This window comes from Ptychodera flava, chromosome 4, assembly GCF_041260155.1.
Source record: "Ptychodera flava strain L36383 chromosome 4, AS_Pfla_20210202, whole genome shotgun sequence".
NCBI classification, from domain to species: Eukaryota; Metazoa; Hemichordata; class Enteropneusta; family Ptychoderidae; genus Ptychodera; species Ptychodera flava.
The window spans coordinates 25303138-25447316 of NC_091931.1; the positions used below are offsets into that span (position 1 = coordinate 25303138).

Below are 144179 nucleotides of genomic sequence, written 5' to 3' on the forward strand. Positions count from 1 at the left end.
GTTAACCGATCTCTTTTGTATTTTTCTTTCACAACAAATACACCTTTCAGCAAAACAATAACAATGCATCAGAGCATAAATATTACCCAAGAAACTTAAAAGAAACTTGCAAGAATTTGAGCACAAAAGACAGCCACTGTTTACCGTTATGTTATACCCGTTCCTCAAACTGCCAATGCAGCCGCGATTAAGGAATTTGATGAGGTCGTCTTCAGAGGTGCTGTGCAATGGTTTTGACATGTGGACACATTGAACGCACAAGAAAGAAATTTAAAACTTATAATAGACAATCAGACGTCGATGAATGACTGTTATTTTGATCCATTTGCCACGAAAATGCAAAAGCGATCATACAATGTGTCACACAATGACAGTCATGTTGGGGACATTGTCATATAAAGGCAAACTGATTTAGTGTCAGATTTTCTGTGTGTCTTTTGCCCGCGTACCTTTTAGGATTTTGAATGGACGCAAAACAAAGAATTTACTTACTTTGGACCTACTGTATGGTCCCTGTATATCAGAGGCCAGGTCGAGTGTACATCCGGCTGGCTGAAGAAACGCAGCTATCTGTGGCGCATGCGCATGGCGGGGTTGTCTGCGTCTATGCGCTTCATCAAAAGGTCAACCCCGCAGCGAGGTTGACCCTACTAATGACCCTTATAGAAGTAGTCTACCCCGACACAGATAGCTGCGATTCCACAACTAAGGGGTGGCCCATTTGATTTCGTTGGGGGGGGGGGCTGGAGGATTTTTGAAAAATATTGTTGCCGGCCAAATGCTAGGAAAAATTGTCTCTGCAGAAGGGAAGTAAAAATAATTGCTTCTAGGAAGGCTGCCAAAAAACGTTTGCTGTGATGCATCCTTGTATTGTAGACCAGCTGTGGTCTATCGAGCCGCCGTCTCGCCTACAGCGCCACTTTTGGACAAGAATCTTTGAAAACAGAATTATATTGTCTTTGAAGCTGCCGCCTTGGTTGGCATGTTAAATGGCTATCTATAGAAGTGGTGTCTAGGAATAAAATGTTGACTAAAATGATAAAAATGCCAAAAAATGTATGATACTGATATTTGTACTATAATGTTTAAATCTCATGACAAGAATACCCAATAAAACCAGATTTCAAAGAAAGCGCATGAGCAGATTTTGAGAAGATTTTTTATTTTAACCAAAATGACCAATTTTGCCATGATTTAAACAAACCTTAAAGAGGACATCTCTGTCCTCCTCTAAGCCAATTTTCAAAGCGACCAGACAAGCGGCTGTTCTTAAAGAAAACTAAAGAAAATGACAAATAAATAATGAAAAATAGACATTTCAAGGCATCAGATCAAAAGTAAGCAATACATAATATGCCATTCACATTGCTAAAAAATACAAGGCTTTAATTTGTCCTAGCTTGGTACGTGACCGACCTAAAATACAGGTGTGATAATTTATTTTTTTTTTTGGAAAAATATTGCCTTGACTTTACTGGTAAAAATTACTTTGAAGCAACCTCTCAGAAAAATGCTGCCAGGGTGGGTAAAAATTGTCGCCATACTCATTTTCTCCAGCCCCCCCCCCCGAAATCAAATGGGCCACCCCTAATATCCGGCATGAATAAGGTTCCGGACGGCATCGACCGACCGCGGTAAAGAACACATCGTCGATTGGCAGAGTCAAGCGAAGCCAGTACACGTGAAGGACGTCCAATGGCGATTTTGTCACTGGAGAATAATATCCTTACTGCTCTGTGGACACCATTGCGCTTGTGCTTGTCTCATTGACATGGAGAATAGCGACCTTGGTCAGAAAACGGCTATACTATGACAATTTGCTGCGATCATTTCCTCATGCGCCCCACAGACACTGGCTATATGGTCACCCAACAATGGTCAGTACGGTTTCATTTATTTGAAAGTTGTAAAAACGCTACAGCCACTGTCCGTATGCTTGAGACGTCATCACCCTAACCTCGTGTTATCCCGGATGGAAGAGTTCCATGTCCTCTCCGCTGATCCCATTACCCTTTCAACGAACAAATATGTGTAGCATGATGCAAAGGCGATGGTGCCAGATGGATTTGTTCGGCAACTGTTTTGAAAGTGTATTGATTAGGCACATTGCCACAATTATGGTCCGACACATGTTTGTTCACTATAGGTATACATACAGGTCATTTAATAATTTCAACAGCCCCGAAACGAATAACGCTAACACATCTCCAAGTATGTCAAATTGTCACGAATAATGTTTGATGTGCATTTCAAAGTGTTTCATGTGACCTTTATCACTCAAAACCGTTCATCTACATGTATATACGACATCATGGTTAAACTTTTTTAAATGTACACTCAATTGACCCTTTACCTTTTGTATGACAGATAACATGTTGACCTAAGTCGGTCACTTGATCCATTAAGGGGGTGGATTGTTTATGAGCTTTATCTGGAATCAAATTTTTCAAATCGTAAATAATGTCAACTGAAAACAAAGGACAATATATCAACTTGTACATACTCGCTATCAAGAACTTATGCGAGAACCGGGTGGAGGAGTGTAACCTTTAGGGCAAAGATCCTGCGGCCACGGAGCAAGTTGATATTGACTGTTTTCGTGATTTTAAGCCTTTAAGATATGATTAGGTAAGCACGAGCATGTGAACGACAAAACCGCGAGTCTCTGTAAAAAGGTGAAAGTCAGGTGGGAAGCGCATCACTCCAGAATACATAATTAAGAATCTTGGACAAGAATGACAACGCATGGAGAGAGGAAGGGTCATATTTCATTTTGCGTTACAAATGCGTTATCGTCAGTTCCTTTCATATGTATCTATTTTGTAGACATACTCTGGGCATTTTTTACAAAAAATGCCCGATAGGTGTTCCTATATGTAACGAAGAAAGATGGATAAAAGGGTGTGAAACGAAAAAAAAACAACCGCAGAAATGAGTAAAACATGTCGTTTTATCATGGTTTATAGTGGTGATTATTCAGATTGATTACAGAAAAAAGATGCTGCATCTGACTTTCATTTGAACGGGCAATTTTTTGACTTCTTGCATTTGACAAGACATGATACTAACTTACCAGTTTCCTTAGACGTTTCTGCACTTTCAAAGAAAATACGACGTCATTGTACTTATAGCCAGTCGGGTTTGCAACAACCCGTATCATGTTTTATGATGTAGATACATACATAAGCCTAGTTATCCCCATATTCCACATTGGTGGATGTGAGACTACTACTAGAATACTCTCAACGTAAACAAACAAAATCAGCTTTTTATAACTGATTTCCAAATTCCAGAGTGGCAAAAGTGGGAGGTAAATGAAGCAGGGTTTCTCTGGACTGCACGATTGCGCAAATTGCGCTTTCCGAGCCATCGTCTGCCCTGAAAAAGTTACCGACAGCGCGGAAATCGCGCATATAAAACTGTAAGCAAAGACGTCCACATTACTGATATATGAGGGTGACCCAAGCGAGTGTAGCGAAGTGTGTGTATCAATGATGGAATGCGGGAAAATTCCAGCTTTAGCATTGTGTAGGCACGCGTATCGTAATGCAACACAATCGTTTGATCGACGCACGGGGATCGATCGGTGCATATTTTTATTAGGTGCAGCAAACTGAGCAATTCATCCAAAACGCTATTCCAGGAGCAATTTTTGAGGGTAGGGAAAATTTTAATTTTGCTCGGGCAGGGGACGGGTGACAGGGGAGCAAATTTTAGTTTTTTTGTCGGGCAGGGCAGATATCGGTTGATTGTCCTGGGGACAGGGCTTGGCGAAAAACTTTTTGAGGGGATTTGTTTCCAGGGCAGGGGAAATTGGCAAGTTTTTTTCCACAACAGGGCAGGGGAGCTTCAAAAATTCCAGTGGGGAGGGGAAACAGGCAAAAATAAGTGGGGAGTGGGTAAAAATGAAGTTTGAGTGCGGGAGGGTAAGTCGAAAAATTTTCTGTGGGAGGGCAAATTATGAACAGCTAATTAATTACCCTCTTGACTTAAAATTAGTCAGTTCACATTACTTGTCATACACAAAATAATCTTATCACAGTAAGGACTTTTTTAAAAGTGCATTGTTCGTTGGCTGCAACTGCTTTATGGCCGGGGAAACTTGTGGGTGACAAATCGACAGAAGATATAGAGAGAAGCAGAGCACACACAAGTTGACAAACATTATGATGTCGAGTACGGGTGCTGTATGCGACATAGACGATGCAACTGAACTGGGTGAAGATCGTGATGATATCGGGGAAGCGCTTCCTGGGAGGGCAAAATCAACATCAAAAGTGAATATGTCAAAACTGCCCCTTACTTTTGATGAATGGGCATTGCCCCTTTCAATAAACATACAGAGAAAATACTGATGAAGGACAGGGAAATACGAGGTATTAGAATACATGAAAATAAAAGAACTTTTTTGTACTCGAATATTTTTTGAATTTGTGTTTTTTTCGGCGTTGATTTACGATGAATAGTTTAATGTCTTCGGCACTGACATTTTAATCCGTGCCGCTACTCCGTTGCCGACATTTTGTTTTCTACCTGAGAGTTAAAAGATCTTCTGCCGATACCCACCAACAACATGATAGGCGTAGACTATCACCCAAGACAGTGTACTGTAAACCCTGCAGCAGCCGGGTTGCAAGTTCAACAGGATCAACGCTGCCGCGGCAGTCAACGAGTAGAAGCGACGAGCGTTCGTCATTTCTGACATTAACGACGATACTTCCCGGATTTGAGACATATGAAAAGAAATGCCGTTTCATTCTCTTATAGCTAAGATAATTCACAATATTTTAAGTATATATTTAAACATACTGCATTGTGCATGCATATTTAGCATAGCATTTCCTGATTTGTACCTTGTTGTTGAACTTCCGTCGTCCGAGCTTCGACTTATCCCAGACACTTTTACCGATTTTTGATTTCGAGCAGAACACTTCATCATAATATTAAAACGAGCTCTTTCTTCGTAAAATATTAAGCATACAATTGATAACATATAGTTGATAAGTTGATAATTTGGAAATTTCGTGCAAAGTTTGTAAAACAGAGTTCTTTGAATGATATTCGAATATTGACAAAATAGCAACCCTTTCCTGTGGCCGCTAGACTTGCTTCAAGTCTATGGGCATACAAATACCAAAACAGATTATTGGAGGAATAAATTTCAGCACACTGCAGCGTTAGTGGTAGGCTGTTTCATAGACAGAGGGGTGAACGCATTGGCCAGAACAGTAAATGCTACCGAGAAAAGCCAAGCAACACGGTCCAGTATAGGTACTGTAGCTGTGGTTGAGTGTAATATGTCGCGACGTCCCGCGTCCAGACACGTCCAATCATCTCATGAATGAATTTCCACTCATATTTATGTAATATCACTTACAAAGTAACTACATGTACCTTGCTTAAAAATCTCAGTCTTCCGAATGTAAGTTTTATTCGTACAGAAAAACCAAATGAGAGATAGTATCATCCATAAGAGCAGCTTATGTGTGTGCCACAGCAACATTCGTTCGGAAGACGGAGTAATCATATATAATTATTTTATCTTACTCTATATAAGAATGTCGGTAACGAGGAGGGCATACAGTTACGACAAGGACTTACACACAAGCACAGTCACTACTACGTCCAGTGCTTCCCTGCGAGGTCAGCTCTTAACGTTGTCCACCCTGACACCATCAAGACAATCGCGTCAACTGCAGGTAAGTGTCGGCGATGAACATAAATCATTGCTTTTGCATATGAGTGCGGTTATTCGATCAAGTAACTTTGGTCACATTGAAACTTTGTGGGCTGCAAAATGTACGCAAAAACGTATGGACATACGACACTGTAGGTCATTAATGTAAACTTGCACCGACAGTAAAATCCCCCCAACCATGTACATGATTACATCTTCAAATGAGTTCAGTAATATTTGCATGGCATGCTCATCATGAATGAATGTGCTGCTTGGTTGACTTGCAGAGCCGAAAAATCCGTCTGCATTTGCTGTGATAAGAGAATGGATCGGCGACGGGCTTCTTGCATCGACGGGCGCGAAATGGAAGAGAAATCGGCGATTGCTCACTCCGGTATTTCATTTTGATATGCTGACGCCATATGTGAAAGTCTACAACCAATGTGTCCATATAATGTTGGTAAGAGCATTTTGCGTAACTACACCCATTGCCGTAACTGTCTAAAACATACACCTTTTTAAAGGTTTATTTGTACAAATAGAAATAAACCACCTGTGGCTTGTTCAATATGCCATGCAGAGATCGGTTACTGATACATGACCATATGGTAACATTGTGAATAATCCTACTTGGTTAAAACCTTATACACCGTTATAGCAGTACTTAATATCACCATTATATAATGATTAAGTAGAAATGGCGATATACATTTCATAGAAAGAACGAGACCTTAATTTTTTGTCTTGTTTCCAATCACGTCCTTATTCAGTTTTCGTTACGTTTACCTGCCATTTGTCAAATTTGGCAAAGTTATTAAAGAAGTGCCAAATTAATCACTTTTAGTCAGTTTCTCTCTCCGTCATTCGTCACATTGCCATCAACATATTCGGGAACTGCTTCGCGTTAACACATGGCAGCTGTCATATCTACGCTTTCCCTCCAAATAACTTATCACAGTTAAACAAATGGCGATGCTGTAAGTGGCATCCAAGAAATAGTTTGCAGCATGCCAGTCATGTATATGCAATATTATGGTGATATGTAGCTATATGACTTGTTTATTGATTGCAAAGGATTTCTGAATAAAAATAGAGTGATCGTTCTTCTTGTGCGTTCGTTGAATCTTCGCTAATACCACGGCCTCGAAGACGCAAAATTACCCAGTTCTTTGTGTTACACGATAACGGTTTACATGATTCTATATATACCATGTTTTCAAGGATATTTTTCCAAATAAAAATAATTACCCTTCAGGAGAACTGTTAAAATCTTATTTTATGTTCACTAGATATGTAATCACGTCGCTTATTCTCAACTTTTTTTATAGAACAAATGGAAAGATTGTAACGAGACTGAAGCTATTGAAGTGTTTGAAAACATCAGCCTCCTGACCCTGGATGTTATACTAAAGTGTTTATTCAGCATGGAAAGCAACTGCCAACTTCAAGGGTATTTGGTTCTTGTGTTCAATTCGCAACTGACAATGGAATAAGCCCCGTTACAGTTCCGAGCACCAGTGTTCTATACCCATGATGCCTTTCGAAACTAGCGGCTTCGAGGGTACCACTTTGCGCGTATCGCCTATTCTTTAACACAGGTCTGCTATAACAAGAATCATTTTTGCTTGTTATCCGACTTATTCTGTCGAAAAAAGTAAGCTAATTATTCATTTTGTATATGTCAATCTATCTGAAAGCTGTTGAATATAACAGTTCGCCAATTATTTACTGTTTTATGGAAATCTGGAGGAAATTTGTGTCGTTCTAATTTATTTACACATACGAATGTTGATCACAATAATCGGCTGTTGCTTTTGACAAGAGATTTCATGGAAAAGTATACAATTACTGCCGTCAAATTGAATGTAGAGACTGCACTGAACATGTAAAGATTACGTACAAAAAGTAATGGTGATTTTAATATCTGCAGACGAAATCTACTGAACAAAATTTTTAACTAGGAGACAAATGGGAACCCCCTCTCATGTAAACAAACAAGTAAAACTTGATACGGACACAGCGGCATCATTGGACCGGAGAATAGAACACCACCAGTCCGACGTTAGTTGAAGGAGACATGTCCTGAAGGTGTCTCCTGTAAGGTTTTCGTTGCAACCTCACAAATCTAACTTTGCAAAATCAGGAATGCTTGCTACATGCACACTGACTGAGGATGAAAACAAACGTGAATCCCACATTAACATTTTCGAGATTTCCCTAAAATTGATGCGCAATTGGCAAAGTGTTGCAACAGACAGCTATAAATACATCGACATAAAGAATATTACTGCATAGCTGAAGTTTTCTCACAGAATGAGTCTAAAAACACGCGAAAAATGAATCTGGATATAGAAAACCTGTGTTAAAAAATAGGCAATACGCGCAAAGTGGTACGCTAATTTCGCAAAGCATCATGGGTATAGAACGCTAGTCCGCGGAACTGTAAAGGGGCTTATTATTAGGCTACTGACGATTACTAGAATATCAATGGTTGAAATGCGTGTACCAACATAACTGTGAGAAAAAGAGAATCTCATAAGAAAAACCTTTCACAATACTTTATATAAGTTATGGTAATATCACTTAATGGAATCTTCATGCCAAATTTCAAACCAGCATTGGAAGTGGTTATTGTAAAGATATTTTTTTACCCAGAACAACAAAGAACAACAAAGAAATATACAAAAATATTTAAGTACAATTTTCATCTCATTTTGCTACCAAACAATTTCTAATCAATGCAGCGGAAAAAAACTTCACAAAAATACAACATTGAAGATATTTCTCTGAAAATAAACCAAACGACCTAGCAACTGATAGAGCTCCTTTATGTTATGTAGAGAATAACGTTTTGAGACATATGGGGGAAATCTTTGAAGACATTTGAGTGACACTTGGCCAGTATTACTGTCAATTCACTCCTGTACCCGCAAAAATTCATTTTGTTCATGTACGATTTGCATGAGTCATAACCTCACCATCATCCTTTTGGAACATCATTTACTCATAGATGTAATTACTGTCATAATCATTACAATATCAGAACTGTAAAATCAAACAAACCATAAAAATGATGAAAGAAAGCCTTCCCTTTCATTTTCTTTATTTTCAGAGAAGAGAATGATTACATTATCGGTGTTCGTCGAATAGCCTTGCAGATTCAAATAAGGTTGCGGGACATCTTTGAGTTTCTTTTTGGTAAAACTTACTTTCTCTACCTGTCATCGGATGGACGAAAATGGACGGAAACGTTGGATCTGTTGCATGGGTACTCCCGAGTCTTGATCAATCACAAAAAGAAAATGCGAACGACCAAGCAGATTCCAGGTCATGCAGAATACAGGGACTTCCTTGACACACTCTTGGATGCTAGGGTGGGTTATTAGATCATCTTAGATGTTGTTATTGCACTCCAAGAGATGCATGTCAACATTGAACCTTTGCTATTCAAAATGGTTAAGATTTGGCATTGTCCCTTTGTCCTTTAACGTTTTATTATTGCGCTATTGTTTAAGACAGACTTACATGTAATTGTGGAATTAAGAAAAAAGTATACATAAATGGAATTTTGATACATACTGTTATATTGTAACCTCTACACCCGACGTTATCGTAGGCAATTTTTCAATGATTGGTGTCTCGCTTTGTTGACCTTTCAAAAGTGACACATAATTGCTTAACAGGTACATGTAAGACTGTAGTTGACTTGTACTTGATGCTCGAATCTGTTTGTAGTATGTGTTACCTTAAGGTAGTATGCTCCTCGAAAGTGTAAGACTTAAACGTTTGTTCCAACTTTCCGAAATACAACTTTCAAAGTTTCTCTTTCAAAATCAAGAATAAAAATCGGGGTCACCATGCAAAGTTTGAAACTAGCGAAGCAAATTACCCGACGTTTTTCGATATTTGAAAATCAAAATGGCCGCAATCCTTGCGTTAACTCTATGCCATATGGAAAATAAAATTGTGATGTTCCAAAAACTAAGACGGTAAAAGTGTTTTATTTTTCTCAAAGAGCTTTAAAATGAGCCTCAACATTGGTAGATCTCTAAAGAGTTGTAGAAATTTGAGAGTCCGAATATCTGTACATTAACTAACAATATTCTGAAAGCTATTCAATTCGACTCTCTTAGCTTAAGGTGTGGTGGACATAAAAACTAGTTTATCTGGGGATATTAAGTGCAATGTTTGATCATTACGCTAGGATGAAGATGGTAAAGGTCTTACGGATCAGGAGATACAGGACGAAGTTGATACCTTTATGTTCGAAGGTCATGACACCACTGCCAGTGGAATTTCATGGTTCTTGTACAATCTTGCCAGACATCCAGAGTACCAGCAGAGATGTCGGGAAGAAATTGATGGAATACTGGATAAGAAAGGCAAAGATGAACTTGACTGGTAACTTGACTCTATTTATACTGCATGTTCAATGTAAGATAATGACTCTAGATGGACGACAGTTGTTCATTATTCTTATATCATATACATTTTTTGGGTTTTTTTTATGAAGACCATTTTCATCATCAAACCGGCAAGCAAGCTCGGCAACATTTTTTGTCGTATATGAGTCGAAAGTCCAATGTAATTCAAGATATTTACTTACTTTTTTATTACTTATTTTGAAAATCAACGCTTGACTGTATATTTGAAATAATACCCATTTCGTAGATTTCTGCAAATTTCACTTTAGCTTTACCATGAGCGTCTTTCAAGCAGCTAATTTATCTTTCGTATCTTTGCTATTTACTTCTAGGAACGACATGAACAAGATACCTTACTTAACTATGTGTTTGAAAGAGAGCCTGAGAATTCACTCACCTGTGCCTGTTACATCAAGAAGACTTCGCCATACATACCAATTCTCGGATGGAAAGATTGTACATCCTGGTATTTATTTTGTCTTTTAAATGTCTTGAGACAAACAATTTACGAAATATATGAATGATTAGTTAATATGCGTATGTTCATGATCAGTGACGTCACTCATTGCTTTCGATGTGACTTTCTTCAAAGCATCACCTATAATTGTTCAAAGTCAGTGAGCATTTAAGTATCAAAATATATGTTAAATAAAATGAAGGACTAACATCAGCAGACTCGTCGCGCTAAGGGTAGGCTGCTGAGTAGATCACGGGTGACCGCCTTCCTTGGCCAGCCAGTAACTCAGCTGCCGAGAAAAGCCAGGCGGCTGGAGGCCCGTCTGAGCATCACCCGACAAATCACAAGGGTAGTGTAACACAAACGGGCCCTAATAGTTTACGCACACGTATGCGTTATAGTAAGAGCCATCATGATTTCTAAAGGTGCATCCAGTTTTGGTGAATGTTCGTTTTGACGAGGTCCTTATTATTTTGATAGCATAATCTGTAATGCAATAAAAACTGAAGATTTATTTAAACATAATTTATATTGAAATATTGATGTGACACTGGACTTTTAGTGCACTGTTTATGCAAATATTTATATATTATATCGGTACGTGAAAGTACGGCAATCAGTCGTTCTGATTGAATGTTCATGGAGGCTGGGGTACAATAGTAATAGGCCAGTGCTTAGAAAGACTCGTGAAGATCATTTTTAATAGAAGGAAAACTCTTAATTAAAAGATCTGTGGAAATGGCTAGACAGAAGGGCATTCACCTTCTCCTTAGACATACCAATGCTGACACTTTTTGTGGTTGTGTGGCATGTGTCTATTCCGCTGTCATTGCTCTCTTCTCTCTCTCTCTCTCTCTCTCTCTCTCTCTCTCTCTCTCTCTCTCTCTCTCTCTCTCTCTCTCTCTCTCTCTCTCTCTCTCTCTCTCTCTCTCTCTCTCTCTCTCTCTCGCTCAAAGCTGGGTTCATGGTGCTTTAAGTTCTTTAATGAGAACAGCTAACTTTTAGACCGTTTCCTCTTCTTTGGGTGCTAAAACTATGCAACACAATTTAAAAGCCAGAAACGCAAAAGCTAAAATGGTATAATTTCCTAGCAACAACCTCTTCCGTCTCCTCCACATAGCTCCTTATGGTACTCGCGTATAGCTGCTAAAACTCCACGTCACGCGCACATTGTTTCCTAATATCGTGAATACCACCAACAGTGAGAATGATCGCTCAGTAATACAGCTTTTGGCAATGAATATACACCTGATGTTTTTTGAGGGCAAGCAAGTAACTATACACTCTTTCATGTTTTTTAATTGATTAGTACGTTATGTTATACTATTACAGGTACAATCGTCTTCTTTGCAATTGGCAGTCTTCATCGTAATCCACATGTATGGGAAAACCCGGATGTATACGATCCTATGAGATTTTCAACGGAGAACAGCAAAAACAGGCATTCATATGCATTTATGCCATTCTCTGCCGGTCCTCGGTACGTGTAGTCTATAAATATTTCGTATGAGCTGCCATTTTCATTTATCGTTATCAGTTTTGACATTTACAGGAGATAAAGTCATATGCAGCCTGACGGGTCGTTTAAGTAGTATGCAAACGAGGTATTTGAATTAGCCGACAGATCCTTCACATCGATGACTTAAGACCGCATTGCCTCATGAAAAGAGGCAAATCTTTTCATTTGGTGACCGACTTTTAATTTTGAAATTTTTAATAACCTAGATAATATATTTGTAAGATATTTTTAATCATTGAAAGGTAACTACTGAAAGATGCTCACACCATTAAACTTCCATGAAATAAACCATCACTGTTACTTTTTTCGGTCAGGAATTGTATTGGTCAGAGGTTTGCAATGGACGAGATGAAGGTCGTTGCAGGGATGATTCTCCGTTACTTTGAGTTGTCAGTTGAAGGGTGTACCACGCCAAGACGACAGTTAGGGATGGTTTTGAGAGCAGAAAATGGGATACACATCAAGTTTAAGCCACGGAAACGCGATACCATGCCAAAATCTGACCAGAATGATGCGGAAATGTCGTAAATAGCGGACTCTGTCACTTTGTATTATGCACGGATTCATACAAAGCAGAGAATAAAACGTGTCTGCAGTTTTGGATGTAAACAAATCTCCATTCAGTATACAGCAAGAGATCATATCTTTAAGGTAGTTAGAGCTTCGAAAGTTAAAGACTCTAACCGTTTGCTCAAATTTTCCTTAGCAAACTTTAACCTTTCTCTTTCAAAATCAATAGTAATCAAAGTGAAACTTAATTGCTCATGCGGCAATAGTTGAAAAATACAGTATTTAAGGACGACGTACTGGTTTGAATACTAAAATTTGTCACTATAAAAAGTCACCAAAAGAAAACGATTTGTGTGTTTATGATATAAAACCTAGAGGATGAAAAACAAGTTAAGCATGAGAGTGAAGTTACATGGTCTTGTTGAAAGACCAAAATATTACTCCTAACACTGATCACTGGACAAATGGAGTATAACTCACTTTCTTTTACAACGCTTACTGGGAAGCCTTGCCACTTCGATGCCTGGTATGCATGGTTTTTTTTACACACATACTAAACGTTTTCATATCATTAACAGCAAGGAACCTAATGACTGTCAATAGCCATCTAGTCGTAAAAACATTAATTTGCACCCCAGACTGGTGATGTGTCTCAAGGCTTACATGTCAGATATATTTCGGTGCCGGTTTTCTGTTGTTTATCCTGTCCAAACAATCCAGTCATTAGGTTCCTTTCTGTTAATGATATGAAAACGTTTAGTGTGTGTAAAAACACATGCATACCAGGCATCGAAGTGGCAAAGCTTGTCTGTAAGCGTTGTATTTGAGTATAGAATAAAACAAGTAATCAAAATCGTCAAACAATATACATTTCTCAAGAAATAAATATACAATGACATAGGAAGAACAATCTTGGAAATTTACATACAGTAAAAACTGCAATAGCAGTTGGAGAAATGTAAATTTGGGATGATTGGCAGCAAAGGTTTCTCATTCTATACTTGCATGTTCTCTATTTCAGTTGTTTTCTTTTAAGAGCATCTTTCATAGTCGTTTCTAGGTTTCTATGATCCCAAATGGAGATAAACGCCTCAAGCTATGATTGGTTATAAAGTGTGGTCGATTTCATGATTACTGTTACATCCTGGTTGAAGTATTAATACCAAACACTGTAATTGTTTGTCTTTTAGGTTCAGCCTGCGGAAATATTTTAATACAATAAAATGAATGTTTGCATTCGGTTCATCCTCCATATGATTATGCTTGTGTTCTTTATTGTATATTTACATTGAATTTCACTTAATAAGGTTTTCAATCGTCATGAACCAACCTTTCAGAAATCTGTGAAACGAACAAAGGGAAAATTATATTATCTTTGTTATTTTGATTTGCAGTTTGTATTGAGTCTAAACTTTAAAAAGAATTCACAAATGACACTCCTCATCAACACTAGTGAAGCCTACAGTCAAAAGCTGAGGAATTCATTTAGAATGATATGCTACATTTATAATGTTGCAGTAGACAATTGGGACAGGTTAAGTTGACATAAAATAGTCAAAATTAATAATAAATAATACAATAATTGAATTATTTTAAATGTGAAAAATGGCATAGAAGCAAATATTACTCAAAAAGTATTTATTAACACTTGTGTATGCTATACAGACTTGATGTATAGGATAAAGCCCGAGTACGAGGGCTCTTCTGGTATATAAAGTCCAACCCAACGATAAAATGTCGAGGCCGCAGGCCGAGACATTTTATAGTAGGGTTGGACTTTATATACCAGAAGAGCCCGAGTACGAGGGTTTTATCCGACTTAAAAACTATCGCCCCTATCTGATATATTTTCGTTTTCAATGTGTTTACGTCAACCGTCCCCTTTGTCAATGTAACATGTTTAGGATATGAATTAAAACTTTTATTTGTGAAATAGCCTTCCAATGTAATGGAACATCCTATAAATGCCCTAGGGCACATTATATAAATGCCCTAGGGCACAGCAGATTTTGTGTTGCAGCTGGTTTCCGCTGTGTTACCAAATTTGAATATTAAAATGTACCAGATGTCTACAGAATATGACATGTTCACTTTTGATTGGACAGTACTTTACTACGGCGCTGTCATTCGTTTCTGGAATATGGTGACCAAGGCTTTATGTATAGGATAATGCACGAGTGGAGTGCAATCGTTCAGATATTGAACGGCACGAGGGCCGTAGGCCCGAGTGCCGTTCAATATCTGAACGATTGCACGACACGAGTGTATTATCCGGCTTACAACACGTCAACAACACCTGGTGCAAATATTAACCAATCGGGAACTACGTAGCGCTTGTGAGTAAACTAATTAATGACTTTAACATGCACACATGTATTCGGCTATTTTTATTGGTTGAGAGTTGTCACGTGCTAGCCATGAAGAGACACCTTGGAGATTTCTATACGCCACGTCATTCACTTCACGGCCTTCGAGGTTTCAACATCATGTCAGATAGCGACGACGTCGAGTTATTTATAACGCAAAACACATTCAAAATAGAACCTGACAAGCGGGAAGATGCAAGCGAGGATGACTGGCTTTTCCAGGACTTCGATGAACTTCTTGACGGGAAGAGCTTGCAAGAGTCTGCATTGGCAGAAACTGCAATTCCACCACGTTTGCCAAAGTCCGCCCGCTCGCTTATACCGAGCCGACACTGTCTAATGTACCCAATAGTGTTTCTGATACCTGTCGTTTAAATATAAAAAGTGAAGCTGAAATACAAGCAATGGCACTCGAAAGAATTCCCAAAAATACCCTGTATAAAAACAAATGGGCTGTGAATACCTTCGATTTTGGCAAAGTGAAAGAAATAAGCTGGCACAGAACCAGTCTTTAAATATAAGTGTAATCCAACCACAGTTAGAAGAAATGACCAAAGATGAGCTAAATTACGCGTTGTCGCGTTTTGTTTGTGAAATGAGAAATAAGGATGGGAGTGATTATCCTGGCCAAATAATTTATGAATTAATAATGAGTCTGCAAAATCACTTATCTGTTGAAGGTAAATCCTACCGCTTTTTAAATGATTCGGCCTTTAAACAGCTCCAGGATAGTTTAGACTCTGTTATGAAAACTAGAAGTAGCATGGACATTGGTATACAAAAACGTCAAGCCGAAGTCTTGACACTGGCTGACGAGGAAAATCTCTGGGAACAGAAGTTGATCGGGGACAGTACACCCAAACTTTATTGGATGCCCAAGTAGTCTTCTTTGGCATACATTTTGCCTTGCGAGGGGGCAAGAACACAGAAATTTACGTCCCGGGCAAATAGTAAAAAAGTTTTGCAAATCTGTCGGAAAAAATTATCTTGAGTACACAGAGGACGTGTCGAAAACAAACAGTGGCGGCTTTGCATGTAGGAAAGTGCAGCGAAAGATTACCACGGCATTTGAAAATGCCGACAACAAATAAAGATGCATCGTCCGTTTATACGATTTGTACAACAAACTTTGGTAAGTTCTTGTCCAATGTCATTTATATTCTCAAGTTCCTTAATCAAAAAAGTTAAAATGTAAGAAATTGGCGATCTGTTATCAAACATTGTCGGATTTTCTTGAAATTTGGTAAACATAATGAATTTGTCGATACAAAAAAATCAGCTATTTTTTTCACATGACCAAAACCGGCATTTTCCCGCCAAATTGACATTTGAACATGAAATAAATATTCCAAACTCAAGCCATAATTTTGTCTTCATTTTTGTGATTATTTATAATGTACGGTTTTGGCGGGACAATGGAAATTGTAGATCACGTGACAATGCTATTTTCACAGGTACCATAAAAGATCATCATTATGAACCAAGATGTACACGGTGGCGAAATTTCAAGCCATTTTACACATAACTCATTGAAAATTACTGCAGTTATTGTGTTAATTCATTTTTAATATCGAACAGATCTGGACCAGTGTATTAACTTTAACATGCGCAACTATTGCTGTTTTCGCCATGTAGTAAATAACTGTTTTGTGTAGTCCTCCAGATCGTCCACAAGACGTATACTACTTGCAGCCAGCCAGGAAGATACAGACAAATTGTTGGTATTCCACTACGCCAATTGGAAAAAATACACTTGCAAAAACAGTGGGAGATTGTGCGAGAACGCTGGGCTATCAGGTTTTTACAGCAACCACAGTTTGAGGGCAGCTGCCGCCACACGTCTTTACAGCGATGGAATAGACGAGCAGCTTATTGCTGAAAAAACTGGTCACCGGAGCGCTGCCATCAGGTCCTATAAGGTAAGCTGGTAGCTAGACAAAATTGAATACGAAATGTCAAACCAACATGGAGTCGATAAGCCCGTAAGGCTGATACTGCGCAAGAACCAGTAACATACGACTGCAAAATTAGAGTACAAGACAACCTATAACTACTGCTAATTCAAATTGTATGCCAAACTATTATAATTTAATGTATTCAGTATCACTCAATACAATCGAAAGGCTAAGTATTGTAATATTAGTATATTCCATTAAATGTCTATATTCTTTATACCATTACAGCGTACCAGCATTGAGCAGCAGTTTGAAGTTAGCAAGGTGCTTCAAGGAAACTCGAAAATACCGAAGACCTGTGACTTCAAACACAACAAGCAAACTATGAAGAATGAAGCGTTGAAAGCGAGAGTGGAGAAAATGAAACCATCGACACGAAACACGAAAGTCTACAAAATTACGTACACGTGGAAGCTGTTATCCAGAAAATGGAAGCTTTTCTTTCAAAATGACTAAAAAATGATCGTGTTTAACAGATAAATTACATGTAATAAAGTCGCATGTCATGCACCTGTTACAAAATATTTGTTTACGCGTGCTTTTTAGTGTTTATACCCTGGTGCAGGGCAATATCTAGATAATGCCCCGTCAGGAGCATTATCTAGATATTGCCCTCCCGGGGATAAAATTTGCATAAAATGGATGCTATATTACACAGAATGCCCCTCTTGAACAAAGACAGTTGACGTGTGTAGTATTGTAAGAGTGAATAAAACACTCTGAATTGAGCACTCTGATTGGTCAATCAACAGTAGATAGTTTTTAAGGTGCTAATAAAGTCTGAGATTGACGCAGGTTATTCATCAGTATGATACTTGTTCAATTTAGCTTTGACATTCCAGACGGAAAATTTGTCTGTCCTGGTGTGTATGTCAACTTGTTTGTGTGAAAGATAAGTGACGAAAGCCGTAGAAATTTCACGGTTAGTCAACACACTCTTGTCTGACAGCACTTACATTAGCTTTCGCCTAAAATCAACTGAAAAATTGGAGCTGTGCAATTAGAAGTTATGATAGATACAAAACAGATTGTAGAAAGCAAAACAACAAGAGAGTGAGAAAATACAGGGGGTTAATGACTTTGAGCCATGTCGCTAAGAGTGAAATGTTATTAATTAAATTCTACAATTGGCGCCGCTTACGATATTATATCCGCATAATATGATCTGAAAAACGTAATATGTCACATTACGCAAGCCACGGAAAAAACATTTCCGCAAAGGTACAATAAGGACACGGTACGCGTGGCAAACAAAACATAACCAATTTATAGAGCAAACACACGCACCAACCACAGGGGACAGATGAAAGTCCCCTAGGGTGGGGAGAAGGTTTTTTGTGCAACGGTTTACCTTTTTTATTTTATTCATTTTGACTGTGATATTTCAAATAAAGAGTTCAACTCCACACCGTCTGACTGCTTTATATATAACCGACAAGTCCTTATCTCCTCTCCTACTTGTGTATACACCACTGTAATTGCTCCGAAAACATTGCCAACTTGCTAATCCGCTGTCCGTATCAGCGGATTAAGTAATTGAGTCAACACCACAGCCGTCCCACATGCATTAAAATGACTCTATGTTGACCTCCGTCGGTCACTTGATTCGTTAAAAGGGTGGGTTGTTCATCAGTTTTAACTGATAATTTATCGAATCGAAAGAATTGCCAATCGAAAGCAACGTTAACGGTCTAACACCGTCAAGAACTTGAGGGCCGGCCGCGGAGCAAGTTGATATAGACTGTTTATGTGATTTTAATAGTCCGTTGTCTTTTGAAAGTCGTGAGTATACAAATATCTAAACAGAGTAAATTGAAGAAAAATCTTCAGTAGACTGTCGCGTTAGTGGTTAGGCTGTTACGTAGATCGTGGGCGGAACACAAAGGTCAGGCAGGGGACTGCTGCGGTAACAGAGAAAATATTGTGCTCTTCTTGGTAGCCGCGGTTGGGTGTACTTTGTCGCAGCGTCGCGCTTACACGTCCAGTCATTCCTGACCTGAATTAATTTCCTCTCACATCGATGTTATATTGGTTACCAAAATATTCAATTACTTTGCTTTAAATATCGCTGATCTTACGTATTTCCGCTTGATTCGTAATGATGATGAAAACCCGAACGAGAGATAGTAGCCTTGAACCTGTGCCGCAGCCACACTAGTTCGGAATACTGGGACGGGGATAATACATAATTATTACCTCTAATTCTATATTAGGCTATCGGTACCGAGGAGGGCATACAGTTACTACAAGGACTTACACACAAGCACAGTCACTACTACGTCCAGTGCTTCCCTGTGATGTCAGTTCTCAACCTAGTTCATCCTGACACCATCAAGATGATCTCGTCAACTGCAGGTAGGCCTAAGTGTCGACTATTAACATTGGGATATGAATGTGGTTACTGGATCCAGTGACTCTGGATAGACTCTGTGAAACGTTGTGTGCTTGCAGATGTAAGCAAAAGACCAAACAAACGTATATGTTGAGCACATGAGGCATGAATTAAAACCTGAAATGACAGTGACATATCTCCCGCCCCTGTACTTAAAGCCCCTGTAGCTGTAACTCTTGAAATTTGTCAACCTGAAAAAGGCTTTCTATTTTCTCTGGTTTTCTTTAAATTCTACAGATTTAAAGGATATAGTCTTTTACCACTGAAAAATTGGACAAGTAAATTTAAATTTTAACCGTTATTTTGATTTCCCACCATTTTTAAAAATTGGTAATATTACAAAGAAAACATGGCATATGGTGTCCCAGTGGAAAACATTCAGCACTATGCATTATATTGGACTACTCTGTTGTTTCTGTAAAGATTCAAATGCATATATGCACTGCGTAAGTGTGTTTTTGCTTTATCTGCATGAGGGCGCCATTTTTTATTTGGGCAAACATTTATTATTTATCTTTCTCAAAATTGCACACGTAGTCCCAGTTGACAGTTTATTCTACCTGTATAAACACCCCTTAATGAGTTCATTCCCATGAACTTGTTATAGTTTAGAAGTAAAATCACAAAAAATAATGCTAAAAGATACAGCTATCGGGCCTGTAATTCTTTTTAACTGTTCAGTAATACCTAGATGGCAAGTTCATCATGGAAATTTTGATAATGCTGCCTGTTTGACTTGCAGAGCCGAAGAATCCGGCTTCATTTGCTGTGATAAGAGAATGGATCGGCGACGGGCTACTTGCATCGACGGGCGCGAAATGGAAGAGAAATCGGCGATTGCTCACTCCGGTATTTCATTTTGATATGCTGAAGCCATATGTGAAAATCTACAACGAATGTGTACAGCAAATGGCGGTAAGAAGATATTTCGTAATTTTGTGTGCAACATGATACGGAAAAGAAATTTTCATGTTATTATGCACTCATTGCCCTTACAGTTCAGAGCGTTTGTTTGTTTGTACTACACACAAAAAGAAGCTCGTCCAATATGCCATGCATGGATCGTTTTCTGACACATGGCCATTTTTGCCAATAATCCCTCTTGATTGATGCCTTTCAAACCGACATAGCAGAATTAAATATCTCGTGACCATGGAAAGATTCAGTAGAAATAGCGATATTTCATACGACGAACGAGAACTTCAGTTTTTTTGTCTTGTTTCCAAACATGTCCCTGTCAGTTTTCTTTACGTATGCATGCAATATCGAAAATTTTGCGAAGTTATTAAAGAAGTACCTAAATTAGTATTTTTTATTATTATTATACTTATTTATTTCAAGAGGGTAATCTGATTACAATAGATAAATATTGTAATTTACATCAGAGCCCTCGACAGTTATTCTCGGCGTTATATTCGTTACGTTACTTTCGCTGATCACTGCGTCTCACGTGACCAGACAAGCAGCACGTAGTATAAGACGCAGATACAGGCAAACCGCCATTTTGAAAAGTGCTAGTTTTTGGTCTCCCGGAAGTTGTTAATTCCGCATGTCCGCACATAGTGCGTCCGTTTATGTCGAGTGCTTTTTAGTCTAATCCGGTAGCTGCCTACATTTCAAAACTTTTCAGTACGGTTATTAAATCCTTGGTTAAATTCTAGCCACGTTCGCATAATGAAACTCTGATAATTTTAGCTTTACTTCTAAGTAAAATTGAGCAGCCAATGACAGAGCACCATGGTTCAACCAATCAGATTTCGTAATTCGATATATAGTGATTATAGAAATAACGGGCGACGCGCTTACTATTAACGTTTATTTGTGGGCAAGGGCGAGAGGAAAGCCAAAAATTAACGGGTGAGGCTTGCCGAGCCCGTTAATTTGGCTTTCCTCGAGCCCGCGCCCATAAATAAACGTTGATGGTCAGAGCGGAGTCTGTTATTTCCATTATATTATCAGCGAACCCAAGAAAACCGTCAAAATTTCCGAAAATTTCAGGAGCGAACGACAACTGGGCCCCAGAAACTGAGCAATTACCGACGCACTGTCACGCACGCTGTAAAAAAATTTCAAATCCAGAGATGTTTTCAGAAAAAAGTATCTCAACTTGACCTACAAGTGCTCCATTTTATTTTGTGATTGATTATGATTTACGTTTGAGCTGTAAAGTTACCATACTTTGACTTGTTAATTTTATTATTCACATTCATGGGCATGTAAACAAACCATTACTGTGTATTTGTGGTCAATCACGTGGTTCAGCTCGACCAATCAAAATGCGAAGGGCAGGGCATGGTAATATAATTCCCATTACCTGCCTCTTTGTGCTTGACACTGACGCGGGGACGAGCAAACATATTACCATATTCGTAAACTACGTTGTGTTATCACATGACAGCTGTAATATCAACGCCTTCAAAGCAAATGACCACGTAAAGGTAAATAAAGGCGATCCTCTAAGTGGCATTCAAGAAATAATTTACATGCCAGCTATTTTAATGTAGTATTATGGTGTTTTGTAGTTTTGTTTATGCATTGTCAAGGATTTTCTGAAGAAGTGGTACATCACGGTCCCTCCACAAAGGGAGGGACCTTGGGTACATACAGCTTGTGTTCTTTGTTTCTCGTTCGTTCGTTCGTTCGTTGAATCTTCGCTTCTTCGCTTGTGCCACAACTCGATGACGCAAAATTTCCCACTTCTTTGTAAGACACGATGACGGGTAATATGATTCTATAATCCATATATTTTATTTTAATGATATTTTTTCAAATAGAAATACTTTCCCCTACTTCATTAGAACTTATAGCATGTATCTTTCAATTTAATTTGATGAACACCACATACAAGTAATCATATCGCTGATTTCCAACTTTGTTTTTGTTCGTTGTTTGTTTGTTTGTTTGTTTTGTAGGAAAAATGGAAGCGTTGTAACGAGACTGAAGCCATTGAACTGTTTGAAAACATCAGCCTCCTGACCCTGGATATTATGCTAAAGTGTTTATTCAGCATGAAAAGCAACTGCCAACTTCAGGGGTAATTCTCATTGCTTGTGCTCAATCCCAATCGATAACTTTAAACCACTGACGATTACTCAGCGGGCGAAATGCGTGTACTAACAAAAAGTGTCACATATGACGGAATATTAAACAAAAGCTAAGATCTGTGTGATGAAAGGGCATGTGACTTAAGTATTGTTATTTGTGTAAAAGCAGCAGTATAGCGTTTCAACTGTTCCCTTTTTCCGTAATATATTTCAATGTTTCGTTCCCATATAATCACAGTCATCTGCGTCATCTCCATGATCATTATGGCCAACTCACCCGATTGTTATCACTATCATCAGCATTATTCCTTTGTCATTTTCTTTACATCTGAGTTCATTAGTATCACAATTTATAAAGCACTGCCTGAAAGTATAGTAATACCTAAACGTTTACATAAATGATACATCTCACTACATTCAATTTCGTCTTACCAGTACATCATCAAATCATGGTTATCTTTACTTACATCATCATAATCACTGTTATATCATCGTAGCTGATAATCGTCAGAGCACGTACCAAACGGCAAATGATTCCTAGGCTGCCAAAGCCCTGTAAATTTCCACTGACTAGTGTTTCTTGACGATAATCGCATCCACATTGACTTATTGATATTCCGTGTCCATGTGGTTATCCTGACTAAAGAAGGAGGAGGGGGATTACTCAAAGGTGCTCACACCTTTCTTTTGGGACTTGTGGACTATTGACAGACAATTAGCCAGTTTTACTCTGGACTAACTTTGGTGCCCGCCAGAGTTTGTTTATAAATGTACGATTTGCGTATGTCATAGCCTCACCATAATCTTTATAGGACAAAATTAACCCGTAGATATGACAAGCATCATCATCATAACAAAACCAAAAGCGTAAAAACAATGCAAACCATGAAACGATCAAAAGGCAAATCTTGCATTTCATTTCAGAGAAGAGAATGATTACATTATCGGTGTACGGCGAATAGCCATGCTGATTCGAAAAAGGCTACGGGATGTCTTTGTGTTTCTTTTTGGTAAAACTTACTTTCTCTACCTGTCACCGGATGGACGCAAATGGACGGAAACGTTGGATCTCTTGCATGGGTACTCCCGAGCCTTGATCAATCACAAAAAGAAAATGCGAGCGTCCAAGCACATTCCAGGCCATGGCGAATACAGGGACTTCCTAGACATACTGTTGGATGCTAGGGTGGGTTATCAGAAAATCTTAGATGTTGATATATTATTGAAATCTAAGAGTTACTTGGTAATATTGAACCTTTGCTATTCAAATTGGTTAAGATTTAGAATTTTTCCTTTGCCCTTGTTAACGTGTGTGCTATTGTTTTGACAGAGTCAATTGTCAAGGTAGAATTAAGAAAAATATGTAAATTGAATTCGATACACACTGTAAAATTATAACCACTATATCCAATGTAACTATAGACATATAAATGTTTTTACATGCTTGTTGTTTCGCCTCATGAGCCTTTATTAGCGACACATGTAAATAGCTCATCGGATATAGACTGTGCGTGTTTGTTGCTACCTTTTACTTGTTGCTACCTTTTACTTGAAGCTTGAATCTAGGCATGAAAAGTGGTTTATCTGAGGATATTCAGACATTGTAATGTGTGATCATTACATTAGGATGAAGATGGTAAAGGTCTTACGGATCAGGAGATACAGGACGAAGTTGATACCTTTATGTTCGAAGGCCATGACACCACGGCCAGTGGAATTTCGTGGTTCTTGTACAATCTTGCCAGACACCCAGAGTACCAGCAGAGATGTCGGGAAGATATTGATGGAATACTGGATAAGAAAGGCAAAGATGAACTTGACTGGTAACTTGAATCTGTTTATAACTGCATGTTCAATGTAAGATAATAACATTTGGTGGACGATAGATTTTTTTTTCATTATTTTTATATAATATGCGTCTTTTGTTTTTGTTTTTTATGATTGGCATTTTCATTTTAGCAGCAAGTAAATACGGAACAATTATACACTAACAGACTACAGAGTTTGTATTTTAATTGAATCTTTTGTCCAATTTTTCAACCGCATCATGCAATTGAAACTTTTAGAATTTAATGATAGTAGTAATGATCATAGTAATGATCTTGTCGTTGATACTTGAGTAAAAAATTTCACGTACACTAAACATATTTACTTACCTTGCGTTACTTATTTGAAACTCAATGTTTGAACGCATATTTAAAATGCCACCCATTTCTTAGATTTCGGCACATTTCACGTTAGCTTGACTTTAAGCATCTTAAAAGTATAGCTAACTCATTTCCCCATCTTTGCTATTTCTTCTAGGAACGACATTCACAAGATACCTTACTTAACTATGTGCTTGAAAGAGAGCCTGAGAATTCACGCCCCTGTGCCAATCACATCAAGAAAACTGTGTCATACATACCAATTCTCGGATGGAAAGATTGTGCATCCAGGTATGTCTTTTAAATGCCTTGAGATAAACACATTACGAAATACATGGATATCAGTCAATGTGCCTATGTTAAGTGGTGTCACTTATTGCTGTCGATAGTTTTCTGCAAAAGCAAAACTTGATAAGTAAGTGTAGACACAAACTGGCCCATAGAGTATTCACATTCGTATGCATTATAGTAAAAAAGGTAATTACTAGAAATACTTCAAGTTTTGGAGATGGTTCGTTTTGACAATGTCGTTATGGTTTAGATCGCATAGTCTGTCATTTTATGACAAAAAATGTAGATTTATTCAATCTTCTTTTTTAATATTGATGTGTGAATGGACTTAAGCGCATTGTTCACATAAATATTAATATAGTATATCAGTTTGTAAAAGTACGGCGCGGCAATTAGTCGTTAGAAGTGTTCACGGAGGCGTACACGGTCACCGTAACTTTGCATATTCCATATATGGTAAAGGGAGCGGGGCTTAGCGTACGTATCGTCGACTGATTGTTGTCAAGGACGCAATTTTGTTCACCGCGAAGTTAAAATGTTTTCGTCGGACAATGGACGTAACCAACAGTCGGCTTTAGCCCTATTTAGTGCAATTGAAGCCGGTACGATCGGAGTAAATGAAGGGGTAACGGGGTGTGACCCAACTGTCGCAGAAACCCAGTCTACTTGTCGCTGCAAGGGAGCTGTCGGTCCTCCATATTTGATACGTCAAAGATTATGCAGACGACTCTGCTAAGTATGCCATGGCTTGTCGTGTGGGGCGCCCTTGCGTTTTAAAAAGCAGCCACCCGTGTAAAATCTGTGATTGGCTATTAAAACACAGGTGACCGAATATTTTTAAGTTGGTGAGATAGCAATAGGCCAATGCTTAAACAGGCTCCTGAAGATCATTTAATTTGCAGGAAAAAAAATCGGCATTAGAACTAAATACATATGGATAATTAAATTATCCGTGAAACCGCTGAGAAAGCTGTCATTTTGGACTATTGCTGTATCATGGTAATTAGCTTGCCCTTGGAAATATCAGCACTGACACTTTTTGTGGCATGTTTCGCCTGAATTGTCATTGTCTACTGTCTACAATGTAGATAATGACAATTCAGGCGAAACATGCCACAAAACGTGTCAGTGCTGATATTAATGCTCTCTCTCTCTCTCTCTCTCTCTCTCTCTCTCTCTCTCTCTCTCTCTCTCTCACACACACACACACACACAAATCAAACAAATCTAAGTAGACAGTGCTTTATGGTCTTTTGATGACAATCCTCATTGGGTGCTGAAACAACGGAACACAACTTTAATCGCCAGATACGCAAACGCTGAGAATGTTTTTGTTTTGTTTTGTTTATTGTAGGCAAGCAACTAACTATGCACTGTTTCACGTGTTGTTGTAATTGATTACTACGTTATGTTATGCTATTACAGGTACAGTAGTCTACTTTGCAATTGGCAGTCTTCATCGTAACCCACACATATGGGAAAACCCGGATGTATATGACCCATCGAGATTTTCAGCGGAGAACAGCAAAAACAGGCATTCACATGCATTCATGCCATTTTCTGCCGGTCCTCGGTACGTATAGTCTATAAATAGTTATATATGAGCTGCTATTTTCAGTCGTCACCTTTACAAGAGATTTTCGTAGGCAGCCTGTCCTTCTTATGTATGCAAGCAATTGCAAACAAGGTATTTTTAATTCTTCCGATCGACACACCTCTTTCATAGGTGACATAACACTACAACTATTATGACAAGAATAGTTCTTTTCATTTTGTGACCGACTTCTCATTTTGAAAGTTTTAGTAATCTAGATAAAAAATTTGCAAGATTTTTCAATCATTGAAGTGTAAATACTGAATGTTGCTCATACTTTTAAACTTCAATAAAACAAATCATATATGTTGCTTTCCCCGTCAGGAATTGTATCGGCCAGAGGTTTGCAATGGACGAGATGAAGGTTGTGGCTGGAATGGTCCTCCGATACTTTGACTTATCTGTTGAACGGTGTCCCACGCCAAAGCGACAGTTAGGAATGGTTTTGAGAGCTGAAAATGGGATACACATCAAGTTGAAGCCACGGAAGCTCTGTGAAATGCCAAAATCTGACCAGAATGATGCGGAAATGTCGTAAATAGCGGGACTCTGTCAATTTGTATTGTGCACGGATTCATACAAAGCAGAGAATAAAAAGAGTCTGCAGTTTTGGGTGTAAGCAAATCTCCATTTAGTCACAACAAGAGATCAATCTTTGAGGTAGTTCCTGCTTCGAAACTGAAAAACTTAAACTGCTGCTCAATCTTTTCTCAGGCAAATTTTCAACCATTATCTTCAAAATGGATTTACTATAGCAAAAATCGGGGATCTCTGTGCAAAGTCTTGTACTACAGAAACAAAAACTTGAAATTCAAAACGGCCTCTTTCCCTGTGTTATCTCTATGGGTGAACATAACATTCCCGAATTTTACAAACCTTAACCTGAAAAGCTTATTTACGTCATATAGTAAATGAGCTTCAAAAAGTGGTAGGCTAAAACAGTATTGTAAAAGTTTGAGAATCCGACTATCTGTCCCCAAGGCACATTACTTGATACGTTTAACTGGAGCAAGGGTTATATTGGAGACAAAAAATTCGACTTCATTTATCGTTGTGTATTTTCTATGTGCTGCATGCCACCTAGAGTCTTTTTTGAACCCAAAGAAGTTATTAAGACACCTGAGTAACGCTGAAAGGTTTATCGATTGTTCATTTCACTTCTTACTAATGATTCATTCATTCATTTGTTACAAATGATTCATTCATTCATTTGTTTCATTTATTGATCTTTATTTCCTAATCTCAATAATTCTATCATAGGTTTTGGAAAATCTCTTTTCATGAAGATCGCGATACGTAACATTTTCGAGGACAATTAACTGCTGTACATCACAATAATTAAAAATCAAGGTCAAATCATGCCTAAGGAAATTGCATAACATTTACCGATAAATAAAATTCAAAATTATGTAACTTGCTCGGTTAAATATATGAGGAAAAGCTGAACCTGTGATTTTGATAAAAATATATTTTTTTATAGCAAAAAGATAATGTAAAATTTAATTTAATTGTGACAATGTTTATGATTTTTTGAATAAATCTGGCGTTAAAATTCTGGGGAGACGATAATTCATTTCAAAAATGTGAAAATCCCGTAATAACGATAGATAAACTATATGTCAAAAGAGTGGCATATAGTTTGTGATTAATCCTGAAGTAAACAACATACACATGTACAGTCATATTCGGAAAAAGGTTTTGTCAAGGAAAGAGAGAGGCATTAATCCATATGACTGAATGGAAAGCTTGGCCAGTTTTGGTGCAAATCAACTTCAAACCAAAAATGATTCCCTTGGCAATTGAATGATATCTACCTAACTGATAAATATTAAAATCGCATTAAAATAATTGATGTTTCAAACACCGCGCATGATGTAAATATCAACAGATGAAATAAAAGGCGATACGACTTTCTTTAAACACCAAATGGTCATTCCATGTTGCGATTCGCCAGAACACGTCGTGTGCCGAAAACATGGATACTTCTAGTTCCAAATGGCTCAAAAAGAGGTGGTATGCTTTGAAAGTAACACAAACAAATATTCCTAGGCCTACGATCTCGAGGATTAGCGATGTACTTAATGTACAACCCCTCGGGGTAATCAACGAGACTCAGTGATAGAGCCCTCATTACAACGTAAAAGGTGTTCCATATACAGAACTATAGAAAAGACTTTCGGTATCCGAAAGTATGTGCACGTTAAAAAACTGTGACAAACCCAACGACCTTGCTAAAAGTGTTCTATGAATCACAAGAACCGGAAACTGTATAAAGGCTTTTCTTCTATTTTTTGCCTATAATATTATTTGTTTATCAACGAGAAACAGAAACGGAATTGGATGTATCTTATTAATAAACAAATAAGTACAGTGTTATTTATCTGGTAAACTCTAAATTTTTGTGTAATCATTTTTACACAAGTCTTGAACTTAAAGTATAAATCGTCACCAATCCATTAATTAAATGTATAGCTCATGCCAAATGTTCGTTTGTTGAGATCAGTCGAGCTTGGCTAGCAGTCACAATACATTTCCTCGCTCTTTGATAGAACACTCAGTTTCATGGGTCAATCTTCTTAGGGTAAATCTTTGACGGAGGCACCGATTGTTTCTCTTCCAGTTACGTAGCTGGTAGGTCGGAGAAGCACCTAATCGATTTTGACACGCATACACACATATATATACACATATATAAGGTAGCTTTTAATATATATATATATATATATATATATATATATATATATATATATATATATATATTATAATATATATATATATATACTGAAGTATACAGATGTCCTCGAGGGAAATTACAGTGCTCAATGCAAAAGCAGAGCGTTATAAATAAACAGATTACTTCAAGTACAAAGTAATGAAATCTATTACTTAAGTTTCATGCATCTTGCAATCCTCAGATTATATATATATATTATTATATATATATGAGAGAGGCAGAGAGAGGCTTACATATATATTTGATGTAGCATAGCAAGCGTTGCGAGCGTTGCTTGAATGCCTTACTGTTTTTTGTGTCAAAATCTTTGGGTTTCCTGTCATCTTTAAAGTGTTCATTTTCTTCAATCATTTTATCTCCGGCCTTGCAAACGTGGCTGTGTAATCCATAATAAACAAGAAATAGCCAAAATGATTGTTAATTGATTTAGGCACGTTGAGGTTTTTATTGAACATATGGCTTTGCATTGATTTCATTATTTTATATTTACTTTTTATTTTTATTGTCGTGTTTGTTGTTCAGGTTTATTATTATGATATACTTTTATATTATTTGTTTTATTTGTACAGTTACTCATAGTCTGACTGTCGGTGTCGAGGATTATATATGGGTTGAATACTTCGTGGTTGATATTTATTGTTGACTTTTATCATGTTTGGTGCTTTTTGACAATTTATTTCTTCTTCTGGCTTGTGCATTTCCATTGTCACACACGGCGGTGGCTCCTCAACAGCAAACTTTGTTGTGTCATTAGTGTTAGACTGTCCAAAAATAAGGCACAATACACTGTAATTTGCGTAGTGTTGGTTGGATTAAGAGGGCTATTAATCGAAAGGATAAGGAACTGAAAGATGTCATAATAATTTTGAGTCTTGGAAATTCAGCCATAATCTCAGATGGACTTACTCGCTCGGCCTGTTTGTTTTAAGCAGTCGTTTGTACACTATATAGACCTATAAAAACAGTATTTTAACATTCGCCCGTGAGCCGAATGAAACGTGAATTAGCCTTGTAATATTTCATGGCCCAGCGTGCCTTTCTGTAACCTTCCTGAAACCCGTGCCGATAATCTGTACACAGTGCGTTTGTGACCCTAGCGTACGCGACCTAATTACACAAATTAAAAAGGAGACGAACTAGACGACGGTCACAACACTGGTCTGGGAACCACGGTGAGAATGTTTTTGGACAATATTGGCACAGCCCTGTGGACCACCATTGTTCTGGTGCTTGTATGCTTGACATTGAGAATATTGACCTTTGTAAGAAGACAACGATACCACGAGAACTTGCTGAACTCATTTCCTTCCGCACCAAATGGACATTGGCTATATGGCCATGCAAAAATGGTACGTATGCTTAAGTTCGAAGTGCGTTACTATAAAATGGTGAATCAGGTCACCAACGAATATTCACAATGGGTCACCGAAACTGTGTCGTACGTACCGCAACGTCAGCGAACACTCATGTCCTCTAAAAGGTCATTAACAACTAGCCAACCAAACACAGTTTGGCTAATCTTCGAGCTCGTTTTATTAGTACTTCAGGAAATGTTTGGCCATGCGGCGAAAGGATCAAAGGGCAATGTTTTTTAAACGGTCAAATACTAGTAAATATCAACATAAATCCGAACAATGGCGTATATCTCACTGGAAAACAAACAATAAGATATCATAGTATCCCACTTTTAAATAGATTTTTCTGTAATATTTTAATATTTGTATGCAAAAGGGACATCAGGTGAAAGTGGCATTTCAAATTTCTTTAAGAATTTCTTTGCAGGCTATGATGTCAATTACAAGAGAAACGAGCCATAAATACATAGTAATGAGTATGTACATTTATTCCTTTAAGTGATTTTTCTCCTTGAAATATCGAAATAGGTCTTGTCATGCAAATACTTCTATCAGGATAGTATAGCTCCATAGGGAACGGCTTGAATTTTACTAAATGAGAAACGATTTCAGGATCGGGGACTTTCAGTATGATAAGTACCAAATCGTTTTACTTTAGGCCGTTGGGGATGAAGAGAGCATACAATTAGCATATGGATTGACACATGAGTACAGTCATTATTATGTCCAGAGTTTTCCAGCTATAGCTATTCTCAATCTAGTCCATCCAGATCCAATCAAGACGATCTCTCCAACAGTAGGTAAGTTTTGCCGCGTGTTTATTGTGACTTACGTATTTGAATTGACTTAGGATTTAGAATGTATGGAATGCTAAATGTAAAAGGCTGAAAAAAGTCCCGCCGATCCATACAAGAAATTGAAACAGATGATAGATCAATAATTACTTTCAAGTTCAAACGCACGACGTAATTCGGTCGCCGTTTTGATCAAATCATTGCAATGTCATGGAAATGTTCAGACTTGTTACTGCTTTTCTTCCCAGCACCAAAGTAGTGACGATTTTCTTCTAATTGCAGAGCCAAAAGATCCGATTTTGTTTGCTGTGCTGAAGGAGTGGATTGGTGACGGGCTACTTCCTGCCACGGGAAGTAAATGGAAGAGAAACCGGCGATTGCTAACTCCAGCGTTTCATTTTGAGATGCTGAAGCCGTACGTGAAAGTATATAATCAGTGTGTTCATGTCATGTTGGTAAGAATATTATGAATATTATCTGATATATATCGACAACATTCATTCGACTTAGCTGATTTATTGAGGCTAGCAGCAAGACATGTAAATCTATAGCACTTCTTCGCACTGGTAACCATTATGAAAAGTAGAGGGTTTCACTTTGAGGAACATCAATTCATGTATAGATTTACATTACGTATATTTGTAAAATACAAAAGAAGTTTTCAAAGTACTGACATTACGTTTTATCTGTAAGGTTTTCTTGAAGGAAGTCCCTATAAAGTCTCAGTTTTAATCGTGCACGCCGTTAACACAATAACATAGGGTCAATTTTTTTAAATGTGACTTTAAGTAAAACGCTTCCCAAAATTAGTGTAGTTAGGTTGGTCGGAGGATTTGTTTTTCTTTTTGTCGCCTGAAACCAGAAATACAGTAAAATCTATTACTCTAATGTGTTTGAAAACGGCGAAAAAATGCTGCGAGTTTTTCTAGGGTAGGTCAGATTACTGGAAAAACATTTTTTTTATTCAGAAAAATCGCCTCGCTATATCTTGTGCTTTATTTTAACAGGAAAAATGGCGGAATTCTCAGGAGAGTGGACCCATTGAACTGTTTGAAAACACCAGCCTCCTGACCCTGGATATTATGCTACAGTGTTTATTCAGCATGGAAAGCAACTGCCAACTTGAGGGGTATCTTATCGTCTTTCATTTACTAGTAACGCCAAATGGATTCGTAAATGAGACTAAATGGTGTCTCGGTTACTAGTGTTTACAGCTATCTATGCAATGGGAACATATCGATGATAGAACAGTGAAGACTGTCAATCAAGACAAAGTAGAGACATCATATTTATGATGTATTTATCATTGTCATTATTCTGATCTTCATCATCAGAAATGTCAGTCATTACCGCATATGTTACACATTATTAACGCCATCATCATTATCACTGTCATTTACTTTGACAATCTCATCCTTTACTGTACACTTTTAACAATATCACTGTTATTGGACCAAAATGTTTAAGGTAAAATGCACCTGAGGGACAGATATACGGGCTTTCAAATTTTGTCAATTCTATTCTGATCTACCACTTGTTAGGGTTCATTTGAAAGCTCTTGATGTAGGAAAACTTAATAATTATAGTATTTTCGAGAAAATAATTTGTTCTCCAATAGTATTAATACAGAGATGGTAACCATAATAAATTTCAATTATCTGAATCTCTTGTAACTTGTTTCCCAAGTGTCAGAATTTGCATGGTAACCCCAGATATCTATTCTTGATTTTGAAAGAGAATGGTTGAAAGATTAATCGAGAAAAGTTTAAGCAAAAGTTTAAGTACTTCATCGAAGGTGCATATCGCCTTAACTTGACCTTGCCTTTTCTGTTTATTTTGTTTATATTTGTCCACATTCGCAGGCCCTTTAAAATATCGCTACTTGTCAATAAGCTTGGTAGGAACTTACTAACAATTCATTGGGGCATCGCGTGCATTATTGTGGCTTTGGCACCAAATCATTACCAACTATAATTGTTTAAACAGCACAGTAGCTCTTGGTGTCACAAAAACTTACTGAATAGCTGCAATATCTGCACAATCTACATTCGAGAATATCGATGGTGAATTCACCTTTAACGTCTCTGCTTTTCAGCGAACACAATGAGTACATCGGTGGTGTTCGGCGAATAGCTTTACTATTCAGGAAACGGCTCGGGGATATTGGGGCGTTTCTTCTCGGCAATTTGTATTACACCCTGCTAACATCAGATGGACGCCGATGGAAGGAAACGGTGAATTTGTTGCATGGATACTCGCGACGCTTGATCCATCATAAAAGGCAAATGAGAGCAACTAAACAGATTCAACGTCACAGAGGTGGAGAATGCAGGGATTTTCTCGACATACTTTTGGATGCGAGGGTAGGTAGTATTTTCTTTGCAATTTTTAACGTCAAAATGGATTCCCACATTCAAGTATTACAATTATAAACATTTCGTTTATGCTTTTACTACACTGACATTTTGAGTCAAATTTGTTTATGTAACCTGCCATTAGTCTCCGCATTTGCAACCAGCAACATTTAATTGAAGTCGGCCCAGCTCGGGAACATATGTTCAGATTTAATATCATCGGTATTATTCAATAATTGTTATATCAGTTGAAATTATCATATGGCAAAGGAACGAACACACGTAAATATTGTTATTCGCAAAGGCTAAAGATTTCAGTTAGATTCAGCGTACTTGCTTAAACTCTCACTTTTAGTACTGAAGTGTCAAATTAGACATGATACATCCTTTTCCCGTACGAACATCTAATAAAGACCCAAGATATGAAACTTTGCATAAGCTTGTCAGGAACGTTCACTATGATTAATAATCTAATAATCCTCCGTAATCGATACGCTAATAATCCCCAAATTAGGATGAAGACGGAAAATGCCTTAGTGACGACGAGATACAATGTGAAGTTGACACGTTTATGTTCGCGGGTCATGACACAACTGCCAGTGGAATTTCGTGGTTTCTTTACAATCTTGCCAGACATCTAGAGCACCAGCAGAAATGCCGGGAAGAAATTGATGAACTTATGGATATGAAAGGCAAGGACGAACTCGACTGGTAATAACGTAACATCATATACTAAATTAATAATAACTAAAGATGTGAGACATCTATATCTATTTTTAGTTATTAGAATATTCAATACTTTCAGCACATTGCTTGGATGGTACTACAGCAAGTGACAATATACAGATTACAGTGTGCATATATGATATACCTCCCAGCCACATTTTCGTATCGGAAATACTAGAGAAAAGATGGAACTATTACATTTTCTCTTATGCTAAGTTAAATTAAGCGCATCGTCTTCTGTTACTAATATATATAGTATCGTCGATCATAGAAACTGACGCACTAGAAACGTAATTCCTCTCGCTCAAAACAAATATCTTATTAGTGCGAATTTGGCTTCAGGAAAACTGTGCTGTTAATGTATGGATGATACCAATCTGCCTTCAATACACCTTGTGAAAAATCTACATGTGAATATAAATAAACAAACTTTACGTTTACACTTTTTCAACTTTCCAAGTAGTCTATATTCTTCTGTCAGAGTTCAAATTATGTTTTTGTTATTTCGGCTGTCTTTAAGTTCCTGACAAGAATATCAGTATAATAATATCGCAGCTACGTGAAATAAAAAAACAGGTGGTTCGGTCGTAGTTACACAAACAATTCACATCTGTTTTATGGACTGTTTAATATTTAAATTAGTTACAAGAGGTTGTTTTCTGGAGCTCAAACACGTCTAATGTAAATTCTGCTCTCTAATCGTCTTCAATTTCTTTAAAGGAATGACATCCACAACATACCATATATAACTATGTGTCTGAAAGAGAGCTTGAGAATCCATTCTCCAGTGCAGAACACGACAAGGAGACTTTCTTCGACATATCGATTCCCAGACGGAAAACTTGTCTATCCTGGTGTGTATGCTTTTAGTACAAATGTGAAAGATAAGTGACTAAAATCTGCAGAAAGTTAAGGGTAGTTGAATCAAATGTGACTTTTATTCATGTCGCTAAGAGCGAATCATTGATAAAGCAGAATGAGCGCATCGTTAACATTACATTCTTATAACATGATCTGAAAAACGTGTCAGATCACATTAGTTACTCGTAGTACGCATTTAAAAGACTTAAACTTTTGCTCAAAATTTCCAAAATGAAACTTTCCATGATTCTCTTGCCAAATTGACACTAAAAGTCAGAGGTCACCGTGCGTTAGCGACAGGGAAACAAATCACCCAACGTATAGTGATATTAGAAATTCAAAATGGCCGCCATTCCTCTGTTAACTTTATGGAAATAATGTAATTTTAAATTTTCGAAAAACTAAAAAGTGAAACTTTTCCTATCTCCAAGAGCCTCCATAAGCGGTAGATTAGATAAAAAAAACTGTAGAAATGTGAGTGTCCAAATATCTGCCCTAGGAGTGTTCTACCTCAGGCAAACCAAAGCACAAATGCAAAACTTACACAACCAGAGTGGTCTCTCACTTGAAATTTGCCTAAACTAATCAACGCGACTTCAATTACAGGCACGGTTGTAGTATTTGCAATAGGCAGTCTTCATCGCAACCCGCACGTATGGGAAAACCCAGATGTATACGATCCGATGAGATTTTCCACTGAGAAGAGTAACAACAGGCCATCACATGCATTCCTACCATTTTCTGCCGGTCCCCGGTACGTCTGAACAACCATATACTAACATTCACGAAGGAAATCAGTCGTTTTGACGTGATAGTTTGAAACTCTTGTTTGAGTCTTAATCCAATGAAACGTATTTAGAGCCATCAAGTCTAACTTGCAATGAGTTTGATCAAATGAACAAACAATATTGGCCATAAAAATTGCGATTTGCCAGTTGGTAATATAATTTTTAGGATTATTGTTAGCTTATTTCTATCATTGAATTAAATATAATTATATACACACATATACATATATGTATACATACATATATATGTGTATATATATATATATATATATATATATATATATATATTATATATATATATATATATATATATATACACTGCATAAAAACCCTATAATACTTACTGTATTAACATGGATTATTGCCTGTATTTTAGCTGAAGAGTGCATATACAGATGAATACAGTCAAGAATCCATTTTTTGTATTCAGCAAGCCTGTATTCATGTGGATTCATGTGAATTCACGTGTATTATACTATAATACAGGCAACTCATTAATGTGAATTTATCTGAATTATCGGGTTTTCATGCAGTGATATATATATATATATATATATATATATATATATATATATATATATATATATATATATATATATATATATATATATCAGTATGAATAGATATGTAAATTGGAATTAATAATGGTTATGCACACTTCCTCTGTTCTCGTATTTCAGCAATTGCATCGGCCAGAAGTTTGCCATGGATGAGATGAAGACTGTGGTAGCTTTGATTCTCCGTCACTTTGAGTTATCAGTTGATGGTTGTCCCGAGCCAAGGCGATGCATCGGGCTCATTTTGTTGGCGGAAAATGGGATACGCGTTAAGTTAAAGCCACGAAATCATGATTGAATATCAAGATTTAGTGCTATATTACCCATAAAGACAGCAAACTGTAAGTCTTTCAGTCACAAGCTGTGAACTTCATCAAAATCTGTAGACTTCCTCACAATAAACTGTGAAAATTACAGCCGCGGAATGATCGTAACTGACTCGGAGAAAATCGCGGAAACCATTAGTACCAAATTTTCCAGTTTCCAGTACCCTGAAAATTAAGAAATCATTAAGTTAAATGCACTGTACGTAGAGTTAAGAAAAATTTATAAGATTTATATGGCTTGATCAACTTTTGGTAAAAATGATAAAGAATAAATATGTATATGACCTTAAATATCCTCGATAAAAGGGCATTTGTGGTCTTATACAACATGTAATCCTATATAATTGGCTAGAATGGTATTTTTGACGGTCAATTTACTACATTATAACGGAATGAAATCAAGTAAGAGTTGGGTGCGAGTGTGTGTCTCTCTCTCTCTCTCTCTCTCTCTCTCTCTCTCTCTCTCTCTCTCTCTCTATGTTTCCTGCATCACTTGTTGACAACTTATGTAATAGATGCATGAAACTTAAGTAATAGAATTTATTACTTTGTACTTGAATTAATTTGTTTATTTATAACTCTCTGCTTAGCATCAAGCACTGTATGTAATTTCCCACAAGGACATCTGTATACTTCAATATATATATATATATATATATAATATATTAAAATACTTAAGTTTCATGCATCTCGCAACCTTCAGACTAACATTTCCTTAGGTTTTGACTTTCATGTATATGATTTGGACGTACCATTGTACAATAGGTGGTGTCTAAATGATATAAATGATATTGTTTTGGTGGCGACATTTTGAAACAATATGTGAGGATGTTGTGTTGTATTTATGTATTTCATATATATATATATATATATATATATATATATATATATATATATATATATATATATATATCTATATATATCTGTGTGTGTGTGTGTGTGTGTGTGTCTTTGTAAAAACCGGTCTGTGTATATATACAGAGGCATCTGTTATGTGTCTCTACAATATGCGTTATTGTGTAAATTATACATTCGGTCGCTCTTATCCGATACCTTTAAATTTACCTTCAACCTTCACGTTGTTTTTTTGGAAGCTAAAAATCTTTTGTTCGTTTCTATGGCATGCGAAATACATCGAATTTACAAATTAGCCATAGAAGATCAACAAGGCCAATACTGCGTAGAAATTTGGAAATTAACCCGACTAATGTTTAAACCTACCTATATCCTGAGTTTTATTGTTACAGTTTAGAGAGCTACTGTTTTTCATGGGATACACGTTTCGGCTAATAGCACAAGTTTCTGTTCGAATCTGGGTACAGTAAGCCTTAACTTGTGTCTTAACTTGGCCCCTGAATTTGTACTAAGGGAGCATTCGTTATTTACAGGGAGGGGGCGGGCGGTGGAATTTGAGCGACAAATAAAACGTAAAAAGCGACCCCCCTCCAAATCAAATTTCTAAAATTTGACCCCCCCCCCCCTCAATTCACCAATTGTAAAATGTGAACCCCCCCCCTGAAAAAAAAATTTCATCAGATTTGATTCATCAACCCTTCGCACCCTGTGGCCCCGGGCTGAAAAAGTTTCCTCACATACTAGAGAATCAACATTTTTGGTGAAATGTCAAAATCAAATTTTTTGCACACACATGAACTTGTAATCGCTCTAGTCTAATCAAGTACACTAATATCAATAATCAAGCGTACATAAATACACAGATTTACCTAGTTCTAGTAAAAAATTGGCCGACTAGCGGGAAATACAGTACTCGTTAAAATAAAGAGCAAAGTTAAAACAAATACAGTAAAATACTAACCGACCAGCGGGAGATAAAACACTTGCAAAGCAGAGAATAAAAAGCGCAGACGTTTCGGGTGCAACCCTTCGTCAGTACTAAAAACTCGCTAGAGAAACGTGAAAACACAAGAAAGAAAAACAGCCAATCAAACAGGGAACGATCAAACGCGTTAAAATATGCATTCATACCGGCTGGTGCCAGAGTACCGAGTTTAAAAATAGTGGCCTGTTCGAGTTTATGGCGGGTAGAGTCTGTGGTGGAGATTATAGCAGACACTGCCATGTCGGACCGACCGCGGTGGGGTGGTGTACAAAAATGCTTGGCCACCGGATATGCGAGCTTGTTGTCGGTCACAGTGCGAAGATGTTCAGCAAAGCGATCGCCTAGGCGACGCTTTGTTTCGCCAATATATAGCATGCTGCAGCGTCTGCATTTGATACAATAGATGATATTAGCCGACGTGCATGTGAACACGCCGGAAACATTGACTCTACCACGCGGGCCCTGAATGAAGTTGGTTGTAAAAGTATGTGGGCAGGTGTTACATACTCGACGGCCACATGATGATGTTCCAGTAGCACAATCGTGATTAGGTAAACTGGAACGCACCAGCCGGTCTTTGATGTTCGTGTCACGTCGAAATGCCATGATGGGAGGTACGGAAAAAATATTCTGTGTGTTGGGGGAGTTGGTTAAGATGGAAAACTCCTCAAAGATGATTTTACGGATTCTATGATTAAAAGGATGGTATGTTAATACAAGAGGAATGCGATCGCATTGAGAACGAGTAGTTGACTTTAACGCGTCCTCCTGCGTTAATGGTTCAACGCGCTCTTTTGCTTTGTCCACTACAGAGCGGGGATAACCCCGAGCCGAGAACCAAGTGCTAATAGTGTCAAGCTGCTGCTCAAAATCCTTTTGGTCAGAGCAAATGCGCCGAGCGCGTAGAAACTGTGAAAATGGAATGGATTCCTTGCACCGACGGGGGTGAGCTGAGCTGTATAGAACATATGCATGAGAGTCTGTGGATTTATAATGTATGGAGGTAGACAGCGAGTCCTCATTGATATAAACTGATATGTCAAGAAATGCAACTGATATGTCTGAAATAGTGGAAGTAAATTCCAGTGCGGGGTGAAAATGTGAAACGAAATCAATAAAATTATCTAATTCTGTGCGTGAACAAGATGCTGCACCAAAGCAGTCATCAATATACCGTTTAAAGAGCTCGGAATGTGACCGGTATATGTTTGTATTATCTGTTTTTTCGATGTAACCAACGAATAAACAAGCGTAAGAAGGTCCCATGCGTGTACCCATGGCAACACCGCGAACTTGTGTGTAGAATTCACTATTAAAGGTGAAGCAATTTAAAGTTAATACTAATTCAGCTAAGCGAATTAAAACGTTTGTGGGTGGATCCATAACGTCGCGTCGGTCAAGAAAATATGCAAGGGCCTGGAGACCATCCTTATGAGGGATGGAAGTATAGAGGGCCTTAACATCAAGTGTGAATATATATCTATGGGTACCCGTAAACTTAAAGCTGTTGAAGATCTTGATGGCATGAGATGTGTCTTTGACAAAAGTGGGGAGTGTATTAACGATGCCGGCAAAAATATTGTCAAGGAATGTTGAGATGAGTTCGGTAGGGCAGGAACAAGCAGAGACAATGGGGCGGCCAGGATTACCGGTTTTATGGATTTTGGGTAGTAAGTAAAAACAGGACGTGACACGAACATCAAAGACCGGCTGGTGCGTTCCAGTTTACCTAATCACGATTGTGCTACTGGAACATCATCATGTGGCCGTCGAGTATGTAACACCTGCCCACATACTTTTACAACCAATTCATTCAGGGCCCGCGTGGTAGAGTCAATGTTTCCGGCGTGTTCACATGCACGTCGGCTAATATCATCTATTGTATCAAATGCAGACGCTGCAGCATGCTATATATTGGCGAAACAAAGCGTCGCCTAGGCGATCGCTTTGCTGAACATCTTCGCACTGTGACCGACAACAAGCTCGCATATCCGGTGGCCAAGCATTTTTGTACACCACCCCACCGCGGTCGGTCCGACATGGCAGTGTCTGCTATAATCTCCACCACAGACTCTACCCGCCATAAACTCGAACAGGCCACTATTTTTAAACTCGGTACTCTGGCACCAGCCGGTATGAATGCATATTTTAACGCGTTTGATCGTTCCCTTGTTTGATTGGCTGTTTTTCTTTCTTGTGTTTTCACGTTTCTCTAGCGAGTTTTAGTACTGACGAAGGGTTGCACCCGAAACGTCTGCGCTTTTTATTCTCTGCTTTGCAAGTGTTTTATCTCCCGCTGGTCGGTTAGTATTTTACTGTATTTGTTTTAACTTTGCTCTTTATTTTAACGAGTACTGTATTACCCGCTAGTCGGCCAATTTTTTACTGTATTCCTTCACACTTGCTGCAGTTTTATCCCTCTTTTGAGGTCATTTGTAATTTTTATAGTCTATTGCCACTGCGTCTCGCTTTTTATCTTTCCGTTTTACCTTTCGCTTTTAACCTTTCATGATTGTGTGTGCTTTATTCGTCTTGTGCTTCAGTGTCCACGTCACTACGGGTCAGTCTGTTTTCGCTCATCCACTCCCGATTTTTTACGTCGTGTCTCCGCGCTTCCGAGTTTTACCCGCGTGTTTTCCGTGACCGCGTCCTGCTTCAACTATGCCGTCTATTAAACAACTTGAAACTCGGTCTTTATCATCTGTGAAAACCTTTTTGTCCTCCTTGCATCCTGACGTCAGCTTCCATGGCTTCAGGTTGGCCAAATACACATTTGCAAAAACCCGTTTCTGTAGTCATGTCTCCTTTCTTTCTACATGCAACCGTAACCGTTGCTTGCCCTCTGGTTTCAATATTCACGTACAGCCGTCCATTTTTACACCAGCTGATTCTCATTATCGTCAACGTATACAATTCCTGTCTAACAAATTTTCTTGGCAGTATTTTAGAGTTACTCTCAATCACATGCGTCAACGTGTTTCTTTTTTTACAACTTCTATTTGTCAAACGAAACGCACTCTTTCCTCTCTTGTAGCACACCACCACTTACAGGAATATCATACAATACATACGTAAGGAAAATGAGTCTCTTCACAAGTTTTTAACATCTCAAAAGTTAAAAAAGATTCAAAACTTGGTTGATAAATTTCCGACAATTACTCGACAAAACACCACGCCGAATTCATCGCAAATCACACCTGTTGTCACCATTCCTCCCGACCTGCCCCTTTCAGATTCCGAACGTTCTGTTCTGTCGAAAGGGTTGAAATTCATCCCTCTCCGTAACTCAACCGACGAATTCACCTCACGTCACGATGTGCATTCTTCTTTCGCCGTTTACGCTTGAAGGAATTTTTTCATGAACGTCAATCAGATACGACTGATGACTCAGCAGCTAATGGTTCCGACAATGGACCCAACCCATATTCTACCAACATTAATAAACGCGAGTCCTTTTGGACTCCCCCTTCAGGACGTAACCCCACACTTGATCTCTACATCAACATCTGTCAACACAGAATTAATCGCCTGATCAACAACACCAGTAAATCAAAAACACACAATATCTCTAAAGCTGAATACAAGGCTCTGCGCGATTTATCTCGCAACGATAACATAATAATTAAGCCTGCCGATAAGGGAGGGGCTGTGGTAGTATGGCGTAAAGATTTATACATTACTGAGGCACAAAGGCAACTTTCTGACACATCTTTCTATAAACATCTTGACACCGACATCACCAATAAACACAATAATATCGTCAAACGTACTATCAGTGATCTAGTTCTTGATAAACTTCTGCCCGACGATGCAAAATCATTGATCATCTCACATCCACGCACGTCCCGTTTTTACTTACTACCCAAAATCCATAAAACCGGTAATCCTGGCCGCCCCATTGTTTCTGCTTGTTCCTGCCCTACCGAACTCATCTCAACATTCCTTGACAATATTTTTGCCGGCATCGTTAATACACTCCCCACTTTTGTCAAAGACACATCTCATGCCATCAAGATCTTCAACAGCTTTAAGTTTACGGGTACCCATAGATATATATTCACACTTGATGTTAAGGCCCTCTATACTTCCATCCCTCATAAGGATGGTCTCCAGGCCCTTGCATATTGTCTTGACCGACGCGACGTTATGGATCCACCCACAAACGTTTTAATTCGTTTAGCTGAATTAGTATTAACTTTAAATTGCTTCACCTTTAATAGTGAATTCTACACACAAGTTCGCGGTGTTGCCATGGGTACAAGCATGGGACCTTCTTACGCTTGTTTATTCGTTGGTTACATCGAAAAACAGATAATACAAACATATACCGGTCACATTCCCGAGCTCTTTAAACGGTATATTGATGACTGCTTTGGTGCAGCATCTTGTTCACGCACAGAATTAGATAATTTTATTGATTTCGTTTCACATTTTCACCCCGCACTGGAATTTACTTCCACTATTTCAGACATATCAGTTGCATTTCTTGACATATCAGTTTATATCAATGAGGACTCGCTGTCTACCTCCATACATTATAAATCCACAGACTCTCATGCATATGTCTATACAGCTCAGCTCACCCCCGTCGGTGCAAGGAATCCATTCCATTTTCACAGTTTCTACGCGCTCGGCGCATTGCTCTGACCAAAAGGATTTTGAGCAGCAGCTTGACACTATTAGCACTTGGTTCTCGGCTCGGGGTTATCCCCGCTCTGTAGTGGACAAAGCAAAGAGCGCGTTGAACCATTAACGCAGGAGGACGCGTTAAAGTCAACTACCCGTTCTCAATGCGATCGCATTCCTCTTGTATTAACATACCATCCTTTTAATCATAGAATCCGTAAAATCATCTTTGAGGAGTTTTCCATCTTAACCAACTCCCCCAACACACAGAATATTTTTTCCGTACCTCCCATCATGGCATTTCGACGTGACACGAACATCAAAGACCGGCTGGTGCGTTCCAGTTTACCTAATCACGATTGTGCTACTGGAACATCATCATGTGGCCGTCGAGTATGTAACACCTGCCCACATACTTTTACAACCAACTTCATTCAGGGCCCGCGTGTAGAGTCAATGTTTCCGGCGTGTTCACATGCACGTCGGCTAATATCATCTATTGTATCAAATGCAGACGCTGCAGCATGCTATATATTGGCGAAACAAAGCGTCGCCTAGGCGATCGCTTTGCTGAACATCTTCGCACTGTGACCGACAACAAGCTCGCATATCCGGTGGCCAAGCATTTTTGTACACCACCCCACCGCGGTCGGTCCGACATGGCAGTGTCTGCTATAATCTCCACCACAGACTCTACCCGCCATAAACTCGAACAGGCCACTATTTTTAAACTCGGTACTCTGGCACCAGCCGGTATGAATGCATATTTTAACGCGTTTGATCGTTCCCTTGTTTGATTGGCTGTTTTTCTTTCTTGTGTTTTCACGTTTCTCTAGCGAGTTTTAGTACTGACGAAGGGTTGCACCCGAAACGTCTGCGCTTTTTATTCTCTGCTTTGCAAGTGTTTTATCTCCCGCTGGTCGGTTAGTATTTTACTGTATTTGTTTTAACTTTGCTCTTTATTTTAACGAGTACTGTATTTCCCGCTAGTCGGCCAATTTTTTACTGTATTCCTTCACACTTGCTGCAGTTTTATCCCTCTTTTGAGGTCATTTGTAATTTTTACAGTTCTATATTGGAAAAAAAATTATTCATAGTTTCCATATAGACAAGATAGTGAATCAACATTTCGGTGACATTCCAAAATCAAATTTCTTGCACAAACATCCACTTGTTACCACCCTAGTCTAATCAAGTAAATTAATATCAATAATCAATCGTACATAAATACACAGATTTAACTAGTTTTGTAATGGAAAAAAATTATTCATAGTTTCCTCTGACAAGATAGTGAATTAACATTCGGTGAAATTCCAAAATCAAATTTCTTGCTCACACATGCACTGGTAACTACCCGTCTTATCAAGTACATTAATATCAATAATCAAGAGTCTATAAATACACAGATTTAGCTAGTTTTGTATTTAAAAGAAATTATTCATAGCTTCTCATAGATTATGTATGGAGGACCTGTGTATTTTCTATTTTGCCTGGGAGCTCTTGTGTGTTATCACTGTATACCTAGGGAGTCCAAGACGGGAACTTTCCAGAGAGTGTTTTACGTTGCATGCTGCACTGGCATTGGAAGGTTTGAGTGTCAGCGTGTGCTTTTTAAGTCAGATATTTCTCTATTTTGAGTCTTACTCAAGTCAGCAGATATGTAAAGAAACCGGTGAGTGGCAGAGATCGAATTTTATGCGGATCGGACTGTTTATTTAAACCCTACGCCATCCTCTACTTTAGTCGATGGAACGAACATTGCTCACACAAGTGAAAGCCGTGCCGTATATTTGCAATATACGCACTGCACGCTAAGATGATAATCACCACAAGTTGAAAGCTGATCTTTCTGCAGTGTGTTAACTGTGAACTTTATTCCGTTTATGAGTTCAGTCAGATGTCTGAGATTGTCATGAGAACATTATTTATGATCGTTCCACTGAACTTTTGTCGATGCGCGGAGTTAGCAGAGGAAGACTTCAGATTAGTTCGGCATGTCCCGACCGGAAATAAACAAAGATCTAAGATGGCTGCTCCCGTGGTAGCTGAACTGGACGCTGCTTAGCAGTGAATTGCGTGTGTTGTCGCCGACTTTCATGTGCAGACATTACACGGGACTTACAATTGTGCTCATCATTGAACATTAGTTAAAGTCGCGTGTGAACTATTTGTGTTTCCCAGCCGCGTGGTCAAGTCTGAGGTACCTCTGCGGTAACGTTAAGTTTTCCATAGAAATTGTTAAGCGTTTAGAAAGGGTTTGAACAGAGTTTTTGTTCTGAAAGTGTGTTCGACTCCTGCCGTCGGGAGGTCGATCAGTACGGTTACTGTCACCATGGAGTAATATTTATAGTTTTGAAGTACGGTTTTACTATTTTATATGTAGACCCCAATATTTGACACAATATAGTAATATACAGAAGTTGTTTGTTACATTATATGACTGTGTGTTGGTTCCTCATTTCATGCCCCATGCTGTGTAGCCCTGCGTACAGGTGTGTGCACGTGTGTTCCCAGCATTATATGGCCTGTACCAAAGCCCTGCAATGGTCTTTGAACAGACTTGAGGTCTCTGCGGCCTGGATCTGGACCGCAATGAAGACTAAACGGTCTTTTCGGCCGAAATTCTGCTCTATTGGGGCAAAATCCTTTCCCTGCCTACCTTTACCTCCTAACCAATCCCAGAAAAGATGCGATTGACTTCTCCTAACGTCCAAAACCGCTCATTTTCTGAAACATAACATACTCGACAAGTTGTTTACCATTTTGAATCTCGCTGCAGAGACCCCAGTTATCTCCACAGACCGTTGCAGGGCTGTGGTAGAGGCCGTAGGCCTATACGCCAGGGACACACAGACCTGTAATCAGGGCTATATGCTCTGTTGCTGCTCTAGAGAGGTTAACGCCAGTCTCGGACTTGTTTGCCCTGCTAGAGAAATAAATTTGGCTGAGCTTCGGTCGATTATTATTCTGCCGTCTAGAAACATCGGTTACACAAGCAACATTTCGGTGAAATTCCAAAGTCAATTTTGTTTTCCATAACTCAATACAAACCTTTGTAAAATTTGATCCCCCCCCTTCAATCATTGATTGTAAAATTTGACCCCCCCCCTAAAAAGCGGTTTTGTAAAAGTCAACCCCCCCTGATTTCCACCAACCCCCCTCCCCGTAAATAACGAATGCTCCCTAAGTACGAAATCGCATAAGGTTAAAAATGCTCCATTGTCTCAGCTGGAGGTGATTACAAAACACCGTTATTACCCAGAATGCCTTTCTTTAACACGATAGTGCATGTATACAGAGGTCAGGTCAGGAGGGAGGGGAAAACTCCGAACGCGACGCGCGGTCCTATGCTATGTACATTTGTGACGTCAGAGGTCAAACAGCTGATAGCGGGCGTGAGTGAGTCGCCGATACAGAAACGACCCCGTCGTATTTCAGCTCCTTGTCATGTTAATATGTTTTCATTTCACTGAAGGATGATATCTTTGATCCGATAGTGAACCGGAATTTATGTTTCGTGTGCTTTTGACAGGCTCTTGCATTTATTTGTGGTTTTATTCGTGAAAAATTGTCAGCTGTGGTCATCACCACTTGACCTAAAATCGTCCAAAAAATGACGTTTTTGCTGCAAAAAAACGCCTGGATGGGACATTTCCATTTACGTGGCACTGATTTCGATTGCAGATATGGAATCCTTGGTACACCAGGTTAGTGCATGCCAATTTTGAAAGGTTTGCCCTTTTTTCAAAAGATTTATCCATACATTTAAAGAATTTTGCCAGGTTTGATATATTTTATTGGCTGTCATAACGCATGTTTGTCATGTACACCACCACTGTGTGGAGGGACCGTGACACCACCAATCATGGGAACACCAGGTAATTGTTATATTATGCTCATAATTAGTATTCAATGAAATTCTAGAATCATTACATGTAATAAATGATGTCTTAATCAGTCATAGTTGATTTTCAGAAGATCAATTTAGGAAAGTTATGAAAATCAATAGGACCCAAGGATCCACGATAGATTTCTGTCTGAAATATATATCATGGAAAGATATTGTTATATGCTTGAAAACAGTGTCACAGATTTCTTATGCTTGCCCTTCTTTTTTTGAGCAATAACAATTTTAGTCCAACACATTTAACTGCCCATATCTTTAAAACAATGAAAGGGTAAATCTGAGACACTCTTTTTGAGGATGTGACAACAGCTATCTATCTTGCAAATTTCGACCGGAAATGTAGCAGCTTTGTCACAGAAAGTGAGAAAAATCAAAGGTCAAATATGACAAATCTGTCACTCAGATGATGAGAGACAGCATTCCTGACTTTGACTCAGAACAGTAATTTGGCAGCTAGCTGAATTACTGTACAGTAACATGTCACTCTAGTTCAATCTTGACGGGTGTAGCATGCTAGCTAGCCTGGTTAACTACGCGCTGATCTTATAAAGTGGTTCAAGATTGTACTACTGATTTTGTCATTGTGTTTGTTTGTTTGTTTGTTTGTTTGTTTTTATTGTTTATTGGACCTGGTAATAATACTTGAATGATTATGATTGTTGGAATTGATTTGATGTCATATTTCCTGAAGTATGCCACTTGAGTACTGCAGTTCTTTCATGTTCAAGTTCACCCTATCTAAGAACTTTTCAATGTTTAATCTGTGAGAGGATCAGTACAATGGAGACTTTGGCTTGGAGGGCTTAGATCAAAAGGAGACATTGTCTTCAACTTTATCTAGGGCAGTTCTTTCATGTTCAGGTTCACCCTATCTAAGAACTTTTCAATGTTTAATCTGTGAGAGGATCAGTACAATGGAGACTTTGGCTTGGAGGGCTTAGATCAAAAGGAGACATTGTCTTCAACTTTATCTAGGGCAGTTACTTTCTTGAAAACATTGATGAAACTTTCTGATTTGTCAACATCACAAATCCATTCCATGAATCACATGCTCATTTTCTTCTCTAATTTCACTAATAAACAAGACCGTTTGACCAGTCATGAGTGGTGTGACACAGTGTTACACCACCCTGATATGAACTCATCTTGCCAGAGTTAGTCACAAAAATAAATTTGTTTGTTTGCTTGTCAGAGCAAAAAAAAGGGTCAATCACACAATGTGAAACAAATTAAAGTTCCATGAGCTGTAACTTTTGAGTATTTTTCTTGTATTTTTGTTCTCCCAGTGAGTTTGACAAATATATCATATGAAAAATATTAAAACTACCTTAAACAGCTGGCGTTGCAAAAACATCTGTTTCATTGCACCCTGCTGGGTGAACAACTGTCATTATGATGTCTCCATTCATGTGTCTCTTAAAAATCCTGACTGATCATACATTATAATCTTTTTTCTAATATGGAATTATGTCAGGTATCTCATTCAAACTTGGTGAAAGGATGGTTCTCAGTGACTTGAATATGTTTATTTTATTTTCCAGTGACTTTGTCAAGCAATACAGCCAAATTCTTGGTTATTTCGGTCAAACTGGGATTGTTTTGTTTTCCAATTTTCCCTATTTTTGGTCCAAAATTAGTCTTCTCTGAAATGTGGCTTATCCAACTGCTTTGAAATTTGTATTATGCAGGTTTCTATTTTTGAGCTAAGTTAGATATGCCCAAATTGTAAGTGAAATTTGTATATTTGAATTTTGGGGCGATTTATCCCATTTTGGGTTAAAAATCTCTGAAATCTGCCTAGCACACTATATGGAAGTGACTGTGTCCTTGACACGATTTTTTATTTCACTTTACAATGAAATAATAACTCATCTATACTATTAGTATAAAAACAATACCTATACAGATGAAGCTTGTTGAAGCAATTCTTTAGTTGATTGACTTAGTCATTTATGAGATTAAAATGTACACATTTAATTTAACAAGTATTACCGTAAACAATTCATAAAAGCTCATGGTAGGATAGATATGACAAGACAAGATGTTGAAAAAAAAAATAATTCCATTCTTTCTACTAATCAAAGTTAGCAATGGAATATGAGTACATCTGCAAAATATGTGCTTTTAGAGTTTGAATCATTTAAGTTTGAAAGTTGTCGTAAACATCTTACTGTTGAAATCTAACCAAATACAAAGTTTAATTTTATCATTTTTTTAAACGGGGTTCGAACTTAAGGGTTGCCCGATTGCCCAGGGCAAGTAAAACCTGATGCTTGGCAAGTAAAAATAATTTGTACTTGCTCAACTGGACAAGTAACCACTGGCAACACATTTTAGGCAGATTTGTTAGCCCTAGTTAAATGACTGTATCCTAATACATGGTCCCATGAGGACTGTGCCTAAAATAACATCAAATGATTGAAAGTCTGCATGAACAGTCTGTGAACTCTTGAGACGCACGTCAAGCCATTTTTGCTGTTGCATCAGCACATTTACCAAGTTTGATTTACCAAAAATGCTGATTAGAATATGAAATGATTTGCAAGCCCCTAAATTTCTGAATCCTGTGATTGATTATTGGTGGATAAGATGACAAAAAGCATGCAGATCAACACTAATGGACTGCGATGTTTGAAACGAACATAAACGATGACAACCCAAAATAAAAGAATAGAAATATAAAAAACACTGGGGCAAGTAGTATTGTCCATAGGGGTAGTAAAAATCTTTTATACTTGCCCAAAATGCAAGTGATCAAAAAAGTTAATTTCGAGCCCTGTTAAAGCAGCTGTTTTCATGACCACTACATAACCTTCATCCCTTTAGAACAAAAATGAACATGTTTTTTTGGCAAAAATGATTGGTACACAATACCAGTGGGTAGGGTTATGTATTTGTCCTGAAAACAGCCAATCGCTGGTGTAATAATTAATCCTGACAAATGATTCTTGTCATTTTATATTTTAGATCAATGAATCCATGGCAAGTCTTGACTTGTCCATAAGCAGTATGAAGGTAAGTTTCTATAACATTTTTGTACTTGTATGTTTAAAATGAAAAGCTAACCTTTTGATTAGTTACAGGCACAGTTTATATCACAATGGTAAGGTTGTTATGTTCCCTTGAAATTATTAAGGAATTCTTACTCTGAAATAGAGTAAAAAACAAAACATGACTGCAATATAATGTTAAGGACAGATTCTGGACATGTAATCCATAACACAACATTGATTTTACAAATTTAAAAATACATATCAATGCTCATCAAGGTTGTTAGCTTGAACTCAATATACATATTGTTGTGAAAAACATTGGTGGCAATGCATGTTACCAGCACAATTTTTTTTTGAAGCCTTAATTCTAAACTTTACTGTGGTTTTCTCAAAATCAGAAGCTGGATACATACAAGAGAATTTAATTCTGAGAGTGAATTTAACTTTCTGAAAGATAATTGCTCATTCAATAAAAAAGATTACATGAACAAAATGGATGATTATTGTGGAGTGGTACCTACTCTCAAGCAATGACATACTGATACTTAATAGATCCATTTAAAAAGAGTTAAAAAAAATGTCTCATTAAGTCAAATTCAATTTACATTATTCCTGCTATGGGTATTTACAGACAAACAATGCGTTCATTGTTTGAAAGTTAACTTTGGCTAAAATTGCTGTGTACCTGGTAAACAATAAAGCAACGTTAAAGATTAAAAAAAAGAACATTTCAGAGACTCAGCCTTATTGTTATTTTAAATCATACGTGCAATGGTGCTTTTTAGGGATCAAGCTTTTTTGCATGGGGACAAAACCGTGACGCTGTGACTAATTGTCAGTGATTTTCAAGTAGCAATGTTTCCACTTCTGAAATTTAGAGATGTAAACAACATTTAGCCGTTAACTCTGAGTGCAAAGAAGAGATATGCCAACATTATTTGTTGTGAAAGGTCAACAACTTCAGCAGAGCCAGTCCTCATGCAAGAATGGTTGATCCCTAAAAACTCCATTGCAGCCATTTTGAAGCACCCACACATGCAAGCCTTCACCCCTGTTTGAGAAAAAATGCATGATGTATGGTTTGTGAAAATGATTTTCCCCTACTAATGGAACCAAAAGGACATTATGTCAAAATCAGCCTTGGTGACCTTGAATCTCCTTCTAGTTTATACCTCGGATCTATACACTGCGCTATTTTACCCATTCATTTTCTGGGTATATTGAAGACTTTGTACGTCGTCTTTTTGTAGAGAGACATATTTCTGGTGGACCAATTTCGTTGTTTGAATGACATCGCTTGATATTTGTGCTGTAGTTATGATCGAGGATAGAAAGCTCTATTGGTCCATCCGTATTGCTATTATTTAGCTCAACAAGCGAGATCTTTTTTTCGTGTGTGTCATTTGCTTCTGAATCATTAGATTGGCTTGTTGATGTGCTTTGAATGCCACAAGCCATACTCATTATTTGGGTCTTGTTGGCCAACATTTTTTCTTTCAGTGTTGAAATGGTGTCTTTATCCATTACTTCTATATGGCATTGGTGTAAGACAGTAGTCAAATTTGTTTTATTCTGCCTTTCATTTGCAATGGTGTTATTGACATGAAACATAGACATTGCATCCTTGATTGTTTTGCTGGCATACATTGATGAAGATGTGTTTGATGCATGTCTTTCAAAAATTAAAATGTACATGTATTCTGGATTAGCAACGCAAGGCTTCCTACCCTTATACTGTGATTTCCCATTATCCAATATGTCATTGTACATATACCATCCTGGCCTGCACCCAACACTGGAACAAAAAATCTCACACCAGAAATGATGGGCATTATGGTAAATAATAGCTGCCAAATCATATTGAATATTTTGGCCTATATGAATATCAAGATTATTTTCTAATAAGAATGGTTGAAGATAATTTTTTTCATCTTTTTCTAGCTCCACAGCAAACAAATATGGTTCATTTATTACAGACAATGTTGTAAATACAGTGGTATTGCAGGCCCTATCACCAAGTCGTCTATGACATCTGTAAATGCTGGGATTTCTCCTTTGCGTAGGTAAAAATTCTAACAACTTAACCACATCATATCCCTTTCCTTTATTATTGACAAAATCAAGAGTAATTGACTTTCGTAACAGTGGTAGGGTCTGACACCATGCTATGTGCTGTTTGTTGTGTGTTTGAACAGCTGGACATTGATTAAATAAGGATGTTTGTAAAAAAAACATATGCTTTTCATTTTCTTTCATATTCTGATAAAATTTATCAAAAATGGTTCCAATGGCAGCCATATTACCTATTGGAAAAAGCATAAGACCATCTTTGGTATTGTTGCACAGGTAGTGCCACATTGACATTTTGCTTGCATGGAACATATTTCTAGATCTAAGATCTAAAGATTTCATAAAAGTTGACATTATTTCACTTTGGTTTGAAATGTTTTCAAAGGCTGAAAGTTTCCTTTTTACAACATTATACATACATTCCAAAAATGTGTCAATAAAACATGAATTACTTACACCTCCTGAATTATAAGAATAAGATTGGTAATATTGAGAAACATGGGAAGAAGCTGTCTTAAAAATGTCTGTATTTGTTTTTAGGTCATCATGTTTGCAAAAATCATCGAAGAATGTGTGTTTAGAAATATCATTTGATTTGAATGAAGGAGCTGAAATGAGAAGTTCACTCTTGTTAATAATTTCTTTTGTCTTCAACTTCAATATTTTTGTTTGTTCTGTTAATATTGCAGGGTTTCCACTTTGGGCACAATCCCAGAATTTTTTCAGATTTGTTAGTAGGAGTGCAATAAACTCGTTGTCTCTTTTAATTCTGTAAATAGTTGTTTTTTGGGTGTCCAGCAAACAAAATGACACTCATCTGTATTCGTAACCAAGATTTCAAGCTGTATTTGTGGTATATAATTTATTGGAATATTTTCATAAGGAAATAATTTGCCATTGCTAAATGGACATTTAACTTCTATTACAATTTTGTTGTTAACAATGCCATCAGGTGAGGCTCCTAGCCATTTACATTTTTCGTTGTCCTCAAAAACCCAAAACCCCGTCTTCACAAATTTAGTAATATTTAAATAAAGTATGTATGTGACAACACCAGAGTCTTCACACATGGTTCCCCACTTCATAGCTTTATTTGGCTGTAGCTGTGTGTCATCGTGGTTCCTTAGACTTCGGTACAAGTCATCCATCTCCTTCTTTCCTCTCCATCCTGTTCGAAGCAGATTTCAAGATACAAGATTATTGTTGGAGTGCCTGGTACAGCACAGTAAGGAGACCTTTGAGAATGCACAATGTAAAGATGAAAATGGGGTAAAGCACATTTTCGTAGCAATATGCCATTTAAAATATGTTCATCTGATTTTGCATAATCATTGTCATTGTCTACGTGCACTCAATAAATTTATTTTTAATGACAGTCGCATGATTTTATAAAATTAACAATTTGCCCAAAGCTGTTGCAGCTTTACTACCAGTGATAAGGCCTCGTCTCACTTCAAACCATTCTGAAGAACACTGTCTAAAATATCTGCTGTCTTTTCTGTCTCCATTGATTTGTTGGTTGTCACTCATACTCTCTATACAGTTGTCAAAATTCACCTCTGGCAGTTTTAGGACTTCAGCAGCTGGTGTTCCATTCTGTAAAATTTGAGGGAAAGGACACAAAGGCAAATTTGGCATAATGTTCCGTAATTCTGATAGATTTTTGGCTCACATTTGGTATACCAATGTGAGCTTATATCATAAGTCGGCGTCTGTCGTCTGTATGTATGTCTGTATGTCTGTCTGTATGTATGTCCGTCCACTGCAAAAACTTGAGAACTGCTGCACATTTCAGCTTGGTATTTGGTGTGTAGATGCATCCAGGGCTGTAGATGGGATTTTGTTCAAATGAAGTTGACACTGCCCAAATTATGCAAATGAGCTTTAAAATGTGAAAATGGTCAAAAATTAATAACTCAAGAGCCACTGGTCGGATTGCTTTCAAAATTGGTATGCAAGTACCGTACCTTAGGTGGACCTCATACAGTATTATGTATTTTGGGAAGATATCTTGAATTTTCTATTTTTCCTGAATTTTTTTTGTGATTATCCTTATTTTTGGTTAAAATTCTTCTTCTCTATATCTTAGCTATATCTTTTTCAGCTATATCTTTTATATCTTTTAAAGTATTGATGAAATTTGTCACACAGAAGAATCTGTATTTTGTATCTACAAGTAATTTAGTTGTTTGATGTATAATAGTATTAAAACCCATTTTGCAAAAAAATGTGAGCATCTCCGTCTCATTGATGGTATTTTTGTTATTTTGTTCTTCTAGTATCATGAACAGTTAAACAGTGGATAATGATTGTTTGATGAAAAATAAAGGTAAGTTCTTTGAAAGAAATATTAGATTTTAGTGCTTATGATGTAACCAAAATTAATGGCAGCAGTCAGTTTAATTTTTGGGATTATTTCGCAACTGTCAAATCATTTAAAGCTCCATGAGCTGTAACTTTTGTCTATATTTTTGGCATTTTTGGTCTGTGTATCAACTACCGGTACATATTCTAATTTGAATCACTGAAGAATGATGAAATGCCCAATTTTCAACTTGTCAATACTGTGTGTATGTGTACAGTCAGCATTGTTATTGTTGAAAATTGAATTCATGTCCGGACTGGAATTCATTTGTCAACAACAACAATGGCCGTTACACATACAAAATATATATAGTCCATGTTTACAAGTAGAATACTGTACATTATAGCATGCCACAGTAAGTGGGACATATAGCTGCAGTTGATACGCGGAACAAGAAAGCCTGTTGAAAAAATAGCCAAAAGGTACAGCTCATGTCCCTTTAAAGGGACAGGGCACCAAGGCTGATTTTGTCATAATTGTCTCCTTAAGGTTTGGTTAGTTGGGGAAAACAATTTTCAGCAATCATGAATCATGCAGTTTCCCTAAGAACAGAGGTGAAAAACGTGTGAGGTGTGCACAGATACTCAAGAGTGCCAGAGATTGGCTCTATCCATTTTGAAGCCCTGAAAATGAGCACCTTGCAAGATTTTCCCATCTGTTGTATAGAAATTGCATGATTTATGATTGGTGAAAATGACTTTCCCCACTATTAGTGAACCTAGATGAGGCACTTATGACAAAATCAGCATTGGTGTCCTTCCCCTTTAAATGTAACTGCACTATGCACTATGCACTGTACACCATTGTAAAATGCATTGTTGTTCCTTGTAGATGTAATAGAATTTGCAATGTCTTGCTTCATTAGCATTATTACCTCACTAAATCTAATATTCAGTTTAGGACAAGACTTCTTCAGATGACCAGCTTCTCCACAAAAGTAGCAGTTTTGATGTTTCAGCCACTCCTCATCATGCTTTGCTTTAGCTCTGCATTGTCTTGCCCAGTGACCCTTTACTCCACAATTAAAACAGACATCATTGGTGTGGGGGGCTTGAACATCTTCGGAATATTCTTTTAGTAATTTCCTGACAGCAGTTGTTTTTACTGTAGGGTTAAGACCATCAGTAGCCAGATATGTCACACACCTTCGTCGTGCAAATTTTTTGACAAATTTTCCAAGTACATGTAACTGTATGCTTTGTTCCTGTTGAATTTTGGAAGCTGGTGTCAAATTCACAGATTCTAGTAACTTTGTCCAGTGGTCTCTTACAGCTTTTTCTTTCCTTAGGCATTCCGCTGATGTCATATATGATTGAAGGTGTCCAAGATGGAGTATTGTAGTATTTGGTTCTTAGTGTACAGTCTAGATGGTGAAGAAAGTCTAGCAAAGTTTGTTGATTGGTTTTCTCTGTCATTAATGACAAAATACGGTGAGTGTATTGAATTTCAATTTTTGGCATCTTTAAAAGAATGATTTTAATTGTTTGTTGTGCGTGTCGAATGAGTTGAAATTCTTTGGCCTTGCTTTGAAATGTGTCTATATGCTGGAATGATGGTGTTTGAAGATTTTTGTGAGTACATCTGAGGTAGACCACAGATCTTGAGTTGGTGCTGATTCAGAATCGACAGGAGTGACTTTTCTTCTTAGTGGTATTGAAACAAAATTTGGGAGGACTGCCTTATTGTAAGAACCAAATTGTTCTACAAGATCGTTCTCTTCAGCTTTGAAGAGAAATGATGTTGTTAGTGTGCTATTTCCGTCCATGTATTGTTCAACTGTCGGTTCACCTCCAGTTAGTCTTGCCCGCTGTAAACTGAAGTAGTTTTCTACGTCGTCTTGATTGGTTGTCCTTGGCACAAATTTTATTTCAGGATGGTTTATTTTTAAGTATCCACTGAGAGCTATAAATCCTCTGATAGATCTTAGAACATCTCTGTATGTTTGCAGTGAAATGAACTGTTTCCAGTAATCAGTCTTTGTTGAGGCCCGATCCTTTTCATGATGTTTTAATATGGAAAACCAATTCTTAAAAAAAAGTAATACTTTTACTAATTTTTTCAAACTCTGGTGGTCCTCTTCAACATCGTTCATTACTGAGAAGTATGTTGTACAGTTGTGTATGTATTGCCTTGTCAGCCAAGTTCCGATCTTCCATAAGAGCTTATTTTCATGTCTTCAGCTACTTCTTCTGAAAGCGTTTCGACTGCACGTTTGACATTCATTTTGGTACATTTATCAAGGTTGATGTGTTTTTCAGATAATTTAGTTCTTTTATGTAGTGCCACATCAAAGAAATGTTCAGGTTTTACATGAGAGGAATGAAGTGTCAACTTTCTGTCTGGTCAAAGAACAAAGTTACGTAATCGCTTCATTATGTGGGGAGGGTCACATAACCAGAAAATTGGTTTGTTATCATTGTATGGATTTCTTGACATCCAATCTAATTTGTTATTCCTTTCTATGAAGGCAGCACTGTGGGTAGCCCCGTCACACACACCATAAATAGTCTCAATTTTTTTGTTGTCTCCAAAGTCCAAACCTCCAAGGGCCCTTAATACTGAATCAGTGCATTTCTTCAGTTTGTTAGAGTTTATCGTATCAAGAGGAAAACTTGCAATGGGCCAACTGAAGTCCCCTTCAAGAGATGTCCAAAAATACTGTAAAATTAGTCTTGCTGGTGCCAGTGGTTCTTTATCAGTGCCAGGATCCATTTCTTCATAATCACTGTCTGATGAATGCAAAGGAAAGCCTCCATCATCTTCATCTTCTTGTAGTGTTGTTTTTTGAGTCTCTGTGAGCATATCTCTGTTAGTGTACAAATCTGGAATATCAAGGTCTTCAAATCCAATGAGGTTGTTTGTTCGTTGGCATACCGTCACACCCCTACGGATTATCATCTCGTCCCAGTGGACACCACCAATCCCTTTACAGTTCCTTCGTGCAAGTTCTTGTGTCATAAGTTTCAAGTTTTCCTCATTAATGGGATGATACGACTTTGATGATTGGCGGTAGGTTTTGATAGTTTGCCACGTTGGTATGGGAATTATATTTCTAACAACTTCATATCCAGTTTTACCACATTTTTCTGCTATTCTGGCACAAAATTTAATTACGAGGGGGCTAAAGCGAATGCCTTTTGGACGATGATTTTCTGTAATTTTTCGATTTTTTGATTCTTTTTCATGCTGTGTTAGAGATATTACCGTGTCTGATATTAGACTGTAGAGTACTGAATTTTCCACTAGGATATTATTTCTGATAGCGTAGTCAAACAATGTAGTGAGATTTGTTGATGTGAGATTGATATTTGACGGTGCTCCTATTTGATTTTCGGGTTTGCATTCATTAAAATATGTTTCTGACAATGTGTTCATTTTCCTCTTGAATAGCTTTACTTTAGACGCAAGTTTCCTGGCCCGCTTAAGTAGAGCTTCATATGTTAATTTGGAAAAACTTGTTTTTGGAGGTGGTGTTGAAGTGTTTACATTTTTGGTAATATTTCTCTTTATGTATGTATACAGCGATGAACAAGCAGGGCATCTTTCCCTATCACTGCCAGCTTTTATTTGGCAATTTTTGACGTCATCATTTTTATTGTGCGCTCGTATCGTTTTGACTATGATTTGGTTTGATGGTCGAGGTGAAAATGCTTGTTGGCTTATTGTGAAAGGGGAACTTTCTTTATGTGTAACTTGGTATTCCTGACATGCTAGAATGTCATCAGTTGAGTTAATACCACAACAGATTCTCACTTTAGAGTGTGTTTCTAATTCATCTGACAATTTTTCATAAATTTCTTCAAAATTCCCGGTCACTTTTTTAGTTTCTATAATTTTACCAAGAAGATAAAATTGACAGACTAATACATCATGGTCATAGACTGATTTGATCATTCGGGGAACATGCCAAGTTTCATTGAAAATTAAATGTTCCTGAAAAAGGATTGTATTTTGGTCGTAACTACAAACAGACCAGTTGTTTGGAAGCTTGCTTTTACATTTAACATGTTTGATTAATTCAGAACAAAATGAAGTGTCAATATGCTGCATTATGTGTTGATTTTTTGTTTGTAATGGTGATTTAATGGTATGGAGTTTTTCTCTGTAGTTTTCTTGGCATTTAAGTAATGGTAACACAAGCTTTTTGCACATCATGCAGATATACTCGATGTTGACACTGTCACTTATGGTGCTGTACAAATTACTGTTTAGATTTATTTTTTATTTTTTCTGTTCTAATGGTATTTCTTCATGTTCATCTAAGAAATCACATGTGACTTGGTATGTTTGGGGATTTGTTAGTCCAAGTGACACACAGTGCAGATTGCATGGTTGTGACTGACTTACATTGCATTCTTTGTGACAGAGACTACAAGTTTTCATTGTAACTGTTTTTGGCAGATTATTTTTGGTTTGGTATTTAGTGTGCCCATGTGGGTGGCCACGTTTTTTTTCATTGTTGAAATGTCTGTTGCAGGTTTTAATGTGGTCTTTGTTGTTCATATTTAACTCAATATCATCTTTTAGCTCGTACACACCATGCAAGGTTTGTAAACGTTTACTTCCTGGATATTTGCATCCAGATATTGCACACACGTCAGCTTCTTGTCCAGCATATGGATTAAAAAAAGAGAGTAAAACTTAATGAATAAAGCTTATCCCAGAGTTCGTTTTCAGGTAAATGCCCCATTACCTGTACAAAATAAAATATTACTTGAAGCTCAATTAGCTGTAACTTTTTGATGTTGTGTTATATTTTGTGCGTGTGCATCTACTGAAGTTTCTTGTGAGAATTCCAAAAAAAAAAATTGAAATGCCCAGTAATTACATCTCCTACAGTTTCATCTGTTTGTTAAATCTGCATTCATATTTGAATAACATGTACAACTAACAATAAAAATAATTCATGAATCTTATTAAATGTGCAACTTTCTACAAATAATTTGGAATTAAACTATTATAAAATAGTGCTCATTGATATCTACTTGTTCATTTTCAGTAGCAGTGAATTCAGGATACATGGTATTCCACTGGAAGTAAATTCATCAGTAAAATCTGTAATGGAATAAACCTGGAAAATGAAATGTGTTTTAATTGCCAGATGTGGAAGATTGAAAATGGTGATGGAACAGAGATGCAGCAAATACATCATTCAGTACTGCTGGACTCTTAATGCCAGGAAAAAGTACATTGACTCCACCAGGGTTTGAACCTGGGACCCCCAGATCCCGTCTGTGCTGTAACATGGACCTGTTGCTCTTACCACTGAGCTGTAGAGTCTCACAAACTGATCCTGGATGTAGAAAGATAAATGAAGCTAGTGATAGTTAGGATGTGATGTGATGTAGTACTTAATTGGGTGATGTAGAAAGTATGTAAAAAGAGAAAGAGTTTAGATGTTAATTGGGGTGATATTATATGTATGATGACTTTATGCTATGAAAAGAAGCAATTACAATTTTTTAGTTCAGTGAGAACATGGTTAATGAAAGAGAGTGTGAGGGAAAGTGATCATGACATGACTTTATTGTAGCAACATGACAATTAAGCTATTATTATCTGGTGTAAATTTGAAAAAGACATACAAAACATTACTTTATTGATTCGATATTCTATTTCAAGCAACTTAAAAACATTTTCATCCAAATTTAATTTTCATCCAAATTTAATTACTTTTAACTCATAAGTGGTAAACATACTGAGGCAAGGTCCATTTCACGCCTTTGCTCTTCATGGTCATCTTTTGCCATTGAAGAGACCTAATTTGGGAAGATGAATAATGGTTTTAAGTGTTGTCAATCCAATCAGTGCTTTGATTTATTGAAGACAATTACATTTCTTACCATGTAAATCTTCACCGGGATTGCTCTCAGCTCTAGTACCACCTGTCTGGCGTCTTCTATGCATTTCCTGAAATTGCAACTATCATGCAATATGCATCAAAATGGATTGTTTTGTTGAGATTATCAAGTGTATATCCGGTGTTTCAGAAATAGAATGACATGATACTAACATATTTCATTTTCTTCAGTAATCACAGCATAACAAGTGACAGTGCTGAACCTTCTTGTTGGATGGCATTTTGTAAAAAAATGTGCAGGTGGTGTTCCAGTAAAACCAACTGTCATCTAATGTTATTCAGTGAGAAATTATTACAAGTTTCTGGACACCTGTCATACATAAGGGATCATCACTTAAAGGGAAAAGTTAAAAACTCACCTTTTCATGTTGTCTGATGCAACCAGCAGTTTCAGTAATGCAGTGCCTCTGTAACGAAGCAATGCTCTGTCTCATCTGTTGATGGGCTTTCTGTAATTGGTGAACTCTCCTTTGGTATGACAGAATTAGATATGACTTGACGCACCTCATCTGGTAAAGAAAGATCTTTAACCAGTTATTCAAGATACAGAATTATTTTGTATGGTAATACTCTTGAAATATTACTTGTATTTTACACTCGTTCAGTGCACAAAAAAAACCTATCAGTAATAATATTCTTCTTCACCCACAAATGATGCAAATTAGTCACGTGCTATAAAATAATATTTGATATTGAAAATTGTTTTCAGGCAATTTGCATATTTTATGCTAAGCTTGGAAAAGCACTGCCACAGGATATGAATAGAAGTTGAGATGACGCAAACCAATAGGCCACTTTCATGACCTCTGAGCCCTGAGTGACCTTACAATCTGGTATTTCTGTTGGTATGGCATCATACAACCTTCAACTTTTCTCCCTTTGTGACAAATAAAATCCTACGTTTTGTTCAAGGATGAGTGGGAGTACACAAATTTCAATGATATTAGGTTCACGGTTGCAGAGTTTGAACTCAAATTAGTAAAACTTATACCAACAAAATTGCCAGGATGTAGGGGTCACATGGGGGTCATGAAAGTGGCCGATTTGTTCCACTCATTTGGACCTGCTTTCCAATTGAAAATTTTCACATATAAATGAAATTCCTGCACTGTTCATTACAAAATATCATATTATCCTCATACTGACATTATTTGCAACCCTTTTCAGTGTAGAAGTCAATATTACACAATGTCTAGTTTTCCTACACACTTGCAATGGTGGCGTGTTCGGCGGCCATACCGGCTACGCATGTTTTGAATGCTATGGAATGATATTGAGAAACTTGAAAAGAGTTGAATATATCAACAGTATGAAGATAATATGACATTTTGAAACAATCAGTACAGGCATTTTATTCAGATGTGAACATTTTCATCTTGGAAAAGCAGGTCCAAACGAGTGAAACAGAAATGGACTACATGTCTCCACTTCTCTTCATCGCAAATTCTGCATGTTTCAGTTAAAAGGATATTTTTTTCAGTATTTTTGTAAATGTGCAAAAGTGCATGATTATTGTTCTCTTCATCGCACTTTGCAGCACAGTGCTTGTAGGTGAAGCCGGTCGAAACAACCTAAGGCCCACATGCAAAGCTACTATTATATATGCTTCAAATTTTAATCCTTCATATTGCTGTAGTCTCCTGCCAGAAAATACTTACCTGCGGATTACTTATCATATGGTATTTCTTGTGTGTTAACCTCTTGTGAATCCTCTTTAATTGCACTGTTTTACAGGTCAGTTTTTCTATTGACTTTTGCAGAGTTTGGTACTGAAAAGTAAACAGACATTTTTATCGTTTGTCCTTTTCTGATCTTTAGGATTTATAATGCAGATGCAAGAAATCTAAAATACCAAACTTGATAAGGCACTGTCAATTTCCCATGCAGTATTCAAATATTCATAAGGAAACAGCAAGGAACTTCAGAAAAGCTGATTTAATGCACAGCAGTGTTCAAGCAGTGTATATATCCAGATGAAGTGCTGATCAAATCTCTTCACTTCCCTAGGAAGATATGAACATTGCAAGGGACATTGATAGGGACTTCTCAACATTGGTGTTTTACAATTTTTTGCATCTGCAGCAAAGGGTTACTGTCTGGAATTTCTGACAATTCTTCGCTATTTTTCTTCTGTGTATCCTTGTTTATAACGTTTCTTGCTTCCTAAAATATGTAGTTTTCTGCTTGTTAATACAGGATGTGGCTGTGTATGGTCTGATTGTTTTTTTGTCGTCAAATGACTTTAAATCCGGACGTAAATTCAATTTTCATCATTAAACAGCAGTGATTGTACACAAATAAGTTGTGTTCATTGGCTAAAAACTTACATTCATCATGCTTTACAGAGTTCGACGAGAAACTACACTTGATACACAGGACAAAACAATAAAAACAGGGGAACAGTTATAGATAGTACAGCTTTGCAAATGTAAATACATTTTCTGATTCCAAATGATACCGAGTTAATCCAACATGAGAATATATAGGCACTGTATAATAATATCTAGCAACTGTACAGTTGGAAATGGAACAAGCCAAATTAATTTCCATGATTAGTCTTTAATATTTTTATACCATGTCTAACAAACATAATATCCACAATGAAAACCAGAAACCTCCTTTTCACCTCATAATTTGCACAACGATGCAATATTCTGCAACCATGCGAAAACACTTAACAAAGTTTGTAAGCAATGATTTGTTGGCAGAAAAGGTAAAGGGAAAGTCCTGTTGAAATACAGTGTTTTTTCATGAAACCTCCAAAAACCCATGTGCATGGGATGTGAAACAAAGAATTTATCACTGTGGCCTAATTTAAAGGATAAACTATATGTACTTATTTACAGAAAATTTACTTGTACGTTTGTACCTCCAATATTTTCTTCCTTACCTTGTTGCTCAGCCGCCTGGCTGGAACCTCTATGAAACACTAGATGAGAAAAACAATGTCTGAGGCCACATATAAAATTAACCCATTGAACATAAATCATGCACAGAATTTGAGTTGAGATGTACCAGCTCACTAATTGTTGACTAATTGTTACCGGGTAATTATATATATTATAGCCCAAACATGGAACTATGTGCCGGAGGGTAGGTGACCATTTGCCCGACGTAAGGAGGGCAAATGGTCTCCTGCCCCGAGGGTACATAGTCCCTTGTTTGGGCTATAATGTTTTTATTACATGCCTCTCTTACTCAGTTTGCACCAAAAATATTTACGTGTATTGGAAAATTATAGTCAAATGCTTTATTTTCATTTTAGACGAAAAACGGTTAAAAATAGAACGATTTTCATCAACGAATGGCGCATTGATATATTTAAACTACTGTTATGCTGTTTATCAATATTTTTAGGAGAAATTTTCCAAAAACCGTATTTTCTGTGCAAAACATGAAATTTCAAGACTTTTAATTCCAAAAGTTTTCAAGTTGAAAATAGTTCCGGTTCACTTTCAGTCCAGTGATGACTATGCGGCCCGCTACGTCATCGGCGAGTTACCATTGAATCCTATGGAGCGCGCGACGTTCGATATACGAGGTATGTAATTAAAGATATTACCCTGTTCATGAAAATTAACTGGCAAACTTTAAACAAATATATTTAATAGGAAAACCTTTATGATGTGCTGGACAGATGTGCTGGACAGAGCATGCATAACAGTATGTTTAAAATTTGCTATGGTATTACGCCAATTGGCAAGTACAGTAACTTTTGGTTGAGATTTATTTTGTTGGCAGACATCGATCCCCCATGCATCTGTGGTCAGGATGAGGTTATCTAGCAGTAAACCCTGGAAGTCACTACACAAGTGCGTTAAGGAATGGCTGGCTGGAATTTTCATGAATAATTAATCAGGCCTCATAAATATTATGATTGTACACTGCGCATGCGCATTTAGTTGTGAAGGCTATCGACGCTGTAGAAAATATATTAATCATATTTCGAGCGTTCTAACAAGCCGGTAGCATCGACTAATTGCTAAATGGTTTTCCAGAAGCTTTTCAGAATGAAATTTTCTTTCAAATTGCAAAATGGCAAATGAAAGTTTTATGCATTAACGTTTCTAGAGGACTCCAAAAAACTGAAGTTTGTGGTATTTTGTACGAATATTATGTCATTCTGTCTTATATTCGCTACACAGCTTAATGAGAACAAATTAGGCTTTGCCAAAGTTTAAATAGATCGAACAATAGTTAATGCTTCCATATTATTGCAAACACTGAAATTTAGGCGTTGTTTTTATGTTGTTATACTGGGGGCACTTTTTGCACCAAAAAAGACGTCATTATGATCACGTGACTGCCCATATGGAAATTTTTTCAACGCCAAAATATAAGCCTTTGAAAAATGTGAGTCTGTACCGAATTTCGTTCAAATCCGAGGTTTTACTTTCAAAAAATTGGCTAATGATCAAAATAAGCCAATTTTGCCATGTAACCGTGCCTCAACGTACTTGCGTAAACATTATTTTAATTGCTTTCATAGATACTTACAGGCCTTTCAATGTCCATATTTCTTTACTTTGGTTTATATCAAAGAAAAAATGAAAATAAAATTAAAAAATCTTGACTTGTGCTATCTCATCTACATCTGTCTGAAACAAAAATAAAAATTCAAAGGTAAAGATTCTAATATTGTCAAAGTTAAAAAGTGCATCCAAATAGTAAATGAATCCCAACATTCAACACTATAGAGGTCAATGTACGTCGTTCAGGCAAACAAAATATCAGAGATAGCAAAAATATGAATGTATAGGTGATAAATATATTTATTGCCAATGGCAACAACCTGATGCCACATAGGTGATACTAGAATTGTCCCAGAAAAGTGGCCGGCAAAATTTAAACAAATATTTAATTAAGTACAGGTATGTACTCGACCAATTAATATGCTGCTGTTCGAGAGTACCTCAATGGCCCCTCCCCATCACAGTTAAGCTCTGTGGGACAGTTGCTGTTGTGATTTAAGTATGCCCATGCTACAAGACAGAAAATACTTTTAAGCTAGTATGCACCTTGAAATTTAAGTTTCTCCGATCACTTATAAATTAAGGTTAAGGTTTCTATACAAGATTGGTATCAAAATGAATGTAGGGTTGATCATCCAGGATATCACTAAATGGTTGAAGTAACTTCACATTGTCAAATGCAATTAACACACCATTCAAGCTGAAAGAAATAGTATTTGTTGTGTATTACTGTAGTTGCAAGAAATAATGGTGCAAGGATGTTGATAAGTCCCTTTCAGTTTCCCTGGCAATATTCTAATCTGCTAAGAAAACAGTAAGGGATTTAAAAAGATGTTTAGATTATACAAAGCAGATGCAGTGTACATATAAAGATGTAGGCCATTAATAGAGGTCAATCTACATCGTTCAGGCCAACAAAATATCAGAGATAGCAAAAATATGAATGTATGGATGATAAATATATACGTTGCCATTGGCAACAACCTGACGCTACACAGGCCGCACCAGAAAAAAACCTGGATAAATCTTTTGGGCACTCAGAATTATACAGTTTTTTGCAGAACACTTGTCAAGGATCCTGTTTTCCCTTCAGCGATCTTATTTTTTTTCGTAAAATGCCCAATTAAATTTTGCGATCGAGAAAAATTTGGACCAAACGACAATTTGTGTCCAGGTTGCACGATAACCAAACTCCAAAGTACGAGTTTTTCTTGAAATTTCCGTTGATAATCTTATCCCAATGATTTTTGTTCTTGTATTCTTTTACTTGTTACACACCAGTTGCTATCGACACATTTTTTGTCAATGACACCTCAGAAATATTCAGAAAACCACTATTTTACTTGCCTGTGCGACACCGACGTCCTTTAAATCTCCCGCTGTGTTGACAAAACTGCTGGTGACGTCACAAATTTACATAGCATAGGACCGTGACCTCTGTAACGGCCCCCTAAGAGTCATTTTATTATGATGATAGCAAAATATTATTACGATCTCACGGCTCGAAATATGAATGGAAAAAAATCACTGTTGTAATTTTCATTTATAATTCAATGTCCGCGTGTGCTTCGATGGAATCCCACATTCTGTAATTTAACTTGTAAATGAGGTACACCGGCTATGCGTTGCGCGGTAAATTCCGTTTTAGGTTACTTAGGTGGCCTCATTCGGAGTTTTCCCCTCCCTCCTGGGTCAGGTCAAGCAGATATTCGGCATGCGTACGGGTACCGAACGGCAACGGCCGGCCGCGACCTGAGGCTGTGGCGCCTGTAATCACATAAATGTAATCATAACAACACATCGTCGATTGGCAGCAACCCATCTGGCCATTGCTACGTATACAGCGAAGCCACTGAACGTGAAAGACCATGACGATTGTGTCACTGGAGAATATCGTTACTGCCCTGTGGACTACCATTGCGTTGGTGCTTGTCTCACTGGCGTGGAGAATAGCGCTCATCGTCAGAGAGCGGCGATACTATGACAACTTGCTGCGATCATTTCCTCAAGCGCCCGACAGACACTGGCTATATGGTCACCCCAAAATGGTCAGTATGGTTTCATTTATTTGAAAACACTCGACAGCCACTGTCTGTATAAGCGTGAGGCGCTGCGTAATCATACTGGTCCCCTTTTGTGACCCTGAACGGAAAAGGTTTTTGTCCTCTGCGCCGATCCGATTGCCCTTTCAACCGAATTGCAATTGTATGCGTATGGCATTATGCAAAAGCAATGGTTGCACAAGGAGTAGTTCGGCAACTATTTCTAAAATATCTGACTAGACGCGATGGCCCAATGCCAAATTATGCTCCGGAGGCCAACTAAAAATGAATTTTTTAACATTGTCAATCGGGTGCAAAGGTCTGAAAACGAGAGTACCGGGGATACACATTCTGTCGTTTAATAATTTCAACAGCCCCGAAACAAAAGACTCTAACATATCTCCATGTATGTCAAATTATCGCGAATAAATATTCGAGGTGAATTATTAACGAAGTGTTTCAGGTGACCTCTACCAGAGTCGTTCATCGATAAACGACAAAATGGTTGACCTTTTCAAACCTATCGATCATAAATACAGTGTGTTGACCTCTCACAATCGAATACCTTTTGTAAATTGTATGAAAGGGTGACATCATGTTGACCTCAGTTGATTGCTTGATCCGTTAAAGGGTCGTGTTGTTTATTAGCGTTATCTGAAAGCAAATTAATCAAATCGAAAACTATGCCAGAATCAAAACGTAAGTTAGGGACTGGTCAGTTTCTTCGCCCAGGGGGATGGGGGTGGTGGATTATTTTTTGCCGACGCCAAATGTGGCTGACCCCCATATTCCAACTTTCGAAAACAGGGTGACCACCTATTCCAACATCATGGTGACCCCCTACGTGACAAAGCTAAAGAACAAGTGAAATAGAAATTACGCACACACACACACACACACACACACACATACCCACACACACACACACACAGACACACACATACACACACACACATATAAATTTTAAAAATTCAGTCAACGATTCCATTAAAACACAGAAGGACTGAAATTCTTCTATGTTTTAATGAAAATGTTGACATGTTAGTTGTAAGATAGGAATTTCAAAGTTTCAAGTTTAAGTTTGAATACAGCATTTTGAATGAGCTGTGAAGAATGTATTCCACACTTTCTAAGCATATAACCAGATGTCCTGAACTGTTGTACTTAAATGGATGTCAATCATTAAGGTGGAGCTGCATGTTGCCAACAAATACTTTTTCAAAACCATATTTCTCATCAAAGATGACAAGGAAACCCCTTCATACTGTATATTTTCAAAAACCAGAGACTCTAAAGTTTAGTATGGTAGCAGTAGTTTACTCGAAAGATGAAGTAGGTGTATATTTGGGGTAAAAAACCTCAATTTTGCTATTAATGATAAAAATTAATTAATGTAATTAATTTAATTTAATTTAATTTAAACTTGACACTATTTTCTGAAATGTAATATTTAACTTGAAAGAAGATATATGTAGCAAAAAACGACTATTTTATTTTGCATTATCTATCCTCATTCAAAAATGGTAAGGGTTAAAAAACTAACACTCAGAAAAAGTTATTAAAATCATGATTAGTAAAATTCAAATGCCCCTTATTTAATGTGTAAGAACGTTATTGCCAAACAAAATGGTCGTTTATTCGAAGAGCATTTAAAGAACGTAATGTGAAAATTTCAGAAAATTTGACCCAGCCAGAGGGGAGTTAAATTCTTTGGAAATTTTGAAATTGGGAGGAAAAAAAAGGGAGGAAATCGGGTGATTTGCATTCATTTGCTTAAATTAACACTTCTTTATAACAAAACTTACGACTGCTTGACAAGCTAAAAGGTGAACCCAACCAACATTTTAATCTTGGGTTAATATATTAATTAAAATTGAATGATTATTTGCAAAAATGTAATTTTTGAGCAAAATATGCTGTGTTGGGTGCAGCACCCCCTTAATATCAAAGAAAGAAAAGCAGTTTATCAAATACTTTTGATAGGTGTTTAGACTTACATCTCCTGAGAAGCCATAGAAAGCTACATGTATTTTGATAAGTAGCAGACAAATCTGATGTGTGCAGTGTCTGAGAGGATCTTTTTAGTCCCCGCGGACAAAGTCCGGCGGGGACTTCCCGTCTGTGCGTCCGTGCTTCCGTCCGTCCGTCCGGACAGTTTCTCAGACACTGCTGAACCAATTTTGTTCAAACTTGGCACAAAGGCATAGCACTATATCCTACAGATGCCCTCGATTTATTTTGTGATACGATCCAATATGGGCGCGAGGCGGCCATTTTGTTGCGATTTTTCATGTCTTTAGACCATAACTCAGACATCCTTGAGCCGATTCTGTTCAAACTTGGCACAAAGGCATAACACTATGGCTTTCATATCCATGTCAAATTATTCTACGATACGATCCAATATGGGCGCGAGGCAGCCATTTTGTTGCGATTTTTCATGTCTTTGGACCATAACTCAGACATCCTTGAACAGATTCTGTTCAAGCTTGGCACAAAGGCATAACACTATGGCTTAAATATGCATGTCAAATTATTTTGCGATCAATCCAATATGGCCACGAGGCGGCCATTTTGTTTGCGATTTTTCATGTCTTTGAACCATTAAGTCAAACACCCTTGAACCGATTCTGTTCAAACTTGGCACAAAGGCATAACACTACCGTATGGCCTACGTATGCAAGTCGAAATATATTGCAATATGATCCAATATGGGCGTGAGGCGGCCATTTTGTTGCGATTTTTTCATGTCTTTGAACCATAACTCAAACATCCTTGAACCGATTTTGTTCAAACTTGGCACAAAGGCACAGCACTATGGCATACATATGCATGTATCAATTAACCTTGCGATGGGATCCAATATGGCTGCACTGCAGTGCAGAATTGCGTAATTCAAAGGTCATTACACCCATTTTGTCCAAACTTGACACAAAGATCAAGCACTATGGCATACATATACATGTCAATTTACTTCGTGACATGTTCCAATATGGCTGCCAGATTGTCATTTTTTTTTCCGATATCGCTGCCAGATGGTCATTTTTGGATTTTTTCATGTCTTTGAGGCTTAATCATATGCAAGTATTCCTTAACAAATGTTGTTGAGACTTGGTACAAAGATAAAGTACTATGGCATACGTATGCATGTCTACTAATTTTGTGCTATGATCCATATGGTCAATAGACAGCCATTTGATTTCAATTTTGGTGTGATTTTTTTATGTCTTTGAAACATAAACATAGGTCACTGTCCCTCGATGGACTGATTTTGTTCAAACGTGATACGAAGATAAAATATTAATTATTATGGCTGCATTCTTGTGCACATTAATTTGTTTCATTATATGATCTGAAATGGCTGATTACAACAACATACCCGATCCCATACCATTTCGAAAATTCCACCGAACCATGTGTATAGTATGTGCCGTCATGACACTAGAGGCAGTGAGGGCATCGTTATGTGTGATGTAATCAAAAGTTCCTTCAGTGGTCCTTACCGGCAGAGATGAGTCATTTATTGAACGTTCCTCAGATTACTTTATTATGCAAGTTACAGGTCTGATACACCCGTTGCATCAATGTCATTCCACAGCTACCTATACCACAGCTACCTAGACACCAAAGATTATAACAAAATGGACAAGCGGGGACTGTGTCATCAACGATGACTTGTCTTTAAACGTAGTACGGTCATCATCAGTGACATTCGGTTGCATAAAATTTCTTTCGGATCACAATAATTTACAGGAATATACTTCATTCTGTGTTTATCAAAAAAGAAACAAAAAACATAAAACAAAACGAAGTGATGGTGTTCATCTTCAGTTTCGTTACGATCAAATAACAAACACAATCTTTGGTCTCTATCAATTCCAAATTTTCAATTAACCTCAACCTGCAAGTAACGGGAAGGAGAAGGACACTGGGAAGTATGCAAGCCTGAAAATAGAATTTGTTAATTTTCTTGTTCAATGGCAAACTTACATTGCCTGTACCATGACAATTTATCTAGAGAACAAACTTCACTATACCATTTATGTGCTCTCCCTGGCCTTTCGAAATTGTTAGTAAATTTACGAATTGGGTTAAAAAAATATTAGTAAGCACAAATTATGTCATTCTGAACCCACCAACTTTCAACAAGCACTTCTGGTACTCAATAGATGATTTTAAGGGGATAGAAATGATGAATGATTTCATTATAGACAAAAGAAAATGAAAAATAAACTTTTTGGTCATGGGACTGTGCACAGCATTTTCTCTGGATCATAGAAAACTATCAGTATTCATAACATTTGCTGAGACAGTTTCTTGTAAAATAGTTTGAAGGAAACCTATTAAAATTGGTAAGCTGACTGAAAAATTCAATTTGCAGATCGTCAAATGACAAATCTATGACATCTAATTCCGGCTCGCTTCCACCTCCATGCACAGAAAAACACTTTTCATTGGCGGTTTCATCGTTTCGTATTTTTTTCTTATCAGTTGCCGTTTTCATGCCCAACTTTCTTTCCCAACTGGATACTATCAATCCAAAGTATTTGTAACTGCCCGCTTCCCTCAATCCGCTTCAACAGTCCATTCGGAAAGTTGACAGCATGTGAGTGTTTGGGTGTCTCGAAACTACCGTAATGGGGTGCATGACACACCACTATGAGATTACAAGACCCGGGGATCTTGATACCTTTTCGCGCATGCTCATGTTATCACAGGTCAAAGTCCAAAGCCAGCTATCACCATGTGTTGATGCGCCGATGATAGGGGCAGCGTAGGTTTTGAAAGACAAGATATGACAGTATTTCCCCGGAATTCAAAATCTTGACCGAAAATCAGGCTTCAAAAATAACAAAATCGTTCGTAAATGGCCGATCGGGCATTCATTTTTTTTCGTAAATTTTCATTTTTGTTCGTAATTTACGAAAATTACGAGCGACAGCGAGAGCACAGCATTTATCATACAACTACTTTGAAAAATTATCTCTATAAAGTTTTCATAAAAGAATCAACATCATCTATTTCCTGTTTGTCCCATATATTATGTAAGTTACATAAATGCGATAATTTTTTAATACGTTGTACCATTATGTTGGTTTTGATCTACCACCAGATTGATCAATTTATAACATGTCGTAGCACTTCCTGGGGGTATCTACCTCGAGGCAGTTTTAACATCGTTTATTGGCTGTGTGTCAAAAGATTTGGTACCTCCCACATACTCCCCAAGGCGATTACTTTGGTGCGTTGCCAACAACACTTAAAAAATCGAACAAGCATCATTCTGTGTTCCCTCCAAGTTTTCATGGTGATAAAAGCCCCAAACCTCCGAGTCAGATCTTAAAATGGGTAAAATTATTATGTCAAATATTTTTAGAACATATTACGGGGAAGCATACCAATTTAGTATGCAACGAAGTATTGAAATTATGATCGTAAAATTCGTTTGGCATGATATTCATTCGTACTCGGTTTACAGATACTAAATGTATCGCGGACGACCCCTCAACAGTCCTTGCATTCGGTCCTTGCGTGTTTCCCGACAGGTGTTTCCCTTTAATTGAGTCCTATGGCTACCGAATCTTAGGAGGGGGTCAATGAAGGGGAGACCCCTGGCGTCTCAAAATACCAAAATAATCTTGACATCAGAAAGAGACGAGGACAAAAGTTTGTCTTTGACATCATTCTTAAAGATATGTTATTTGAAAACACATATCACCTTAAGGTAGAATGCACCTAGGGGAGTGTTGGACTCTCAATTTTTTTCAATTCTTTTCTGATATATTATTGTTTGGGTTCATTTTAAAGCGCTTGGCGAAAGAAAATTTTCGCTGTCTTCGTTTTTCGAAAATCTAAAATTTTATTATTCTCCATATAGTTAACACAGGGGTAGCGACCATTTTGAATTTCAAATATCGGTAAATTTTGGGAAATTTGTTTCTCTGGTTCCAAAATTTGCACGGCAATCCAGATTTTTACTCTTAGTGTTGAGAGAAAATGGCTGAAAGATTCCTTCAGTTAATCTTGAGCAACAGATTAATTCTTTCACTTTCGAGGCGCATACTACCTTAAACTTGGTCCGTGATTCCAAGTACAACTTCAGATTGTTTGCAATATTTGTATTAATTTTCTTAAGAAATAGTCATTTTTGCTCTGTAACTTATAATAGTCTTTGTTAAACCACACGTGTTGTTTCATATAGTAAACACCTATTGCCTGGTCATGAGGGCTATAGCGCCCGTCTATTACCCCGAGGGGCCGTGTGTTACCAGAAACACATCGCTATTCCCCGAGGCCGTAGGCCGAGGGTATAGCGATGTGTTTCTGGTAACACACGGCCACGAGGGGTAATAGACGAGCGCTATAGCCCGAATAAAGACCAGGCTATAGGTGTTTTATAACACACCACATGCTCATGTTGTATTGTTATATAGTTTTGAATGTGTTTTGATATTTTGCACCGCAACAATCGATTGTGACAAGTTAACTGAGCAATGTACAGCGGTTTCAGTTGTACGTGGTACTACTTTCTTTCAAAAGATATTCGAAGCATACCTAGCGACATCCTTAGTTGCACTTTGTAAGCTTTTCCGTCGATGAGCTGTTCAAGTTCCTACGCTGTTTGAATGTTTGAAAATGTTGGAAAATCTGTTTTAGAGAATGTGTTGTCACCTATCCCGGACGCACATCACGTTCCAGTCACCCGCCGTTGTTGCAAAGCTGCAGACGACACTCCGCCCGTGACGGTCACGTGACCGGGTACTTTTTCAAATTTGGTCAGAACTATTTCCCTAGGGAAATAGCTCTTCAAAAAATACTCTCTGACGTCACTTTTTTCGATCCGGTGGGGACTAGACGTATCTATTTTCTTGTCACGTGACGTATTCTGGCGAACCGCGACACGGAATGAACATGTGGCATGTTATAATAATAAATATTTACTGAAGTCGTTCTTTATTATGTTACATTGCTGAAAATCAAATGAATCAATAATTTTACTTACTAAAGTACAAAGATCTGAATCTGCATCAACAAGTAACCATTTTATCAAGTTTTATTTGACTCGAAAATGCCAATTAAAGCCCCAGTGCTGGTAACTTTTGATGATAATTTCACCATTTTTATTTTGAATGTGAACCATAATTCCTTGTTCTTCTCTCTAAATAATGTTGATATACACGGTATCTAGCTTGTCAACTCAGCCCCTATGGTTGTAAACTGCATTGTTATTGTTGAAAACTGACTTCTGGTCCGGACTAGAATTCAAATGTAAACAATAACCATGCATTTTACTCATATAGACGCTAAGTTGACAAGCTAAATAGTGGGTGCTTCAACATTCTTTGGGGAGTAGAATAAGAAGTTGCAATTGATTTATAAAATAAAAATAATGAAAAAACCACCAAAAGTTAGCAGCACTGGTGCTTTAAAGAAGTTCCCTTTTCAGAACGCCAAATACATGTACATTGTTTTTGAAGCTACAGTATTATAGTCATGGTCATGCATACGCAGTAGAGCTGGAGAACCAACGATCGTTTGTCATTTCTGACAGCAGCGACGATGCTTCTCCGCAGTCTTGAGCCGTATCAGAAGAAATGGCGCTTTGTTCTGTAATAGCGACGATAGCAATATTTTCATTACACTTAAAGATTAAAGTTAAATTGCATTATGCATGCATATTGTGCATCACGTTTAATGAATTGTACCTTGTTGTTGAAATTCCGTCGTCCGAGCTTCGCCTTGTTCGAGACACTCGAACCGATTTTTGAATCCGAGCCAAACACCGTTCGCCATATGTTTCGTCAAATATTAAGCTTACCATTTCGTATAACATAATGTTGATAATTTGGAAATTTCATGCAAAGTTTGCTAAGCAGAATTCTTTGAATGATATTTGAGTATTAACGAAATAGCAAACCGTTCTTGGTGGCCGCTGGACTTGGTCCAAGTCTTTGGGCATACAAATATCGAAACAGGTTACTGAAGGAATAAACTTCTCACGCTATCGTGTTAGTGGTATGCCGCTGTTGCATAGATCGTGGGCTTAACGCGTTGGCCAGACAGTATGACTGCTGCCGGAGAAGCCGGGTGACTGCGGCCAGTTTAGGTAGCCCCGCGGCTGAGTGTCATTGGTCGCGACGTCCCGCTTACACGTCCAGTCATTTCATGAATGGATTTTCGCTCACATTGATTTTACATGATGTACAAAGAAATAACTTGCGTAAAAATTCCTAGCCTTTCGTATTTCCTCTTGATTCGTACAGGCAAACCCGAACGAGAGAGGAAGATTACGCGTGTGGTGTTGCCACACTCGTTCCGAATTCTGGGGGATTGCATTTAATAATTTTATCTATCCATATTAGGCTATCGGTGACGAGGAGGGCATACAGTTACTACAAGGACTTACACAAAAGCACAGTCACTACTACGTCCAGTGCTTCCCTGTGAGGTCAGCCCTCAACCTAGTCCACCCTGACACCATCAAGGCAATCGCGTCAACTGCAGGTAAGTGTCGGCGATGAACATGTTATTGTTTTTGCGTACGGGTGCGGTTATTTGATCCAGTGACTCTGGTTAGAGTGAAAAAATGTGGTCTGCCAAATGTAAGCAAATTTTAAAGCACAAAGAAATGTGAACATATGACACTTTAGGTCCTACATTTAATCTTGCGACCACAGTCACATTTTCTGCCATCCCTTTGCATAATTACATCGTTAAACTGTTTAGTAATACCTGGATGACCTGTTTGCCGTAAGAACTGTGATAAAGCTGCTTGGTTGACTTGCAGAGCCGAAAAATCCATCTGCATTTGCTGTGATAAAAGAATGGATTGGTGACGGCCTACTTGCATCGACGGGTGCGAAATGGAAGAGAAATCGGCGATTGCTCACTCCAGTATTTCATTTTGATATGCTGAAGCCATATGTGAAAATCTACAACGAATGTATCCATCAAATGTTGGTAAGGCGCTTTAAATAAAATTATTTGCTTGCCGTCCGCGTGCTGGTAGGTTTTCAGAGAAAATTAAGACAACAAACAAAATGTTAACACTATTACAAAAAATGTTATTTTTCCGAAAGAAACCAAATAAAATTGAGCTTATGTTGATACATTTGTATTATTTGTCAGTGGTCGTTTTTTCCCTGGCTGGCTGGTAGGTTTTTTCAAACATCCAAGGATTGTCGGGAAATGAAAAGATGTTAGCTTGATTGACATATACATTTAGTTTATTTTTCAACACTACCAGTGATTATCCGATATACAACTAGTTTATTTACTGACACCTTCCAAACCTCATGCAATTCACGTTTATACCTTGTAATTGTGTATAGAAAGACCACCCTGACATCACACCTGACCAAGACTTAAATAAGACTTATGAATTTTAATATATGAAAATGTGACTTACACAACACACATGTATATAAACCCATAGGTTTTGTGAATAAAGTAGGACTTCTTAGTTAGTGTTCAAATGCAACACCTCGTATCGGCTTGTCTGTACGTCCTCCCATCACAGCCGTAATTTCCCTTCGCCACATTTTATGGTGCCGAGACCAGGATCCAGAGTGATTTGACCAAACCAAGCATCAACCAAGCATGGCAGGGAAGAACCAAGACCAACCCGTGATGGATGTCAAGCAAGCTACCAAGAGAAGATCGAGCAACCGAGGCCAGATGACAAAACAGTTGCAGAAAGCTGACGAAATTCTACAGAAAGGTGAGCCTCAACAGAGCGACCTAGACCTGTTCAGCGACTATATCCAACATAGAAAAAAGAACGAAAACTCTCGAAGATCTCGACGAATTAATCCTACAAGCGACCGAAGACGAAGAAACCTATGAACAGCTATTCGAAGAAGCAGATGACTATCACATTCAAATCAACGAGCACTTGGTCCGATACAAGCTGTTCCTCGAAAGATCGACGACTGCAGCCGAGAGAGCCACACAACCAACCGCCTCAGCAGATACAGTATCCATAGCGTCAATCGCCCCATCAACACAAAGACGACAGGTAAATCTACCAAAACTCCAATTGCCAACTTTCAACGGTGACTGTTTGAAGTGGACGACATTCATCGACACTTTTAAGGTAGCCGTTGATGACGACCCAACACTGGAAGACATACAGAAGTTCCAGTACCTGTCAGCACAGCTAGTCGGTGAAGCAGCTCGCACCATAGAAGGGCTCCAGCTGACGAATGCAAATTACACAGAAGCAATGCAACTACTGAAAAACAGGTATGGACAAACACATAAAATCATTTCATGTCATATGAAGGCGTTATGGAGTTTGCCAATGCCAAGTACCAACACCGAAAGCATACGTGTTTTTTATGACTCACTGGAAAAACACACCAGGGGTCTGAAAGCACTGGGTAAATCAGAAGATAGTTATGGCGAATTACTTGTACCAATCGTGTTTGAAAAGTTACCACCAAGTGTAAAGACCCAAATCTCCCGTGCTCACGGCGACAACGCCTGGACGATTCAAGAACTGAAAGATGCCATACACAAAGAGATTCAAGCAAACCAAGCAGCTTCAGATATCGAAAACCTGAGGGAAACCAGTGACGTCCCAATATCAACGGCGACATCGTTTCATATCGGAACCAAACCAATACAGAAGAAATCTTGTATTTTTTGTCATGGGCCACATCCGTCAGGCAGGTGCACTACAGTTACCGATCGTAATAAACGCATCAAAGTTCTATCAAGAAATAAATCGTGCTTCAACTGCTTCGGCCCAAGACACAGGAGCACCGACTGCTGGAGCAAATTCTCGTGTCGAAACTGCGGTAAGAAACACCACACCTCCATTTGTGATCAAGCCAAACAGCATGAGAAGAGCCACAACAGAAATGGTGAGAAGAACGTGACACATGTCAAATTAACACCTACGCAAGGCCCTGTATTGCTTAAAACAACCAGAGCGACGGTGTCTTCAGAAATCCGATCAATTTCCGTGAATGTCTTGCTTGATGAAGGGGCGCAACGTACTTTCATAACTGAAGAAACAGCGCGCAGTTTAAGTATTCGAGATGAAGACTGCCAGACCGAACATCTCAACTTGGGTTCATTCGGAAATGAAGAAACAGGTATACGAGCAATCAAAGCTACAGATATCAAACTGAAGACAAAGTCAGGCGACATTACCATGCGAACATTGATAGTACCGAAGATCAGTTCACCAGTACGAAACCATGTACATGCAGCTGTAAATAAACACCTATATTTACAGCAATTGCCTCTCGCTCCACAAGTACAGTCAGGTACGTTTGAAATTGACATGCTGATCGGGGCAGATTACTACTGGTCCATCGTAGAAGATCACATTGTCAGAGGCGATGGTCCAACAGCAGTAGCATCAAAACTCGGCTATCTACTTTCGGGACCCACCAAACTAAACAACGTGTCCGTCATGAACACCACAATAATGAGAGTACTGGCCGACACCGAACACGAACAAGATCTAACGTCAAAGTACTGGGAACTAGAGACTATTGGAATATCGATTCCCGAAGAGAAAGATGGAAAGAAGGTATTTTCTGAAGAGTACCGTGACAGCAAGATAAAACGCGATGGTAACAAGTACGTCGCAAGTCTGCCATGGAAAGAAGATCACGCTACAACTCCGACAAACTTCGCGCTCGCCAAAACCAGAACCAGAGCATTTCGACGATTTGCAGCCAGGCGATCGTACCCTCGAAAAGTAATGTCGGACAATCAAAACGCCTTTCTCGTTGCAAGCGATGAAATCCGAAAACTCTTCTCTGACAGGAACGTAAAGACCTTCATGTCTGGAAAGGGAATCGAATGGGTTTTCAACCCAAAACGCGCTCCTAACTTCGGAGGCTTCTACGAAAGACTAATCGGTATGACAAAAAACTGTCTACGGAAAGTACTGGGTCGCACCTTCGTATCCATGGACGAATTGCAGACTATAGTCAACGAAATAGAGGCAGTGCTAAACGATCGGCCATTGACGTACGTTTCCTCCGATCTCACAGATCCGCAACCACTAACACCTGCGCATTTACTCCATGGACGCATGTTAACACCTCTTCCGCAGCCGACGATCGACACGGATGAAATAACCGATCCGGATTTTGCGCCAATCACACCTAGCGAAGTCAACAAACGCGCTGAGTACCTGGCCAGTCTACACCAAACATTCTGGAGAAGATGGTCATCAGAATACATTACAGCACTCAGAGAACGTCACCACAACAAGAAAAACAACACAACTGCTAATCGAATCAAAATTGGTGATGTAGTACTGGTACACAATGATAACCAGAAACGGCTTTTCTGGAACCTTGCTGTCGTCGAACAGCTACACATCGGCAATGACGGACTTGTCAGATCAGCGGATATTCGAATGAAAAGTCGTCCAATCTACAAGCTCTACCCGCTTGAACTGTCAACCGCGGAAGATGAACTAGAACCGGACAACAATACCGTTGAAAAAACTACTACTGAAGCTGAAGAGCAAACACAGACACGCCCCCGGAGAACAGCCGCTGCAATCGCGAGATTGAAAATTCAGGACAGTACAGAGAACTAACTGCTATGAACAATGCATAATCAAAAACGAAAAAGAGTATTTTAAAATTAGAGAAAAATCGATACACAAAAGAGAATAATTTTATTGTAGTAAGGTATATCGTGACTTAGTAAAGTTGAACAAAAGGAACTCTCAACATGCATAGCGATCACGCCCGTCCTTATGACTTTTGCGCCGCCCGGAGAATGTCGGGAAATGAAAAGATGTTAGCTTGATTGACATATACATTTAGTTTATTTTTCAACACTACCAGTGATTATCCGATATACAACTAGTTTATTTACTGACACCTTCCAAACCTCATGCAATTCACGTTTATACCTTGTAATTGTGTATAGAAAGGACCACCCTGACATCACACCTGACCAAGACTTAAATAAGACTTATGAATTTTAATATATGAAAATGTGACTTACACAACACACATGTATATAAACCCATAGATTTTGTGAATAAAGTAGGACTTCTTAGTTAGTGTTCAAATGCAACACCTCGTATCGGCTTGTCTGTACGTCCTCCCATCACAGCCGTAATTTCCCTTCGCCACAAGGATGGCAGAAAAAGAATTTTCTTTAAATGGCCTAAGAATATATTGTGTACCTTTGGCGTACAACACGATTTCACAGTTTAAAGCATACTCTTTGTGAAAGGTTTATTTATACCAATTACAAATTAACTGCCTGTGGCTCATCAAATATGTCATGCACGGATCGGTTTCTGATACATGACTAAGGCGCAAAAATACCCAACCCTTTGTGAGACAAGATGAATTATTATATCACTCTAACATCCGTATACCAAGACAATTTGTCATTGAAATAAGAATAATGTCCTGTTCATGAGAACTCTTGTAGACTTCGATTTGATTTGATGTACAGCACATATCTAATCACGTGGCTGATTCCCAATTTTTTGTAGGAAAAATGGAAGAATTGTAACGAGACTGAAGTCATTGAAGTGTTTGAAAACATCAGCCTCCTGACTTTGGATATTATGCTACAGTGTTTATTCAGCATGGAAAGCAGCTGCCAACTTCAGGGGTATCTTGTTTTTGTGTTCAGGCCCAAATGATTTCATTAGACTACTGACAATCACAAGCGTATCATTTGACGAAATGCGTGTACCAATAAAAAGTATCACACATGAAAGAATATTTTACTCATATGAAGATCTGTATGACAAATGCAGCTCAATTTCGTATTGTTCTATTGTACAACACGGCAGCATCGTTTCAGTTGTCTCTGGTTTTCTTAGTAAATTTCAACTGAATCTCGTCTTCAATGTTTCCATATTCATCACCAATATTATCATAATCACGGTAATTCTGGTCATCTTCGTGGTCGCGATGGCCAACTCACACCATTGTTATCACCATTATCAACTACGATTCCTTTGTCATTTTAATTACAACAGAGTCCATTAGTATCGCAATTATCAGCACTGCCTGAAAGTATTCATCACTGCTCAAATGTTTATATGAAAAGAAAGAGCTAAGTTTATTCAATTTTGTCTCACTAATCTCACTAGTATATCATGGTTATCTTTTTTTATTACTATTCATGTTGTTGTATCATCGTCGCTGACCATGGTTGCAGTGTGCACCAGAGGTCAAATTTTCCAAGGTTGCCACGGCCCTGTAAAGTCCCTTTGATCAGTGTTTCCCGATGATAATCGCATCTACTTAGAGCTGTCTAAATTCCACCCCTGCGGTCACCGTAACTAAAGAAGCAGGGAGGGCGGATTACTGAAAATTGCAATTTATGGACATTTTAGAGACAGCCAGTTTTACTCTCAATTCACTTCTGTACCCGCCAATTTGTTTGTCCTTTTGAAAGTAATTTACTCATAGATACAATGAATGTCTTCATTATAACAGTACCAGAACTGTGAAAACAAAACAAACAATGAAAATGATAAAAAATGCAAACCTCTCATTTGCTTTCCATTTCAGAGAACAGAATGATTACATTATCGGTGTCCGCCGAATAGCCTTCCTGATTCGAAAGAGGCTACGGGATTTCTTTGTGTTTCTTTTTGGTAATTTTTACTTCCTCTACCTGTCACCGGACGGGTGTAAATGGACGGAAACGTTGGATCTCTTGCATGGGTACTCCCGAGCGTTGATCAATCACAAAAAGAAAATGCGAACGTCCAAGCAGATTTCAGGTCGTGGTGAATACAGGGACTTCCTTGACATACTGTTGGATGCTAGGGTGGGTTACCAGAAAATCTTATACGTTGATATATTACAATCTAAGAGTTTCATGTCAACATTGAACCTCTGCTCTTCAAAATGATTCAGATTTAGAATTGTTCCTTTGCCTTTTACAATGTTCTAATTTTGTGCTAATGTTTAAGACATACTTAATTGTAGAATAAGAAAAAGTATATATATGGAATTGGAATTTTGACACATACTGTAACATTATAATGTCCATATCCGATGTTATTGTTCGCACTTAAGAGTTTTTACAAGATTGATGTCTCGATTTATAGACCTTTTATCAGCGACACATTAATAGCTCACCAGAAAAGAGAGTGTCTGTGCGTGTTTGTTGCTGACTTGTACTTAATGCTTGAATCTGTTTGTGGTATTTGTTCCTTAACTCACAATATTTAGATAGCTGTACAGTTCAACTTTCTTAACTTAAGGTGTTGTGGACATGAAAGGTGGTATATTGGGGGATATTCACTGTAATGTTTGATCATTACATTAGGATGAAGATGGTAAAGGTCTTACTGATCAGGAGATACAGGACGAAGTTGATACCTTTATGTTCGAAGGCCATGACACCACTGCCAGTGGAATATCGTGGTTCTTGTACAATCTTGCAAGACATCCAAAGTACCAGCAAAAATGTCGGAAAGAAATTGATGAAATACTGGATAAGAAAGGCAAAGATGAACTTGACCGGTAACTTGAATCTATTTATAGTAATTTATTTTCAATGTACATGACCTTTGGTGGACGACAGTCGTTCACAATTCTTTTATAATATACGTATCTTGTTTTGTTTTGTTTAAATGATGGCCATTTTCATTTTAGTAGTAAGCACCCATCCCAAATTTAAAGACTAACAGAGTCCAGAGTTTGCATTTGAATTAAATATTTTGTCCGATTTTTAAATTGCTTCGTGCAATCGAAAGTTTGAGTACGTATCATTTTTCGTACATTCTCGTTAAATTTATTGGAAATTATCGTGACATGATCTCATCGTTAATATTGAGTCGAAAGTCTATGTAAACCACTATGTTTACTTACTTATGTATTACCGCATATTAAAAATAAGACCCGTTTCTTAGATTTCGGAAAATTTCACGTTGGCTTTACCATGAGCATCTCAAAAGTAGCTGACTCATTTTCCCATCTTTGCTATTTAATTCTAGGAACGACATAAACAAGATACCTTACATAACCATGTGCTTGAAAGAGAGCCTGAGAACTCACTCGCCTGTGCCAATTACATCGAGAAGACTTCGCCATACATACCAATTCCCGGATGGAAAGATTGTACATCCAGGTATTTATTGTGCCTTTTTAATGTCTTGAGACAAAGTAATCACGACATACATGAATCGTTAGTTAATATGCGTATGTTTCGTAATATCGCTCGTTACTTTGGATATGACTTTTTTCAAAGCATCACCCGACAAGTAGTGTAGACACAAACAGGTCCTTAGAGTATTCACACACCTATGAATTATAGTTAGAACCATAATTACTAAAGGTGCATCCAAGGGTTCGTTTTGACGAAGTCCTTATGAGTTTGATCGCATACGCTGACATTTTGGGACAAAAACTCCAGATTTATGTTAATATAATTTATTTTGAAATTTTGTTGTCAGAATGGACTGTTAGTGCATTATTAATACAAATATTAATATATTAATATATCAGTGTGTCAAAGTAAGGCAATTAGTCGTACTCATTGTGCGAGTGTTCATGGAGTCTGTGGTACAATAGCAATAGGCATATGCTGAGACAGACTCGTGAAGATCATTATAATAGCATGAAAAATCTGCATAAGAATTAATAATTAAAAACATGCAGATAATTAAAGATCAGTGTATTTGCTTAGAAAGTTGTCTTTTCGGATTATATTATCAGGGCATTTAACTTGCCCTTCGACATATCAGTGCTGACACTTTTTATGGCCCATGTGGCCTGTTAGCTTCCACTGTCATCATAGGCTACACGTACTATTCTCTCTCTCTCTCTCTCTCTCTCTCCCCAACAAAGCTAGGTTCATGGTGCTTTCAGTTTTCTAGATTATATAAGTTAACTCTCAGACTGTTTTCTCCTCCTTGGGTGCTAAAATCTCGGAACACAACTTGAACGCCAGAAACGCAAATGCTATAATGATATGACTTTACAGCAACAACCTTGAGCTTTTCTATGTCCTCCCTATGGCTCCATATAGTTCATTAGCAATGAATATACACTTGTTTTTTAGGGTAAATAACTAGGTATACACTTTTTTCAATTATTTTAAATTGATTAGTACGTTATGTCATGCTATTACAGGTACAATAGTCTTCTTTGCAATTGGCAGTCTTCATCGTAACCCACATGTTTGGGAAAACCCGGATGTATATGACCCATTGAGATTTTCAGCGGAGAACAGCAAAAACAGGCATTCACATGCATTTATGCCATTTTCTGCCGGTCCCCGGTACGTGTAGCCTATAAAGATTCCATTTGAGCTACTGTTTTCATTTATCGTCATAAGTCGTCACGTTAACGTGATATTTCGATAGGCAGCATGTCGTATATGTATTCAAACAATTGTATGTAAGAAGGTATTTTGAATTTGCCGATAGATCCTTCATATCAGTGACTTAAATTCGGATAGTTTTCAATCGGATTCGAACCCACAACATACGGCATCAGTCGCCTAGCTGAGAGGCCACAGATAGAACCACTCGGCTAAATTTCCACTCCCAAAAAGAGTGGTTCAATAGCCGGCTAAGTTGTTACATTTTTCTGACTGAGACCTCTCAACACGTTGTAGAGTTCGTGAAGCACTCACGCACGCATGCTCACTATCATACATCGCACATACACACTAAAATTACATTACCTTATGACAAGAATTATTCTTCTCATTCGGTGACTGACTTTTCAGTTTAGAAAGTTTAAATAACCTAGATAATATATTTGTAGGATTTTTCAATCATTGCGGGGTAAAAACTGAATGATGCTTATTCCTTTAAACTTCCATGAAATAAACCATTTATGTTGCTTTTTCCCCTCAGGAATTGTATTGGTCAGAGATTTGCAATGGACGAGATGAAGGTCGTTGCAGGGATGATTCTCCGCTACTTTGAGTTGTCAGTTGAAGGGTGTCCTACGCCAAGGCGACAGTTAGGGATGGTTTTGAGAGCAGAAAATGGGATACACGTCAAGTTGAAGCCACGGAAGCTCTGTACAGTGCCAAAATCTGACCAGAATGATGCATAAATGTCATAAATAGCGAGACTCTTTCAATTTGTATTGTGCATGGATTCATACAAAGCAGGAAATACAATGTGTCAGCAGTTAATCAATTCCTATTTAGTCACAGCAAGAGGTCAATCTTATGGTAGCCCGCGCCCCGAAAATGAAAGACTTAAACTTTTGTTCAAACTTTTCTAAACCAAACTTTTAGCCATTCTCTTTCCAAATCAATAGTAAAAATCGGGGAGGGGGATCTTCGTGCAAAGTTTGGTACTAGAGACACAAATTATTCAATGTTTAATGATATTTGAAATTCGAAACGGCCACCATTCCCGTGTTATCTGTATGGACGAAAATAATATTCCCGATGTTCACAAACCTAAGTCAGTGGAATTTAGTGTTTTTTAATTGTTCAGAATCCTAACATCAACCCTGAAAAAATGCATTGCAATTTTGAAAGCAAATAATAAGTAACTCGGATTGCTATAGCTTTAGTAAAACGTGGTACCCAGAAAGTTGGCGGTTCACAAGCTTTCTTTACTTTGCAAAGTCAAAACATGCACGTTTCTATAAGTACTGTATCCTTTTTCGATATGAATACAGTCATTTTATAATACAGCAACCGGAGTTAAATACAAACTATGGTAGCATCTTTTAGCGACGAAATCAAAGATGTGTACTTATGGAAATGAGGACAAAGGAAACGTTCTAAAAGGGACGATAAAATTAACCTTTTTTGTAGAAGAGTTGACAATCGGGGCTTGGAAACTTAGGAAAGTTCAAATGATTGCAAAGAAAGGTCCCATTTTCACTTCATTCCCCTTTAATGTGTCATTCTCGGCTCTATCCTGATGGCAGTGTGTAGAAGGAGCAATTAATATAGAAGGATGCACGGAATTATTCATAAGTTTATATTTACAGTTTTGAGGCGCTTCAAATGAAATTCTTTATTTGCCGTCCACGTGCTGGTAACTTTTTAGAGAAAATTAAGAAAACAAACACAATGTTAACACTATTACAAATAAAAATATTATTTTTCCAAAGGAAACCAAATCAAAATTGAGCTTATGTTAATACAATTGTGTTTTTGTCAGTGTTCCCGTGGCTGGCTGGTAGGTTTTTCAAAAATCCAAGGATGGCAGACAAAGAATTTTCCTTAAGTTATCTAAGCTGTATCCCCGCCGGCAGTCGAACCCAGCAATATTTACAAGCGCAGCATTACCTACAACCTGTACGTCACAAGAACAGTTACAAGAAGGGTGTGTTCCAGATAAAAGTTAAGGATGATAATGCTGTGCAGATACTGGTCAATTTATACTTTTCACTTACAATGATTTTAAATTGATTTATGCTTTTCAGGGGGTGTTTTGAATATATAACTCTACATGGATTTATTTATCTATTTATTTTATGTTTTCTTATTTTCTTATTGTCGTGCTTGGTGTGTAGATGAATCATTTTTTTATTTTGTCAATTTTCTACACTTATAAACTGTGGTTGCCGAGGATGTTATATATGTTGAATACTTCATGTTTGATAATTATTGTTGAATTTTGTTATGTTTGCTGCCTTTTGTTGCTGCTTGCTGGGTTGACTTATTTTCATAATTCAGCTTAGAATAATGTTATTCATCACTTGGTATGTATTAAAAGCAGTATGGTCCGTGTACTGTTATAGGCACTGACAACTCATTTCTTCGTCAGGTTTGTGCATTCCCAGCTTGTCACAATAAGAAGCGTCGGCCTCTCAACAGTAAACTTTCGGCACAAGATATTGCTATGTGCAGAGTTGGGTCGATGAAGGGGGCTGTTAACTCAAGGGTAAAGATCTGAAATATGTTTAACAAATGATATCGACGCATTGGCTTTTCCACCGAAACACTTACGCCACATGAACTCATCAATATAACTTGCAAAAAAAGCTGAAGACGACCCCGCCCTTCGCTTGCATGAATTCACGTGCCGTCTATGGTGGTGGTGATGAGAGCGAAGGTTTGAGGATCCACAAATTGAAGAGAATGATGAACAGTCAAATGAGAGAACTGAGGAGAGTTACACAGCAAACGATAAACCCTATACATTCATCAGAAGTGGATATGTGATATTGAGCACTGACGCGATGTTTAAATACTCACTTTCCAATCATCGTACATGTTAAAATCATGGAATGACTCGGTATATCAAAACAACAAGTTAGAATGCGTTGACGTGTCAATTTGAAAAAAAGGAAATTGGAAAGTAAAAGTGTATGTGCATGTTTTGTGTCATTTAAGGGTTTTTATATCTACATATAGAACTAAATTTATTGATGAATCATGCTTCATTTATTCAGAAGTTTATTATGGGTATGTGGCCATTCTGCCGGCAGTCAGTCAATCAAAACGAGAGCGGACACGTTTCCATAATTTCCATTACAATAAGTGATATTGGTAGTTTCAAAAGCTACAGATTATTCTTGGGGAAAGCGTGAAATTGGAAATGCATGCATTACCAAGAATCGCTTTAAATTCTGCAACCCACTTTGGTGCCTGGTATTATGCTATTATAGAGATCACATCCGCCATAGATACAGAAACAGGCCAACGCTAATGGAACCTGTATTCAGATAGAGAGAAAATGAATCGATGATCGGTAACAACCCTATACGTGCACGGCTACAGTGACCTCACAGACCGTAAAGTAGGATGCCGCTACTATCACTAGATAATATCTTCACTGGCCTGTGGACCACCATTGCGTTTGTGCTTGTCTTGTCGACATGGAGAATATGGACCATTGCACGACGACAGCGATACTATGACAACTTGCTGAGCTCATTTCCTTATGCACCCGACAGACACTGGTTGTATGGCCACGTCAAACTGGTCAGTATGTTTTCAATCGCACGCTGTTCCACATTATGAATTTCTATTTGGCTTTTCTTCATTATATTTGACAGTTTAGTCGTGTAATCTAACGATCTCACGCAGGAGAATTATGTAGTACAAAATGTTACGGAGACCTCCATAGTAATACGAGATACACGGCACAGATATCATAGGTAGTTAAATGTCCTTATTTTATGCTTGTGGTCATCGATAAAATTGAACTGCTTACATTATAACAGCTTGCATAGGGCGATTAGGGAGAAGAGACAAAAGTACTAGAAGAATGTACGTCATTACTATAACGAGTTCAAATATGTTTTGACATGATTGTGCCATGACTGTTTTATTACTGATGCAAGGGCGCTCGTTGACTGGGCAGTCTGTCTGATCAAGCGATCGCATACTCTGTGCTCTATGATAGAGTGTGGACAAATGTAAGATAAAATTGATTAATCGGTGATATTCAAGTTATGTTGCACTTACGGAATGCGCGATCTGAACATTATTTTATTTGTTTTATGTATTCACGAGGGAACCTCATTGGCTGTATCTTCTAGCATTTGTACATAAGTGTGACGAGACAGCGTTTTTTTAAAACCTTGCGGCCGAGGAACTCACAACTTGGATTTTAACAACTGAACAATTTTCGAGTTGTTTTTGAATCTGACTATTTCAATTATTGGTGATAGATTTAATCAATGAAATTCGAGCGCTTAGACACATATTTGCAGCTGCCATATTCGAGCTGGATAGTATGGTTTTATGATGAATCCACAACATCTCTCAGTAGATCTAGATTGTATCTACATTCTAGTAAGTAAAGTGCAAAAAATGCAGGTAGCGGGGGCGGGGCTTTTATGGACAACCTTCTTGCACACACCGATTAGATAAAAGCTTAAACAGAGGACTGTAACCATCCATGGCGTTCAACACGATTCGGGGAAATACTGTGAAAATTATATTCTACAAACGTCTACGAAGGGAAAACACTCCTCTTGTCGGCGATACGTTTGTTATCCGTGTTTTCTGTGTATAAAGTGCCAAGACAGTATTCTGCTTGACAATGGCGAGACGTAGCCAGCGAACGATGGCACTCCAGGATGTCATGGTATCCATAGTTGTTCCACAGAATTCCAAGATGACGCTATCAATCAAAGAATTGTGGGCAGGTTCCACCCTGTAAAATCACTCTTACCGTACGAAGTTTGTTGCGATCGTAGATATTTACATGCTTTTCTCAAATAAATCATGGATGGAAGAATTATATCATTTAACTCGTCTTGACCCATCAAACACTGTCACCTTTCAATTCCCCTTAGAGCGTCTTTTACAGCTTCCATGGCCAAGGTCACAGTTACATTTAGTCTGCTAGCTAGACAAAGGCTGGCAAATCCCAAAATGACCCAGGGGAGAGGGCAAACCAGTAATTGCGGGGGTAATGACAGGATTTTCTCAACTTAAGAGCTAGATAGGAATCACATCTTGATTTGTATAGCTTCGTTGTATTTTTTTATCATGTATACAAGGATGATAGTGCAGGAATATTATTATACTCAAGATATATGTTTTAGAAGTTTCTATGTTATCCGATGGTGACTCCAGATCATTTTTGATATAAGACAAGAATGTTTACAAGAATAGGGAACAAGCCATCGTACTAAATACATCACAACATGAGTGAAAAGCTTTTCATTTCGATCGGTAATATTATGTAGATGTTCTTTGATATAATAACTAAACAATTGTTACTGTCTACATCGCCATAAATGTGACGAAATGATTATCCTTAGGCTAGCTTTAAAACGTGTTACCACCTGGACGGGATGTAAGTGTGTTTAAAGAACAAGCATTAATTGTACTAACACAAATGGTTTCATCACTGCCACCGTATAACTTATTATAACCTCTTTAAATGTATATCAGGGACTTGGGGACGAGGAGGGTATACAGTACGAAAAGTCAAATTTGTCATATGCTTTTCCTGGGTGGTCACAGTTGACAAATTACCACTTTTGTACCATGTTTACCTAGGTAACTTGGCAAATGTGGTATAAAGGTGGTACTTTGTCAACTGTGACCACCCAGGTAAAGTATATGACAAATTTGACTTTTCGTACAGGGGTATACAGTTACTGCAGGGACTGACACAAAAGTACAGCCATTACTTTGTCCAATGCTTCCCCGGGGTATCTGTTCTGCACCTCGTTCATCCTGACTCCATCAAGACGATCACTCCTGCTGCAGGTAAGTCTCGCTAGTGCGCTTTTCATTTGAGCATGGTTACTGGATCCAATTTATGTGATTTGAGTGGGAATGTGTCGGCTGCTAAATTCATGAGGCCAAGCAATATTACAAAGGAGCCATACGACCACATTTGACTGTGAACCCTGTGGTTGAATCTGCGCAACCACCAACATTAAATTGAACATAGTTACATGCGTATTCAACAACCCTTCCAACAATAACATATACCTCATCCCTGCCTGTATAATCATTGAAATAATTTTTGTAATCTCTGGAAATATTGCATAGCATGACGTATGACCTGCTCATTAATACGGATAAGTGATTGATAATGATGTTTGGTTGACTTTCAGAGCCAAAAAATCCGAATTCATTTGCTGTGCTAAAAGAATGGATCGGTGATGGGCTACTTGCTACCTCGGGAGCAAAATGGAAGAGAAACAGACGTTTGCTAACTCCCACGTTTCACTTTGATATGCTAAAGACATACGTGAAAGCCTATAACCAATGTGTCGGCGTTATGTTGGTAGGAACGAGTTGTATGATTTCTGTTCGGGACATTAAATGAAGCTGGCCTTTTCTGAAATTTATGATTCCTGAAACCATTCCAAAACTCGTGATGTAATGATTTGGATCACTTTATAAGCCTCAATAATGAAATATATGACGTTGGCACTTATGGCGCCTTCCTATTGGCATTTACTGAATTAAATAATGTCTTCTCTTTTGAGTATGGGTCGATATCGCACAATCGGCACCACTGATATAATCAAGTTGCTATTTTCCCACCTATAATTTCTGCAGGAAAAATGGAGGAGTTACAGTAAGGCTGAACCCGTCGAAATGCTTGATAACATCGGCCTACTTACCCTGGATATTATGCAAAAGTGTTTGTTCAGCGTGGAAAGTAACTGCCAATTTAAGAGGTATCTCTTCTGCTTCTATTTATTTATAATAAAGAGACAGTGTACATATGAAGAATGCATTGAATGGAAAATCAGAGCGACTCTAAAGCATCTGAACTTCGCATTTCTAAAGTGTACACTGTAAAGTTAAGTGTTAAAGGATAGAACACCAATTAAACGCCTTTTTGTAACACTTTTTGAACGCCTCTAGACGTTCAGAAATCTAACACTACGTGTTCAACCAACGTTCAATTTTTGAACATACGTGTGCAGATTTTGAACGCTACGTGTTCATCAGACATTATTTGAACACCATGGTGTTCCATATCTGAACACACGTTGCACAGGAAATGTGTTCAAAAAATTGAACGCTTTTACGCGTTCAAAGGGCTGTAACACTTTTTGAACGCATGGACGCCGTTCAACGATAAGTGTGTTAAAGGGTAGAACACATGATGCGCGCTTGTTGAACACCTTTAATTTTGGGCGTTCACGGGGTGTTCACGCCTTGAAATAACATTACAGACCATTGATATCCAGTAAAATTATTTTATTCTAAAAATGCACGAAACATTTCTAGAGTAAAATACAATAATTTACTGTAAAATGGGCAAATAAACATTGCAACTCTGTATGTAAAGTTTGTGAGAGGAAAAAAAACCAATAGTGTTAACACCTTCCTATCAAAAACATAAGCAATAAAAATCACCATATTGTGGATGACGTTATATGTTCATACTTGTTTAAAATGTACAAAAATGATCTGAAAAAGCTCAAAATTTGGCATACTTATTGTGTTGAAAAGTATATGTATGAAATGCATACTCCATTTTTGTAAGATGGTTTCTTACAGACATTTCCTCTTTTATAGACAATTGTAAATTTTGAAGAAAAAAGAAGTTAGTCAAGGCTTCTCTGGTGCACATGGTATATAGTTGTCCACACTAAAGTAAACACAACATGTCAAGTTGTCAAACTGTCACAGTAAGGCACAACATGCAGAAAGTGGGGAAAGTGGGTCCTTGGCAGGGTAAAACCTATTTCCTAGTCCAACAAAGTCCGTCATAAACAAAAAGGTTTGTTTGTTTGTAATATCTTTAAATAAACCCTGAAATAAATGGGTGACATTTAAAAAATATACTTCTCAGAAATTTAAAACATATTCATAAAGACCTTTCAAATTCTGGTGTCTCCTGCTATTAATTTTTATACAATTTTTTTACCAAAAATGGTAAAAATCACCCTTAAAATGAAAAAATGTACTTTTCATCATAACTTGAATATATCACATTCTGGTAATCCCTTTATGTCTTAAAAATGTCTGAAATATCTTTAATGTCCTAAAATTACAAAGTTGCAAATTTCTGCATAATTTGAACAATCTGAAAACGACTATCAGTAGAGATCTATGTCCTAAATATCAAAACTGTTCGATTAGCAGTGTTGAAAGAGATTTTTTAAAGATTTTTTGACCAAAAAATGACAAAAATTGCCATGAAATATAAAAATTTGAATATTTCATCACAACTAGCACAAATTTGACTAAGGTCATTTTTAGGGACATGTTTACCAAATATTGAAGACGGCAGAAAAATAGAAGAAGATTTTTGCCAAAGAATAGCAAAATTAGCCTCAAAATATAAATTTGCATATTTCATCATAATTTGAACATATCTGATTAGGGTATCCTTAGGACCTGTAATCCAAATATTTAAGGATTCGTACAGGCTGTTTTGAAGAACAAACCTTTGGATGTACAAATTTGAGGACAATGCTACACATCCACCTATTTAGCTGACAGCAAAGCTAAAAACCAGTTGCTAAGTACAAGAGACGTGTTGAGCTACAATACAAAATAATCTACGGTTTGGTAGCACGCTATGATCAACTAAATGTTACAAGGGCATAAGCTTTCAAAGACGTGAAGTCTCCTTCATCAGATGCAAGGGGGATGAAAAATTGAAGCAGAAAGTGACAGAAAATTCAGAGTGAAAATTTCAGAAAAATCAGTAATTCAGAGCGGACATTTTTACTCTGAATGGTCTGTCGCTTTCAGCTTTAATTTAAATAAGGGAGACTACACGTCTGTGAAAGCTTATCCTCCGACAACATTTAGTTGATCATAGCATGCTACCAAAGCTTTGATTAATTCAGAACAAAAATACAGAAATTTATCAAAATTCAGTTACTGACACTTGTAAGTTTGAATCTGCATTAGAGATGAACTGAGGTTCTCAAGCTTGTTTCCAGACAGCTACCTGTACACTCATCTTCTTCGTTATCTGTACCACCAGCTTCTATAACAACGCTACGATTTTCAGTTAAATCCAACTTTTTACATCCTGAAAAAATGCAACAATAGGTACTATGGCGAGATGAAACTTTAAATGAAAGACAAGGAGCTGATTAGGTTAAGGAAAAGGGGAGACTTTCATATACAGTGCCTCTCTCAATACTGTTACAAAATATTTGCTGCTTCTTGTCATCAACCGATTAAAATAAAAAGCCAAACTCTCATATGCTGAAACAATATATTGTATACTCTACGATGTTTAAATGATGTTTTACATGCGATTGTGTTTGCTAAAAGACATGTATTAGCTGTGATTACGCAGCGGTACTATGCAAGGCGTATCGATCGCGCTGAGGTCAAGGGTTATCGCTACATCAGTGTTGAGTTGACCCTTGACCCGAGTGAGATCGATCGATAGGCTATGGCCAAAAGTACCACTGCGTAGTCACAGCTAATTGTTGGTATAGCAGCCATGAAAGAAAAAAAAGGTTTCCTCACGTAGTTAAGCTATTTCAAGGTACAATACAATTAATTTCAAAGGACGATAATATAGATGCTTCAAAAATCTAATACCTTTTACTATTTTGGAGAGGAAACTTACCCTTTCTGGTCTTGCTTCCGCACGATCACGACTTCAGGGTGCGCTTACAAGAAAAATGTCGCAACTTCCGTTTTGATGCATCATGGGATAGGAAAAGGCACCAAACTTGAACACCAAGTGTTTAGAAGTAGAACGCCTCTTGCACGCCGATGTTAAAATTAAAACGTTCATGGTGGTTTTCAGATTTTCTTTTCTAATTTTTGAACTTTCAACCCGTAATAAACGTGTAAAATTATTTTGTATACTTCCTTTTTTAGAAAAAATGTGCTTTCAGCAATTGTAGGCCGGAAATATTTTTCACTTAGTGTGAAATTCGTTACACCAAAATCCATGTACGTTTACCGGACAGTGAAGCAATAGTAAATTTAATATAGCCATTGTAAAGTAAAAAACACAAAAGATTGTTAATTGTTTCACAGTATTGTAAAATTTCTGTGATGCTCAGTTTTTGAACACTTGAAGGAGATGGTTGTTAACACATAGTGTTCAGGTTTAGAACATCATTGTTAATATTATGAACACTAGTGTTAACAATATGAACACTAGCCGTTCAAATTTGAACACCGACATGTACGTTTTGAACGCGTAAAGACGCGTCTAGCGTCCGCTATTTTTACAGTGTAGATGGTTGTGAAATTTTCACAGTTTACTGTATTCGATGTCATTCAATGTTTGGATCTTCAATACAAGCATAATCATGATCATGGTCATCATCATCACCATCATCATCATCATGATCATGATCATCATCACCATCATCATCATCATCATCATCATTGCTACGGCCAATTTACATCATTGTATTTACCCAGTGTTGTTCGAGATTTTGTGGTGGAATATTTCAGCACCTACACTTAAGTACATCAGTACGAGCTTTATCCTTTTAGCTCGAGAGTTTATAAACTGCCTGTGTTATCGGTAGTAAGATAAATCTGATTTCATCACTTCAATTTTATCATATTATCATCACTATTATCATCATTATCATTGTCATGTCATCGTCGGTAACAGTGAAGACAGAGTACACCTGAATGCAAGGGATGCAAAACCTTACGAGGCTCTCTTAATTTCATGACACTGTTCCTGTCAGCTATAGAAAAAATGAAACTTCAATCAGCGTTTTACAAAGAGAATTGCTCCTACTTTTCGTCACTACTTTCAATCTCGATGCGATCCTCCTGATTCATGAAGCTCTGACGAACGAATTAACAGTTTTCACAAGTATACTAGCGATATGAAAACATTTAAGGAAATTGACTAGCAGGTATCAACAATTAATTATGGCGCCCATGTATTGTCTGCATATTCTTCATGTCAGCCTTATGAGAGCATTACTATCATGATACTATAATTCTTAAATATGAAAAATGTTGTGGTAATAAGATTGGAAATCTAAAATCGAAACCAACTTTGGTTATGATCAATAAGCATAACTTACATTACATTTCAGAGAACATGATTACGTTACCAGTGTTCAGCGAATAGCCATGTTGATCAGAAAAAGGCTGCAAGATATCAGCGTGTTTCTGTTTGGTAATTTTTACTTCTTCAACCTGACATCAAACGGGTACAAATGGACAGAAACGATTGATAAGTTACATCAGTACTCGCAAGGCTTGATCGAACACAAAAGGAAAATGAGAGCATCTAAGCAAGCTCCAGATCATGGCGAATCAAGGGATTTTCTTGACATATTGTTGGATGCAAGGGTAGGCCATCAGAAAAACCTTACATGTAACATTACAGTTCCAATGTTACATGTCGACATTGAAAATGACCCTTTGTTCTCTACAATCGTGTTAACTTTAGAATATTCATTTTGTTCGGTAATTTTCAAAGTTATAAGGTTTACCAATTCAAGATACTACATTACGGATTAGGGAAAATGTTTCTATATATTGCACTATATTTTGCATAAAACTTAAGAATATAATACGTAAGTCAGACATTTAATTACCATTGGAATAAGTGTTTTACATGAATGGGGACTTTTTATAGACCGTTATTAAAAGAAGTGCTTTTAGAAAAATATTGATTGCTTGTTATTGACTGGTATGTCATGATCGAATCTCCTATACTATGTTTCTCCTTACTATCAATACTTTAATGGCAGTTCATCTCGACTATCTCCACAAAGGTGTAATAGACATGAAACTAAATACATTCATTAATATTCGCTGTTATATATAATGATTAAATTAGGATGAAGATGGAAAAGGTTTTACTGACCAGGAGATACAAGATGAAGTTGATACATTTATGTTCGAAGCTCATGACACAACTGCAAGTGGAATTTCGTGGTACTTATATAATCTTGCCAGACATCCAGAGCACCAGCAAAAATGTCGGGAAGAAATTGATGAACTTATGGATAAGAAGGGCAAAGATGAACTTGACTGGTAAGTTTCACCTTGATAGTATATTCAATGAACGGTAATAACTTAAGTATGAAGATTTTTATTCATTCTTCTTGTAAAATAAACCAAGTATCAATAAGTTTCTTTTTTATAATGGATTTACTTAGCTTTTGGTTTCAAGGACTCATTCAAGTAAACTGAAACTTTCAGGATTCAGCGCATGTGTTAGGCAGATATTGGTACACACACCGTCATTAAGTTATGCAAATGGATGTTTTCATTCTATTTCCAAGCTTGTTCTAGGTTCTTAAATCAGCTAACATGACACTATGAACATTTAATGAAAGTAAATGTTTGAATTGGCTGCATCTTAAATCAGCAGCCCTTGACTCGAGTTCAATTAGCAAGATACAGTAAACCAGAATCTTGCGCGGAAGTGCAGAAATAACATTTCGTTATGTTTGACACAATTTTGGAAAACGAGGTAGTTTTAGTAGATTTTGTCGGATTCACCTTAACTTAACCAGGCATAATTTATCAGTGTCTCTTTTATTTACCTGTCATCGTTAATTTCTTCTAGGAACGATATCAATGGCATGCCATACATAACTATGTGCTTGAAAGAAAGCCTTAGAATTCACACTCCAGTATCCGTCTCTTCAAGACGACTTTCTAAGACATACCATTTCCCAGATGGAAAAATTGCACATCCGGGTATGTCATGTGTTTTAATTGTGTTCAAGATAAACAAAGTACTGTTACATGCATGTCTTAGTTTGATAGTGTTTATCACTCATCACTTCCTGTGACTAGTATGATAAAAAAATTGTCAACGTCTTGTGGTGATTGAACTGTCATTTTGTTCGCAGAACAGTAATTTTAACCTGGAACAATGTGCAATGTGTCAACCCTAAACATTCTTACTCATAAGGATTCCATGAACAACTCTTTAGCAAACATACGTATACGGAGACTATTAATGACATAAAACTATATGATTACCTTCATAGAACGACGCAATTCAAGAATTATAAAATAATTGACATAAGGATGATAAAGGAGACAAATAAAACGAAGGGTAACACAAAGGTTAATCTTGCGGGTATTGATTCTTAAAAAAACAATAAAAACTTCATTCTTTCTTACTACAGGTACAATAGTCTTCTTTTCAATGAGCAGTCTTCATTACAACCCACATGTATGGGAAAACCCAGATGTATACGACCCTTTGAGATTTTCAGCGGAGAACAGCAAAAAAAGGCAATCTCATGCATTCATGCCATTTTCTGCTGGTCCCCGGTATGTACAACAAAAGTCATATTTCATAGAGAATAAGAAAATCTGCCAAAACCTTTATCGGTGTTGCTAGGGACAATAAAATAATTAAGAAAAGATAATTTATCTCTTGTTAGGTACTTTGTGTGTTGAGCAAGCTAACTTTGTAATCAGTGTGTTAAATGGACCTTTCCTTCGAGTACGAAATCCAATGCCTCTCTCTCTCTCTCTCTCTCTCTCTCTCTCTCTCTCTCTCTCTCTCTCTCTCTCCCCCCACCTATCTATATGCCTGTCTGCTTGTTTTTCTAGTCGTCATTTGACTGTCTGTCTGTCTCAATGTTTGTCTTTCTGTCTGTCTTTCTGTCTGTGTCTTTCTGTCTGTCTGTCTGTCTGTATGTATGTATGCAATCTATTATCTATCTCTCTGCTATCTCTCTCTCTCTCTATCTATCTATCTATCTATCTATCTATCTATCTATCTATCTATCTATCTATCTATCTATCTATCTATCTGTCTATCTATCTATCTATCTGAAAACCGCGAATACTGCAACTGCTGCAAATAATTGAATGGTAGGCCGAACAAAAAAAATTGTGGTGTTCTGATAACCCGACCTACCCTATTTTTTACCTATCAATCGTAAACTTTTTAGAGCTACGCAAACACTGATGTAAAAACAAAAGAAATAAAACCCTGTAAAATCACGCGTTCGTTACTTGGTATTTGATTTCGGCTTGAACGAGGATGTCTTTTATGTTTATATCCCTTTTATATACATGATGATTGTTTCTGGAAATGTTGTGACCAGTGATTGATGGCCCTGAACCCCTGAAAAAATATATATCTGAAAATAAAAATATTTTGGAAATAATTTCCTGCCGACCTACCTACCCTATTTTTGAAACCATGTTATCGGAACAGTACAATTTATATTTTTAGCCTTATGCGTATATCGCTTTCACATTTAGTGTGTATATATATATATATATATATATATATATATATATATATATATATATATATATATATATATATATATATATATATATATCGTTGCTTTAAGTTGTTGTCTTATTCTTATATTTAAATGATAGAAACGCTTTAACTCGACGTACTTCCAAAACATTTTGTTTATATCTACCTTAGGTCTAGTTGAATGGTAATTCCTTTAGTTTACAGTTTATTTTCATTCCTGTGGTATATGATATCCATGTATGTATTCCGAATACTTCGCGAACTCAACAGCGCATAGAGATATCACTGTCAGAAAAAACGTGCCAACTTAGCTCAGTTACTGAACCACTCTTTGAAGTACTGCAATTTACCCCGTGGTTGTGACTGTGATGTCTTCACTATGTGACTACGTATCGTACGTTTGAAGTTCGGATCCTATGTAGACTTTACTAGCTTTTCTTTTCTACATTTCGGTGATATCAATGGTCCGACTCACCTTAGATTTTGCAGAGATAAGCAAAATTGCAAATTATATCTCTTTTACTATCTGAACAGAGAGTATTGTAGCACATTACCGTCCTAAAATTTGAAAACTAGCGTGAGTATTCCAAGAAGCGCTTGGCATGATAAGTTATTGGTGTTAAAAATCAGTGGAAAATAATAATTACAAAAGTGATAAAAATGAAGTTTCGTGGCCTTAAAAGGTTATCCGAAAATTTTAGCTGTACCATGCAGTACCAATGTTGTGCATTGTTTACACAATTTCCACTTCGTACCGACGTTTCCTTCTTTACCACATGTCACAATCCGAACATGTCCTTATCCCAAATGAATTCTAATTAGTGAGGCAATACAGTTTCCTTGATTGTCACTTCCTAAATATATGTATTAGAAACACTTCAGTACACGAATTCACTTTTGATCGATAACTTGTAAAGTTACATTTAACTTGTTAAAGAGAATTCAAAAATTTGACCGAACAAGAGTCTTCAACTTTTTTCAACAGATACTTATACGTGCGCGCAGCAGTTGTGCAGTCTATGTCGGGTGGGAGCGTAATCGAGAACGTCATTGTACTCAAACCATTTTACTATTAGACTAAGTTCTCCTTTTGATGTATATATGGTTATAGTACTTTTGGTAATTATACGTGATATATGTTTTAATACCGCTTGTAAAAACTTTAGAACGATTGCAAGAATATTCTTAGCATTGAGTATAATGCTTGTGATTGGCTGTTTAAGCCCCTGGATGCCTTTTATCGGACCACTTTAGATGTCATCTTTCCAGGAAGGAGGTTTTCTGACTGTCTGCCTTTAATTGTCTATAGGTGTCTCTGTTTCATTTTGGGGTTGTGTAGGGTGTTACTATTTCATTCCCCGATGTCAGGTGCAGTTTGATTAAATGTACAGTATTGGAAGAAGACTTGACTGACAACAAAATCTTTGACGTTATATTGCGGCTGCTTCCTTAAATTGGCTATAGTAGATCAAGTACAAATAACTGATCAGCTATCTGCTTATGAAGACTGGATCAATGCCGTTCACTCGAATAATTTACTGCGTGGTGATTTTCAAATGTAGCGATACCCGCGTTTATCATTTCTTTGTACATGTATTATTTATGTCTCACAATGTGAGTTGTGGAGCCTACATAAATGCACTTAGACACTATTACAATATTCATGATGTTGGTATATGTGATATTTACATTGATTGATATTGATTGAAACAGGACCACTATCTCTTCAATAGTATCTATGCGGACATTCCGTTTTTTTATACAAAATCAAACTTTCTGTGTAATTATAATATTTGCTAAATAATACATCATTGATTTACATTTTAGCAATCATGACAAAATGCTTAAGAAACTTACTGCAATAAAGGAAGAACGTAATGAACTAAATATCAGAGTTCTTCAAAAGAGCTAAAGAATATGCATAGGTATGATCATGCTAATATTCGTGGAAAAACAGCAGTTTTATGTGTTTTTTCCATTAGGAATTGCATTGGTCAGAAATTCGCCATGGACGAGATGAAGGCTGTGGCGGCATTGATTCTCCGTAACTTTGACTTGTCAGTTGATGGTTGTCCTAAGCCAAGGCAACGTTTAGGGCTAGTTTTGAGGGCTGAAAATGGGATCTACATCAAGCTGAAGCCTCGAAAATCTATTCAAAACACCCAGGTCTGAATAAGAGGACGCATGGAAGAAATACAGGGAGAGCCTCGATAATAACATTGTTACTTGAGTCTAAGTGCTAAAGTTTGATACAAGGAAGATAATTGAAGTCTGCATTCCTAAATCGCAAGTATTTGTTTGTTAATCGAGTTACGAGACCAGATTTTAACAATTTTCTGCACAATTATGCGTAAAGATAAATTGTTTTAGACATATTGATGAATTGCTATTACATGTAGCTATTCAACCAGGATTATTTTATCGGTTATATCGGTTTTTCATCCAGATTTTTCGGAAAGCAACTTTTGTGCAAAGGCTGTCGTCAAGCTTTTTCAACTGTTTGCGTGTGTGTAGAAGATTTGTGGCACATTGCATTCACAACGTACATGAATTGAACACACTATCATGCTCATTTTTTCATATTAGCTTTTTAGATCTTAAGTAGGCCTGTATAAGTTGTTGTTCGGTAGAAATGGTTCAAAATTTTTATAGAATCTTGCGCAGATTTCTTTTATTAAAACATGCACCTAAACCGTGTATCATATCTTATAGGTCTTTGAAAAATGATGTAACTAGCAGTCTAGTCTGCTCAATTATGAATCCACATCTTAAAAGTTGTCATGAAGTAGGCTACTGATAATAAAATATCGCGCCAATCGTTCAGCAGTGCACCATATCAAAACAGCTTTCAATGAATAAAGACGCAACACCGTTTAGAAAAATGAAACGAAATTAGCAAAGTCTTGTTTATAAAGATGGCAAACTCGTACTTTTTAGTTTTAGAATCGGGAGACTAAGGTGTATAAATGATCTCACAAATTTACCCGAATTTCGAAAGATAAATGTAAAATCAAGAACTTTTTGCTTTAAAAACATTAAAGTTGAAGTTTTTGTGGTGAAGAAAATATTTCTCTTATTGATGAAAATTACATTATACACAAGATTTGCTGATGTAGTAAATTTCTCCTTCATATTCGTACAATAACATGTTATAATGTAAACTTTTTTATTTATTATTCAGCAGTATCCGCCATTCTCTTGGCTATTTTCAATCTCATCACAATAATGTACATTTCGTACTACTATCTTTCAATTTCATTACATTAAATTTTATTTAATTAGATTCAACCATTTTACTCTACCAGTCGGTAAATATTGTTATGTATTTGAGGAGAAGAAATTGTTCGCGACTAAATACATAATATTTTGAAGGTTACCACAATCACAATTTTCTCAATAATTGCTTATTTTCTATTATTTATATAGTATCCCATACCACTAATGCGTTTTTCTATGACTCCTGGCATATCTTCACTTTTTCAATTTTTATAAGTCGTCTTTAACATAACATGTAATGGAGACTAAAACTTGTGAAATATAATAATAATGAAGTTCAAAACATATCAACTCATAATAACATTTACTTTTGAAGCATTAGTCATGATAATTTCCCGTACCTTTTACTCAAAAACTTTTCGAAACAATCTTTGCACGATTATACTTTGTTCATTTAAGTCATATGCTCATCAATTGAAAGGTTACTGTTTCTACATGTATATATATCGTAGACTTTTGTCATCAATAAAAAATATCTATATATCAAATCATCTGCCTGTAAACCTTAATTAATATGAAACTTTTCTTAAAAGATTCTATCAAATATTTTTCCGAAGTCGGATTCATCTGGTGAATAATTATTACTTTTTCTAGACTTGAACTAACAAATTGGACATGACCAATAATTACCAGATTCTTTTCCAATGCAAAAAACGCAATGTACCCTCCATACCACGTTTTATCGCATGTAATTGGTTTGAAACTTGCTACTTTCTGCATAATGAAAAGTGAGTAATATCCTATTAGATCATGGAAGGTAACGGGGATCTTATTTGTTAATCTACCTGATAGGTTATAACTTTCATTTACACTTTCTATATATGTATTTTTGACACCCCTATGATCCATTCCTCTTTTTGATATCTTCCCCGTATTGTTATTGTCAGCATGTCAAATATTTGATATACGAAAATCTTCTTTATCGTATTGTCTTATTCATATTCGTATTGAAATTTTCGATCGCATTTTTCCTAAAATATTTCAATTTTTCAAACATGTCAATGCATATATTCACCGTACCAAGTCCTTTACAACTTTCACTGATTGAGCATTTTATCATCATTATAACAACATTAAAAATTCAATATCCACAGTCAGTATATATTTTGATATATGTAAGTAGTCGATTTTCACAAAGTAGTATTTAAAATATCAATTGAACTGAGATATCTTACAGTTTTTACAGAATTTTAAGTACACTAGAGCTATCAAAGAGTTATTACAGTATACGTAATACTTGTTAATTTCGAGGGGTAAATAAGGAATTAATCATGCATTCTAAGTAAAAAATACCGTTTTGCTGTAGTGAAGGTTGATCAATTAATCAAAATCCGTCTGCATGCAAATTTTTGAATTTTGCGGGATATTACAGAAACTTATCATATTAAATGAGAAACAAGAGTGTACAACTGAACACAATTGCATAGACTACATGTAACGAAACACGTGAGTATTTCCTGTTTCCATTTTTGCTATCTGTAACTATTTATTGTCACAATAGTTTAACCAATAAACCTGTCATTATGACTGCACCACGTTCTTTCGTGAACCATTCAATGTCTTCGTTGCTGAAATTGGGGTCGATCTGTGACGCCGCCCCAACCGTCTGCTGTCCAACACTATAGCTGCTAGGTCTGACAACGACTTTAAGCGCTACTTGTGCATCGTACGTCTGCTCGTCGAATTTATCCTGAAATCTGTGAACAGAAACATCCTACTGTCAGTAGATGAAAAGTAATACAATGAACAATTATAAGGCTGACCTATGAATGAAAATAATTACATACATACATACATACATACATACATACATACATACATACATACATACATACGTACGCTTAACCTCATTAGTTTATTTTCTTCATTATTCATTAAGATACAACGACGTCTTAAAGTAATGATGAATATACACACAATATCAAAGTGATATAAGCATCAACATTTAAGTAGTTAAATAGTAGTTAGATAGATAGATAGATAGATAGATAGATAGATAGATAGATAGATAGATAGATAGATAGATAGAATATGCTTGTAGCCATCAGTGAGCAACATCATTTTGAAAATTGAAAGTAATGATTAGAAGGTTGAATAGACCTTTGAGGGTATTGAACTTGTTTGTACCTTTCTGGCGTCGCATAAGCATCTAATCCGGAATATATTATGCTTGGAGACAAGAATATCATTTGCGTATCGAAATCTTCCGATGGTTTTGCACTTGGATTAAAATGCCCAGGTCTTTCGCTAAGCTCCGTTCCTCCCAATACAACGTCTCCTGCGCCAGCATGAACGTTCCGTAAATGTAAAATCAAAGTAAATTTGAAATTATACTCAAGTTTTAGGCATTCTATTTCTTATGTAAGATACCCACACATTTAAGAGGCATTCACATTCATGAACAAATCGAATAATATTAAAATAACGTGTTACTAAATTGGAATAAATAGCTTACGTACAAGATGAGAGGATACGGATAATTGTTCATATGTGGCAGAAAGAATATATGAACAAACAAACGAACGAACACACAAATTAACAAACCTACGTAAGAATGAATGAATGAATGAATGAATGAACTGATGAATGAATGAATGAGATTCAAGTGAATGAGCAAATGAGCTCAGATTTGTTTATATTTTGAATCAGAAAATATCAAACTCGGTTTATTTAAGTGAAGCCTCATATTGAATTTACACTGAATCTGAGTTCGCGGGACAACGTCAGCAATCATGAGGTCAAGTTCTCACAGGTCTAGGGTCAACTAGAGTGACGAATCATAATCTGCTAGAGTCTCTCCGGGTTATTACAAGATTGACTATTTCATAACCCATGAAAGATGTTTCAACGTTAAACGAACGCAAAATAGTTTTATGGTACCATAGATCATTGCCTTGAAAGCAGTATGTATTACGTATAGTGTACATAAAATCAAAGTTTGAATTGAATACATAATGACATTGTGATCATATGTGATCATGTACACAATGTTAACACTCGATCTTTTGGAACGTACGGTCCTTAATACTACTGAAGAATCACACTCTCTATCAAAACAATTTGTCATACCTGGGATGGCAATTTGCCTCGTGCGTAAAATGGAAAGCAATGCGTTTCGTTTTGTGCCATGATACGCTACATGCCACGATTGGAAGACATCAATGTCGTCATCAGATGTCGTTGGTGGTACCCTGTTAAATAGGCGACAACGTGCAATTCGTATTAACGTTGTTACACATATACAAACATGAAAACCCACTAGCTGTAACTCTTTAAATTTGTTGACCGCAAATTATCTTCCCTGGTTTTCTCTGAACTCTACCCTATGAAGGGTTTTGGGCTTCTACTGCATTAGGAAATAATTCCTTTGTGAAACATTTGACAAGCAAATACATATTTTAACGGTCATTTTGGTTTCCGGCCATTTTCTAAAATTGTAATATTATAAAGTAAACAGAACATACAATGTCAGGGTTGAAAACATTTACCCCTGTGCATTACATTAGACTACTCTTTGCAGTTTATGTGAAGATTTCAGTGCATACATGCACAGTATCCACGGTTTTCGATTTTCAGCATGGGGCTGCGTTTTGATGTTTGGGCAAACATTTAATCGCAGTGTAGTCTTTACCTTGTTCAAATTCCATATACAGTCCAAGCGTGTAGTTAATAATAAGTGTATACGTCCGCCTCAATAATTACATTTTCACAAAATTATTTCAGCTTGAAAGTGAAAATCATAAACATAATCCTAAAAGATACAGCTAGTTGGGCTTTAAGTTGAACACTATCGGAACTAATTTTGGAGAATAGAATCTTTAATTGTTCAATTTATCACAAGTGTTAGGTGCCTGTAGCTGAAAGTTGCAATATTACAAATTACCCTTAAAAACTTGAATTGCAAAACGAAAGAAGATGAACTTAAATTTGATAAAAACCTACATTCATACAAATTGAAGATACTATTTTCCAAAATTACATCCGATCGCGTTAAAAATATTAAACGGAAAAGTACCACTTTAAGCAATTGAGAGACTTGGATTGACAATATCTATCTGACAATTTAATTGTTTTTAGGAATTGTTAAAGCGACTTGTTTCGAGACAAACACGCGCTGGAATCAAATGTTTTGCATATTCAAATAGTCCATGATTCATCATTTAAATTATAATGCTGACCCCTGTCAGTGCAGAGTACCATAACCCGTCTATTTATCAGAGCTGCTGGAAATATGCCTATACTTGATATAGTGGTTTGGTACTACTTGGCAAAAACCATACAAAGAGTAGACAATATGATCAAGGAATGGGAAAACTTAATGTGCTGCTTGAGAAAGTACTTTCAATAATTAAATCACAGAAAATTGCGCAGTCTATGACGTTTAACATTAAGTGTTCGATTACACAGGATTAATTTGACATACTTGAGACCAAAACGACACCACTCTATAGGTACTCCGTAATCTTTTCCTGGTTGTCCATGCGTTTTGTATAGAATGTCTCCCTAACGTCAAAACAAGACTCACAGTAACACTTGTCAAACTCCCGAGATAAGTATACATCTGAAAGATAACAAGTCAAAGCATTTGTAATTACTGTGAATTCAATGTACAAACGTAACAAGCGAAAATTACACCACATAGTAGTTGCTTGAAAATATGCAAATGGTATTGACTCAAAGTGGAGGTCACGTCCATACAATGCAAGATGTGAGGTACGTGACTCATTTGACGATTGGATTTTGTAACAGTACAAAGATACATCAAATGCCATTGTAATTTCTTACTTACCTTTCACACAAAGGTGATTCAAGTATCTCCAACAAAGTTCTTTGTACTGACACTGTATCGGGAAATTTCCATGCATTGATGATGACTCTAAACACGATATGAAGAAATGAATTAGCAATATGATTTCCTTTAGGAACCTTCGGTATACACATTAGACGCATGACCTAAGGTCGTAATTCATTTGTTTAAGGGGATCGTATAATCCTGTTTCGTTTTCTACGGTCAAGATTCCATAACGATTTTCGTAGTCACTGTGTTTCTAAACTCAGATCAGCAAGAATAACAGCTGGAAAGGTAGGCACTGTGTTCCGATTTTATCGTTTGGCTAGAATCGATACAACGTACATCAGAGCGATGCATTGGGGTGGCATTTTTTCTTCAACGCCATCGATATCGATACGATGTTAAGAGTTCAAATAGGAAAATAACGTATCTAAGGAACTCTAAGTAATATAAACACTCTATTGGGAACCCAAGTTTCATGTACAAATTAAGACATCTAATCGATATTCTTAGGCATATAAGTAAGTTATTGATGCACTGAGTTAAAATCGATGAGTGTTGAGTTTGAATAGTCTTTTTCTCGGATCTGTGCAATATCGAAGATTTAAAGAAGCATGTCAGAGTAAGGAAAGACACATCCCCTCGATTGATTTTACCATGTCGAAATCGATCGAACTTGCATCTCGACAGGTTTATTTAATCCAAAATGCCACTCAAGGGCACAAAAATTGCAGTAATTACTGAAAGGTCGGGGTAACTAATGCCATAAGTTCTCTAGCAGCGACTTCACTGTTTCCCGTCTTTCCCAGAGAAACTACACAGTCCGTACAGCTTATACCTAGAATTATCTCGTACTTAATCAAGAAATACTCACGAGCAGCACAACCTCTCAACAGAATCAACGCTCGTTGTGACGCTGCCACGAGGGTTGCATTTCTAATCTTTGTCAGATCCAACAGTGTGTCTTGTAGACCTTTCGTTTTGAAGATGTTCTTCTTCGTGGTCTCATAATTCGCCAACGTGTACACGGCGTTTACGGCACATCCCTGTTCGATAGGCGACTCCTTCTTCATCACGTCTATAAGTAACGGCACCAAGCCTTTTTTCACTATGGTGTCCCTATTTTTCCTGTTCAGTGTAAGCTTTGCGAGCCCGTCAACAACATTCTTGACGGTGAAAATAACACCTTTTTCGGTAACGAGCGACAGGTTTTCGTTGGCAAGAGCCCTCCACAGAATATGCAGCAGATGGTCGATGACCCGCTTATCCGCTAAGACCGCATCCGTTGAATCATCCTCATCCATGTTCGACAAACACAGGGTTGCTACAGTTGCCAAGTCCATATCTTCTGCTTTGGTGAATTGCTCGAGTTTCTCAGGGGCGCGTATTTCGTGATATATCTGTTTGTTTTCGACGACGGCCGCACAGTTGTGTAGTACTCCAAGGGCTGAGTACACGATGAATCGCCGTTTCTGCAATGCACAAATTCGATTAACACACAACACATAGGTAAACATAATATTACTGATATTAATGTATTAGACGTTTAAATTCAACAACCTTTACAGATAATAGATAAAATTTCCCGTGCAATTTCTCTGAATGAATAAAGAGGCTTGATAAATAAAAAGAATTTGTAATATATAAACAATGTACTCAACGACCGACGGTAGAGTATGGTGTGCTGATTAGTTTGAACTTACTTTCGGGAGATTCACACTAAGCTTACATCATTCTTAAGATATTTGCTAGATGACGAAAGTATCCTACCAGTTGTGACATAATTATCAGATGTGTTACAATACAGCAAACATTCATACAGTAGTCTAATTTTTACTATAGTTGATAAGTCTCATTTCTTTAATTTTCATTTCTTTATTTTCATTGCGCTTACCTCATTTGTAACATCTTTTGGTCCAAAGCGTTGCAAATCGTCCAACATCGCATCCAGTAACCCATTACTGCCGAATGCTCTTGCCAGCTTGTGACTTATGTAAGAATAATTCCAGCAGATGTTACGGACAATGAGGATGCCGAGCCACAGTGTTTCAGTCGGTGTTTTTTTGCCTTCATCGGTGAGAAATCTGAGAAATTTTGTCAGCTCAGCCGCTCCACCGAGACATGCAAGATGGTCGCCAAATTTTTGCCGTATACGGTCATTTACGGCGTCATCAAATGGCTTTAACATTGTGACAAACAGATTCCTTATCACAGATTTCAGTATACCCCCACTTCTAAGCATTTGCATGGTATCTCGCATCTGAAACATCATTGCATCAGGATCACGGCCGATCACTTTGCCAGACGTTTGTTCAGACAGAAGCGGATCGTCATCGTTTGACTTAACTTGCGAGTCATGGTCTACAAATGACAGGAGAATAGATAAGAAAATGGAAGTTGTCTGCTTTCAACTAACAGTGCTTTATCTTGCCGCAAAAAAAATCCATTACATTTAATTTATATACCGGAAAATGCTCGAATGTTTCATTAGGGGCCTAAGTGTTGGTATTGTCTGAAAACTGAGACTCTTGCATTGTTGTCATAATTTTACAATTTAATTTAAATACTAATTTTCAGCATCATTCATCGCAAAACCGTCTGGTGCAGCTTCCAATAAAAAAAGCACTTTAGGGTCACACGTTTGTACATAGGTGAATAAAAAGTGCAATTATATTATTTCACTTCATTTATATAACTTTTCTATTACTTTGCTAAACAAGTTTAATTTGCTAGGTAAGGTCCTACGAGCTTTAATTTCATAGTACTCTAAAGTTTATTAAAAATGCAACGTATTAACCAGCTGACATGAAAATGATCAATGTCTTGCACTGCCGTTATATTACTGTATCATCGATATACATAGTATTTCCATCAATATTTGGTCAAGACTTTTCATGTATCACTTAATTGGCAAATTTTAATTAGCTGACATGAAAGTGCAAAATGTCTTTCACTCTTTGCCTACAATACCATTGTATCGTCAAGATTTTTCTATCTTTCTGCGACAAACAGATACAATGACATAAAGACACGAATATACACAAACAGCGATCGGTATGACACTAGCCCATGTATTCACACATGTGAGGTAAAAGCGTGTGCAGTAGATGTTTGCTACCTTCGATATAGCGTTGTGTTGAGGTGACCTTTTCTCCAAATCATATATTAGTTTCACGTTGAGATAAAATTTGCAGTAAATAATTCATACATCCTATCCAGATGCCTACCTTGTGTTATAGTACCACATATAGTAACTCTTTCCGCTTGTCCCTTCACATCGACAATGCCATACACATCATGGGAGAAGCCGTCGATTCTCGATTTCATTTCCAGCATCTTACCGTTGAAGTACAAATTGACTATATTTTCGTCGGTCAATTCAAATCCAATTTTGTCTCCCACCTTGTGCACATTCAAAAGAGAGAATGCGAGAACTTCAGTAAGTTATACTGTATGCTGCCGTCTTAATTTTCCGGAAATTAAACTTATACGATTAAACAGATGTAAATAGTTATGACAAATTAAGTTCTATCATTACCGTGCAGTCGACGTCAAGATCTACTTTGAGCTTTTCTTCTATCTTTCTGCCGTTTTTCAAGATGTTTGATCCAGACCACAGCAACGTTTCTCCAATTCTGGAACCGAGAATGGTCCTCGGCAGTTCAAATTTATCCGGAGGATTGGTTGTAAAACCAACGACTAGGCTGTGGTTGTGTAGCCTGTCGCTGTTGGTATCAAGTCTAACCTCAAATCTCACGCCTTTTTCGATTGGTTGTCTGGTCAGAACCACGCCGTTCCAAAGACTTTGTCGTCCCCTTTGACACGAAATATAAATCATGAAATATAAATGTTTTAGTAGACTGTATATGATCAACACACAGTGAACAGTACGGCAATATGTTGATACACAAAATAATATACTTTAAATAATTCTAAAATGTTTTTTTTAGACAGAAACAAAAACAGATCATCCAATATAATTTTATTTCATTCTTTAGGTAAGATTTCATAATCTTGACGAGATTCAAAAAACCGTCGGGGTTTTTTTTTTGTTATTATTCGCTAAACTCAGCGATACCATGATACCTTGCGATAGTTCATCTATCTAGCTATCAGGTTCACAAGAGCACCGGCTAAATCACGCAAATGGGCAATACTTTTAAGTTTCTTACCGTTTCCGCCTTGCAACTCTTCCGTCGTAAATGGTATCGATATTTTCACCACATTCGGAATGGAACGAATATTTACTGATACCCGTCGGTGGAGGAACTGAATATGGCTGATTCAGATGTGTCTCTAATAGAAATGTATATATAACATGTAAAGAATGAAATTTATATCAGAATGTCAGTACATGTTCTTTACTCATTGTATAATCCTAGCGGATTTTGACAGGAAATTCTATTAAGCCATATGTACAGCCCTTTTAACACAGACCTATCCCAACCTTTGCGAAGGGCTAAGGCAGAGAGTAACTTGGATGAATTTTGAAAAGTAATTCAAGTAAAATTGAGAGAGTACCGTAAACGTTAATATCTCTTGGTCAAAAAGGAGACCTTGTAGCAACATATAATGGGCCTGAGATATTACAGTTTTTTTGTAGTGCTATAATTCATAGACTGAAGAGTTTGAGATTACATTTAATACATAGCCAAAAGTTATTTTAATATCTAACGTAGATATTGTGACAATGTCTCTACTCTCATTTTCAATACACTTACCTTTATTTCCGATATAACGCATGCTGATACCTCTGTTCCCACACGTCACACTTATGCTAATGAAGAGTCTCCTCTCAACATTCTTATGTGGTAGGTTATTGAACGCCTCTCCAAGCTCGTCATCGTCAGTTTCAAAGCTAGAAAATCAAATTGTGGGTCGCCGCATATGAAATATTATTATACATCTACCATCGAGAACAATAGAATTTAGCGTGCGCTAAAAAGCCGTACGGAACGAGCGCCCGTTCCGTAACACGTACGGTTTCAAGGCGCCCCATTCCCTGCGGCTGTATCTTCGCGTTCACTGTAGAACGGTTTCAAGGGACCCCTTGGACGAGTGCCAGAACAAGTCTCGCGCGCGCTCTGTACGTACGTATGTGTGTAGTGCACACACTCCAAAACTTGCAGAAGCGCGTCCGAGGTAGCGTTCTACACTGGCGCGATAAAATCGGAAGAAAAATTGTTGACATTGCACGAAAACGGTCACTACTCCGACATTTTGATGCCCCGATTAGGAATGTAAGATGTATAATAATAAGGTTATTACGAAAATACCGCAAAGGATGCACTCGGACATTGGCGCCTCGCATCGCCCTCCGCTTCGCGTCGGGCGATACGCTGCGCCAATGTCCTCGTGCATACGTTCCCTGGACTTTGTTGTTGTGGAACAGCTCACCATCGACCAGACACCATCCCCACGAATCGCATGTTGCCCCCAAAAGGTGTTGATAACTCGTATGGCAAGACTGATTATTAATTTCCGTGACGACCCCGATCATCGCATGGGAGCCCCTCTCTTCCTTCGGCCAGTGGATCTCGAACACATGCGTACCACTCCAATAACCTACTTTACCCCGCACAAGGCAAGGCTTCTCTGTCTCCCTATATTTGCGAATAGTTATGCCGTCATGTAGAACTTTGAAGTTATCTTGACACTCTTCCCCATTCCAAGCGTGCTCTTGTTGGACAATCGTGGAGAGGCTGTACTTTCTATCGGCGTCCTTTAAAAATTTCCTCAATAAATTCTGGTCTACTGTTGTTATACCTATTGGCCTGTATTCACCATAGACGAATTCATTCTGCGATGTTTTATTACCCATTCTGAAAGTCAAAAGGGCGAGGCGTTTATACGTATTAGCAGAAGAAATACAACAATGCAATTAAAAACATTATAAGTATTTGAATCGAAAGGGTCGAAAGTCTCCATTGCTTCCACATAATTCTGATCCTATCCATTGCATTGAAAGCAGAACTGGCACGAGGTCAAATATTTCAGTGACAATTTTATTACGGAATAAAAATGTTTCTGTAGCAGGATTCCATACTACTTGCTTTGTGCTTAACAATAGAGCGCAATTAATCATAAACACAAGACAGGGAGAAAGCTGAGGTGTAGTAATCTATAAAAGTACCCATAAGCCCTTCTCGATTTTTTCTTTCTGATTGACATTAGTATTCAGTCCCTGTCCTTGGGCCAGAACAAAAAAAGTAAAAATGCAGTCAAACGTAACCTCCCCCTAAAAAACTAACACGAACCAATGGAATGATATAGCTTTTAACTTCACGAAACTTTCACGCCCACTTCTCATTTCACCCAATGTTGTACTTTTACGTCGCACGCCCATTTGTCAATATATACATCATAACCTTTGTGTGACATTTTTTTTCCTGCAATAAGCACGTACGCCACTTTCAAGAGTTCTTAAACTCTAGCGAGGTCACCTCCTAAAAAAGTGATAGCCAGCTTACAGCCTCCCCTGCACGTACAACAGCGAGATACTTCAAATTCTTTCTCGAAATAAAAATCCCCTTTCGACATAGCATAATGTTACGTGCAGAGAAAATGAACAAAAGGGTGAACTCAGCAGTTAACGTTTAAACAAAATTTATTACAAAAATAAAACTAATTGCTAAGTCAGGGATAGAGTACAAGCTTTAAAAGTGTACAGATTACTTATCTCAGCTGGGACGGCAAAGCTCCAGTCTCAGAGTTGTAACAGTCTGTCGGACGAAAGAATAGTCCTTTGGCTTGCAGGCTTGAAGCTGCACAAAGTCCACAGTATAAATCCAGCGTTGGCAGTGAGGGTCTTGGAAAGTCTTGAGAATGACTACTGCTGGAGTTTAGTAACACACAAGAGACACGATCCCAAAAGTCTGACTGGAAGCTGTGCACGTCCCTTTTATAAAGGCATATAAGAACAATCTAGAACTTTTATTGACATGCTAATTACTGTTCTAAAATTATCTCCCTTACACAACTAATCAACTTTCCAGAACATTCCAAAACACGACTAATTGAATTCAAGGTTGTGAGGTCATTAAGGGCAGTGACCTTAAGAATGTTCTAGACTAATTGGACTCAGGTCATGATGAGTGTGGGGGAAATGACCTACATAGCATAAAAATCTATTCGATGATCTTAGGGGCCGAGGTATTTTTTACACGTGCATGGTAAACGCAATTTCTGCGTTTAGGGGGAGAGGTTTGGCTGTTTTTGAAGAACTCATAAATCCAACCAATCCGTATTCTGTATCAGCATACCTACAATCGATAAAAAGGGTAAAATTTGCTATTTTTCTATATTTTATCTTTCACAATCACGCATACGCTACCACCACCCTTGGCGCCCCTCCGAAATCAATCTCTATTCAGCGCCAACTCGACAATGACGCAACGAATAGAATAAAATGAATTGAAACAGTGTATCCAAAATGATTGTTACGTTATTTTACATATGCACTGAACCGCATGTATGTCAAAAGAATGCGGGTGCAGCGCCGATGGCCTGCTACACGTCAAACAATATAGCGCAATATTTTACGATACATAAAAACGTGTAGCAAGATGTTACGATATAACAGGATATAGTGCGATTTATGCGCACGGTGATCGAAAAACAGCCAAAACTCTCCCCCTAAACTTGAAATTGCGTTATCCATGCGCGTGTAATAATTATACACTGCCCCTAAGATCATCGAATATATTTCTATGCTATGTCGAAAGGGGATGAAATCATGAGCTGCATTTCATGTTTTATCTGTTTACCTGATCATCCACAAGAAGGTACAATAATTTCATACAATTACAGGCGTCACGACAACACGCTATGTACGGCTGGCTCTCTTTCGCTGTAGCATACGCTTGGTTGATAATGACTTATGATCCCGTCACAGTCATTTCGATAAATATCATGTCACTGCATCATTAATAACAAATAAGCAAAATAACAGGAGCAAGACATGTTACAAGTAAAGTTTATCGTTAAACAGTGAAAGCGCAATCACAAATATAGAGTACGAAACTTACCTTTAAATGTGCTCCAGACTCACCAACCCAACGTTACCGCTTCACGACTCATACAAACTGTTTCAAACGCTTGTGAACTACTTCGCAGTGGTTTTATTGCCTTCTAATTTACAAGATTAGGGCAACTTGTGGATATAAGAGCCCAAATGTTTGAGCGCCAGGGTGTAGAAAAATATGTTGCCCTTTCTCTGACACCCATGCTGGCGCTTCTGAAGAACACTTAGCCCAATATTTATTACAAAAAACAATGGGGGTTTCTTTGGGGTCTTCTGATGGCCCCGTGAAGCAACTAATACCCAAAAGTTAATGATAATTCTAACATGGTTCATTACGGGCCCTGCATTCTCCAGTCTTGGTCAATTTGGCTATCAGACCTTATTAAAACCGAATCGACGAAAATCTTTCTCGGGTTAAATTGAAGATGAATGTATAGAAAGGTACAATCAATATGGTGTAAAAGTTACACCATATTGCAATGGTTACAAAGCGATTTACAAACTTTTATTGTAGTTCTATCGGTGACTTGAATTAGTTATCAGCTGATTACATGTGAGCGTTGGCAGTATCATGAAGTTGGGCACGGTCAATTGTTCAATTTAAGGACGCCATGTTTATGTCCTGACATTATTAAAGACGGGATTGCAATTTAGCAACAGCTACTGATTAGGTGTAATCTCACCGTGTGACGAGTAAGGGGTATCATCGAGAACTTTGATAATGCCTGAGTGGATAGTTTACTTGTTTTACCATTATAGTCTTGACATATTCAGATTGATCTCGAATCTCAGAAGTATCTGCTGCACAGCCTAACCCTGTCGATGAATTCCCCTCCCTAAAATTAAGTTAACTTAAGTGGAACCCCATCGCTAAATTCAGTTAAAGTGGCACCCTATCAAAATTCGAATATTGCGGTTCATAATATAATAAGATATCTACTTAGTATTTAATCGAAACTCTCAGGAATGGGGATATGTACAGTCGTTTGTATCTTATGCTGTATTCATATATTTGCAACAACAATTTTAACCTAAAAAAGTCATTATTTTCCGTCGAAATAAAAAAACAATACATATATTCACCAAATATTCCATACATATTTGAACTTTGATTAATAATTTTTCATATTGTCAGACAAAGATTACGTAACTGGACTAATAGGACTGTATTGTAGTTTGCACAGTAAAATAGGACAAGGCACTCATTGACTGATATTTATCGCGTGTTTGTTCACCACCGACCCTTGAACACTTCAGAGGGGGCGGCAGCCTAGACGGGTAGAACCGATTAGGCTATTTAGGAGTTAAGCAGCTGTCCATGGCTTTGGTGTGATTTGTACTACCTTCGAGGTAAAATAGACTTCAATAAACCTGTTTGTTGTTAACACACCGTGTTCTGATCTAAGTGACTGGAAACGGCACCAACCAAGATTGAGAGCACTGGGTGTTCATCATTAGGGAGACTATTTCAAGTGATGAGGACAATTGTAGTCAGTCAAGGCTTCGATAGACCCCTTACAGTTGTCCTGGGTTGGGTTTTAGTTACTCTAGCATGATCATGTTTCAGAAAATTGATAGCCCACACCCAGTGACAGTAAACCACAAGAATTTGAACAGTTCAGGAACTATGTGCAAGAGCAATAGCGAGTGCATATATGGAGTGAACATGTCAAAACCTAATGGTATACTCATTGTATTGTCGAGGTGGTTTATTGCTATTATATCATAACAGTTTATCAAGATGCTTCAGACAAGGAACTTTTCTCTAGGTGAAAAATCTCATGTGTTTCAAAGATGCTACAATCTTGTACGGTATAATTAAGCAGTAAACCACACCTAGCGACGGCATATGACGAGAATTTGGCCATGTCACGACATATGTGCACTGGCGATAGCGAATGCGTATATGGCGTGAACTTGTCAAAATCAAGTTGGTATACCGTTGCTGAGATGGATCAATGCCGTTGTATCATAATATTAAATCGAAATTAAGGCGGGAAATGTCAAATAGGGGATTTCCTTTAGCTGGTATCTCTTACTTGTTCCATCCGTGCTATATTGCGAATATAGCACGGTTATTTTCACTTCTCGACCAATCAGATCGCAATATTTGCGCCATGAATATACTGGTCTGATATAATTTGTCCTAGGTTTGGGTAATATTCGCACCAGTATAATTTTATCATCAACATGTAATATTTTTGTTTTAATGTTTCTCTTTATTCGTTTAGATACAAGAGCGCATTCAATCTCGGTTAATACGAAAATTAAAAGTCATGTCATTTTCATAGTATCTTCCAAATATATCCTTAAATAGTTTATCACTTAAAATGAAATGAAAAAATGAGGATCACCATATCCTTTCCTATGAACATTGGAAACAAAATATGGCAATTTTGAAATACAATTGATTTAAAAATAATATTGTGAGGATAATGTATTGTGACTTTTTGATATACAGTCAATTCCATTTCATGTTTAAAAGAATTGCTTTGTCAGATGTTTGATAGTCAACTATACACTCTGAAAATTTGATATTTCTGGATGTCCTTATGTTAGGGAAGCAAAGGACTCATTCGTACCACCCAACACTTCTATCAATGTCAAATTCTTCAAACTCATAACTTACACATACATTGTAACTGTACACTTATCATTTTAGCAAAGTGTCACTATGAATACGATTGGAATTAATTTGGGATAATTGGATCTTCATATTTTTCAAATTTCTCAAAAGTGTTAGGTGCACTATAGCTAAATGTTGCAATAAGCTTATTACAAATTACTCATAAAACAAGAGTTCAACTTAAAAAGAAAAGCAGTTGAGATTACATTTGCAGATTAAACGGACATTACTTCACTATCCAATTATCCAAAATTAGTTCCAATCGTGTTTATGCTAACTTTAAAGCAAAATTCCTGATTTATCACTTGGTGTGAAAAAGATAAATAACGCACAACTAATATGATTTAAATGCTTTCATTAAATGAAATGAGTAACGAAGGGGTAAAGTCAGTGGATGGGTAAAAGGTCAGAAATGCTTTTTTTAAATAGACATGAAACTCAAATGTCCACATAAACCTAAAACGATAGTCATGTAATATGGTGCTAAATAACACCAAATGAGACCCGCTTATCAATTATGTAATTGTCAGTCTATTGAGTTTACATGCGCGAGCGCATAAAGCGCTTCAAAGTTTTGCGTTCTTAACCTTAAAAATGTAATACTTTTAAGGCTACAAACTAAGACAGTCAGACATTAAGTGAAAAACATAACTAAATGCTTAAGCGAAACATGGTATCACACAAATATAAAGTTAGCAACCCTGCGAAAAAGGAAATGTAGCAGTAATAAATATTCCTAATTCCGAATTACATAGATTAAGGGGGTTTGGTATGATAATTATTCTACAACGATACTATTAGATCGATCTCTTTGATTAGTTAGAATGGCATGCCAAAGGCAACGTTCGAGGGCTGCTCCTTAACACTCTCGTGAGGCTTTTTAAATATACTTGGTTTATAATAGCATAACACTTAAACTCTTGTTGTAAGTTTCTCTAAACCCTAGTCGTACTTATGTCGTTATGAATTCCATTGCAGTGTTTACTTATTTTTTGTGAAACATTTGACTTTCAAGAGGTCAAGTGTCAGCAATCATTTTACGCACAATAAGTACTGATAGGTGCCCATATTTTCCTAAAATCAACGTTTTACAGATTATACTTCACTTGAAGGACGGATGGACAAACAGACAAACAGACAGACTGGAAGGAAGATAGAGAAACATATAGACAAACAGAGATAATAGACATTAACTCTTAATAGATGCTCATGAATACTTTGATATTGTTAAACAGTTAAGAACTTTGCCACCGTTTCTGGATTTATAAATATTAACAAACATGTAATGAAGCAAACCCATTTCACAGATTGTGGCTAAGCATTCTGTAGTATGTAACGTGCGTCAAGAAAAGGAATGTATGCCTCAATTACGTCATTACATACAATCACTTCAATTTAATGAGTAACCCGTACGGTATCACGGATCCACGTTCTTTAGTGAACCACTCAATCTCTTTGTTGCTGAAATGGGGATCAATTCTTGATTTTTCTCCGATAGTCTCTGGTCCAACTTTGTAACTAGAGGGATTAACATACACCTGGAACACAACCTTCGCCTCGTAGATCTTTTTTGTGCAACTGTCTTCGAACCTGCAGGGTCAAACGATACAGACCATCATATTTGATATAATTGTAATAGACGGATTAAAGATTGGTAATTATTTTCCGAAGCCAGGTGACCTTGCTTGGGCTTTTCGACAGAAAGGACACTATTCTCCTACCGTTTGGCAAATAAACATGTCTATCATTATTATTATAACATAACTCTCACCCTAAAAGCAAAGAGCGCTTATATTTTGAAATTAACATTGTTCTCACGAAACGCAAATATTAATAATTAAGAAGTGAAAGCACACCCTGCGACGATTTACCACGAGATTTTGACCAGTTCGCAACATGTATGCACGAGCAATATCAAGTGCATATATGAAGTGAACTGATCAAACCGAGAGGTATACCGTTGCTGGGTGTAATTTATTGCTATTATATCAATACATTATATGAAAATTCTGGCATGGAATGTCAAAAAATGATTTTCGCTCTTGCCGAAAGCTCGCACATGTGCCAACGGTGCTATATCTCGAATATACCACGGTCCTTTCCACGGCTTGACCAATCAGATCGCTGCATTTGCGCCATCAGTATACTGGTATAATATAATATAAAACACTGAACGGCTTGAGGTGTGTATTAATGCACACAGTTCACACGCTGTAATAAGGTAAACAACTATAGCTTCTCTCTCAGGAACGCAAGCTATTGTATTGTAGTTGTACAGAATTTAAGGATTTAATCAGAATGAGAAATTAAAAGCCGTCGGAAATAAACCATCCTAAAGGCAGAATCATATATTGTTTTATTTTAAAGTAGGAAAATAAGTTATTGTTTCGGACGCCCAAAAGTGATTACTTGCATGACTTGGTTGAACTAAAATCTCGACAGCTTTGTTCGTGATCGTTTAATTATATACCTACAGAGTCCATGAGTTTCCACTTTTCTAGAAGTTTAATTCATTGTTGAATGTAACCTTGGCCCTTCAACGAGTGACACCTTATGCGTTATTTTCCCCATTGTTTCATAATTGATAAACTTTGTTCATAGACATATGCACTGTACGTTGAAACTGATTCGTGTTGAGTTAGATGTGCCACGCTAATGACAGAGTTGTTGGGGTCAAGTTGCAGGCAAATGGTAATTTTGAGTCCCGCTACTTCATCAACATATCCCAGCCTGCAACCACGAAGCATGCACAACACGTTTGATAATAATATGAGACACGGACTGACTGAGCTTAAGGTAGATGGCGCCTCGACATCGAAAGACATAAACCGTTGCTCAAACTTCAACGAAAATTTAAACCATAATCCTTTTTTCAAAATTAACAATAAACAGCGCGGTCATCGTGCAAATTTTGGTACTGTAGAACGAACATTACTCAAAACTTCAAATTAAAATGGCCACCATCCCTTGCTAACTCTGTTAGGAAATAATTAATTTTCGATTTTCACAAAAGTAACCGGATGGAAACTTTAGTACTCCACGAGCTTCGAAATGAGCAATATAAATGTTAGACAAAAGCGTATAAGTTTGAGAATCTGAATATCTGTCCCCAAGATGCATTATAACCTTACTCCAATCTTTCTTCACGTACTACGATCATCTTGCATGTATTTGACAAACTTTTCATATTCCTTATTATAGAGGTGGTGTTTTATTTTATTAAACTGACATGAAATCCGAGCATGTTGTTTACGTTTCTTGACGTCTGCGAAAGAAGTACTTGACCTAAAAGTACCTTACTTCAAAGTTGTCATATACTATAATGGTATACGGTACATCCGAGTGGGAGTCAGAAATACATTGGTGACCCTGTTTGCAATAACAGTGTATATAAATGACATTTACATATCTGGGGCACACTAAAACTGACACTCGTGCCGAGGCTTGAGTGTGATCAGGGAACCTACGATTATTCAAAAACTAACGCGTGCGAGAGAAACATAATGTTTTTAGGTCCCCAACACAAGCAGTTTATTTTGAAATTGATTTTGTGCCACTTTTTAGTCTTCTTGATTATAATAGAAACAGAACGAAGGGAGCTAGGAACCATTCTAAACATTTGATACTCTCTGTGGTGCTGTTCAAGAGCCCTTTATATCGACGTGGGTAAATGGATGCTGCAACTAATAAAAACTCTGCACAACAAGGCTGAATGTTTTTAAACGTCTGCATTAAACCAGCTGATTGTACATGTTCATGTTCACCGAGTAGTTGAACACTAGAAAACAAATCGGTGAAAAGGGATTTTTCTTCAATACTCACTCGCAGGCAGGTGCATAAACGTCCATTCCTGAGTACCTTACACTGGGGGACATAAATATCTGTTTGGTGTCGAAATCTTTAGGTTTCCAATCGTCGGTATAGTGACCCGGACCTTCAGAGAGTTTCCTACCTCCCAATAGTGTGTCTCCTGATAAATAGAGAGGTAAATATGTGAACAGTAAGTTGGTAAAGGTGAAAATATTCTAAAGAGAGGTGGATGAGTAGATAGGCGAACAGATAGAAAATCATACTAATTGATTATTGGTTGACAGATTGATTAATCGGTAGACTGTGAAATTGATTGGACGATTGCTTGAGAGAGTGACACTTGATGAGATAAGTAAACAAAAGAGAACACATCAGTATGTATGTTAAGCAACTTTGTTTCACACAGACACATCTACAACTTTTTTTTATTTTCACAAGAGCCGGACAGACTGGTGTATCACTTCAATACACATTTCTGTATATGCTCTTAACAAAAAATACAATTTAAATTTAATGTGATTCCGTGTAATTATTGTACAGGATATCACCCGAGGAAAGGATACTTTGCTAGAAGTACAGTAAGTGACTCTTAGCACTGGCGAATTGATCAGTTTTTAATAGGCAAAGCGAATATCAAGAGGAGTTTTTCTTTGACGTATTAAAAATATTTCTGGACAGACCTGGTATCAAAAGCTCTCCTGTCTTTAGGATAGACTTCACTGAATCCTTTCTAGTACCATGGAAAGCCCTATGCCATTTTTCAAAGACGTTAAGTGCTCGAGCTTTCGGTGGCATCCTGTAAGTTGAAAGAAACAGTGTCACACACCTGCACACAAAACGACACAAATGACGCGAAACAGAAACATGTGTTATTATTCTGTGGTATGTATGTATGTATGTATGTATGTATGTATGTATGTATGTATGTATGTATGTATGTATGTATGTATGTATGTATGTATGTATGTATGTATGTATGTATGTATGTATGTATGTATGTATGTATGTATGTATGTATGTATGTATGTATGTATGTATGTATGTATGTATGTATGTACGTACGTACGTATGTATGTATACAATACAGGCACCTTACTCTAGGGCAAAACGACACCATCCTAACGGTAAGGCGTAGACTTTCGGCGGTGCACCTCTAAGATAGCAGAGTTTGTCACCTCTGTGTTCATGACATTGTAGGCAGTAACACATGTTGAATTCCGAGTTAAAGAACGCATCTGCACAAACATCTTCGTCTGCAAATGGCAACAGGAAGAAAACATGTGATAGATATTTCAATAAATTTATAAGATGGCCAAAAATAAGAAGATAGGCAACCGCCGATGCTAACTTCTCTAGGTATAGCTGTTTTTGGATCACATTTTAAAATAACGCTCCGCTTTCATACAAATTCACAAATTTGTAAGGATTCTTTAAAAATATGATTCTAAATACATTACAACTACTTGTAATTTTCATGACGAAGGCAACTTAGTACAATTGAAAAGTTGGATTATATACTATTACAAAATCGTTTTACAATGCCTCTTTAGAAAGTCACTACCGGATATGTAAATTTCGTAAGCAAACCTGACAACTCCATCGATGTTTTAAACCTCTTGCAAAGTTCAAAGTAAGCGCAGCGCCTTCCCGTTGCTGTAGCTGGTCCTCTCGTCTCTAAAGAGAAACGATAAAGTCATTCTTCACAATAACACTCGTCAGACAAATTCTCATGCACAAATAGTTTATCTAAAAGAAATTAACTTACCCGTTATAGAACATTTTACCTGACAGGTACAATATTGCTATCGTATAAAACTGGAAAGAGCTGGTCCAGAGGAAGTATCGTTGTTTTGTTTTGTTTGTTTTTTTGAGGGAAACAAAAACTTTGCATTACGTCTGCTGTAGTCATGAAACGGAGGTATATAATTTTGTCACACCAGGTTGTTTCGTGCAGTAATTTTAATTTGAATATGACTGACCTTTGTCGTGCGATTCCAGTCTTATCAACACACGTTCCGCTGCTTGACTCACGATTGCGTTATTGCCCTCGCATACCGACTTCAGCGTTGTAATGGTGCCTGGTGATGAAGATATTTTCTCTTTATTCTCGACTAATTCTGCCAAAGTCCACAAAGCGTTTGCTGCTGCCTCCTGTATATCAGGCAAGTCATTCTTCAAAAGTTCGACTAGAAGCGGTACTCCGCCAATGTCGACAATCCTGGCTTTGTTTTTGTCATTTATGGCTAGGTTGTACAGGCCCGCTAAGATTTCTAATGTTGAATAATCACATTGTCTCGGGCTATTTTGGGACACAGTCTCAGCTGTTGCTTTCCTTAAAAGTTCAAAAATGTGAGAAATCAAGTTGTCGTCCACCGACGACATGTCTGCATAGCCATAGGTTATTTCCGACAACACAAACAGCGACCCCATTACCAAGGACACGTTTTCTGACTTCAGGAATGGAGTGATCCTTTCGCTGGCTTGAATATCTCCGTACATCTGTTTGTTGGCTGTTGTCTTTGCACAGTTATAGAGCACTCTTAAGGCTGACATGGCAAGAAAGCGTCTACTCTGTATATGAGAGGAGACAACATCGTCTCTATTAAGGTGTTATTCTCAATTATGGTTAAAGAAGGAGGCATCTTGAAGTACGAGTGTTAAACTTTTGGCCAATTTGGCCCACGCCTCGGGGATTAGAGCTTAATTTGCTGTAATGCTATCTTGCCGTTGTTGTTGGCGGCACTTAAAGTTGGTTTGTAATTAATTTATTGGAAATAATTTATAATTAACACGATTGCAACTAATTTGGGACAATTGAATAGTGAATTGATGTTGATTTCATCTGCAAACGTAAGCTCATCTGCTTTTCTCTTTAAGGTAGAGCTGCACGTTGCCAACACACTTTTTTCAAAGGAATATTTCTCATTTAAGATGACAAGGAATCCCCTTGTACTATATTTTTTCAGAAAGTAGAGAATCTAAACTTTAGTATGGTAGCAATAGTTTACTCAAAAGATAAAGAGGGTGTATATTTGTGGTAAAAAACTCAATTTGGTATAAATGATAAAATTAATTTAAGTAAAAACTTGACACTTTTTTCTGAAATGTTATATTTCACTTAAAAGACGCGTATACATAGAAAACAACTATTTTATTTTTCATTATCTATCCTCATTTTAAAATGTCATGGGTGGAAAGACTGACACTCAAAAAAGTAATTAAAAACATGATAAGCAAAATTAAAATGCTTCTTATTCAAAATGTAAGAAATTTATTGCCAAACAAAGCAGTCGTTTTGTTATATAGCATTTAAAGAACATAATGTGGAAATTTCGGAAAATTTGACCGAGCGATTATAGTGGAGTTAAATTCTTTGAAAATCTTCAAATAAGGAGAAAAAAGAAGCCAGGAAATCGGATGATTTGCATACATTTGCATAAATTAACACTTCTTTATCATGCATCTTATGACTGCTTGACAAGCTAAAAGTGAACCCAAGGAAAATTTTAATCTTGGGTTAATAAATTAATTAAAATTGAATGAATATTTGCAAAAAAATGATTTTTGAGCAAAATACGCTGTGTTTGGTGCTGCGCCTCCTTAAGCTAATTGTTATTATGAGTAATTTTTAACATTGCAACATTCATCTATTCGGTACCCAACACTTTTGAGAATTGTAAAAAAAATGTATAAAGATCTAATTCTCCCAAATTAGCTCCAATCGTGTTAAGGTTCCAAGACAAGAAATTGACCATTTTAAACTAACAATTCTCTAGTGTTTAATAAGCTCAGAACCCTCTTAAATTGTATATTTTCGGAAAGCCTAGATATAGGAGAAGATTTTGAATACCATAGTGTCACCATTGTTTACATAACTATCACGTGACAGGTAATTTGCATAACCTTTCAAAAATCGGTTTTCCCTAAGTTTTGTTTCAATGCTTTGAGATGTATGACTGATATTCATGTGAGTGCAAGCTATCCTACAGGTCTTCAAAAGTGTGTCTCAGAATTTTTTTAAACCTTCTTAAACAGTTTTTATGCCAGAAAAACTTCCAGAGCAGTGAATTTTACCATAGTTGATTTCTTTAAAATTGTGCTCCAAAAAAACTAAGCAAGATATAAAAAATCTGAGACACACTTTGAAAGAGCATTGTGACAGCTTGCATTCCAGCAAGTTTGAGTCAGATATTTTGAAGTATTGAGACAAAACATAGGGAAAACCGACTTTTGAAAGGTTATGCAAATTATCTTGTCACGTGAAAGTTATGTGAACGATGGTGACACTGTGGTTACCAAAATGTTCCCATATATGTTGGCTTTCAGAAAATGTATACTTTATAGTCCGGCAGCCAGTGGGGTAAACCTTGCTTTGTGGTCTTAAGTTTTTTTCTTGGTGGATTTCGTTTGTCAAGACCACCACAAAAAGAAATATAATTACTGGCCCTCTGTCAGCATTGAGCAATTTGAGAAAATTAGCATAATCAAAATGGCCGCCAGCTTATTGCTTTTTGTATGAGAAAGAAGACTCAAATGGCTTTATACATTACTGTAACTTTGTTTTTCTCGTTTAATCACCAAGCAGTTGCTAACGGCAAACTGGAACATAAATATTGGCATATATTATTTGAATGACATGCTAATTTGCATAATTTCAAGATGGCGACTAGCTGTAAACATGTCCGGCAGCCAGTGGGGTAAACCTTGCTTTGTGGTCTTAAGTTTTTTTCTTGGTGGATTTCGTTTGTCAAGACCACCACAAAAAGAAATATAATTACTGGCCCTCTGTCAGCATTGAGCAATTTGAGAAAATTAGCATAATCAAAATGGCCGCCAGCTTATTGCTTTTTGTATGAGAAAGAAGACTCAAATGGCTTTATACATACTGTAACTTTGTTTTTCTCGTTTAATCACCAAGCAGTTGCTAACGGCAAAGTGGAACATAAATGCTGGCATATATTATTTGAATGACATGCTAATTTGCATAATTTCAAGATGGCAGCTAGCTGTAAACAATTCTTTGTTGAGCGTAACTCTACATTATTATCATTTACTGTACTTTGTGCAGTTATTTTAACACAGTAGCTTTTACATCACTGTTTTAATAGTTGCACGTACATAAACTTCTTTTCTGTTGCAAATTTAATGTTGATAATCAGACATGTAAGCAGCCGACTAGTTTAGCCTTCGCCCATTGTCGAGTACTTGTCTGTTTACTTGTAAAAAAATATAAACTGATGCCGACAGTGTTCTCGTAATTGTGTTTCACTCTGCCAAGAGCCTCTGTTATGTTTCTAAGTAAGTTAGTGATCTTTATGCCTTGGCTAAAACCAACCTGAGTTGTGATTTTCTAACCGAAACAATGATTAAGTAAGGTGGAAACTTTTTCCTAGCTCGACTATCAATGAGTTTTATGTACATTTAATAAAAAAACGTTGTGATTTACACTACTTTCGAGGTTGATATGGATTTTGCTGACGTCACATTGAATCCATGATTAGTCACACTTTGTTTATCAGAAAAAGACTATGGGTTTGGAGTACAATGGCTTATAGAAGATATTTCCAAAGTTACTTGGGTTCTCTTAAGGTAAAAAGGGGAAGGCGGCTCAACACACCATACTATTTTGAGGATGTTCAGATTTTTCGTATGTTACTCTTAATATGTGTATTTTTGGGGGTTTAATTTATTTTTGGATGTACTATGACGATTCGTCGTTCGGTCTGTAGTGTCAAAATCATATGTGATCCATTGTAACGTGCATTTCGAAACTCTTAAATGTGAGTTCTTCTTCAGTCTTTTAATATTGTTATCCTTATTTTGTTCGTGTATGGCCTCTAGAATTACATTTGTTCATTTAGTAACAAAACTATTATTGATATATTTGGATCTGAATCCAACCCATTGTGAGATTGTATATTTGTATTGTCTGTGTATGGCCTGTTTTCCTTCGGACGTTGTTGATCTCTCTCGTTCGTTACTTATGTGTTTATTTGTTTGTTTTTTCTCTTTTTCGTTGATCCTTTGCGTTGGCTCTTACTACAAGAAATTCATCTTTTAACTTTTGTTTCTCTTGTATGCTATTATTGGTTTTTCAGGGAACAGAAACTGAAGACGTTCATCGCTTTCAATTATTTGCCATTTCATTGTTAGTGCTTTTATATCGTTTGTTCTAATTTGTTGACTGTATTTGGTTGCGTATGTATATTAGTTTTGTTATTCTAGATTTTCCCTACTTTGAGGTACGATTCGCACTTTGTGTGTCCAACTTCCTTTTTCTGATTGTGCGATTTCTGTGGTCTTATAACCTTGTTTTTGTTTTGTTTTTGTTTTTTGTTGAAAATTCAACTTTCTTGTCAAAGTCTTGGTTATTATTATATGTTGTTACACGGGCATATCTCAGCAATTTACCTTAATTAAACCAGTAAAAATACTTTTGTGGGTCGCACAAGTTTCTGGCTAGATATTGAAATGGTCCGTTATTTTGGTGTGAGTTTATGTGTCGAGAATTCTCCCTTTATTGTATCGTTGACTTTGTAAATCATTAATGACACTTTGAGGAGAATACTCTATTGTAAATTTGAAAGTTCAGTGTAACTTATTGATGTTAGCCATAAATTCACATTCAGCTCAGTTTCTGTTCCCGTATAGATCATGAAAACATCATCTCTGAATCGTTTCCAAAAGGAAAGTCTGCTTCTGTGTAGTTTAATGACCTCAGTTTCAAGGTTGTAGAATGTTGTATCAGCGATTTCCGGCGAAACTGGTGAACCCAGGCTACAGCCACAAATCTGTTGGTAGACGTTCTGTTAAATTCAACCGTGTTATGTTGCAGAATTATTATTGGTAATTCTTTAGTGGAACGCTTCGATCTTTTCTTTATATTTTACAGCTGTAATTGATAGTTGATACTGAATCAAGTGCGTTTGTGACAGCTTGCTTCAGTTTGTGGAGTATTTGTGTACATCGAGATTACATCCAGAGTGACTAGTAATGCATTATGTTGTATTGTTATCTTGCTTAGTTTGTTGGTAAAGTCCGTTGTGTCTTTAATGTACCTTACACTGCATAAAAACCCTATAATACTTACTGTATTAACATGTATTATTGCCTGTATTTTAGCTGAATAGTGCATATACAGATGAATACAGTCAAGAATCCATTTCTTTTATTCAGCAAGCCTGTATTCATGTGAATTCATGTGAATTCACGTGTATTATTCTATAATACAGGCAACTCATTAATGTGAATTTATCTGAATTATTGGGTTTTCATGCAGTGACATTGGCTGGTTTTGTACAATCAGTTTTTAAGAAATAGTCTATATTATGTATTCCGATATTTTGTGTGTTGGGCTAGAGCAGCCATAAATAATTTGGACCGTGACGACAAATGAATTTGCTGATGCTGTTGACTTTTTGAATTTGGATACTGCGTTGGTGTGCATATTATGAGTATTCAAGGGATCATGATATTTGAACGTATCATTTGTCTATTTGTTTATTTTAGTACATGTCCGTGTAGTTTTCTGGTTGTGTTGTCGCTGTCATTTACATGCACTTTTGTATCGTAATCTCTTTTGGCTTAAAAGTCTGTGACTTTCTTCAAAGTAATCTGTTTAATTTGATATTGCTATTCCATTTCCCCTGTCTTTATCTAATGGTTAAATGGTAATGTTATGGTTCAATTTGATAGTGTTTTAATGGCATTTTTCTGCCTATGTTATGTTAGATTTGGTTGTATTGAAATGAATTTCGGAATTTTCCAGGGATAAATTTTAAGCCTATATTCAATGTTATTTCAGGAGTTAATAGTTTAACACAATTGGAACTAATTTGGGATAATTGGATGGTGACGTAATGTCTTTTTAATCTTCAAATGTAATCTAATCTGCTTTTCTTTTATATTACACACTTGTTTTTATGAGTAATTTGCGATACTGCAACATTCAGCTATATGGCACCGAACACTTTTCAGAAATTCGCAAAAGACGAAAATCCAATTATCCCAAATTAGTTCCAATCGTGCTGTTCATATTCCGAGAGATATTTTAATACATTTAGAGTTCTTAGGGATTTGTATTTGGTACGCCTGTTTGCGTCTTATTTTTTGTTTATTTCTTTAATTAATTCTTTTCTTTTGCTTCCATTATCAGAGAAGATTTCCTCAATCTGTTAAATTTTCTCTCTGTTAAATTTTCTCCGTGTGTATTTTGAATATGATGGCCTGGCCATCGTATTTCAATGGTAGTTCTTTGGCTGAAAAATTTGGTGACCCTGAAAAAGAGCCCTTTGGTTTGGTTTGGGGAAGTAGTATTTTTGTACATAACAACTTATATTTTGAGTTTATATGTAAGTTGTTATTTGACTTCTTCTTCGAAACGTCCGAGGAGCTTCTTTGCTTGTTGTATTTGGTCTCTTTCTGTTAGAGATTGTATTCCTTGTAAGACTGTTGTGGTATTTTCGTTTGCCAGTTATTGGACCGGTTATATTTGTGTTCGGGCACGTGTATAATGTTGAGAGAGCTGTATGAAACACGGAGCCTAATTTTACCTCGTTGTAGACTTTTTGTTTCGCCATAGTATCCCAACACTGTGTCCAAAATTATAGAAGACGAAAATATTAAACATATTACGAATTACACAGGAAAACAAAGAATATCCGCAAAAATAGTATGGTGTGTGGAGTTGCCTTCCCCTTTGCCGCACCAATTAATTTAGCATTCATTGTAGCATTGTTTATAATCTACTTTGGCACAGTTCAAGCTTTCCTATAAAATATGGTTTATGTGTTAATTTATGCAAATTAGTATTTAAATTTATTCATCTATGATTACTAACCTTTTTTAGTTGACGCACTAATAGAAATGTGCTTTTACTAGCAGACTTTAACATTATAAAGCCTACTTTTACTGCTTCCAATGGTAATTTGTCATAATTTTATGTTAATTTATGCAAATTAGTATTTAAATTTATTCATCTATGATCACTAACCTTTTTTTAATTGAAGCACTAATAGAATAATCGCAATCATACCAATCAATAATCCAATGACAGGGTAATTTGTGATAATTTTATGTTAATTTATGCAAATAAGTATTTAAATTTATTCATCTATGATCACTTACCTTTTTTTAGTTGAAGCACTAATAGAAATGTGCATTTACTAGCAGACTTTAACAATATAAAGCCTACTTCTACTGCTTCCAATGGTAATTTGTGATAATTTTATGTTAATTTATGCAAATTGGTATTTAAATTTATTCATCTATGATCACTAACCTTTTCTTAATTGAAGCACTAATAGAATAATCGCAATCATACCAATCAATAATCCAATGACAGGGTCAGAATTCGTAAGACAATAGTTGTAAACATAGACACAAAACAGCAAAATGTGCTTTTACTTGCAGACTTTAGCAATATAAAGCCTACATCTACTGCTTCGAATGGTAATTTGTGATAATTTTGTGTTAATTTATGCAAATTAGTATTTAAATGTATTCATCTATGATTACTAACCTTTTTTTAGTTGAAGCACTAATAGAAATGTGCTTTTACTAGCAGACTTTAACAATATAAAGCATATTTCTACTGCTTCCAATGGTAATTTGTGATAATTTTGTGTTAATTTATGCAAATTAGTATTTAAATTTATTCATCTATGATTACTAACCTTTTTTTAGTTGAAGCACTAATAGAAATGTGCTTTTACTAGCAGACTTTAACAATATAAAGCCTACTTCTACTGCTTCCAATGGTAATTTGTGATAATTTGGCGGCCATTTTGTTTATGCTAATTATCTAAAATTGCTCAATACTGACAGAGATCCAGTAACTATTTTTTTCACTTTGGTTATCTTGACTAGCAAAATCCGGTTTAAAAAAAACTTAAGACCCTAACGCAAGGTTCAGGACAAAAAGTGGATTTGGCTGCCGGACTATTACGGGAGTTCTGAGTTTATTAACCGTTAGAGAATTGTTAGATTAAAAAGGTCACATTTCTTGTCTTGGAACCTTAATTGTGTTCTATTTTAATTAAACTAGTGATGTAAAGTGCAACGACATATCTGCTGTGCATCATCTTCATGTTGCCTTATGTCAATTAAAGGTGAAAATAAATCACTTGAATTCCGTCATTTCCTTGATATATAGTGATTCGTTTTTCACGAAACAGAAAATACCTTTTCTAGGCGATCGTTTTTTGCTCACGTGTGTAACACGTGGGCTATTGTCATAGCGATGTCTGTCTGTCTGTCGTGTGTGTGTGTGTGTGTGTGTGTGTGTGTCTGTCTGTCTGTCTGTCTGTCTGTTTACACGATAACTCAAAAACGCCTGAACGGATTCAAGATCTGGTACATGGGTACCTTATGGTACTTGCAAGGACTGATTAGATTTTGGTTAGTGTGGCTTGCATATTAATGAAGTTATGCAATATCGTTTTTTCCGTACAATGGTTTCCCTATGGAGACGGTAATGACAGTGTAGACATATATCAAGAAATACTGCACAAAATTTCATGAAACTTTTCACAGATGACAATCTCAGAACATTATGATGACACTGTGAGTGTCATGTCAATAGCCATCTCATTTGCATATTTAATGAACTTTTGTTATTAGTGAGATAACTCTAAAATTCCTGCACCAAACTTGATGATACTTGCAACAAATATTGATCTGATATATATCTAATTATACTTAGAAGCATTGGACAGTGTCAAGTTAATAAATAGGTCATTTGCATATTTTATGAAGTTTTGTAATTAGTCATATAACTTTGATATAACTTCACCAAATGTGATGAAATCTGCTGCAGATACTGATCCGACTGATATCTAACTGTAGTGTAAAGCATTCAGTAGTGTGAAATTAATTAAGGGTTCATTTGCATATTTAATGAACTTTGTAATTAGGTATATAACTCTAAAATTACGGCACCCAAGTCTTTGAAATTGGGTACAGATATTGTTTTGATAAATATCTAATTGTACTGAGAAGCATTTGGCAGTGTCAAGTTAACAAATAGGTCATTTGCATATTTTATGAAGTTTTGTAATTAGTGATATAACTCCAAAATAACTGCACCAAATGTGATGAAATCTGCTGCAGATACTGATCCGACAGATATCTAATTGTGGTGTAGAGCATTTACTTGTGTGGAGTTAATTAAGGGTTTATTTGCATATTTAATGAACTTTGTAATTAGGTATATAACTCTGAAATTACGGCACCAAATTTTGTGAAACGTGCTACAGATATTGATTTGATAAATATTTAATTGTGCTATGAATCATTGAACAGTGTCAAGTTAATATAGGGATTATTTGCATATTTAATGAACTTTGTAATTAGTGACATTACTCTAAATATACTGCATTAAACTAAATAAAACGTGCTACAAATGTTGATCTGATGGATATCTAATTGTCCCATGAAGCATTGAGCAGTGTCAAGTTAATTAACAGCTCATTTGCATATTAAATAAAGTTTTGTAATTAGTGATTAAAATCAAAGAGTACTGTGCGATGTTGAAAAAAACCTGCTTCATTTAGTGATAACAAATATCTTATTGTTCTGTGAAGCGTACCACTATTAATGAACCTGTTGTACATCACGTGAGCATATTCAGTTCATATCTGGTTCTTAAATGATTTATGAATCTTGCATGATTTGTGGAAGGCTGTACGCTATAGCTGTCCATACAACGGTGCCTTACCTCCTCAATACAATTTCTAACTTGGTTGCTTACAACTGGGTTCCTGATTATGACTGATGATTCCAATGTGACAGGTCTTCCACTTTGTAGTTGGTCTTCCACTAGATCATACACCCAATAAAATGCTTCGCCTTCAAGCTGGTATTTGTCCTTCATAAAGGTAAAAGAAACAATGAAAAATCTACTGTCTACTTGAACTTTTGATCTCGACACGCTAGATATAAAAATCTAAAATCTAGCGTGTTGAGATCAAAAGTTCAATTGACAGTAATTGGCTACCAACACAGATGAATTTCCATGCAAAAATGAAAAATTTTTAGACTTGACTTTCTCATGAATCAATCCTTATATGCATAAAAATAGAAAGTTTAGAAGGGACTTTAATACGCAAGAGATCAGAACTGAACGTGCTCTTGTGTTTACTCAGTGAATCACCGTACAGGATATACAGAGAAATATTACCATATATTATACAGCATGGCAGAAAATGAGATAAGCCACATTTGATAAAGGGTTGCCAAGTTCGAATGACGAGGATATCAATATGACATGAATCAAAACCTGACGTTTTAGATAAAAAGTGTTCGTACAATATTTTTTTCCATAAACATTTAAGCTTCACAGTATTCCTCTGTATCTATTAGAATCTAAAGAAAGAAAGGATGCTTTGGCGGAAAACTTACATCATTTTTTACGATTACAAAGTTCCAGGGTCTTCCATTCCATTTCACAGTCAGTACGTAATCGTCTGGCTGATCACTCTTATCACGAACAAGAAAATCGCCGTTCCTTTGCAGACGTTCTTCCGCTTCCTGTCTGGATATACTGCCGTGGTACCATGGTGAATGATCAAGGTATTTCTCCCCAATTGTCTAGAAATTCAACATATTGCATTGTTTGTTTCTTTATCCGTAATTTTGACCTCTTACTGAAGCTATGACACTTATTTACATTATGATCTACCACTTGTGGGGACTCATTTTCAAGCTCTTGGAAAAAGAAATTTCACAGTCTTAGTTTTTCGAAAATCCAAAATATAATTTTACAGCCACAGTGATAAGACAGAAATGGCGGCCTTTTTGAATTTTAAATATCGCAAAATGTTGGGCAATTTGTTTTGCTAGTTTCAAACTTGACACGGTGACTCCCGATTTTTATTGTTGATTTGGTAAGAGAATCAAAGTTTCATTCAGGAAAGTTTGAGCAAAAGTTTAAGTCTTTCACTTTCGAGGCGCATACTACCTTAAAAAAATCGCAGACGTATCGACGACAGCAAAACGTAGATGCCAGATTACCGTTGACAAAGTTTCAGGAATCTTTGTAGTACACTGTTTTTGAACTTTCGTTTGCCGTTTATAATTAGAAGCACCTGTATCTTGTCGGTAATGCTTGCAACCAAGCTGAGGACACTTCTAATATTCAAAGGGCTAATTATTCTGATTTATGCACTTAGTCATGATTAGAGATTCATTTCCTTCTGTTTAGCACGATATCAAAAAGGCTTGGCAAAAATTCATGTCAGATCCCTCTGGAAACATTGTCTCTTGACATTTAAACCAAAAAGGTAATTTCCTCCCCAATGACAAGCGTTTTACCATGGAGAAAAATACACATAACGTGCATTCGTGATCTGTTTGCGACCTGTGAAGAGTCTTATTAGAAAACAAGATGTCATCAGCACCCCTTCATGTTCAGCACAAACCTTCAAGTAAAAATTACCTGTATTTCTTCCGCACATCCATATTTCTCAACATTACAAAGCATGAGATCCAGAAGTCCCGATTTGCCAAACTCGGCGCATAGTTTTAGACTACTTTCGGAGTAACCTAAACATATCTCTTGGACAAGGGTGATACCTTGCAAGCTCCATTGGCGCGTTTGTGCGTCGTCTAGAACTTGCAGATTTTCAATCAGTTTTGTCAGTTCATGAGCACCTCCGATGCTGGCGAGGTGATCACCAAGTAGTTGACGATGTCGTTCGTCTGTCGTTTCGTCCAGTGGCGTTTTAATGTATGTGGAAACAGTTTCCAAAATTGCCGGTATGTCGCCAACAGTTTCACTTTTCAGGCGTTCCACAGTATCTCTCATCCGCAGCTTTACCATGTCAGGGTTACTACTACCACCACTGACTGCATCCGGCGGCACTGAGTAATAGTTAGTCGGGACACCTCCCTTGTCGTCTGAGAGAAGAAGAACACTCATGCGTTCAGAAAACTACGAATTCGGGTAACGTTGATTGGCATTGGAATTCGGTATGCTAATTTTTTCACTGTCCTTGTTCACGGTTATGAGCTGAGTAGGAAATTTCACTCACCGCATATTATGACGTTTTCGGCTTCCCCGAATATATCTACGACTGCATACATTGTCCCAGGGTTACTTGGCACTTTAACTACTTTTCCTCTGTCCTTACCATTAAAGGAAAATTGCACTGCACCTGCAGACTTTTTCTTCAGTCCAATTGTATCTCCAATCTGTAGTTGTATACCAAATGTTTCTTATTTTACCAGCATAATTATACAATTTGGAGAATCATCTGACAATGAAAAAAGTAACTGATAGAATTTCCTAAGAGATGTACAGTTACTCAAGCATCATTTGCACATGTACTAACGATTTCACAGAACGTATGATGACATTCATTCATTCATTGATTCATTCATCATCATAAAAATGGAGTAAAATAGGGCACGATACGATAAAATAAAAGAATAGATAAGCTTACGCTTTATAATAATTCCTCTTTCAACAAAGCCATTGTGCTCTCTGACGACTCATCGTCAAATATAACTGAATACTCCGCTGAACAGAGGAGCTTCATCTTCCTAAAGTTTTCAAACATCTGATATCTAAATGCGATTATTTACATATATAACAGTTTAGGGACAAATTTTGAAATGAAGCATCATAGAAACGTACAGAAAACACGATTGGAACTAATATTGGAGAATTTGATCTATATAGCTATTCAAATTAATCAAAAGTGTTTGGTGCCTTTAGCTGAAGGTTGCAATATTAAAAATTATAATTACCCATAAAAACAGTCAATCGTATTGCAGAAACAGAAAACAGATATATTTGCAGATTGCAACAACATTACTACATTATCCAATTATCCCAAATTAGTTCAATTAGTGTTAGAACGACACTTACCGTGCAGTCATCTAAATCTACATCCATTACTACCGCTTTCTTTCCGTTCACATAAATGCTTGTACCTGACCAAAATATTGTTACTCCGCCTGTGAGCTTCGACATTGTCCGAGGAATTTCCAGTTTACTCGGATCGATCGTCGTCAAGCCAATCCAAAGACCATAACCCTTCCAAGCCGATACTTTTTTATCCAACCTAATCTCAAAAGGCAAGTTGTCCTTTAGAGGTTGTTTTGTCACGACCACTCCATGACTTGGGTCATCTCTTGCGCTGCGTGGAAAAATGGACACGCAGTAAATATAACAGTACCGGTGTTCGCATATACAGTCGTACCTTATAAGATAAGCTTGCAATGCCAATGACAAAACGAGCAATTCTCGAACAGTCGATATAAAATTTACTATAAAACTTATTCTGAATATATTAAAAGAGATCTTTAAAAAGCCTCTTCTCGACAAACTATTTTGCAATTTTATTCCAGACACAGTAAGTTGTGACCCAGATAAGAATGGGATAGTTTTTGCAATCTATTGATTTTGTTTTACTTACCCACGCCTTCGTGCCACACGTCCGTCGGGCTTCACGTCGACTTTCTTGCCACAATTTGAATGGAATGTGTAGTAGTTGTTGCCGGCTTCCCTTAATACTGGCGTGTCTGGGTACCGATCAGTGTGTGACGATTTGTTACCCATGATGTTCCTTGACTAAGCTAGTGCTATCTGTCTGTCATCTGATGTTGTTCGCAAGAGGCTGCAGGGATATGAGAAAATGAACTTTGTCAAGTGTTACAGCTTTTCTCTTTTCATTGACATAAAATGGATTTTTTTTTGCTTAAATTTTACAAAACGATAGAATATTGTAAAAAATGTAAATATTGTGCTCATCGAAAAAAAACAACGCCAAAAGACATCGATTACTTTATATCACTTCAAACCGATTCATTTCTCAGAAAACTCATTTTTTGTGTAATTTTATTAAGAAACTAGACAAAATGCATAACATTTCTGAATTTCATGACATTTGAGCAAAAACAACTTTTGAAATGTTCTTTTGGTTTAATAAACACTAATGTAGTCAGGGTACATGCAATTTGATATGACCCTGACTGATATAAACTTCATCATATCGTTGAAGAAAAGTGACAGATTGAGATAAAAACTATTATTATACATTCACCACCGAAAACAATAGAAGTTTGCGTGTGGTAAAAAGCCACACTGAACGCCCGTTCCGTAACACGTACGGTTTCCAGGCGCCCCGTCCCCTGCGGCTGTACGGTGCGTTTACTGTTGAACGGTTTCAAGAGACTCATTGGGCGAGTGCCGGAGCATGTCTCGCGCGCGGTCAGTTTGTTCGTGTGTAGTGCACACACGAGACGGAAGTTGCAGAAGTGCGTCCGAGATAGCGTTCCACACATGTAAATCGGAAGAAAAATTCTTGACATTGCACAAAAACGGTCACTATATAAGTTGATGTCCAGTCAGGAATGTAACATGTATAATACTATAAGGTTATTACGAAAACACTGCAAAGGATGCACTCGGACATTGGCGCCGCGCATCGCCCTCCGCTTCGCGTCGGGCGATCCGCTGCGCTAATGTCCTAGGAGTATTTTCGTGATAACCTCACAGTATTTTAAAAACACAAGTTCACATATTTTCTTCAAATATTACCATTGATCATGTTTTTGAAAACATTACATCAGATACTGTCATGCAGTGATTCTTACCCTTCATATTTGCACAAGATCGCAAATGTTAAAGGTATACAGTCACCTGTAATCTAAATATGTCCATATATGGTCAAAGGGGCATTCCTTGTCATTCAAAATGCCCATGTGAGGGCGCTGTTTTTAGAAAGCGGCTCCCGTTTAAATCTGTGATTGGTTAGATTTTCTCTTTCCATGGTAACTTTGGCAAAAATGGAACAGGTGACAGTATACCTTAAATGGAATATATAAAATGGTAAGCAGATATTGTTTTATTACATGCCTCGAGGTGAATGCAAATCAGTGCATTGATTTAAATAGGAACATCAGGGATGTTAACGGGCCGGTGAACGATGTACTGACCGGTTTCCATGGTTACCCGGGCCAGTGAAGCCTTTCGATGTTTTCGACTTCAAAGTAGACGCTTAACGCTAGATGTAAAATATCCATACGCGCACTGCTATTTGGATTTTCGTTAAAATCTTTTTGATACTGGTCGATAACGGTAAAATTGTTTGAAAATTACCTGCATGTAACTAAATGTTATATAGCATTAACTGTGAAGAGGCATGTAATAAAAATATTATTGCCTGAATACATGGGTTTATGTGCCCTCGCAGCAGGAGACAATTTGGGCAAATTGTCACCTGCTCTCGGGCACCTAAACCCATGTATTCAGGCAATAATATATAGTGTTGGGACTGTACAACAACAAGTTACGTGATGCTCGAATACACGCTATACGACCTATATAAATGTACGGACATGGGGTTTTATGATGTCAAGGGCAAATATAATACTATGATAATATGTTACCTCAGCCTCTGGATATCTACCATCCCGAATGTTTTCACTTATGAGCTGGGACTTGGATTAGGAATTTAATTAGGGCACCTGCCCGGTTGGCAAAGATCTTAACTAATGACCGCAATCCCTCCCATATGAGGAGGCTTACTCCTGGATTTTTGACACCCTTGAAATAGTTATAGTATACGTTAGGGTCAGGGAAAGGGTCAAAGTATAGTATCTCTTGGCTACATGTTCAATGGGTATCTAGTACATGTATTTTACAACTCGACGTAGTTTTCTTGAACGTAATCATGGAGCGTGTCACGCGTGCTGTGCCCTAGGATAAAGTCATGAGTGTAAATCTTTAAACGAATGAAGTGAAAGAGTGGATCGGGTAGCTGCAACTGTGAAACACAAGCGTTAAGATAGCGGACGATTGTTTAGAATGAGGTCATCCCAAGGTCACGCCCGTCACAGGTACAGCTACAAACGACGGTATTGACAGGACAAAGTATGATGTACTGACAGAGGTAATAATTACGCAGGTGTACAAGTTACCGACTACTTTGGACTTTGTATCGAACATACGTTTGAGATACGGCTGTCAATGGCCATTTTTGCTTCCCCTTTGACAAAAACGAATAAACATGCCCCACTTGGAGTGACATACCGTGTAAACAGTGAGTATGTGGGTTATGGACAATGACGATGTTCAAAATGGAATTTCTACTCAGAGATCTGGGTGGCTACTGTCAATGGAGAGTCTGCGTAAAAATTGCTGATGTTTTCATATTTCATTTTATCGACATATTTTCAATTATATACTTCTTTTACGTGCACAATGACGGCATATTACGATTGTCAACTTCGAAAGAGAATTTTATAGAGGTTTCCTAGACCACTTGAATAAGGGAACTGTGAATTACCTGTACAGGATAATTTGCCATTATGGAGCAATAACAGATCTCGTGGTGACTTACAACTCTGATTGTTATCAATAACAGAACAGTTTACAGTTTCCTTGGCAACATACCAGGAGAAGGTTCCTCCTGTCACCATCTGGGGTGTATGACCTCTAGCCAAAAATTAAAAAAGCTTGTGTTTGGAAATAAGCCAAGTAGACATGGAAACTGTTACTTTATTTTCCGGGTAGCAAACTTTGCAAACTTCTCCCTATTTCAAACATTTTTTTTCATATTCGGAATTTGTCGGGAAGGGTCGGCGCGTTTCGGAATGTGTACGATACTGTAACCGGATATAAGCAGTTGCGTTAATTCTTCGCCTATTAGAAACATCATGTACAGTATCTTTGCGCACAGAACGTGTATGCTAACTCGCGACGAGAAGGACTATTTAATCGCCGGGTCACAGTGTAATAATCATTAACTTCACGTACACAACGGCAAACGACGACAACAATGTGAACGATAAGCAAACTGGGCCGCAGGTCATCAATTAGGCTAGTGACTGTAACATTCCTTAGACCTTTGGTAAATTTTGAGCTCGATCGTTCAGTGAACGTGCAAAACAGTAGGCAACTCTGCTGGAAAATGTTCTTCTTCTTCTTCTTCTTCAAAAACATATAATGAAAAGTCAAGCTCACCTCTAAGGCGTTCGTTACGGACTCTGAGGGACACTCTTCACCTGTCGTATCCAAATGCGCCTAACCTGTTGATCAATGTGTCAGTTTGGCAAGGTGACCCCGATTAAACATAATTCCTAGAAACGCGCGAGGGCGCTGCTCTCATTCGTCATGCAAAATGTATAAGACACGAAAACGAAAGTCCGAAGGATTTGATGTTCTAAGCTATTTTGCGGCGTGCACAGAGCAAAATTTTAGAGGAAGCTCCTTTGCGCAAGAAATGCCTATGTCATATACAACAGTCCAACATGCATGCGTTCAGAAAATTGGACTGCATTGTTATTACGTGACGTGAATATAGATAGATTAGTGTTCGTCTCTGATCTTGCCCACGTCACTTTTTATTGTTACTTCATATAGTCTTCATAACTGTTTATAGCAAACAGATTCTCCTGTCTACATGTAAACATATGATTTCAAGATCAGCAAAATAACTTGATAATTCACAACCGATAATCGACTCAAGGCAGTCAAGATGCTAGCAGTACTTTGCTTAGGCTGCGTTCACAAATAACGATTAGGGGGGGGCTGGAGGAATCTCGATCGAAATCTTATTTTTTTTCAGATCCCCCCCCTAAGTACCCTAAAAAAATTTCAAATGCCCCCCCTCTATATGGTCAAAATTTTTCAAGTCCCCCCAAAAAAACTATCACAGGCTCGCATATTTGTAAAGAATGTGAGCGCAGAAAAAATAAACATGTGTTGTGCCGTTCTGCTCACAGGTGTTCAACACTACCTGTATTAGCACTTTGTATAGTCATATTCCCAAGGCAAGTTCTTTCAATGCGTCAGTGAATTTTTTAGATTTATTGGTCTAAAAGCCAACTTGAGTTAATCCAACTCTGGCCAGGTCAATTGCTCCTGTTGAAGAGCACACAAAATGCAATCATGAGAGAGTCGGAAAATTGTGAATTCAGGCTAATTGTTGTATTGCCAAGTGACCTACCAAAAATTGTTTCAAAACTACAAGACCTATATGAATTAGATGCTACTCAAAATTGACAATACCGGAAGGTTAAAATATTCCATCAAGTAAATGTTTTAATCTCTGAAATTTTGGGTGTGATAATTGCAAATTTGGTTAAAAAATAAATAATTCCATTTGGTCACATATTTTGTCTTTTAGTCTTTACTATTCAAAGGCTTACTTCTGTATCATTTTATAATAAGTGAGTGAAAATTTAGAAAATCAAGCATGGTGACCCCATCTTTTTTCTTTAATATTTGATTTATCATATGCCAGAATTCAAACATTTCTATGTTTTCTTCCATGTGTTGCTCTCTGGCCTGATCTTGTGTACAAGTGAGTTTCACTGTCATGAGTGTCATTTGACCAAAACTCTTCTTCAACTACCATGTACATCAGAGTCAAAGCTGTCTCTGTCACTGTTCAGGTATGCAGTGATAGTGACACTGCAGTAGCAGGGTAGTATCTGATAGTGACACTACCAATAGGCAGTAGCTGTATTAACTTTGATAATTTTGGCAATATTTTTGTTCAGTTTTACAACTGCAACGGCGTTCTTGTTCTACTCCTACAGCATGTTGAATTGTCCAGTATTCAGCTTTCTATCACAGCCTATGTATGTGTGCCATGCATTTGTATCACTGACAACTGTCTGTCAGTCTGGACTCCAATTAAATTATCACCAAATACATATTTTTATTTATATATACAGGCTTTGTCGACAAACTAAATATTGTGTGTTTGAGCATGCTGTAGGGAGATAGCAAGAAACTGTAGTTGTTATATTGCATAGAAATATTGCAGAAATCATTAACAGTTGCAGCTTCTGCCCTGTTACGAGGCTCATTTGCTTTTTACGACAAATCACACGTTTAGATTTTTTTGAGATAAAAGTCATGAAATGTGACAAAATGGTTCTAGATTTTGTTAAATCATTACTAACATTACAACATTTTGATGACATAAAAAATGGTATTCATTTTCATTGAATTACCTACAAAAACTTGGAATTGGAAAATGTAAAACTCAAAAGGGACCCAAAAATTTTCAAGTCCCCCCTACAGGTAGAGCAAAATTTTCAAGTCCCCCCCCTCCACTACCCCCAAAATTTTCGAATCCCCCCCTGAATTCCTCCAGCCCCCCTAACCGTTTTTTGTGAACGCAGCCTTAAACCGGTTTTAGGGATCATTTCTCTAACTCCCCAAAGAACCTATTTTAAAGGAAGATGGTCTGTTTATTTGAAGGGCAGAGTTTATTCCTTGTGACAACAGTATTATACTGACATATAATACCAAATGCGTAATTAGAAATCCCCTCACAATAACTAGTAAACGATCATGCTGCTGATCAGATCCTCTGACATTGTTCCATTAATGAATGCCCATACTTATCCTACGCGTGCCTCTTCGACGGGCGAACTGCAAATTCCACAGTTTCGAACCGAGTCTGGTCAGAGATCTTTTGTTATGAATGCTTCCAGGATTTGGAATTCAATGCCATAGAATCTTCGATATGGCTCAAGTCATGTGAGCTTAAAAACCGAACTTATAAGAATTTTACGAAAGATAGTATTGAAATATAGCTGTTTTTAATTACAATTTTTATTTTGTTCTCCTCATTATTTTCTGTCATGATTTTTTTCCATAAATTTTAGTGTTTTAATTAGTTTCTGGTCTGTACAGCTTTTTTTCCAACTTTGTAGGACCCATGGATGATTACGGCCCAATGGAAAACATTCACCCAATTGGTGTCTGTAAAATAATGGGTCATCCTTAAATGTGAATAAATAAATAAATAAATAAATAAATAAATAAATAAATAAATAAATAAATACATAAATAAATAAATAAATAAATAAATAAATAAATAAATAAATAAATAAATGAATAAATAAATACCGACAACAACGTTGACGTCAAAGTGAATGACATATGTAAAAGGAAGCCTCGTGTATTACATCGACCGTTGAAATGTGACAATAGACTTATCTGGTGTCTAAATCTAAAGAGTTACCGCCGTTCTTTACATACTGTATTTAATTTCGAGATTCCAGAGCATATTCACTGATAACGGGTCCGACACATCGTTATAGATATTTAGCATGGTCACGGAAAATTCCTTGAATCGCCTTATAATTCTTCCACCGCCTACAAACAAAAGGACTACAGTAGAACACTTTTAATAACCCTTTTATTTATTGCTTATAGAAGGTATCAGAACATTTCAATAATGTGTGCCGATGGAAATCATGAATGGGATGTAAAATATTGCCTCTGTCGACTATGCACAGAGATAGGCGTAGCAAATCTACCTGCACTTCTAATATGGTAAAACCGGACGTATGTCTCTAAGGCCAAGCATTGTTCCTCCTAACTGCCGCTTCTGTTTGTATTCTTTTAGCTAATCGCAAACAGGCTTCTAATACATGTACTTCCTCATTGTTAGTCAATTTACTGTGGCTATGTTGTTTTACTCTTCTCGGTCTGATTGAAGTTTAATGGTAGGTAATGTGTAGCGTTCATATCAATATAATGCACGATGAAATATTTGCGCTCATCGGATTATTTGCACACAGAAACAACTATCATTAAATGCTTAACATAAATGATTACATAAAGATGGTTTTCTCCAGTGATATGCGCTTACTGTGATTAGTAATTCAATATCGAAGATAGTAAGGCAAATTTGTATCCTCGTAGACTTCTTACATGTAAAATTGACTTTTTAATCATGCAAAGGAAAGCTGCTCAAATTACAAATTATTCGCCTATCCCAAAAATGTAAACAATTGATGCATAGATAATTTATTCAGACAACAATGCGACATTCAGAAATGTAATTAGATTATTTTATAACTTGGCCAGAGATACAAAAAAGAATGACTATGTCACTTTCCGGTGCCGGATATTATTACAATAATGTTGGTTTAGGTTCTGTAGAAAATAATTTGAGTTTATATATGTTGAAATATGAGGTAAATATGGGTTAAATATGAAATTATAAAGCTAATGCAAACTAAAACAACCTTAAACTCAATGACGATAGAGGTGGGCCGGGGGATGAGGTCAATATGCTAATTTGCAAGAATGACCTTGGCATCGAAGT

General features: G+C 37.1%; 6 protein-coding genes and 3 long non-coding RNA genes across 9 annotated transcripts; 6 read left to right on the forward strand and 3 right to left on the reverse strand.

Moving 5' to 3' along the window:
- Positions 1–1615: 1615 nt before the first annotated feature.
- Positions 1616–12904, forward strand: LOC139131274 (cytochrome P450 4F5-like). Its single transcript, XM_070697266.1, has 9 exons — positions 1616–1877; positions 5558–5699; positions 5965–6137; positions 7006–7127; positions 8790–9051; positions 9882–10078; positions 10434–10567; positions 11891–12038; positions 12392–12904. The coding sequence occupies exons 1-9, from the start codon at positions 1875–1877 to the stop codon at positions 12603–12605; spliced, it is 1395 nt and encodes a 464-aa protein (XP_070553367.1). The 5' UTR covers positions 1616–1874; the 3' UTR covers positions 12606–12904.
- A 5766-nt stretch (positions 12905–18670) lies between these two features.
- On the forward strand, positions 18671–27931 carry LOC139131275 (cytochrome P450 4F2-like). Its single transcript, XM_070697267.1, has 8 exons — positions 18671–19263; positions 20043–20215; positions 22213–22334; positions 23269–23530; positions 23971–24167; positions 24649–24782; positions 26208–26355; positions 26701–27931. The coding sequence occupies exons 1-8, from the start codon at positions 19206–19208 to the stop codon at positions 26912–26914; spliced, it is 1308 nt and encodes a 435-aa protein (XP_070553368.1). The 5' UTR covers positions 18671–19205; the 3' UTR covers positions 26915–27931.
- Positions 27932–33319: 5388 nt separating this feature from the next.
- Positions 33320–36976, forward strand: LOC139132183 (cytochrome P450 4F12-like). Its single transcript, XM_070698573.1, has 5 exons — positions 33320–33622; positions 34128–34324; positions 35060–35193; positions 35807–35954; positions 36669–36976. Exons 1-5 carry the CDS (start codon positions 33320–33322, stop codon positions 36841–36843), a joined length of 957 nt encoding a protein of 318 aa, XP_070554674.1. The 3' UTR covers positions 36844–36976.
- A 9672-nt stretch (positions 36977–46648) lies between these two features.
- Positions 46649–52342, forward strand: LOC139130468 (uncharacterized). Its single transcript, XR_011551867.1, has 3 exons — positions 46649–47044; positions 50212–50259; positions 52214–52342. It is a non-coding gene; the product is annotated as an uncharacterized lncRNA (long non-coding RNA).
- A 1140-nt stretch (positions 52343–53482) lies between these two features.
- LOC139131272 (uncharacterized) lies at positions 53483–59951 on the forward strand. Its single transcript, XR_011552093.1, has 4 exons — positions 53483–53576; positions 54587–54636; positions 55945–56102; positions 59672–59951. It is a non-coding gene; the product is annotated as an uncharacterized lncRNA (long non-coding RNA).
- A 969-nt stretch (positions 59952–60920) lies between these two features.
- On the reverse strand, positions 60921–63610 carry LOC139131273 (uncharacterized). The gene is made up of 3 exons (XR_011552094.1): positions 63423–63610; positions 62191–62301; positions 60921–61041 (listed from the first exon to the last, which is right to left on the reverse strand). It is a non-coding gene; the product is annotated as an uncharacterized lncRNA (long non-coding RNA).
- Positions 63611–66676: 3066 nt separating this feature from the next.
- Positions 66677–100863, forward strand: LOC139132184 (uncharacterized). The gene is made up of 19 exons (XM_070698574.1): positions 66677–67052; positions 75410–75551; positions 75835–76007; positions 80536–80657; positions 81569–81830; positions 82335–82531; positions 83005–83138; positions 84143–84290; positions 84874–85077; positions 87734–87917; positions 89844–89860; positions 90040–90164; positions 90518–90690; positions 90969–91090; positions 95414–95672; positions 96166–96362; positions 96901–97034; positions 97472–97619; positions 100554–100863. Exons 1-19 carry the CDS (start codon positions 66873–66875, stop codon positions 100741–100743), a joined length of 3111 nt encoding a protein of 1036 aa, XP_070554675.1. The 5' UTR covers positions 66677–66872; the 3' UTR covers positions 100744–100863.
- A 16044-nt stretch (positions 100864–116907) lies between these two features.
- Positions 116908–121893, reverse strand: LOC139132185 (neuralized-like protein 4). The gene is made up of 3 exons (XM_070698575.1): positions 121779–121893; positions 121111–121258; positions 116908–118878 (listed from the first exon to the last, which is right to left on the reverse strand). The coding sequence occupies exons 1-3, from the start codon at positions 121891–121893 to the stop codon at positions 118674–118676; spliced, it is 468 nt and encodes a 155-aa protein (XP_070554676.1). The 3' UTR covers positions 116908–118673.
- Positions 121894–122070: 177 nt separating this feature from the next.
- Positions 122071–140161, reverse strand: LOC139130470 (uncharacterized). The gene is made up of 10 exons (XM_070696252.1): positions 140069–140161; positions 136518–136718; positions 135968–136238; positions 135129–135288; positions 134534–134994; positions 133498–133686; positions 132815–132964; positions 123078–123669; positions 122686–122772; positions 122071–122351 (listed from the first exon to the last, which is right to left on the reverse strand). The coding sequence occupies exons 2-10, from the start codon at positions 136658–136660 to the stop codon at positions 122191–122193; spliced, it is 2214 nt and encodes a 737-aa protein (XP_070552353.1). The 5' UTR covers positions 136661–136718; positions 140069–140161; the 3' UTR covers positions 122071–122190.
- Positions 140162–144179: the final 4018 nt, after the last annotated feature.

Bases quoted from the DNA above. Each gene is read 5' to 3' on its own strand.
- LOC139132184 (XM_070698574.1), top strand. From the start codon at position 66,873: ATGACGATTGTGTCACTGGAGAATATCGTTACTGCCCTGTGGACTACC. The intron at 85,078-87,733 runs AATGTCATAAAT...CAGACCGTAAAG, and splicing joins TCTGACCAGAATGATGCATA to TAGGATGCCGCTACTATCAC. The intron at 97,035-97,471 runs GTATGTCATGTG...TTCTTACTACAG, and splicing joins TGGAAAAATTGCACATCCGG to GTACAATAGTCTTCTTTTCA.
- LOC139132183 (XM_070698573.1), top strand. From the start codon at position 33,320: ATGGTGAATTCACCTTTAACGTCTCTGCTTTTCAGCGAACACAATGAG. The intron at 33,623-34,127 runs GTAGGTAGTATT...TCCCCAAATTAG, and splicing joins ACATACTTTTGGATGCGAGG to GATGAAGACGGAAAATGCCT. The intron at 35,955-36,668 runs GTACGTCTGAAC...CTCGTATTTCAG, and splicing joins CCATTTTCTGCCGGTCCCCG to CAATTGCATCGGCCAGAAGT.
- LOC139130470 (XM_070696252.1), bottom strand. From the start codon at position 136,660: ATGGGTAACAAATCGTCACACACTGATCGGTACCCAGACACGCCAGTA. The intron at 122,773-123,077 runs GTCAGTCATATT...GTTTCTCTTTAG, and splicing joins ACTGGAATCGCACGACAAAG to AGACGAGAGGACCAGCTACA. The intron at 122,352-122,685 runs GTTTGCTTACGA...TGCCATTTGCAG, and splicing joins AACATCGATGGAGTTGTCAG to ACGAAGATGTTTGTGCAGAT.
- LOC139131274 (XM_070697266.1), top strand. The intron at 6,138-7,005 runs GTAAGAGCATTT...CTTTTTTTATAG, and splicing joins AATGTGTCCATATAATGTTG to AACAAATGGAAAGATTGTAA. The intron at 10,079-10,433 runs GTAACTTGACTC...ATTTACTTCTAG, and splicing joins GGCAAAGATGAACTTGACTG to GAACGACATGAACAAGATAC.
- LOC139131275 (XM_070697267.1), top strand. From the start codon at position 19,206: ATGTCAGTTCTCAACCTAGTTCATCCTGACACCATCAAGATGATCTCG. The intron at 23,531-23,970 runs GTGGGTTATCAG...TCATTACATTAG, and splicing joins ACATACTGTTGGATGCTAGG to GATGAAGATGGTAAAGGTCT. The intron at 24,783-26,207 runs GTATGTCTTTTA...ATGCTATTACAG, and splicing joins TGGAAAGATTGTGCATCCAG to GTACAGTAGTCTACTTTGCA.
- LOC139132185 (XM_070698575.1), bottom strand. From the start codon at position 121,893: ATGCCACCGAAAGCTCGAGCACTTAACGTCTTTGAAAAATGGCATAGG. The intron at 121,259-121,778 runs GTCTGTCCAGAA...TCTATTTATCAG, and splicing joins AGGAGAGCTTTTGATACCAG to GAGACACACTATTGGGAGGT. The intron at 118,879-121,110 runs GTGAGTATTGAA...TTGACCCTGCAG, and splicing joins GTTTATGCACCTGCCTGCGA to GTTCGAAGACAGTTGCACAA.